At 37.5% G+C, this 123256-nt stretch overlaps 3 protein-coding genes across 4 annotated transcripts in view; all 3 read right to left on the reverse strand.

The window, feature by feature from the left end:
* Nucleotides 1-12644: 12644 nt before the first annotated feature.
* Nucleotides 12645-57329, reverse strand: BTBD8 (BTB domain containing 8). Its single transcript, XM_072419887.1, is given in 19 exon segments — nucleotides 12645-13747; nucleotides 16317-18389; nucleotides 19615-19745; nucleotides 22751-22838; nucleotides 26033-26672; nucleotides 29238-29299; nucleotides 30496-30625; nucleotides 34290-34427; nucleotides 35110-35292; nucleotides 39978-40080; nucleotides 40865-40953; nucleotides 47881-47977; nucleotides 48368-48448; nucleotides 49233-49322; nucleotides 51663-51777; nucleotides 52547-52755; nucleotides 53881-54063; nucleotides 56526-56644; nucleotides 57182-57329. Coding segments are annotated over 18 exon segments (4968 nt in total). The 5' UTR covers nucleotides 56636-56644; nucleotides 57182-57329; the 3' UTR covers nucleotides 12645-13301.
* A 7121-nt stretch (nucleotides 57330-64450) lies between these two features.
* On the reverse strand, nucleotides 64451-100574 carry EPHX4 (epoxide hydrolase 4). The gene is made up of 7 exons (XM_072419888.1): nucleotides 100306-100574; nucleotides 89024-89109; nucleotides 81365-81522; nucleotides 77245-77373; nucleotides 72109-72212; nucleotides 68678-68826; nucleotides 64451-65499 (listed from the first exon to the last, which is right to left on the reverse strand). The coding sequence occupies exons 1-7, from the start codon at nucleotides 100540-100542 to the stop codon at nucleotides 65265-65267; spliced, it is 1098 nt and encodes a 365-aa protein (XP_072275989.1). The 5' UTR covers nucleotides 100543-100574; the 3' UTR covers nucleotides 64451-65264.
* A 13709-nt stretch (nucleotides 100575-114283) lies between these two features.
* The window catches only part of BRDT (bromodomain testis associated), a 44437-nt gene continuing 35464 nt past the window's right edge, over nucleotides 114284-123256 (reverse strand). For both annotated transcript variants that reach the window (XM_072419889.1, XM_072419890.1), the window contains 5 exons: nucleotides 121528-121627; nucleotides 121260-121363; nucleotides 117372-117532; nucleotides 116019-116217; nucleotides 114284-114900 (listed from right to left, as the gene is read on the reverse strand). In XM_072419889.1, coding sequence (XP_072275990.1) covers nucleotides 114832-114900; nucleotides 116019-116217; nucleotides 117372-117532; nucleotides 121260-121363; nucleotides 121528-121627 — 633 coding nt within the window. In that variant the 3' untranslated portion in view covers nucleotides 114284-114831. The remainder of the gene's footprint in view (nucleotides 114901-116018; nucleotides 116218-117371; nucleotides 117533-121259; nucleotides 121364-121527; nucleotides 121628-123256) is intronic.

The raw sequence follows: 123256 nt of genomic DNA on the forward strand, positions 1-123256 counted from the left end.
GGCTTGCTCCTACTTTCTGCTCATTTAAAATAGCGCTCAAAACTCATTTTTTCAAACTTGCCTACCCGTCTTCTTCTGTCATTTGAAACAACTACTACTTCCCACCACTACATATCTCCCATCCTATTGTGTGTGAAATTCCCCCACCTACTAGATTGTAAGCTCTTCGGGGAAGGGTCCTCTCCTCCTGTATCACTGTCTGTATTAGTCTGTCGTTTGCAATCCCTATTTATTGTACAGCACTGCATAATATTTTGGTGCTATATAAATCCTGTTTAATATTAATAATAATAATTATTGGGGTTTTAAAGTGAACCTGTCAGTTTTTAACTGAAAGAAAAGTACTGTAGTGCAAGTTATAAGTAAGTCCAAGCACAATAGCGTAGTAAATAAAAAACATGGTATGACCAAATCCAATATTCCACTCACATTTTAAATGTATACAACAGCTTATTCAGAATTTTTGGTGCTGTTTTGGACCTCTGTGGCCTGGTGAAGGCCATGGGATAGAGATTTGAAGCACTGCCACTAAATCTTGTATATGGCTTTCCTCTGGATTATTAAAATCATTTCAATAATAAAATGTTACACCATAAAGTTTTCCTCTGATAATTTCCCAGTGCTATAGTAATTGGTTTTATTTGTTTTGATAGTTTATGAAATCCCCCCGGTAATACACCCAGGGCTTTATTTATAAAACAGGGTAACTGGTGGGAATCAAATACTGCCATTGAAACACATGAACGTTGCAGATTCCCACCAGAGAATGTTTAAAGGAATGTCAGATTCACTATTTTATAAATAAAGCCCCTGGGAAAACATACTGGACATTGGTCTACTAACAAATTATTAGTAAGGATCTGTGGTTTAGATGTGTAATGTTTCCCAACATTTTTACATGCTGCAGTCAATAATATTTGAAGTAATCCTGATCTGTCAAACATTTACCAGTACCTCTCAGCATATTTTTTTAACCCCTTGGGATGTAAAATATGGGGTACATTATTTAAATGGCAAAATGCAAATGTTTAGTAGTGAAGGTGTATTGACCCTATTGATAAAATGGCAAAAACAAGTTTGCACATCTTGTTTTCAATCTGATTTATTACTTTGGCACCCCAGTGACACAATAAACAAGTTTTACATTTTTATGGTGGATCCCTCAAAAAGATTTTGTTAAAATAAATTATTTACTTACCTAATTAGCTTAAGGCAATGCATGTGGTCATTTTGCCTCTATGAATAGGTGATCTTTGTATAGATTATTCACAGCAGTATGAAACAGATTTTTTATTAAATGGACCATTGCCATAAAGGCCTAGCAAAATAAAAGTAGAAAATTGCAACAGATTTTTATTTAGGGAGACATAAGAAGATATGTTGAGAGTTGTAAATCTTACTTTTCCTTCATCAGTGACTCACAGAAAGCACCAAAGACAGTTTATCAAAAAATGGAAAGAATATAGTACCACTACAAACCTGACTACTGAAGGCCACCAACCAAATTTCCAGCGCCAGGAAAAGAAGACATTTATCAGAGTGCAATAGGGACACCATGGGTAACACTGAAGGAGCTATGAGATCTACAGAGGAGATGGGAGCATCTTTCCAGACCAGGAGCTGTACTCTTCATAGTATGAAAAAGTGGTCAGTAAAAAGCTATTGTTTATAGAAACAAAGAGGAAAACATGTTTGAAGTTTGCCCAACAGCATGTGATGGCCTAACCAAACACATGGAAAACTGAATGCCATCAGTGGCACAAACCTAATACTTGCAATTACTCTGACAATACCTATTCCACTGTAAAACATGGTGATGGGGAGGTTTTTCAGTGATATGAAAACTAGTCTGGAAATAAGAGAATTTCTTGAGGAAAACCTGTTGCAGTCTGCCTGAGATTTAAGAGAAAGATTTACCTTTTAGATTTTTTCGAAGGTGAATATCTATTCATCCTCATGAATTCTGCTTTTTTTGTCTTATAATACAAATTATTTTGCACCTTCAAAATGATAGGCATGTAATGTAAATCACATTGTTAACCCCCAAAATTCAGTTTTATTTCCCAGTTGCAATGCAACAAAAACAGGACAAACTTCTAGGAAGAATATTTTTTGCAAGGCACTGTACAAACATATGCTGATGCACTAACCTGATTATTTTGAGCATCCAAGGGGACTTCAATCTTTGGCTCTCGGAGTCTTCTGCTTCAGCTCTAAAGAAGCCCAGATACACTTTCATTTTTCCCAGAATGCAACTGTTTTAATGGTTAAAGAAAACCTGTACCGGGAAAATTATGGAGGCTTCTAGGCAATATTTCATAAGAAAAGGTCAGCAATGAAAGCTTGCATATTTCTCTCAATTTTCCAATGAACCAGCAGCTTTAGCACTGCAATAGCATCAAATCAATAGCCTGGGAGGTACACACAGCATATGTTATGCAAATGTAATTTGGTAAAGCATTATTATTATTAGCGTAAAAGTTGTTTTTAGTGGCATCTTTCCAAAGCATGATTCATTATTCTTTCATGGCATTGGACAAGAATAAAGGAGCATGGTTTTTATTAGCTCAAATGTTTTACCCTATTCCACAGAATTTTCTATATCAGCATTATACCGGTAGGTTAGGAGGCACATGCAGATTTTAACGAATAAAGATTATTCCAACTCCATTGCTTTCAGTGAGATTGCAATATGGTACATTTTGTTGAACTACTAAGCCATTTGGGCCAATTGTTGTATAGAATTGTAAAAAATACTTTTTACACTTTCCCAAATGAGAATGAAGAAGTAATGTCCACTTTGTCAGTCCCCCACCCCCTGAAAAATAGAAACATAAAATCCAAATTTCAAATATCTTCACTGGATGGTTTGTTTTATTTATATGCTTTAATTATATTATTTGTATCCACTTTGAAGGCTTAGAAGCACATATATCTAATAGCTAAAATACCAGCAGTGTCATCACCCTTGCCTGTACTGTTTATGGTATTCTTCACAGTTGGATACTGGTATCTGGGAAATATATATATATATATATATATATATATATATATATATACACACACACACACACACACACACACACACACACAGTTTATATGTCTAAGCCTTAAGCTAAACGCCTTAAAGAGAGATTTCTAAAATGTGGTTATCGGATCAACACTCTTAAGAGAGCTTATCAAAGAGCATGTAACCAAGTGAGACATAACCTTCTCTTTAAAGCCACTGACACGAAAACTACTGTACCTACATCCAGAATAATTACAAGATTTAACCGTAATCACGAGTTTATCTATAACATCTCGAGCCAACATTGGCATATTCTTTACTCAGATCCAACTATACGCAAATTCATTGGTAAGAAACCTCAAATTACTTATCGCCGATTCAAATCATTGAAGGAACACTTCGTTTCGAGCCATTTTTATCAACCTCCACTTCCACTAAAAACACCCCAGGTACTTTTAAATGTGGCCACTGTAAACAATGTATTAGGATTAGAGACACAAACACCACACCCTGCCTAATGGTACTTCCTATAGACCTTTTCATCATATAGACTGTAACACTCCTGGTGTAATTTATTTGATTACCTGTATTTGTGGAGCATTCTACATAGGGAAAACAAAACGTCCCATTAAACAACGAATTTATGAACATGTACAATCCATCGAAGTTGGTAAAATTATTACGCCAATATGTCACCATGTTGGCACTAAACATAACTTTGACGTCTGAGTGATTAAAATTTTTTGGACTTGACCATATTCCTAACAGCCCCAGTGGAGGGGATGTAGATAAAAAACAGCTTCAAATAGAATCCAAATGGGTTGTCAATCTTCAAGCAACTAAACCTCCAGGTCCTAATGACACTCTGAGTTATAAACCATTTTTATAATCCTACCCATTAATATTATTCATGCCACAAATTCTCTATTCTTCCCATGTCTATACCATCCTGCACCCCTCACTTATCTCCTATTCACCATTGAACCTTTCTATATATATTCATGTTTAATCTGGACTTTCAACTATCCATATATCCCTATACATTCATGTATATATTACACTACACTGAAAAATACTTTGGATTACCTACCCAGATCTTCTAACCTAAATACTGGTAATGTAATTCCTGTATTTGACTGTTTAGTGTTGTTCTGAATCATTCATTTTACTGTATTGTATGTACTTTAAATCAGCGGTCCCCAACCTTTTTGGCCCCAGGGACCGGTTTCACGGAAGGAAATTTCTCTGAGGACCGGGGGGGGTGCACAGAGAGAAAAGAGAAGACATACTCTGGCGTCTTCTCTTTTCTCTCTGTGCACCTCTGCTGCTTCAAAGCGATCACATGACATCTGACAGCCAATCGAGCTGCATGTCATGTGCTCGCATTGCTTGTACACAGACTACTGTGTACATTTACCGGCATCTCATACAAACACCGCTGCGGACCACTTCCGGTCCGCGGATGGTGGTTGGGTGCCGCTTCGTTTTCAATAATGGATCATGTACTCGCGGCCCACTGAAAACACCGCCGCGGACCGGTAGTGGGCCGCGGCCCGGTGGTTGGGGACCGCTGCTTTAAATGATTTGCATTAGATCCTTATACCAATTATGACTTTATTGTATTTATATCAATCATGATTCGATTGCATATTCCCTTCTTTGACCAATTAACCCTTTATTTTTTCATTTGATTGTAGAAGCCTTTTATACCAAAAAGAACTTTACTGCATATTTCCCAGTCTGACCAAGCAACCCCTCTATATTGTCGTCCTTACACATTGCAAATTGATTCTGCAATTTATTACATATACTGCTTCTAGTAAAATTGACCTATATTACTCTTCCCTCTAATGATTGAAAAATCAAGCTTTTTCCTTTAAAAAAGGAAGCGTGTAGGGGATTGCTGACTTCTAGTCCCTCACGCTGCAGGCGCGTGTGGCTTAACGTGGGCAGCGTCTTACAACGGACGGAAGTCTAATTAACATCCATATATAAAAACACTCTGGCCACCCTTCACCACTCTTCTGGTGGTGTCTGACTGATGAGTATGTTATATATATTTTACAACTACTAATCGCTGGTAAGCAATCTATTTACATCTCATCTTTATCCCTACTTGTCTTTTATTATAAATACCTTATTACCATTAGCCTTTTATCTCACCCTATAGACCAGGGGTCCTCAAACTTTTTAAACAGGGGGCCGGTTCACGGTCCCTCAGACTGTCGGGGGGCCGTACTATAGTTTGAAAAAAAACAGGAGAACATTCTTATGCACACTGCACAAAACGTATTTATTGTATAAAAAACATGAAAGAATAATACTATATGCACAGCACACTTGCCGACCATTAAAAAAAAAAGTGGCGTTTACTTTGGCTTTAAAATTGCTTGAGATTATTCCTTTGCATGGAAAATGCACAGATAAATTTGAATTTTCACTGTGTGTACTGAAAATGCAAATTTATCTTGCATTTTCCATGCAAATGAATAATCTCAAGCAATTCATTAATTTGCTTCTTTTTATACACCCTACCCTACACCACACTTTTTATTAATTAAAAAAGGGCTGCTAAAAAAACTTTGTAAGTGTCTGCTACCTGTCACTCACTGCTGCCTTCATACATCGGCTGGATCACACTACAGCACATGTGTACATGATCAATGTGCATAGTATGTTTATACTATTTACAAATGTACATTGATCATGTACATTTGTGCTGCAGTGAGCAGGGAATGAAGGCAGCAGTGAGTCTCTTGCTCTGCTCATACCTTCTCTGCCTGATGGCTTCAGCCCGACAGCTCCAGCGTTACCCGGGCAACAGTGGTGTCACGTGACCGGGTTCCCTGGAGTGCAGATGGCAGGCAGCCAGAGCTCAAGCAGAAGAAGCAGCCTGGGCTGCCGGCGGGCCAGATGGAGAACCTCAGCGGGCCGTATTCGTCCCGCGGGCCGTAGTTTGAGGACCCCTGCTATAGACATTCAACCCTCATGTGTACAACTATCATCTGCAATGTTATAATTGCAAAATCATACTTTTGTCACACTTTTTACAACTACTAATTGCTGGTAAGCAATCTATTTAAGTTTTATCTTGATTTATACCTTCTTTACATTACCCCTACTTTTGTATTATTAATAACCAACTACTATAAGCTTCTTATCTCACCCTATAGGCATTCAACCTTCATTTGTACAACTATCACCTGCAATGCTGTGACTGTAAAATTATATTAACGAACAAACACATTCATCATCAGAACCCAACTGCAACTATTTATATATCAGTAACTCTGTCACTTGCAATTAACCTCATATGGTAATTTATCTTATTTCCTAATTTACTTTTACTACTACTACTACTATGTACCAACCCCTGACACTATTATTCATATCTCAGAGGTTGAATATTTACATATCTAAAAACCTCAACAATATCTATTCATATATGCCATTTTTGGGTAAGCGATCAGCCTCACCGATTCACTCATTATTACAACCCCCTTAATCCCACTAATGTTTTCAAATATATTGTAATGCTTTCCTATATATACTTTATTATTTAGTGACTATCTTTTGAAGAGTCCATACATTGAAAACACCTAATTGGATTAATCTTATGTACCTAAATAACCTAATTTTGAACATCTTCATTATTGTTTGATGATATATTTTTGTTACATTATACTAAAGCATGTATTGTCAATTACAATGTTACAGCTCACCAGCAGTACTACTGGGGACCATCTGCTCTAAGCACTAAATTCTTATCTGACCTTCCCCTTATTTGTAAGTATCATCTAAACATTAGTCCATAAATTATTTAGTTACCTAGCTCTCTACCTGATTATTTCTTGACCTTATAATATACATACACATACCCTCTATATGTGTAGGAATATACATTAGTGATATGCAATATAACCATCATTACCTGCATTAATCTATATATATATATCTATATCTATATCTATATATATATATATATATATATATATATATATATATCTATATCTATATATATATCTATCATGTACCCCTGAGGAAGCCCAATTTGGGCTAAACGCGTCGGGGACTTATACGGAAAATACGGTCATACTATTATTACTTTCTCCATCTATTAATGTTCTCACTGTTTTGTGTGAGTATCATCCTGTCTAGGGAATGTCCCTACTTCTGTGACCTATACCAGAACTAGGCAAGACAAACACAAATAGTTGTATACGTTTTATCTTTGATGATTATTTACATTTATGAATTTTCTTTCATATTCCATTACATATTGACTTAGGACTTTTGAGCCTTGAAACTCTTTCTGTGCTCTCTGTCTCTGCGATTTTTTGAAAATAGACAGTTTATATGTTGCTTGAACTTTTTGTACTAATATTAATACTAATATATGATGAATCTTTCTATGGAACATATACCTCCCATTTGTCTCCACTACTCCAAATAAAGCAAATAAAATGTCAAACAAAAAAATCAACATTGGTGAGTCAAAAATAAGAGGTTAAATTGTACAAAGGGTATAAGGCTCTATTTATAAATTATTCCCGTCAATTCACTTTAGATTCATTTATAATTTCTAATGTTGACTAACTGATGACCGACTGATTGAAAAGAACCTTTTTTCAATTTGGGTCTTAAATGTTAGGCTTTAGAATGCAAGGCCCATACCATGCATTGGGGTGTGTTGTACTGCTAAAAAAAAAAAAAAAAAAGTTTTTTTTTTCCTATTACACAGCTTAACAGACAAAATGTTTTCACTTGCCAAGGATTTTTCAATACATTTAGTGTATTTCAGGTCTGCTGAATCCAGAAATGACATCAGTTTAAGTAAATTAAGTAAATGGCTCCAGTTCTTGTTATACAGGAATCGGAATAGATGATTTTACCAACAACAAAACACAGCATGTTATTATCAATATTTATTTACACCGATGTTTTGCATTTTAGATCTTAAATGTAGCATTATTTTCATGAAAGTTTCATTTTCCTTCTTTTTATTCATGTTTTCTTTTTTTACAGAAATTCTTCAAGAAGTTCTTCAAGAAGAAGTTGTTTAAAATGACCCTAATGTATCTTGTTACATTTGTGGTGAATTTTCAAAAAGAAACATTACAGAATTTGTAAAACAAATATAGCATATTGCATATTTTGGTATTAAACTGGGGGGCCAAGATAAGTATTGGGCTCCCTGTATGATATGCAAAACTTGTGTCTACGTCAGTGGAAAAATGGAAAACTGAAAAGTTTGAAATTTGTTTTACCTATGGTATGGTGAGAGCTCACAAATCATCATAATGACTGTTATTTTTGTGTTGTAAATGCAAAAGTTTTCAGTCCTTACAAGAAAAACAAGTGGGAGTACCCTGATTTGGAATCAGCAAAGACGACCTGTGCCGCATGGTGCTGATGTTCCCATACCAGTGTTCAGTACACTCCCTGATATTCCTGTATCCGACATGGAGGATTTACAGGGTTTGAAGTGTAATACAGGAATTAGCAGTGGAAGTGAATATGAAGGAAGTGTTTGATCAAACCAGCAGTTCTCCCAAGAAGAGCTCAATGATTTTATACGTGACCTAAGTCTATCAAAACAAGCATCTGAACTTTTAGCATCCAGGCTAAAAGAAATAAACTGTCTGAGACTTGAAGTTAAAAGAACGGTTTATAGGACAAGAGGGGTGACACTCCTACCATATTTCAGTGAAAATGGAGACTTTGGGTCTGATTTATCAAGTAAGTGCGCGTAAGCTCACTGCGCAAATATACGTGCTGATAAATGGGGCCTATTTCTGCAAGCCTGAGCAGAGTGCTAGTACACTAGCCTTCACTTGCCAGCCGGATTCCTGCCTTGAGAAATGAGCAATAGGGGTCGAGAATAGGCCAATTAAGGCGATTAGTTTGCAGCTGCTGTACTCGCCTGCTGAAATTCGCTTGATAGTTTTTTGGCATCCGATTCCGGATCATGAGCTTCCGATTTGGCTTGATGAATCAGGCTCTTTGTGTACTGTTGTAACATCCCTGGACTACTAGCCCATATGGGAGTACCAGAATACCAAGGAGAAATTTGGCAGCATTTTATAGACAGTTCCACTCGAGGTTTAAAATCTGTTTTACTGCATAATGGCAACTGCTATGCATCAATTGCAATTGGGTCACTCAACAAAACCTTAAAAAAATATGAAAATATCAAAATAGTCTTACAAAAGCTTTGCTATCATGAACACCAATGGTCCATATGTGTTTGTTTGTGACATGGTTTGTTTGTGACATGGTTCACTGTTGTCACCCATTAGAAATACTGCTCTGGGAAATGCCATGCAGCCATTGCATACATGCATATTAACAAAAACTGTCTGTAAGGTCAGCAAGTGCTGAGGTCACAAGCTTTAGGTTAAGGGTTTTTTTTTTTTAACCTAACAATATGTTGGTGTTATTTATAGCTCAAATGCAATCAACTAGTCTACAGCGCTACAGAATGTCAGTATTACACTATGGATATTTTTGACTACAGCAGGAAAATAAGGTGACCCCTGCCTGGGAATATATTTGCTGATGCATCTGCCACACATGATTATTATTGATTACACAGAAAACTAAGAGAATGGATTTGTCCGATAAGAAATTAAAGAGAAAGAAGTGTTTTGCTGTCCTCCCTGCTGTAAAAATGTTTAGATAAAATGTGCCAACCAAAATGAAAACTGTTTTCAATTATTTCTGTTTTAAAATGAGAAAATGACACAAGGCTCTGCGGTTGATGTTCCCTATACTAAAAAGGATATAGTCTTTGGAAAGAACAACAGCACTATCAATACAAAAAATATTGTCATAAATAGGTAAGCTATGGAAGTTAGAAATGAGCACAAGAAAATCTGATCAAATTTTTCACCAGTAAGTTTTACATTATTAAATGTCACACTTACCTCTTCCTCATTAAAGCGCAGGCACCTCTCTCCTGCTCATGTGGGCAGTTCTGACCCTGGGCGTGCCTACTTCCAAATTTTAGCTGTTTCGTCGATCTCGCTGGCCAATCAGGAAATAGCCTCCTAATCATCTTTGGCTATTTAGCTAGCTCAGACACAGCACTCTGGGTCCGTGCAAGGCGTCTTCACTAGTGCAGTTTCCCAGCCTTTTCCCTTGTTTCTGTTAGAGTGTTTCACTCTGTCTGTGGTTATCTCTGTGTCACCGGTGCCTCCAATAGCCCCTGTGTCACTGGTGTCTATTTCTTGGAACTCTGGTATTTGATCCCTGGCTTGTGACCTGACCTCACTTGCTAGCTGCCTGCCTTGAAAATTCTTCTGCTTAGTGATTTGGTACCATGTACCTTCCTGCCCACCCTGGTGTGCCCAAGGATCGCAACCTGGCAGTAACCAGCAGTGCAACATTCTCACCACTAGAGGATCTGGAGAAGACCTGGTTACTGCTTAGACTCTGCTCATTGGCCTATCTCAGGATTCACACCATTTCTGTTCATGCCACAGTACCCCTCTAGTTGCCCTGTCTCCCTGAGCGTAAACAGTAAAAAGTAGACAGTAAACATTAGTGAGCTTACAAGTAATTGTCCTTGTGATCTGAAGAATCATGCTCCCTTTATATGAGGTGTGAGGTAAATGTTCCCAGAATAAATTAAAAGTTGTACACCTACATACCAAGTAACAGACCATGTTCTTTGAAGTAGTCTTCTGCTGTATAGATGCACTGGTTTTTGGTCTTGGTAAATTCCACTCAGATGACTGCAGTTTTGTTTAAAGATGGTAATCGTATACCTATGTTTTATCTCCAGTAATGATTTTTAAAAAATGAAGTTTGGGTAATCTTTACATTGTTGCTTTAGCTCTGTGAAAACCTTATCTTGATGTTCCTTTTCTTCAATGGTCAAAAGACCAGACAGGAGTGTTGCTGTCATTCAGTACATTACCAGTTTTTCACTCTTGCCACATTTGCATCAGTGATCCCAGTTGAAAGGTATCTGAAACGCTCACCATCATCAACAGATGTTCTGTCATTTTTAAACTGCTTAAAGGTTTGAGTGTATGTCATTGCTTTATTCCCAAATGCTTGTTTGTACATTTGGTGGGTTTTCACTGCCATCTTCCCCTATTCAACAAAATCTTACAAATTCTTTGTTCCTTGTAGCCTGTCATACTAACAATCGCAAAACAGCTGGAACACAATTTAAAAGCAGGCAGTGTAAAATAACACGGCCGGACAACGAAAACGTGCCGTCTACTTCCTTACGGGCAAATCAGGTGACATCTAGCAGCACTGCACGATCAGTGGAGACAGGACAATATAATTCTGGGAGGTTTTGGCTGGGACCTCATCCTCTGGGACTCAAAGGTCTAATGATGTGTTTTTGCTTGAGACAGTGGAAATCACTACCAAAGGATAATCGTTTATTAGCATCCATGAAAGATAAAAATCTGTTAGCCAAGGGATACTGTAACACAAAGCCTTCAACAAGGTCTGATGCCGCACAACCCTACCAAATTCCAAATACCAATAATCGAATTTAGAGATGTTGGTCAGCAAAAATTGCCTACCACTATTGTTTCTTTCAGACTCCATATTGTGAGAGATCCATGCCAGAGTTTTTGATTCAACCATTGAGACTCCCTAAAGAGCAGAGATAACTGCATTCCCACTATTTTTTAGTGTCAACATAAAGCAAACCTGTACATTGCCTACACAAGGTAAAGTAACACATAAGGTTCATTGCCGTCACGATAAACTGTCTGCACTTACCTTTCTCAAAACCCCCAATTTTCCACCATAGTGTCCTAAAATTTGTGAGCAAGTTTTTATTTTCAGACAACTGAAGCCTTCAGAGCTTCTGTCATCCTCCCCCTATAATCAGACCTGGTGATTGGCCTCCTCCCAGGTACCAAGCTGAATTCTTTCACTTGTTCTAGATTTGATCAAATTGATCATCATTAACAGTGCATGCAAAAACAAACATTTGATATGTATATTACTAGTTTCTAGATGTGATGCTTGCATTTTTCCTATACCATTTCCTCTGGTAACCTGGAAAGTAACCCTGTTCCAGGGTGGTCATTCTCAATTTTCCTTATCTATGGAAGAAAAGTGTAGCCACGCTTGGACAGCTGTGCTGTCAACCTGTGGCGAGGTGGCTGTTAGACTGTTTTCAACTGGACTAATATATAATTTTAGTATCACGATGGAGTTTAAAAACAATATACTTAATGTCAGTGGCAACAGGTAATACATCTATGTTACAGGAGAACTGGGGAAAAACGAAAGACTACTATGACTAAAGACTAAAGACTACTACTATGTTCATGCTAGTGGGAAAAAAAGCATGTGTTTCTTTTTTGGCCATAGTTTTTCTTTAAAATGCATCTGAAGCCAAAGCATCTTTTAAGCCTTGGGTAATGTGAAGAAGGATTAGGAAATCCCGCTCATGTTTTTTTTCTGTAAAATTGCTAAGGAAAGGGGGTCACCATTTTTGTCTTGGTATACATTGATGGCTGTATAGAAAGTAATGGAAAATCAACATTTTCTGGCTGACACCAGCAAAGGAATAGATGGAACATTCTGCAATAGGGACATTGCAATCTTTTGTTGTCAAGTAAAAAAGCTGTATAAAACACAAAACACTCCAAACAGGTAATATCAATTCAATTTTATTTACATTTTGGCCTCTCAAGAGGCTCTGAGAAATAAAGAACAGTCATAAAATTTCATTCTGATTAGAATTCACTTAAGACAGTCTCTTTTGATCAAGTACCATACATAAATGTCATGCCCAAGTCTTGCTCGATCACCACACACAAATGGCATTCCCAAGTCTTACTTGAACAAACTATGTGATACAAACTTGGCAAGTGGAAAAAAAAAAAAAAAAAAAAGTACCCTTGGCACAAACTGTTCTTAGCCAAACTATTGTTATCATCTGAAAATAAATGAATTGTGTCAGCTGGAAGAAAACAAAAAGCCAGACTGCTTGCTGGAAAACTGAGATTTAAGTTTATATGCAGCTTTTTGGAGTTTTCGTTATAGATAATATACACTGTAGTAAAAGAATTTGTATTATTGATAGATATATATATTGAGAATATATATATATAGAGAAAAGCATTAGCCAGTACAAGCTGTGGAAAATTTAGTGTACAGCTGTAGTACTAGTACTCTAGTATCGAAATGACTATAGGTTACCTATAAACAGCTTTATATAAATGATCTGACTGCTTATTAAACATTGAGCGGATACCTGTAACAAACCCTGGAAAGATTATTGGTTCAAAAACAGTGAAAACAACGGAACCTAGTGATGAGTTTCTAATTCAAGGATAGTCCATTCTCCATGGGGGGATGAACACTCATCAGGAGAGTAACTAGTCACTGTGATGCTTGTAGAGTCCTCGAATGGAGATGACAAATCCCCCCATGCTTTGCCCTGAGACTTAGAATTCTCTCTAGCTAAAAGCAATGTCTGATTGATTAGATACTGTGCTAGGCTGAGATCCTCAGGGACGGAGTTTATAATATCAGCATCTGAGCCATGATCAGCTAGCAGCTGTCTTAGCAGTGTCCAGTCCCTCTCTACAAATTGCTGATCTTCAATTTCAATATCCATAATTCTAGCTTCAGTCTTCAGTCTCTGCTCAATTCCTTCACCAGGATCCATCTCGTATATAGGAGAAAGGGACTTTGGAGGACGATGGTCATACATGCAGGTTTGGGCCAATGAGTCAATATCATCTATGTGTCCTGAAATAATTCATAATACTGTACATTGTAAAATAGTTATGCTCTCCCCCCAAAGTCAACGAAGACGAACATACAATCAATAAACACTGTGGTACACAGACATTTCACAAACATATATGTTTCTAGACAGCAATATGGAAAATCACTGTTTAGAAATTAAAGTCAAGCATTAGATCGCCCTAAGAAGCAAACTTCTGAAATTTCTGATACAGAAAATGGGTTATTTGAGTAGCCATTTCAATTAGAATAATACAAAAGGGTTGATTCTCTTGTATTAAGTTTTTGATTAACTTAAAATGATATCACATGGCCCAGTACCTCTACCTATCTAGCAAAGAATATATGTAGGTAAACCCCTCTATGAAGATGATTAGGCCATAATTAACATCAGTGGGACAAGGTCAGCCAACCCAATGCAATTCAGTTACTGATAGATGCTGAACAACCCACTAATTTCTTACAATCTCAGCAACTCCATTGGCAAATATATCTGCATCAGAATACCTCTACCAGTGAAGCCTTTATTATTTTGCAGTAGCAACCTTGTACATTTTACACCATTCACTAAGGGCAAGAACCCTTGTGAGCGTAGAAACTTGCATGCGCAGGAACTTACGGCAAGCAATGAACAATTGAAACAGCCGCTACTCAAAGTTGTAAGAAACCTTTTATGTGGACTGACCATTTATTCTGTCCCCTAAATTAAAGCTCTCCTGTTAAGGGAGCTCTATAGGACAACTACATTTCCAATCACTGTTGGCAAATGTCTTAACAGATATAGCTATATTTCCAAATCAAGCTTTACTTATTTGCAATTACAAAAGCCCCTTTATAATGCAAGGGATTTGCCATGGCTCTAGTTTTTGTGACAAAAAAATAGGAGTCTGTTTACAATAACACATTACTGTATAATATACCCATTATTGATAGTTTATAGTAGGTACAATTTGGCAAAAAAAAAATGCCAAGACATAATAATAATCTAAATGAATGAAACTAATAAATTAATATTTATTTAAATATGTAATTTCATATTAAGTTTACTTCACAATAAATACCAATTTTAAAATATGATGTTGCTGCTGCAATGTCTGACATTGGCTTTTATACCGGTTTCTGCTATAAGTGATTTCTCATCTACATCTTCCAGCTCATCAGAATAGTGGGAGTTATGTGGGAAGGAAAGAGGTAAGCATTGGCTGCACACACAGCTATAAGAGAATTTGGATCCGAGTCAGAATGTTCTAATTTATTTTACAGACAACCCAGCTAAATATAGGTTACTAGTAGGCTGAGGACTTTTGGTTGTCTTTGCAAAAATGTAGAATTATTTTTCTGAGTGATAAACAGTTTCTATATAAAAATATACATAAGAAGATGGAATGCATAAAGTGAAAGGAATAAAAAGATACAAATATCAGTATTACAAATTAAGGCTGAACAAATTTAAAAACCATCATGGCAAAGTTACAATGCTGCAAAAGTGCTTCCCAACACTTATACTTGCCCAGCCAGTGGTTTCCCTGCCGCAGGTGGCTCTACTTGCCCAGATTTTGGATGCTAGGGGACATCAGCAGTGACACCAGTAGCTAGTGATTGGTTGTTAGACCCAAGCACTATCATGTGTGAGGTCACTCTACCTCTGCCTTTTACTTTACCACTGAATATTGTTGCCAAGTGGGGCAAACAAAGGAGCCAAAGTGGCATTAGGTTGAGGAGGGGTGGAGCCTTTTTTATTTTTCCTTTTACAAAAACAATGCTACTGTGGCCTGGATGGACCACAAGTTGTAGCATGTAAAAGAAGTATTATCACAAAATTGATTTTCAAGGATTAAGAAACAACTCATACAGCTTTATTTACAGTGTGGCTTGTGCCCAAGCCGAATTTACCAAAGGCGAGCCAACTCTGGATGAAGGATAGTGGCATAAATGCCTACAGACTGGGTCAATCTAACAGTTAAAAATATAAAAATCTTTGCAGATATTTAAATGGTCTCAGTTTTTGTGACAATATGTTAACATTTTCAGCCATTCTGATATACATATAAATAAATATTACAGCAGGAACTTTGGTCTATGTATATATGCACCACAATACTTTTCACTTTATTTATTCCATTCTTCAAATTTTTGTGAAAACCATTTTGTTGCTACAGAAGTAATCTAGCTGGGGTTTCAGGGCTACACATAATAAATGAAAAGTGGCTGTGAAATCTGCAGTGGAGATTATGTAGAAAATGTAATTACAGTGAGTTTTGGTGTGAATACTCCACCACTACAACATTGGGTATTTTTTAATGCTTTAAGGAAATGTATACAGAGAGAATAATGTAGGCTGCCAATGCTGACCACCTTCTGAAAACAGTCTGGTCATCTCAGAAAAAAATTACTTTAAGTCACTGACTTAAAAACAAGCATGCAGTCAGTAAAATCCGAATTCCTGATCCTCATACTTATTTTGTTTCAGTGGCCTAAATTATGAAAGCCATAAAAGGTCAGCATAGCAGACCACAAAATGCTGCACTATAAGTAAATACAGCTCTATTGTGTGATAGCTAATGTTCATTACCTGCAGATAAAGTAGTGTTGGAGCTTTCAGTAGATGGTACATGGTTGTCTCTGCCTTGGTAGTCAAGAAACTGACTCTTACATGCATTACCAGTTTTAGTACAGCAAAACCTTTGTGTATCAGAAGATAACTCAGTATACAGATCCAAATGGCAGGGTCTTGTCTGAGACTTAATTTCACATTCTTTGGATTTGTAGTAGCCTTTACATACATCAGACTCTTCAAAGTCACCATCAGTCATGGACTTTTTATCAAATACTGGTTGGTTTCCAGTCAAAGATGCACATTCTGCCTTGCCATCCATGTGACTGGGGTCATGGTTATGAGAAAATTCAGAACAGTTCTCAGTACCATTTTTCTCAAACACATCTGATGGTGTTAGGGACGCAGGTTTTCGCATTTGGGAAAGATGAATATCTCCTTCGTCAGATCCCAGTTCTTCACAGTCATCCACAGACAAAAGTACGGATCTCTTAAAACTTTTATTTCCAGTAGCTCGCTGAGTGTCGCCCTCTACTTCAGCGATATCATCAAAAGCTAAATTTACAATACCTTGAAAGGGCTGAGTGGCAACTTCTTCTGGAGCTTTAAGCCCAGTGCTTTCAGTTTCTGATCGCTCATCTTCAGTTTCATCAGCTGATGAGGATAGATGTTCGATTTCCTGAGAAAACTGCACACTGCTGCATACTGTTGTGTGATGGGAACTATGTTTGGGCACATCCCTTTGCAGCCATGGCTCCATTCTTTTTTGAGGTCCTTCGTCATCGCTAGTCGAATTGACTCGGAATAACTCTGTACTGTCTTTCTTCATTTTTACATCAACTCTTAAGCTGCCATCATAACCCTTTAGTTCTTCAGGGGTACTTGTGTCACTGCTGCTTCTACCAAGAAAATCATGGCACCGCATTGTGCTGCACTTAGAGATTCCCCTTTCGTTTGAACCATCATCATCCTGAGAACCACCTGCATCGTAATCTTCAGACCTTGGCTTGATGTCATCAGAAGAAGTACTAGCACTGCCACTCTCCGATTCGGGGCTCTCACGCTCATGTAGTATACCTGAGTGTTTATTCCACTGGCTTATAAATTCAAAGTTCTCCTGATCAGCCCATTCTGTGGCATTCATCTCAGTATGATAATCAGACAACTGCCTTTCTGACAAACAATTCATAAATTGTCCACTATTACTTTGCGCAGGATGACTGCTGGTAGAACTACTTACGGAAGGGGATTCAGCAGCATTATAACTTGGCATAGCTCTGCTAGTGGTTGTGTCATCTTTCTCTTTTTGTTTTGGAATCCTTTCAACCTCTTTAACGGAACATAACTCACTTTCGCTTGAACTGTCAGCAAATTTAGAATTCTCTGATTCGCAGATATTTGTGCAATCTGGTTTCTTCTCGTTTGCCTCATTTGTAATGTACACTTCACCTGACCCAGCATTGTCAACATTTGCCGTTTTGGTTTGATTTGTTGCTTCTGACAAACATTCTTTTGAATTAGATGCGTAATGAAGAACAGATGCTGCTGGAAGATTTTCTTGGCATTCGCAATACTCTAAATTAGGCTTCTGTATCATAGAGTCTTGATTGCTCATTGAATTTTCCTGACAAGGCTCATGTGCAGTGAATGACTGGCCTTCAGAACAGTGTTGTACAAGGTTTTCGGCTCTTTCTACCAAATGATGGGAGGCGGATTGCTCAACTTCATCTGCTACAGACAATGGGCTCTCTGCATTTGCAGCTAGATTGTGGCATTTTTTCACTGACGAGGGGGAACTTTTTTGATACGACTTGTGGTTTAGGCTTAAAGGTTTAGAAGAACTTTGAGTCTTAGGTTTGGAGTCTTTAGGATTTGATACAGGGGATTTACTACTGCCTAAACTGTGTTTATTACTTGACACTGCTGAATGTGTTTTGTTTGCTGATGTGACAGGTGGTTTTGTAGCCTTTTTATTCACAGATGCATGCTTGTCCACAGATATAGAATGGTTCACTAACTTGGTTTCCGTTTTGACCTCAGTTTGTTTGGAAGAAATGGATTTAGGCATGTCTGAAGTATCTCCAGATACACCTGTTAAAAAAAAATAGAGGAAAATCAGAAGGCTTGGTGCACAACTGTACAATGCAATGTAAAAATGAAAATAAACCCAGAATGGCTCGCCAGACATATCAACGGCTGGAAGAAATAAAAAGACTACACTATCCAAAAATCTGTGCTTAGTCTTTTTAGGTAGAGTGCTAATCTGTACTCCTTAAAGGGTGTGTACTGGCTCAGTTTCTCGAGTGTTCTTTGCCAGTGAATGGGAGTCGTATGAGGGACATGGAGAATAGAGGATTGGCAGACAAGTGTTACTATGGTGCATGCAAAGTGTGAACATACTAAAAAAGATCAATGTCTATTTGGACTTAAGAAGAGTTTCTTTAGCCTCTGTTGCCAGTAATTTTAATGAAAACTACATATGAAGAAAAGTAAAATAAAACAATATTCCTATTATGGCAGCACTAGCACAAATCGGCAGCATTGTTATTTTACCGTGAATGTGTGGTCACACTTTAACTGGTAAACTTAATTTTTGACTGGAATACTTCAAGGGATACAGACTGAGAAATGTTTTGCTTTCTAAGATGATAAAACAGGGATAAACAAACATTCAGGCATAAGGGACAACGTAGGTATTAGGCAGCGTAGTAATGAGTAGCTGAGGACTTTGATGGTTTAAAGAGTATCCTCACTATTGCAAACTACAGCACATACCTGTACTCAATGTAAAATCCTTTTCTCGGAATTCATGGTAAAATAATACTGACCTGAAGGTAAATTTGTATTTTGTTTTTTTTTTTTTTTTATTTCATTAAGGAACACAGACGGGTAATAATCTTTTGAATTCTACTGCTGCCTAACAAATATTCATTCTGCTAGTGCACTAACAAAAACCTGAGGCAAGCTGGTAATGGAAGAGGGATGTTATCCTGGAATGACCTTTTTTTTGCCAGTGTCCAATCCTCCTTTACTCAGGAGTGTAATTCAAATGTAAAAGCCTTCCTGTGTCAGTCAATGAAGAAAATCTTTTTTTAAATTCTTTACCAACCAAGTACAAAGTCTCTTCACGTCTTAAGTAACCAGTTTATGAAACATTCACAAATAGCCCTGATTTACTGTATATTCTGCTTGAAATGAAGAAAAAAAGACAGTCTGCTTATCCCCTTTAATTTACTATGTCTATTTATGCTAGTCATTTTAATGCACAGGTATCATTTTCACAAAGGGAAAAAAAAATTTTAAAATAAAAATGTACCTGTTTTTTTAGACAGTGTAGCCGGGGCACTCTTTGGCCTTTGTTGAGCAGCAGTTCCCATTTTAATTACTTTTCGTTTTTGAAGCCCAGAGTCATTCCCGCCTTCAGCTGGTAATTTTTTTGTTGACATGCTGATAAATGTAAACACAACAAAAAAAGAAACAATACAAAAAATTCCAGTCACCATAGAAATAACACAATAAAGAGAATATACATAAGCGAGCAAAAAACGGTTATCCTGCAAACAAGGTACATCAGCCATTAAAAATTAGCACAACCCTAATGTGCCAATAACCATGAGGGTGATACTGCCTGATCTAGCAAAATAAAAAAAAAGAAAGTCTAGTCCCTATTCTATGTACAGTAATGACAATGTTATCAGCAAATATGCAGTCTAAAGTGAGGGTGTATTATTTGAACTAGCCCATAAGAAGTACACATGTTCATCTTCCATTGAAATTGTGGTTGCTTTGTTAAGGTAAGACATTGTTGGGTCCACGGTGGGGACAGACCGCATTTTTTTTGTTAGTTTTAAAAGTGTTGCAAGCACTGCAGCTTTATAAGCAGTAACAATCTCTATTAGTTTTGGAGTGATTGCAGAAGACTTGAGCTCTTCAAAAGACAAAATATTTAGGCTAAAACTGGAATAACTGAGGCCCTACATCCAATGGCGTGGAAACCACTAACCCAATAGGCAAATCCAGAATCTGCAAAGGAAGGTATAACAGTACACCTGAGGTTTCAATAGTCAAAGTCAGCATATAAAAGAAGAACTTAGGCCCATAAAGCCTTGCATGCTCGTAGTAAATAAGCTCAGTCAATGAGGTAGAAGGAATGGAACAGAACTAGAACAACTCTAATTATGCCAAAGATTCTAGAAGCAACAACATGATTTTTGGCTATATGTTCTAGAAGTAACAACATGATTTTTGGTTATATACAGTTAGGTCCATAAATATTTGGACAGAGACAACTTTTTTCTAATTTTGGTTCCGTACATTACCACAATTATTTTTAAATGAAACAACTTAGATGCAGTAGAACTGTAGACTTTCAGCTTTTCAGTGGGTTGAACAAAAAGATTGCAAAACAATGTGAGGAACTGAAGCCTTTTTTTTTTTTTTTTTTTTTTTACACAATTACTTCATTTCAGGGGCTCAAAAGTAATTGGACAATTGACTCAAATGCTTTTTCATGGGCTGGTGTGGGCAATTCCTTTATGTCATGTCACTTCAATTAGGCAGATAAAAGGCCTGGAGTTGACTTGAAGGGGGGGGGTTGCATGTATGTGGAAGATTTAGCTGTGAACAGACAACATGCGGTCAAAGGAGCTCTCTGAGCAGGTGAAACATGCCATTGTTAAGCTGCAAAAACCCATCCGAGAAATTGCTACAATATTAGGAGTGGCAAAATCTACAGTTTGGTAGATCATGAGAAAGAAACAAAAGCACTGGTGAACTCAGCAACGCCAAAAGACCTGGACATCCATGGAAGACAACAGTGGTGGATGATCGAAGACTGAACAACACTCTCCAGGAAGTAGGCATAACGATATCCAAGTCTACCATAAAGAGAAGACTGCATGAAAGTAAATACAGAGGGTGCACTGCAAACTGTAAGCCACTCATAAGCCTCAAGAATAGAAAGGCTAGAATAGACTTTGCTCAAAAACATCTAAAACAAGCCAGCACAGTTCTCAAAAAACATTCTTTGGACTGATGAAACCAAGATTAACCGTTACCAGAATGATGGTAAGAAAAAAGTATGGAAAAGGCGTGGAACAGCTCATGATCCAAAGCACACCACATCATCTGTAAAACATGGCGGAGGCAGTGTGATGGCTTGGCCATGCATGGCTGCCAGTGGCACTGGGACACTAGTGTTTATCCATGATGTGACACAGGACAGAAGCAGCCGAATGAATTCTGAGGTGCTCAGAGACATACTGTCTGCTCAAATCCAGCTAAAGGCAGTCACATTGATTGGGAGGCATTTCATAATACAGATGGACAATGACCCAAAACTAACAGCCAAAGCACCCCAGGAGTTTATTAAAGCAAAGAAGTGGAATATTCTTAAATGGCCAAATCAGTCACCTGATCTGAACCCAATTGAGCATGCATTTGACTTGTTGAAGACTAAAATTCGGACAGAAAGGCCCACAAACAAACAGCAACTGAAAGCCGCTGCAGTAAAGGCCTGGCAGAGCATTAAAAAGGAGGAAACCCAGCATCTGGTGATGTCCACGAGTTCAAGACTACAGGCTGTCTTTACCAGCAAAGCGTTTTCAACCAAGTATTAGAAATGAACATTTTATTTTCAGCTTTTTAATTTGTCCAATTACTTTGAGCCCCTGAAATGAAGTGATTGTGTTTAAAAAGGCTTTAGTTCCTCAGTATTGTATGCAGTCTTTTTTGTTCAACCCACTGAATTAAAGCTGAAAGTCTGCAGATCAACTGCATCTGGGTTGTTTCATTTAAAATTCATTGTGGTAATGTACAGAACCAAAATTAGAAAAAAGTTGTCTGTCCAAATATATATGGATCTAACTGTATTTATGCAAGCATAGCTAGTAGTATGACCCGAGGACCAAGTTTCTACTCCCAGTTTCTAGAATCAGACAGGTTATGAGCATGTAGCAGCAATGCAACCTAAGCTTAAGGTAAACCTAAACAGTTGGTCAGATGGTTGGAGGCAACGGCCATCACTGTAGTTGAGCATCAGGACTGGACAGAAGACTGAAATTTCACATGGCTCACCTAAAAGCAGAGATAGCAGAGGAGAATGCTTTAAGGCTGTAAGGTGTTAATGACAATCCATCAAGCACATGACTTCAGTGCTTAGTATCACAGCTTTAAACCCTTCTGCACTGGAACTGCCTCCACTTCATCTATTGTGTGTATATGTGCTTTATGCATTTCTTCTGGTGCTTCTTGACTGCTTCCCTATCAATCATCACTGGGCAATTCTGATACAAGAAAAGCAAAGCCCTGCTTCTAACAAGATGGTTGTTTTCACAAAGAGATGCATAAAAGAATAGAATAGTGAGTAAAAAAGACGTAAATGAGGAAACATTCTGTTTACTAAATTCTGAATTTAAATCTTTAGTGCAGAAAGAAAGTACATTTGAACACACCTGCTTGGCTCTCGACATTCAGCTTCAGTGACCTTTCTTTTAGTGGACACACCATTGGAAATCTTTGTTGCAGGTTTTGATTTTGCTCCTGTGAAGTCAAGATAATCAATTGAATATGTTAATGTAGGAGCAAAATGTAGTTATTGTGTCATTTGCACTGTTTTACCACAACATTGTGCACGCTTTGCATTTATCATGTATACAATACAGTATGACATTGCTTTAAATTGTTTATTTTCAAAACTTCTCAGTACCTAATTTTTAAGCCATTTAAAAACTAAGTGAACCCTATTTGAACTCAACTCAAAATCCATTCATCAAATACGTTGGTTCATAAACTTTAAACAAAAATTAACACATTGGCCAGTTTGTGTTGTCTTCAGCCAAGAAGGAAAACTATAAATGCTTTGAAAGTTAAACAAGAATGACAAGAGAATTACAAGTAACTTTTGTTAGGCTTCCAAACTGGCCAAAGAATGATCTAGTGTTTGACCTATATCAACCAACTAATTATCTAATGATATACTAGCAAACATCAATTTTTTTTAATTTTTTTTTACAGAAGTCAATATGAATTTGCAGTTGCCCTCTAAATAAGGATCAAAAAATGTTTTGGCACTGTGTGACTTGTTATTGATTTATTTGACACTGACCAAACATTAGTGGGCAAATAGCCATGGACAAATTTATTGGTACCCCTACACCTCATTGAAGAAGTTCAATATATCCTTCTGAAAAGCAATAACAAGAAGTCACCCCATATATTACTGTAAAGCAAAGTAAGTGTGATTATTCGACAAAGATATTTAAATGAAGACTAGTAGCCACTCTGCTATATAGCAATTTTTTTGTGTCCCACCATTTAATATAGGCTAGAGAAAGCAAAGGACTGAATTTTCTGAGAAGATTAGAAAGACAAATTATAGACAAGCATGTTAAAAGCAAAGACTACAAGATATTCTCCAAGCAGCCTAATGTTCCTTTGAGAAGTTTCAAATATTATAATGAAGCTTAAAAACCAAAGCACTGCACACAACTTTCCTGGAGGGAATAAGAAAATTTACCCCAGAATAGGCAGAAGCGATAAAAAACACAAAGGACAATATCCAAACTGAACTCTATCACACCATCCATCACAAGAATTTTTTAAAGTACATGTGGACAAGTCTAATGATTCATGGAAAATGTCTTTTGAGACAAACAAAGTTTTTTTTTGTCAAGCCCCATCAGTTCTTTGCCAAAAAAAAGCAATGAAATCTAAAATGAAAATATTCTGGAGTGAAATGTACTCCCAAGCATCAAAAATCTCTTTCTCAGTCACATGTCATGGATATCCCCTAATGGGAAAATGACCTGAAACACACAGCTAAAATTACTCAAGAATGGCTAAAAACAAAGCATTGGACTATGCCAATCACTTTTGTAATTTTGAAGTTACTGCAAAGACAATTGTGAGTTCTCTTTTTGTGGAGGGGTACCAATAAGTTTGTCCAGATATGTATGTTCCCACACAGTAGGTTTAATATTCACATTGCCAGTGGAAAACAGCTGGTGCAAAAATGAAATACATTGAAAGTAAAAACTGAAGGGGAAAGCCACAACTTCCTGTGTTATCAGATATCCCGGGAGGCTGTGGGCTGCTCCTGCTACACAAATAGGCATTCCATCTCATGTGTGCGCAGTGGCTTTTTCTTTTTTAAAAGTATTCAGGAAGACATGTCACCCAGTCCCAGTACCGCTCAGTTTAAGATCAAATGTCATGAGCAGAATGCGGAAGAAGAATAAAGAATATGGCTGTTCTGTTCTGCTTTAAGAATTGTGTACACATCACCTTCACATACTGTACCAAATAGTATCAAAAGAAGTGGCAAACACTTAGCAGACCACCATGCTATTCTAGCAAGGAGCGATGAGGAATTCCTTTGTCAAATACCACTTCAACATTACACCCTAAAAGAATTAGAGCATCAGAAAAAAGATCATGCTACCAAAACCCCTGCAATTACAAATTGACTTGTTTTAATAAAACTGTATTTGGCTAGCCTCAAATGAATATGCTTGAGTGACCAAAAAAACAATTATTACCAAATGAGTTTAGGTAGCAATCTCAAATATAAACTTGTCAACTGTGGTTCTCTGGCAGAATGTACACTATGAGTAAATTCCTGTTAAATATAATACCTTTATTCATCTCTCACTGCAGTTCTACACTTCCATTTACATTACACATTAAGAATAATGTGGGTCCCTGAAGCAGGAGTGAACCATTTTGCCTACTGGCTTTCCTTTGAAATGGGTGTTGGCTGCATGATGCTGTGGAGGAAGACAAATTATGTTAAAATGCTACTGGAAGCATACACCTTTATGTGCACCACAGGACATTCATAACCATTTCTGAATGACTCCATTGATAATACAATGAAGAAGCCCATAACAGTGAAACGCGTCAAGCACAGAGACTGTGATCTTGCATTGGACGCTCTCTTAAAATGTCCCACATTGGTACACTAGCAAGCTTATGCTTAGTGCCACATTGGTGTAGTAGTAATATTATGTTTTGTGCTCTCCTGGGCCAATTCTACTTATGTTTAAATGTGTAATTTTTGTACTGGTATTTTTTGAAAAGTAAACTTCTCATATATGCCTTTAAAAGATCCCCAGTCTTACTGCTCTTTTTTAATAAGGGTTGTTATGGAAAGCAGTCTGATGCTGTAATAATGAGCTCAGTCCCTAATGAGTAAAAGTATCAAAATAAGGATAGTTTGCTTTTCATTCTGGAAAATTCACATAAAGCCCATCTCTGGGAAAAGCCTCCAATTCCTATTCTACCACCAACACCTCTCACTGGTTATCTAACATATAAATACCTTCTACCTATTTATACTCTCCTAACCATGCCTTCTGTGTCTCTTACTGACTACTGCTTATGAGAGTGGTGGTTTTAAGATTATATTCTGTGCCCATGTTCAGCACTTCATAACATCAAAAAGCTGACGTCCTCTGGATCCTGAAAAGACCCCATCACTGGACAGCAAATAGAACATGTCCTTGTCACTCTGGCAGTGATAGTGCCAACTAAAAATGGATCCTTTGCAGTGAAGAGGACAGAAGACTCATGCCTGACATTACCTCAAATTTAGGCAAGAATTTGTGGTATAAAGACCTTTTTTGCCTGATCTAGAAAGGGTTTAAAAACAGGTTGCTTTTCTCTGACATAAATGTGGAATACATGTTTACCTATATTCTATTGCAGTGGAAAAAACCCTAGGTATGCATGCTTACCTACAGCTACCTCTTTGGGAAAATCTGGATTTGTTTTCAAAGTCTTATTAAGCTGTGGTGAGCTGGTTGTAGAATTTGGATGCTCATCAGCTGGGCGGTCAGCATTCTGCTCTCCTAAAGGCGAAGCAGCATTTCAAAGTTCCCCATTTAAGTTTGCAGATTTAACACTTGGCAATGCACCGGTCACTGGAGAAGAAGGATCTTTGCCAGTTTTCTTTACTGACTTTACTTTGGCTGTTGAATTAACATTTCCATTTGATGCTTTGGGCCTAGCGCCCATTCTTACAGATGCTGGCTTTGGATTGCTGGCGGAATCAACTTTGGAAGCACAACCTTCAGTCTTTGCACTGTCATTGTTTTCCGATTTGGTTTTCACAATGAGTTTTGGTCTTGTGGTAGTTGTCTTTTCCGTCGGCTTTGGGTCTTTAGATAATTTGCTGGTTGCTTTCTTGACATCCTTTCCCTTTGAGTCATCATCTTTTCCTTTTCCAGCAGAACTTCTTGTTAAATTTGTTGTATGACCAGAAGCACCCAATGAATCGGATTTCATCTTTTTCCGATCAAGTAAGTAACTGTCTGAATATCGCTTGCTTTTCTCTGATGGTTCCTCTTTTGGCTTCACAACTTTAGGTCTATTTTGCTGCAATAAAATAAAGGATCCAGACAAAAACAAAAAATTGAGATACAATACATATGTATGTTTAATACAACTATATACACAAAAGTGTATGAAAAGTGAAAATAAATTTTTTTTGAAGAAACCCTTTCAATTTTTTTTTGTGGCCAACAGTGGGGATTATCCCTCATTTGTGGTCTGAGAGACACAGAAGGAAACAGGATAGACCACCTAGATAGCTGTGACTAGAACAGAATTACCTATCAGTAAATTTCTGCTCAACACCTGTGCTTTACTCATCTGACAATTCAAAAATTTTGCTTTCTAAAGCAAGTTTGGATTTACTTGTTTAAGCATTGGAAACAAACAAAATGCATACAAATTCAGATTGTTTTACTTACCTGTTATTGTTTTAAGTAACCTTTATTTTAATAATTATTAATAATGAAATAAATTAATATTTATCTAACTAAAAATTAAACAGGTCTTCCTTGTATAGGCAAATGCCTCTTCATCTCAGGAATGTGCATTGATCCAGCTCTTGCGGAGCTTAAGGTTCTATGCTCAACAATGAGATCAGTTTTATCAAGTTATCAATAACTGAACCACCCAGAGAAATATTGTAGATTAGATTAGCTATATTAGAAGAGTAGTTGCAGACCAAGGGAAACAGTATACCACTTAGTGGGAAGACATTTGCTTTAGTCAAAGACCCCAGCTACACAGATTTGTTTTTGTTTTTTGTTTGTTGTGGAGGAGATAAAATTTGTTAGAAATTCCATAGAGAACTTTTATTTTCTTTGAAGCAAACCAAACCAACCAATCTCTCAACAACTGTTCTAACTAGCAGGACATTTGTGTTTTTTTCAGTGTTCTTCCTACCCCCCCCCCCCCACTTATATAGGAAAACATTATTGTTTTTGCTTAGAAGGTAAAATTATGTTTGATAGCTACTTATGCTTATCTATAAAATGGAAAATAGACCTAAACCTGAGCACCCTACAATTAGCACTCCCTGTTTCTAAAACACTCGGATGGTGCCATCAGTGTAATCCAGAGGTCAGAACCAAGGCAGGATATGCCTCCAACTACATAAAACAGCCACTGGTGGCTGTGAGGCTAGAACAACAAAAGGATTCAACCAGCTCCCAGACCATGCCATGTAGCAGAGCTTTAAAAAAACCTGTCAATCTTGTGTAAACGGGCTGAGCTGGAAGATGTGATCCACTAAGCACATGTGCAGCAATAAAACAGGAATTAGAAATATTTTAATTACATTGCAATTGGGCATTGGAACTCATCACCTTTAGTACTCCTGTGTATACAGCACCTTTTTAGTGTAACAACCATTCTGATGTATTACTCAAATTTATATGGCATTTTAAAAGCTTTCTTTCCCATAACAATAGCAAATGTAGAGATATATATGAAAATAACTTATTTTACAGGAGTAAGTCTACCCTCTTTCCTATTAATGTCGGGGGTATCAATGAGACGGAGTATCAACCAAACACTGCTGTGTTTTCAGTACTTCTTTGCGTTATAAGATTTACAATTATCTTGTAGAACTGCTAAGCAGGAAGCAGATCTCTCATGTCATAGGCAAATATGGCTGCCCTCACGTACAATGAGAACTTACTAGGCATAGAAAGAAAGATTTAAAAAAATAAAATACATTTATAATACCATTTACCTTAAGCAGGTGATTTGCATTTAAAGGCGTGCTTAAGAAAGAAATACAGCATAATATATAGTATGACTCACAATATTTCAACTTTAGATTAAAGAACAATGAATCAGGGCCCATAAAAGCCACCCACCTCTAAAGGGACTGAAAAGAACACACTAGTTATAAACATTTAAAAAATATATACATAACTTTTATAAATGCAAATTTAAAGGGGACCTATACTGACAGTATATACTTTAGGTCAACATTATCAATGTAAAAAAGCATGTAAAAAGCTATGAACTTTCTTGATATTGATCAGCTGAGTCAAAGCAACCCAAAATCCTAATGTTTGTTCTAGCACCTCTCTCATGATAATGTGTAGCAGCACTTTTCGGCATTTTCAACAGCATTTTCAAGTGTGCCAAATGGGAATGCTGCATTGCTGCACATGTGACAGTCTTCTCGAGTAAGATAGTAGAAGAAGGAAGAACTAAGGGATGCTGCCAGCCTATCAGAAGAAATATGCAGTGTTCCCCAAGATACTACAGATACATTGGTTATGCCCTTTCATTTTTTTTGAATCAAATCAAGATCCCCGTTAATGACTCATGGGACACCTAATGGCATTTACATCTTAGGTTTTATTTATTGAGGTCATGTTAATTTGGAGGCAGCATCTAGAAAACGGTATTTTCTCTAAATTCCATAACATACCATGGAAAGGAATTATTCAATCTGCAACCTGAGTGCTATAAAGGTTTACAACACAATAACCTTTGGGTTTTTAGTATTTTTCCCCACCTATAACTGTAATCAAAACAATAAATTATCTTTATATTTGTTGATTCGCCATTCTTTATCACACAGTGTAAAAAAAAAAAAAAAAAAAAAAGCAAAAGCAAAAAATTCAGATTTACCTGAGAACTAGTAAATGTGGGCTTCTTTGCAAGTCTTCGATCATCCCCTTTATCAAAGGCAGCTAGAAAATAAAACAATCATTGGTTAATTAACAAAAGCAAAACAGCAATATACAGCTATTTATCTTAAGAAATAACATGGTTTATGATTCTATGTAGCAGGATCTGAATACTAAAGGGATGTATGTGATGATATAGAGTAACCTTCCTATAGAAATGTACTACTAAAAGCATGCTGCCAGGAAATGGAGCACTTTTTTACCCCCTACAATACTATGCTGCAAACGGTCCCCCTCCACCAGTGAAGTAGTCAGTGATCGCGCAGCAGCATCCACTGCAGTAACAGTATTTTACTATACTGAATTAAGGGCAAGATTTCTTCTGGGAAATACATGCATAAAAACGGGAAGTGCTAACACAGGAACGCCGATTTATGAAGAAAGCTTTTCCTAATGAACAATGCATGTAAATAATTAAAAAATAAACGGGTTTTAAAAGCATTTATAAAATGATGTCATGGACCATGTCAGTCTAATATGCACAAAGAAGATCAGCTGTTTTGCATTATGTATGAGAAAGCATGCATGCAAATGTGGTCTTTTGTGGATGTATTGGTGTTATTGAGACATTGACAGGAATCAATTACTATAAGTGTGTAAAAAAAAAAAAAAAAAAATACTGCTAACCGGTCCCAAAGATTTATGAGATTATTATAATTTAGTATTTCAGTATTGGACTTGCACATGGCATGAATACCACAAAAGCACCTAAAAATAACAAAATGTGTGCAATGTACACACAAGAGCATCATCAATATTGACCGTAAATTGGTCTGATTTTGCTGATGCTTCATATTTAGGCTGTTCATGCTCTGAATTCAATGTTGATTATACTGAACCTTTGCTCCGTAGCTTTCCCTGATACAAGTCATGTGGAAAATAGTATATTTCTCTGCAAAGGGATAACCAGACATCATGCAGATTACATAGAACACTTTGATCAGGGGGCAGATAATTACTGCAGCAGCGCTTTTTTTTTATCTGTGTGTAAATAGGCATGAAATTTATGGCAATCGATTCTTCATCTAATTATAAATATAACTACAAAAAGCAGAATAAAGATATGGCATGCAAATATATTTCACTAAAGACTGAGCTTTAACAGAAACATATATCAGGGCACGATGCAGCGGTTATAAGCAACATTAGGAACACAATTTCTGGAATTCATAAACACATAGGAATGTGCTGAAAGGTACCTGCTTGTATTTTGTCCTGATCACCCGGCCTCATCAATTTCCAGCCCTCTGTGTGCCGTACAGCATAAAAAGACTGGACCAGGAAGCTCCACAGCTTATCACGCAGAGCTTGGATCTTGCACGTAAAAACCTATGTTAAAGCGACAAATCAGCAGCTGTTCAGAGGAACATTTCCATGGCAACCAGTCATTATATTCCTCTCTCAGAATCTACTTACTCCCTAAGCTTTGTCTATGATGTCATCACACAGACTGTATGACTGCCTACTGGAGGGAGCATTACGAATGGCTTTCAGGTCTGCAGCATTAGATTATACAACCGGCGTGGATGTGAAGCTGCTTTGTGACAGGCGGTGGAAACGCCATCTTAAATACACTGGCTTCTATGCCGGTGTCATTCTTCCAGCTGGCTGCAAAGTCAAATACTCCTGGGAGCAATTGTGAATGCAACAAAGCCAGCAGCTCTTCTGTTTGTTTCATGTATGTTATTACAGGTTTGCCCACTACGCCTTCTCATCATATTTACATAGTAACTCATTAAATAGAGCTCGCCTACAAAGTAGCTTTTACATCTCAAACATATCAGAATTTTAAACCCACACATCAGCCAATTTTTCTGTTTTCTTTTTCCTCCGGCATATTATTTCTGAATAACAGCAGACAACTGATTTCATATGTTTCAAATACAAGTTCATGCGAGGTAATACGATCAGTGTGCAGTGAAAGTATCTTGTTTTAATGGTCTTTCATAAATCCTGTAATCTCTTTACTACCTGAGGCATTGGGATTGCTGTGCTATTTGTTATTACAATGCGCAGAACAGAACAGGTTAACTGCAGAACTCTTTACCATGTCCCTGCAGAACCAGAAGCAAGCTAGTCATGCAGGATGCTTAAAAGGGAAAAAGACTAGCTTCCATCACCTAGCTTACAGCAAACAGGAATGTATTTTTATCTTCTTGGAATAGTTGGCAGTTTTGCAATCTCCTAGCAAAGGCAGGTGATTCATTACAGATGAGCATATGTTTATTTATTATGCTAACATCATATGACACCACTCAAAATGATATGGCTCACCCAGATTGCCTTAAAATACTTATATATTTAAAATAAAAAAAACAGATAATAAAAATAAAATAAAATAAATAAATAAATAAAAAAACACTTCTTAGCAGACTGCCAGAGCTGCAGGTGGGTATTATCAAGATCAGCTGTGATGGTTTTATTAATGGACACAACCTGCAGCGACTTCCTCATGGCTGCAGCTTGTCATACATTATCCGTGGTTAGATTTGTCTGCATTGCAGTCTGTGCTGTATAAAGACATCTATTAGCCGTGCCATTCAAATGACACTGTACAGAAAAAACATTTCTGATTTAGCAAAGGTCTGGCTATTTATGGCCTGGTGAGGATACATAACATACGGGAAACTGATGGCCAGGGTTTAAAAAAACAAAACAAAATAAAACCGGCCAAAACATCATTTATTTGAAGAATGCCAAGTTTATCATTTAGGTTGCTTGAGTAGTTTTGGTCCTTTTTCACAACTTTATAATCAGGTGCTGTGCGTTATTAGGCATTGCATTTAAGCAGGATGTTTAAATGGACTTCCAATATACAACTAAGAAAATTGAAGAAAATCTGCAAAACACAACAGTGTTTAACAGTGTGCTACTGAGCAGTATGGTACACTACAACACAAAATGTGTTAAAAATGTACTGCATTGAGGTACAAATCAAGTGAACATAAAACCTGTTTATTCTCCTGGACAATTGGTTAGATTTGCTCTACTAAAAACCTGTAAAAACTGGTTATAAGATAAGGCAATATTATTATAATTATTAATATTATTATTATACAGGATTTATATAGAACCAACATAGCGCTGTACAATAAATAAGGGCATAACTATACATTGCATGTTTTAGGCAGATGAACCAGTTTATCATGGTTTAAATCAGCGGTGGCCAACCTGTGGTCCGCGCCTTTGGCCGCCAAAAGCCGCGGACCATGCCCCCCGTTAGGACGCAACCCCCCCACCCTGTGCAGGTTCTGGTATTATGAGCCCACTATGGGTGAAGTTTCTTCCCCTTTGAATGACACACGGCTCCCCAAGCGTGGTCCAGATTCTGATTCTGCGCGGTCTGTAGGTCCCAAAAGCTTGGCAACTACCGATTTAAATGGTAGTGAACCATTTAAAGCAGGAGTGTCCTGTCTGTAAAGCAGAGCGAAAGAAGCCGGCACAGCGCCACCTGCTGTTCCCTGTCCTAACTGCCGTACAGTGGAAAAAAGCACAGCGTGATCAGAAGGGGAATTTGAATGACACAGAGTGATCAGAAGGGAATTTTGAATGACACATGAGTGATCAGAAGGGGAATACCGGTATGAATGTCACATGAGTGATCAGAAGGGGAATTATCTTTCAGAATCTTTTTTTTCTAGATTTTCCTCCTTTAAAATTGGGTGCGTCTTATATTCCGGAGCATCTTATACGGCAAAAAATACGGTAGTTACCACTTTTTTATATGAGAAATTCATAGCTGTCCCGTGCTTACTTACTGTGTCATCTCAAGGAAGAGTATTAAGCCCTCCACGTCTTGGAATTCTGAAACGATTAGCCTTTCTTTTATAGAAATAGGGGAGTGGTCCAGTCTGAATAGTTAAGTAAGGCATGAAGAATATAAGAGTGGACTTATGCCTGTTATGCTTGTACTAGCTTTTAAAAAAATCAACATGCCTGTTTTAGATCAGGAGCCCCCCAAAAGTTTTGGTTGAGGTACCAGTTCGCCATTTGTAAAAAATTATTTCGGAAATTATTAAAAAAATTAAATTCTTAGTCTGGTATTCCTTTTAACCCTTGGAACATATGGCATTAGTCATTCACTATAAAACACATTGCTTGTTTGACTTTACTTTATTGAGCTGAAACCACAATATAATGCTCCTACAAGAATAAAATATTATCTCATCGGGCCTGAGACAATAATTAAGCAGATGCAGACAACATACACTAAATATTTTCAATTGATGCTCCCCTAAAATATGCGTAGCATAAAGACCTTTATCCTCCCAGTGCTTGCACTCATTTGGAAAAAGAGGGAGTCTATGTCCCATGCTTGCACCACTGAGCTAACCCAAGCAGTTTTTTAGGGTAGCTCAGTTTTTACAGGCAGCACTAATTCCCAACAGGAAAGGCCAGAACAGCTAGCCAATCAGAAAGTCCCTTTTGCACACCAATACGTGACATGGTTGTAATTAACTTTCTGATTGGCTGTCAGGTGATTTATTGAAAAAATACTTGGCTTTAATGTGGACATTTTTACATTAATGGCATATATATGTAAATACTGTCTGGGCCGAGGGGCAAGATGTCATTTACAACTTTTCAATGGTTAAAAAGTTATACGTGCAGCATGCAGGGCACAGGCCATAGGTTGGGAACCCCCGTTCTATATATTTTTAGTGAAAGTCAGTCACAATCTGCACTTTGCCATGTAGCCCTATAGTGTTTGGTTAAAAAGGTCAGCATGTTTCTAACAAAACATCAGTATTATCCCCACTGATATTTAAAAGATAGAAAGACGTTTTAGAAACATACAGAGCAGGGTGATATTGATAAGAAAGAATGCTATAAGAATTTATTTGCTGTTCTGAAAAATCAGTGGTGATGGGTGATTGAATCGAAAGTCAGATCTGCAACTGTATCGTGTAGGGATTAAAAGGCATTACCCAGAGGAGAGCATTTACACAGCTTTCTGTAAAATCTAGAAAAGTAAGAACACAATAACACTCACCATTTCATTTTCTGTTGCCAACTTTAATAACTCATCCACGGCCATATAAAGAGAGGAACAGTTTTTAAATGAAATGCTATTTTCTATTTCATTAAAAATATGTTCTAGGAGATATGGCCGGCTGCTCATCCCCTGGGCCTGAAAAGGGTGAGAAGAAATGCACTGCTGTTAGCTTATTTTAGATGACAGAAAAGCAATACACCCTAGACAAATACCAGCAAGTTTCTGGCAATGGAATTACCCTTGCATCCCATACTTGACTAGAAAAAAAAAAAAAAAAACCCAGAGCAACTGCTATGTTTGTGCTGGTTGGGTATTCATTTTTTGCTGTAAATCCACAAAGGATTCTTGCCCCAAAAAACAATTCCTCTGCGGCTTATGACATATCAGTGAGAAGATGATACACCTTACCGATTGCCATGGATTGCTGGATTTTACATATCCATATTAAGACAAAGGGTTCATTAACACAGATGACTGAGTGGATGATCTTCTGATAATTTACCCAAAGCCATTGTCTAGAGCTGAAAAACATCTGCTTATAGTAATCAATGGGAATGCCAGAGAAATTTACACAAAATTTGTATTGGCGTTTGTATTCCAGGGTTGCATGATCACCAGGTTCACCCATGATAGTCTATCTACTCCAGACTTGGGGAGCTAAATAAAATCAGGCCCATGATGTCAGCAATTAATCAAGTTGTGGAGTGCAGGCCGTATTTTATGGCGGAAACAAGATGACTTGTTTAAACAAAATAGGGACAATCAATAGAATATTACAATGACTAGGATCAAGACCAGAAAATAAAGTTGCAAGTACCTGTAACAAGTGTGTAAAACTTTCACTTTTTATTGTTTGGGAGAAGTTTGTCACAATAAATCTCACACATTCATCTTGGAGACCAGATGCTAAATTCCTCACTTTTTCAGTCCACTTCACCTCAGGAAGACTGCTGAGCAGCCTGTCACTTTCCATTAACAGAAACGCTGCATTCCTGTAGGACTGGAAAACAAAGCTTATTGTGACAGAGAAAGGGTCAGGAATTCAGTATGCTTTATAAAAGAAACCACCCATCCACATTTTACCAAAGGGCACACACTGACTGACACAGAAAACCTCTTGATTTATCAACTGACAGCCAGAACCGCCCAGCTCTGCACACAAACTTCCATAGTATAACGTGTCAACATGGATAATTGCAGGGTGTCTGTCACCAGATGGATTGAAAAGTCCTTCACCTGACACATAGCACAGTTATTTGTCTCTCGCTTTACCACATTTTCAGTCCATGCAGCTGAATGCAGTTTAGATTATTAAATAAATACTGTGCAGCATTTCTAAAATATTTTGTAAAACTTTGGAGAAATCAAACATTGTCTTGGCAGGACTGCAATGATTGCCTTACCTTGAAGCATCAATTCCCAGAGTTTCAAACCCATCAATGACTCAAATTTTAACACATTCAATCAAAACATGTCTACACATGGGACACATTATTAGCTAATTTGTGCCTTCAGTATAAATTAGCTGATCATATTCCAGGCCCATAAAAGCTTAAAAAATGTTACAGTTTTATTATTGTTATTTTTTTTTTAAAGCAGGTATATCCCCAGTCCCCCTTGTTCTGCCAAGCTCCAGCACCCCTACCCTGATTATTTAAACTTGGCTTTTTATGCTAGAGAGTATGTAAAAGGGATAATATCTGTAGGGAGGGAGCCAGCCAGTGAGGATTAAAGTGAGGAGAAAACTATACTCTATACATACTTACATTTGTTAATATGTATATTATGTGTTAATACAGGGAATAAAGCAGCCAGCAATACTGATTCAAACTTGAATGTATCATCAGAAAACAGAATATTGATAAATAACAAGAGAGATTGGCATACAATCAAGGCTATGAAGATGTATCTTGTATTTGCATGCATCCATACATGCATCCCCACAGAACTTGATGCAACCCACATTTTGCAACAGTATCAAAGATGAAGCAAGCAGAACTTTTTATAGTTCAATGCACCCATTACATATCTGTTGCCTGCAGATGTGAAGGGGCCAAAAAGCTTTTATATGTTCTCTTTTTTATACATTTGCTAATAAAAATCTCAAATAACCATTCAGTCATCCCACATGGAAATGGCTTCATACAAGATTCATGCATGGACGCTGCACAATAGATATTAACACAACATGTACATAATTATTTTAAAGAGAAAACTCTGAAAACGTAGTTGTCTGCTAAACAGTCAGAAAGCTAAAATTTGCATCATGACCCTCACTTGTACCATTTCAGACTGCTCCTATTACATAGATGAAAAATTCCATGCTAGAACACACTGCTTACTTTATTATATAGCTTCCATGAAAGAACACATTGCTTATTTTTCAAGGTATTTCTTATAAGATCACATGCTAGAACACACCGTTCCCTTCCTATACATAGCTAGAATATGCAGCTCATTTTGCGGGGTACATCTAAAGATTCTATGTTTTTCAGCAAAAAAATGAACACACTTCCCATTCTTGTATATGGCTTGAGATTACACACCAGAAGAAAATTTTCTCTTCCTTGTATATGGCTAAGGGATCACTTGCTAGAAAGCTACACAACTAAAAGTAGTCCCATGCTAGAACACGCTACCTACTTTTTTGCAAATATATATATATATAATTCTTTAGAATCTATAGCTAGAATACGCTGCCTGGTTTCCTATATATTTTTGCAAGATTCTAAAAAAACTGCTGGTCTTACCCTTATGTATAGTGAGAGATATCATGTAAGAGCATGCTGGACCCTTTGTTGTATATAATTAAAAATCATTTGCTAAAACAAGCTGCTCCCTTTCCTGTATATTGATACAGATTCTTTGTTAGAATACTGATTGTCTATAGCTGAAGATCCTATGCTAGGACACATATACAGCTACAAGTCTAATGTTCGAACAACCGTGTAGATTTACATGATTATTGCCAAATGGGACCGAAATCTTGAATGTCCTTTCTGAGTTTTTACGGGATACAATAGTATATATATATATATATATATATATATATATATATATTATATATTTTATAAACATTCTTCTTGAATAATTTTTTTTTAGAATTCATAAAACTGGGCTAAATATTTAATTGATATCATTGACTTACATGACATCAAATAATTATACAAGCTCATGTTAATTTACTCAGCATGTCGTTGCTAAATATGGAATAGGCAAACCTTTCCTAGATAAACTGGGTCAAGTTCAAACAGTATTTAAACAAATTTACCTAATGTTGTATATGAGACATGTAAAACCAAACTAGAACATGCTTATAAAATGAACATGTTATGGTATCTGCTGAAATACTATAAAGTGAAGTTTTGTTTATTAAATCTGAAGGAATGCATGTAAAAGGTAAATGAATCACACTTGGAGCATTTATAATGCTGCTTCCCTTATCACAATTGATTCTTCTTTTATTATATTGTTCAGTATTCTACAGGTCCTTCCTCAAAATACCTAAAAAACCCAAAAACTACTGGACATTTATAAAGCATATTGTGCTATGCTTGCTGTGCATGGATGGCGGCGCGCAATAACAATTGGAGGGGGAAAAAAAAAAAAAAAAAGAGGAGATACTGGTCACATGACCGACTCTCTTTCATGCTCTTTGATGCCTATACTTCATGATTGAACGTTATTGAAATGTAACACAGAAGGTAAAAAATCAGCCCTTCTCAAAACTATGCCATTTAAAAGTTGCCTGTTTTTAAAGAACTATGCAGACTACCATCATGTCCTGTATCTCAACAGATACACAGGGTAAAACTAGTCTTTACATGCAGATTTTAAGATCAGTGAATTAGTAACCTGCATTTTTCACAACAGGAGATGATCAATGCCAGCCTCCATGTGCTTTGAAATTCACACTTTTATATTGCAGCACAATTGGTGCATTGGGGTGCCATTATTATTCCATATGGCAGCCCAATGCACCAATACTGGAACATCCTGAAATGAACGCAAGCCTACTGTGAGCGGTGGTGTACTGCATTCCTAAAAATTGCACATTTTTGGGGGTGTTAAAGTGAAACTTTAGCCCACAATTTATTGAACAGGCAGGCTTTTTAGCCCAGAAGAAAAATACTATCTGTGATAAAAAAAAATCCCTACTTGCAAGTTCACAGTTTTCTGCACAATGTACACTGAGCACGTGGCGGGAGTTCATACATCCCAGCATAGGCAAAAAAAATCAAACTAAAATTCCTTCTTGAGAAGCATTAAAGCAACACATAAATGGGGCAATAAAGACATAAATTGAACCTACAGGTGTTGTACGTGGAAGTTAGTGGTTGAAAATTACATTCTTTTATGAAGTGGCTATAATTTTGATGAGCTAAAAGGTAATTGTGATAACTATAATCAATTTGAGCTAAATAAAATATTTTATATACATTTAGACACATGGTTAATAATTACATATTTCATTTTATAGACATTGTGAAAATTTATCTCCCGCAGGTGACCTGTTCTTCCCTTGAAGAAGGTGATATGATTTAAACCATTGAGTTGCTTAGGTAATTTACAGGACATATGCATGATGAACCACAAGCATTTGAGAAACATGATCTATAACTTCCAAAAAATGTATTTCTTCTGCAAAACTTTCAATGACATTATTTGAGTCACATATAGAAAAAATAATAACATGAAATCCATAGGTGAATCTGTATTGTGTTAAAATCACAATATAAAAAGTAGTTTAGATTGTTAAAATGTTTGTTTTAATTACCTACTGAATTAAGAATGTTTGCTGCTTTCTCTCAGCCCCCCTATATGGTAACTTTTTGGTGTAAATAACTTTAGGACGTGGCAAATCAATATCAAAACAAAATAGACAGCTGTATAAAGTTGTAACAACAAATGTTTTTGCTTCATCTTCTCTAAAGAAGACAGTAGAAACCTAATCAGATGCAAACAACAACTCATCCACTTTCATTCACAGGATTACAAGCATTACTCATTATAATATCAATTTGAAAACATTTAAAATAAATTAAAAACAAACATTGCACACACAAAACTAACCATATACTGTGCAAATATCATGAAATACAACTCATGAACTCAATCCTATCCTAACGCAATTACCAGATGTTACCAGAGCTCTCCCATTGGCACATTTATTGAGAATAAAAGCAAGCTGACAGTGTTGTTACAGCACATTTTAAAACATGTCAGTCATCAGTTGACATTGGGCTTAAATAACTGGTGTAAGGGGAATTAATTTTGATCCTAGAGGCACTGACCTACATAAACTGAATCACTCAGTTAGCAGTTCATTTTACATTTGGTTTAAACAGATTGTAAAATGTAGTTATTCAAACACATTGTGGAAGGAATGGCCTCCAATAACCAATCCTACATGCACAGTTTTAAGTTTTTGAAATGTATGGCATTACCTTCCATATAAATGACCACATGGAAATATTTTGCCAAGGAACTTTAAAATCAGGATAAATCTTGATGCTTTATTCATATTCATAAACGACTGACTGTATCCCATTTAATGTTTAATTTAAAGGTGAAATAAATAAGAACTACAGAATCAAAACTTTAACAACCCTTTAACCACAAGCAAAACAAGGGAACACACACTTAGCAGAAATACAGATTTACAGTGAGCTTATGCGTACTTACAAGTGACTGAACCAAAGCAGAAAGGCAGCTATTCTGAAGATCTGCAGGCAAATTGGCAAAACTTCTTTCAGACCAACATTTCACAAAATACTTTTCCATCCACCTAAAAGGACATTAAAGCAAAAAAAAAAAATTCAAATTAGTACATTTTATAAACATTTAATTTTACATAAATAGAAGCAATATTCCCATAGACATTAAAGGGCATTAGAATTACAGCATAATCCTACTGCAATTAGGAAAACAAAACCAACAAACACTACAAAGTAATCTATAATTGTACAAGGTCGGCTCCACTATTCTTTCAAGTTTAGGCAACAAAAGGAGTGACCCAGGCAAATGCTGGTGTTACTTAGGTCTGAGGGAGGTAGCAATGAGGCAGTTTTTTTTAAATCGATTCATCTAGTGATTGTCTCCGGAGAACAGACAGACACTGCTGGGAAGACATTTACAGGAGACCATTGCCTGATCTAGCTAAATTGGGCAACTTACATCTAAAAGTAGCTTAACAAAAAGAAAAAAAAGACACACACCACTGGACTAACCCATGTTTGGTTTGTTTGTGCTCTTTTGTTAATTTATAAACAAAATTTATCATTTATAAACTGGGTCCTAATGAACCCAGTGTGCAGCATACTGGAATGTGAGGCAATGCTTTAATGTGTGTTGTAAAATTTAGAGCAGGAGCAATTTTTTGGTCAGTTGGGGAGCCTATTAAAGTGCACCACAATGGTCCATTGAGGATGTATTATTTTTTTAAAGACCAATTTGCATAATCTCCCCAACATAGAAACCTTAACTCCCCTGCCACTTTTTCGTTGAACAAAAAAAAGCAAACATGGTTTAAAAGCGCAAAACAGAAACAAATCGCCAACACATATACTTACTTCATACATGAGGTCTACAATGGCTCCTCTCCCACAGAATAGGCAATAGCAAGACATTCTAACACTGATTGCTGCATTCCTACGACAGGCTGAAATAAAACAAATGAAGCATTTCTCAGCACGGCCAGTAGCAAAAATATATCTAACATATCATCTAAAAATTCTGTAGTAAATGCTTGTGAAAAAAAATGACAGCAAAAATCTATAGCTGAATTATCATCTGCACCCAGCATGTTTTGAGAAATGTTTATATGATGGTTTTCATCCCACTGGCTTTATAACAGAAACAAGATTATTGTTAAAGTGGAACAAAAGACCATCTATAATTTGACAAGGCTGACACTCCCACAATTTGATGTTTACTAGACGGGTAAAAAGCAAAGCAGACTGATGAATGTTTCAGCTATGCATATTAATGGTTTATCGCTGCTCAAACGACTGAACCAATATTTTTTCACCAATAAAAAAAACAGATGGATTAACACTGGTTGTTCTAGCCAAAAGGAATACATTTCTTGAACTGATTTACTTCTATTATCTCACGCACAACCAATGCCATTGATGGGGAGTTAAACTTCTCAGTTTTGTTTACAGGCCCTGTGCTAGAGTTGCCAGATCTTTCACCAAAATCTATGACCCTCATCCCCCAAAGATCCACATAGGCTGTTTATGCTTTTCATACCTAAAATTTGTAAAATCTCTAAGCTGGTGATGTGGAGCAGGGTTCTATTCCTTGCATTGGGTGGTCTTTACTGAAGCAGAGTGTGGCACCAATACACTGTAAAGGAAGGGTATCATGGTAATGCCCTCCACGAATAGCATATGCTCAGTTTTCTGGGCTGGGAACCAACATAACCTGGGCCATGAAATGACTCTGCCTATCTTATTAATTTTAGGCGACCTAACCTTCATTGGATTTTTTCTTTCCCAGTACATATCAGCACACTTTGTAAGCAGGCTAGGTGTTGTGCTAGGTCCTTGCATTGTTGGTCTTCGGTACAAAAAATGTCTTTTTCACATTTAGATCAAGCATTAATATAAAAACCTTTAAAGTTACAACAGCTATTTTGGCCTTTATACCATTGTGCTAGACAGGTATGTTTGGAGAAAATAAAGGGTTAGATTTGCAATTTTCCACAGGCTGCTACTTTACCCAATTTAAGTCAATTCTTATACTTGGAGGGATTCAAATAAATAGAATGTACTTTACCCTCTGCTTTGTGACGTGTACATTCTCTCTTTTACTGCTTTGTCATTCACATTGGATGTAGTCAGAGTTTTAAAGAAAATAATTTGTTGCTTGGCAGGTGTACTTTAGCTTGTCATGTACATGACTATCTACGGAAAAGGACAATGTACCTCACAGGCATAAGTAAAAGACTATAGACATTTCTGTATATCTCTCACCCTGACAGCATCAACATAGGCCACCTGATGTGCATTTCTGCTACCATGGTTCAGCTATTTCTCTATCTGTCAAGATTTTACCATTTCCCCTTGCTCAAATGAAATGCAATTGTGAAAGGAAAAGAAACAGAATTGGACTGTATATTTGACAATTACTGTAGGAATATAGAACTGTATTTTCCATTTTTTCCCTGGAATAATACTGTAAAATTAGCAATCTGGAAGATCTTTCCCTTAAATCAGTATTACAAAAATCAGATACTGAGCAGGACTGACATAACAGCAGCTGTGTCTATTATTAAATCATTTCTTGTTAACCCTAAATATAAAGAAATGTGAATAGGGCAGCACGGTGGCTCAGTGGTTAGCACTCTGGCCTTTGCAGCACTAGGTCCTAGGTTCGAATCCCAGCCAGGACACTATCTGCATGGAGTTTGCAGGTTCTCCCCGTGTCTGCGTGGGTTTCCTCCGGGTACTCCGGTTTCCTCCCACATCCCAAAAACATGCAATAGGATTAATTGGTTTCCCCCTAAATTGACCTTAGACTACATGACATATCACTATGGTAGGGACATTAGATTGTGAGCTCCTTTGAGGGACAGTTAGTGACATGACTATGTACTTTGTACAGCGCTGCGTAATATGATGGCGCTATATAAATACTGTATAATAATAATAATAATAATAATAATAATAGCATTTTATATTTTACTAATTAACAAAATAAGTTAAAATGAATTAGTCATCCATTTCATATTTTTTTTTTCTTGTTGTCCTGTCTGACGTTTGTTTCCACAAGGTGCCCAACACCCTTTGTTACATAGAAAAGCCTTTCCTGTGTACCCCATGTGATCTTAAAGTATGGTGAACCTGTCACCAGACTTTTGACTTGCAAGTAAGTAAAACATTCATAATAAGCATTAAAACAAAGCTTCACTGACATTCAGGAACCATGAAAAATCTATTCCCAAATATCCCTAACAGTTGGTTCCCTCACTTTCTCAGTAGCTGATCCTCTCATAGCATTACCTTGCAAGCCCCCAACCTTTAAATGTAAATTCCTTGCAGATGGGACAGAACAACTGAGAGGCAATTTAGAGGCTTCAGTGCCTTGTTTTTCTGAAAAACTCTCAAACTTTGAATACGAACTGCTACACAGTGTCAGGCAGTCACATATTGTCTTATGATTTTAATACTTTGGGTCAGTGACCCAGATCAAGTATACAGATCGTAAACTTGGGAGTTAAGTCAAACACTAGACCGGTTCTGGATCAGCGACTTAGAATGTAAAAATACCATGACAGACAGGAAACTAGCACAGGTTAGCTTCAGGGGTTAAACAATTAAATTCTGTCAAAATAGAACTCTTTAGTGGCAACCAAGGACATGGATATTGGTTAGAAAAAGGCGCTCAGTTACGGTGAAATTGTGAAAGCAGGAGCAAACATGGGCTGATAACTTACACAGGTAACATTCTGAATAATGACTGGTCCACAGTACAATTAAAAAAAAATGTAATGAAAGAAAAGAAACATGAAAAATAAAGCCTCATTACAGTTCAAGAATCCTTTATGTGATATTTTTACAACTATGCAAAATAATTTAATTGTCTGCTGCAGCTGGCAGTGAGAACAGAGGGGCAGTTCCCTTTTTCATATACCTGGAATATTCCAATCTATTTTCTAACCCAACTAGTACAAAGCCTAAATGATAGCAGAAGGTTAATGGATATGGATGTTTTAGGGAAAAGATCCTGAAGAGCTGCTATGTGGCATCAGGCGGGAAACACGAGGATGGTTAGGCAAGTAAGGTTAAAAAGAAGTACATAAAAGTGCACACATCATTTAAACCACTTTATCTCTTCCCTGGTAGAAGCTCTGTTACTTTCCAAGTCACAGGAATCTCCATTTTTTTATTTATTTTTTTTTTTTTACCTGAAATTGCACCCAACCAAAACAATTATGAACACAGTGCATTGTGCATTGTGACCCTTGTGCACTTCAATAGGAAGCCAATCCACACACTCTATTCTGATAACTTTCCATCAAAGTGAATGGAGTGGGAAGAAGGTCACCCTTTTGGATAGCCAAAACAATATTTTGTATCAGTTAGACCAATTTGAGAAGCACAAATTACTTGTTGCCCCTAGCAACCACTGGAGGAAGCCAGGATTAGAAACACTGATGTAAAGGTTTAAAGAACCGGACAAAATAGATGTGGTGTCTGGTAAAGATAGAAGACCTCACAGGACTGGGTATGCAGGTAAAGTATAAATTATAATAAAACTACTGAGCAAGAGAAATAGATACTAGTAAGCAATAGGTCGAAAGTCCAATAACAGTGCACTTACATACATACCATCATACAGGAGTTCATAGCTGAATAGCAGAGAGTGACAACACATTCACAGCTTACAAATTTGTTGCCCTGTGCCATTGTATTACTATCTGCCTTTCAAATACTGGTGAACATTATCACATTCCTGTTATGTATACCAACCGTCTTCTTTACATTTATACAACAAGCAATCCTACCACAATTCAGATTTCAACTTTTAAAATGTGAGAACCTAATCTAAAACCAGATTTTATGTAATCTTGCTATTGGAAATGAAATATGAAAATTACTCAACTGGAGATATATAGTGGATTTCCAGCTACATACATACATATTTTAGGCTACACATGCAGTGGTTACCACAAAGTAAATAATGGCATTTGTACACCACAGAAAGTGTTATTCAACCCAAAGTGGACTGGTCAGTATGCGGGACAAAAAATGCAGTGCTAGTAAAATAAAAGTGTTGTAGTAGAATATAGAAGTAGATAGGTAGCAGAATATATTCAGAACTTCCTTTAATTGTAAGAGCTTTTCAGAGATCCATTTCGGTCTTTTTGTTGGTTTGTTTTTTTATCCAAGCTAGAGTTGGGCATTGCCATGCCTTTGTAATATTATTTACGCCAGGCTGCCAATCCTAGTGAATCAGTGAATTAGTTACATTTTTCACACCTCATCTCAGCAGCAGATACAGTGACGCTTTTCTTTCACAAAGAACCTCTAAAAAATGTCACTGCTGTCACAGGGATGACAAATTAAATTTTTAAGAGTGGTATATACCACAGAACACAATGTTCAGTGTGAACTGGTCAACTGTCTTTTTTTACACCCTGACCAAATCAAATACAATCCAAGTTTGAAGAAAATATAACAGCTTAATGATGAAGTTCAGGTAGGAATTGAAATCTTGCATTTAAAAAGTTCATGGCCTATAAACACCAACAATAAACTTTATTTTCTCTCTTTCAGCCAGTAAAAGAGAAACTATTTTTTGGAAGCTTTTCCCCAAGCAAAAAATAAAATTTTTATTATTTATTACATATACCTTGTTTAGCACTGCATTTGTGTGTGAAGGTGACTGTCTTAGCTTAGGAACAGCTTTTCTTTCTTAGCACCTCCAGAAAGGGGAACCGTTAGCTGCATAGCACTGACCATACCAAATCTCACCCCAAGTCTGAGACTAGCAGTAAGTTAAGGCAGCAGTGCCATAGATCTCCCCCTGTAGATTTACAGATTTGAGGTGGTAGGTATAGGAGTGCCTAGGTACACTCACATACCAGAAAGTGTACTGATAAATGCTAAATATAGGGTACTACAATAAACATTCCTGAATGTTCCGTACAACCTAGCAAATCATCACATTATGAGTTAGGTGCACTTTAAATGTACTAATGAAAGTGTTGTGTTAGATTTGCTTGATAGGTTCAAACACATCCCATTTCTCTTAGGAAGAATCCACCAAGTTTATAATTCCCTGTTCACTCCAGCTCATTGAAAGTTTCCCAGTGTTATCAGCCTTGTCACTGATGCAAACTACAAAAGACCTCCCCCACTTGCTTCTAGCAGGGCATTAGGGCTTCAGCTTTAGGAAAATCATAAACAGTGCTGGAATTGCTGTTACCATTTTCTCTTATGCACTAATAGACCAGATATTGCCCTGCTGCCCTTAAGCCATTTAGAATCTGGCTTACGATCCTCCCTTAGGCGCCTGTGTAAAGCAGCTTAAATTTGCAATGTATCCTATACTGAGGACTATGCTGTATCCTGTGAATGAAGCCACAAACTATATACTCTGGCTACCTTGACATGAGGAGCCTGAGCAAGTTACATAGGCCATATGGTTGATCAGAATTCTCTGTTCACACATCTGCTATTTATACCCACATCAATTATTTTCTGGCCATCTGGAACAAGAACTGGGAACTGCAGTATCCACACAAGAAGGGCCCATTTGCCTGAAAAAAAGGAAACCTACACTAAAGAAATCACTAATCCATCTCCTTGATATCCACACTGATCTCTGCCTTGCCGTCTGACTTCTGTACCTGCTGTAACTCACCTGGAACAAAGTTACAGTAGGTGATGCACACATAGGAGTTAGATCTAATAAGCTGCATAGTTGTTCTGGGTCAGACAGTTTTGAAGCTAGGGGTAAATGAACACTGGTAGGTTTAAAGAACAGAATAAAATATACAGGTTAAAATTTCTGCAGGAGGCAGCAAATATAAAACATGTTGAGCATAGTATGAAATACTAGAACACATCTCTAACACAGATGCAAAACTTGAGGGGAGCAAGAATTGTACCAAAGTGGCAATTTATATCTAGAACCTAGATATCTAGAATGTTAAAATTGAATACATTATAGGTAAGGTATAATGCTGGTAAAGAATAAATCAAAAGTCCATCTCTCATTTCAGTAATTAAGTAATAAAAAACACCAATTAATGTGCAGGCTATTCTTCAATGTTAAAGGGAAACTAAACACTGATACTCTCACATCCTTGATCCGTTAAAGGGTGCAACTCGCGCACAAGGAATTCATTTAGTCTCGGCAATCCAAGGGGAAGTCAAGATTGCAGGTTATTCTAGCAATCAACCTGCCAACCAATCCTGGCATGCATGGCTCAGAAGTTGACAGATCCATGACATGATCACACAGGTAAGAATGCTTATTGCAGAAGGGACATCACCTTTACTTTTTAGCAACAAAGCTCTGCCCGATACCAAATTTCAGTTCCACTTTAAATTTTTAACCTTTATAAAGATTTGGTAAACCACAAAAGGCAGTTTGTGAACCTTCATAAAGCAGTTTACAATTTGAACCTAATGTCCATATAGATTTTTAAACAGTAGGCACCCAAGCATACTAGACACCTAGAGGTGTCTTTGTGGATGGCAAAAAACTGCTTTGCGGGATATCCTCAGCTTTATAAGTCAAAATCTGTAATTCTATATAGCTATTATTGTAGCTCAAACATGCAAAGATACTAATATAGAGAAAGCTGCAGAGCTAAAATAGAAGTGTCAACTGTCTGGATGTACTGTATGAGATGTGTGTGAATTAGGAGACTGACTTCTATGACAGAGCAAATACTCTGGCTAGTAAAAGACTTTACACATGGAAACATTTTTAGAGCTTTAAGCCTGAAGGAGACAAACAAAGCTCGATGGTCAGATTATGCTAGAACCTGCAGATCCACAATGACACAAGAACGGAATTGCCTGATCTAAAGGAAGGATAAATTAATCCCAATTCCCAGCACAAGTACCTTTATAAAAAATTTGCAGTAGTCTCTCTTCAAAACATAGACAGCAACTTCTTTCAACCCTTCCATTCCATACATGTCAGCAATAACGAGAATCTGGCTGCAGGAGAGATAGCAAACGTAGCTTAAGATTTGCTTAAATTAAAAAAAAATAATAATAACCTTGATTTGCAGAGAATAAAGTTGTAAGAATTAATAAGCATTAAAATTTTATATGGAGTTCAGCACATTCCACAACACAATATTTTTGTATTCTAAAAGAAAACTGCAAAAACTGTCAGTCACAGCCTCATTTATCAATGTGTCTGTAATAAGATTTGTCGTCCCTCCACCCCACATCAAAACGCCAACTGTGCCTTTCTATGGATGGTTTAATGATTGCAGGCTACAGGGCCCACTGTTCTTGTACAATTGTTCATCTCCTTACTCCTGAAATACACAATTAGGATGCCCTGGATGTTTTAAAAACAAGAATGTAAAAATTACTTACACAGCATCAATGTTTTTGGGAAGATCCATTATTCCTCCATATATAAAATGCATTATGACTGCCATTTCTGTTTGTTTCACACTGAAGAAAATATTTTAGACATTAAAAGCTGAACTTAAAAGCAGATATTAAAAACAGCAACACAGTCTACAGGAGAAAAAAAAAGTCAGTGTTCTCCCCAGCCCCTTTTAGCTAGGCACACGAGCCGGCACTTCTTAGTAACCACCCAGCTGTTTTTGGGTAGATACTGAAAAGCTGGGTCACAATACAGGGGCATTGGACAGTTAGGAAATAATACAAAAATGATGAAAAAATGGGACATACTAAGAGGGTAGGCATTAGGAAGTTGGAACAAAATATAAAAGCAAAAGTAGAAAGCTGACAGAATTATAGAGGTTACTGGATTCCTATGGTAACAGTGATTGGGAACACTAAGCTTAAAAAATTTCAGAAGAGAACACTGTACATGTCCTGCTTATTGAACACAAGGAATTCTTCTTGGATTTAAACCTCTAGTAAGTTGCAGTTTTAGTACTTGGCTCCTCTAAGGCCTTCACATGTGCTAGCTAGGAGCATGCTAACAAAAAGCGAAGAGATCACCTTGGTATTTGATGACTCTTTATAGTCTCACCACAGGCTGGGGGTAGAGAGGTTAACAAACTGAGCTGCAATACTGCAAGTCTAGCTCACAAGCCTAGCTGTGCATTTCAGTGTGATTGCAGGAGCTATTCTACAAATGCAATACAATAATATATAAATGAGACAGTAAGCATATAAAAAAATGTGCGGGTAGAACGTGCACAATACTTTAATATATCATACTCTCTCTTTTGGCTAGATTTTTCAGATTTTAGAGTAAACTTACTTTTGAATTTGGATGACGTCTTGTGAAGTCTCAACCCAACTTCCACTCAGCATAGCAGCAAAATAACTGGACCTAGCACACAGGATTGCCCTGGGAACATTAAAAATACAAAAGTATAAAGTGAAGGGAAAGGTTTTGCAGAAGCAAAACATTCCTAGAAGAAAATAATTATTTTATAAATTATACATACCAGGTACAATAAAATATGTGAAAACAAGAATATTATTATGCTTTTTATTGTAAAACATGTTAATTTGGCATATCTTAAAACAGCTCTAAACTGGAGATTTGGACTTGACAAGTGCAGCAAGCTCAACATTTTTTGATCCTGCCCTATGTCCTTTTTGGGACCAGATGATCACCCTTACTCAAAAAGTGACCACACACCAACAGACCCCTGGGTTCTTTTTGCTGCATCATAATGCAATGTCAGAAAAGTCTTATAAGGGCTGAAACTTTAGACATCTCATAATTGCTGTCAACTCCTGTATACTCCTTTACTGGAAATTAACCACACCTCCAACAGTTATGGATGCGTAAAATCAATGATAATATGCAAATGGCCAATACCTCTCACAGCCAGTGCCAGAGGTACGACTGAAAAGTTTAATACTATATGGGGTAGGTGGTTATATTACATATGGTTCAAGCTCATCCTCCCAGCTTGGATTCCCAGAGGATCCAGCATCTTCTAAGCCCACAAGTTCAACAATATTTAGGTGATGATCACTGCACAAAACAAGACATATTTTCCTTGACTGCCTGATTATTATTTATATAAAAACAGAAAGTACACCCTCTTTAAAAGCTAAGGTTTTATACATCGGGACATAAAAAAAAAAAAAAAAGTCTTTAGCAGGTTTTAAAATGATTTAAATCTAAACCCAGCGGTCGCCAAGCAGTGGTCTGCAAAAAAAATTTGGGTGGTCCGGGGCCCTGGCCACTGCGCCCCCCAGCAGGATCCTTCTCCTGATCCCGCTGATCATGTCCCCTGTATGGACACAACCCGCCCGCTCTCCCATTGCTTGCTAAACCTCCTGAGGGGACAGAAGGGCAGGGCTGCCCTGTGCTACTGTCCCCCCAGGACGTTTAGAAAGCAGGTCTGAGCAGGTTTTGGCATCATGACGTCACTCTGGGGGAAGTCTCTTCGCCTTTGAGTGACACACAGCTACCCGCGCATGCATGGCCCGGATTCTGTGGATTTAGTGGTCCGTGAGGTCCTAAAGGTTGGCGACCACTGATCTAACGTCAGGATACAATACACTGCAGGCACCATAATTTCATTATTTTACAAAAATGGAAAAGCTATGTGTAAAAAACGAATTACACCCCACGATTTATTAGCTCTTCAAAACATCTTCAGCTCTACAAGCAAAGGCACCGATCAGGGAATATTGATCCTACGGAGCAACCAAAGCATCTACTACTTCCACCAAGTTATCCCTGTACCAGGATGCACACCTCTCCAAGTCATTAATAAACCTGAAGGCAAGCATCCCCATCTGCAACACTGCTGGCTCAGATAATCTGGCTGACAATTTCCTAGACCTGGAATATACACAGCTGACAAGGCTAGTATGTAAAGTTCTGCCTAGAGGAGAATTCTACCTTTCTTGCTCAAGCAGGACTTCTGATTACTCCCTGATGGACGATGTACATCCCAGACATGTCATGTCCAACTTAATCAGGATCAAACAACTCTCCAATTGGGGGGTTCAATATTAAAGAAACAGCCCAAATCAACCAAAGCTTCAAGATATTTACTAGGAGATGCTACCTGAGCCCAGCAGGCTGATGTCCATGCTGAGGATTTTGAAAAAAAGAATCTGCTATGACAGTGCTGGATTTCTCAGCCATCATGACAGAAACAGCCTGAGCAGAGACAGGGCTGACTTTTCCCATGAGAACTGAACACGTCTAAAGAGAAATTGGACAAAAGGTACTGTTTTGAAGCAGCCTGTCATCAACTATAGAATTCTAGACTATATCATTAAAACCTGAAGTTATTCCTGGGGAAGAAATGAACTGGTCTGAGACCATTCCAGCATCAAACCCAGATACTCCAGGCAATTAATTATTTCCGGTCTATAAGCAAGGATTTAAAATGGAGTAAGCAAAGAAGCAAGGTCAGCAGCTAAGACCTAGAAAGTGCTCCACAGCTAACTTAAGAATCAAGCCTCAAAATCACCCTTTTTAAAAAGGGCAGGGGTGTAAGGTACCAACCACAAGACTTCAAACGTAAAAGGAGCCCCCTTCACTTCATTTAAGTGAAGTTCTGTGTAGTCATATTTCTAAAGCATTTGATGCGGTTTATTTTTTGTTAGGCAAAACTATTTATATGCATGTATTTCAACTGTTTATTTCACTAGTTGCTCCGTTGCAAATTAGGGTGTACAACCGCAATGAACAAAATATGGCAGCCCCCATTACCTGTGTGCATGGAAACATTTGTCTTCTATTTGGATTACAACATCAGTGCAATGAGAACATTGAAATAAAGACAGTAAGTCCTTGCCAAGATCTGATGGCGGTTCAGCGCTGTAATCTGTAATCGCACAAAACAATTTAAGCACTATACAGAAAGTCTGTCAAAATAACACATTTTGTATGCTCCCACATTCAGTAGAAATTTTATCTAAAGACTTAATTCTGCAAAATTATCTGGAATTTTTTTTTTTTTTTTGGTAAATTTTTAAACTGGCTTTGTAATAACTTTCAATTGTTAAAAGCAAAATGTAACAGAAAGTATACTATGGGCTTTATTTATAAAACATTTATCATACATTCCATTGTGGGAATCTTCCAGGTCCATGTGTTTCAATGGCAATAATTGATTCCACAAGGGAACGGTTGAGGGAATGTCAGATTCCAGGTTTCATAAATACAGCTCTATGTTTTCTATTAATATGTCAGTGATATACTTTATTATGCTGAAAAGAGGGCGCTCTTGATTGGTTGCTAGAAGGACTCGTGCAAGAGACTTTCATTAGCATATCTTTGCTACAGCTTCTAATGTGAATAAAGCACTTACACAAAAGAGGCTTGTCCATGTTTGCAGACGCACATGTGGGCAATTTCTTTTTTTTGGATTCACCAATGTTATGTTTGGAGGGGAGCTTTAAGTACAGCCAAAATACTTATAGATTACAGACTTGTTATTCCACCAAGCATTGTGATATTATGTCAGGTTTTCAATGTCACCTATGACTAGGAAGCACGTCACATGCTTTAGGATTAGCGATACAATACTGAATATGTAATAGTTAGGTGTGAAAACGTAAGTTTCATTGAAAATAAAATCATTCATATCTTACCTTCACAGTTAAGGTTTTCTTCGGGGTGTGCATGCTGGCCTGGAGATTTGTTGATGGAAAATTCAGTGTTTTTTTCAGCTGAAGATAAGCTGATCTGCAGATTACCACTTTCGTCAACATGGGGATCCTCTAAAACAGACTGGTCCTTTATGATGTCAAGAATATGATCCTCCGTCTCTTTTATACTCCAGAGAGAGCTGTACAGAATCCTTTAAAGAAATGGAGTAAATATGCACAGACTGAAAACATAAAACGGACAAGTCTCCAATGTTTTTTTTTAATGCAATTTGTTTTGAAGGGTTTGTAGGAAATGTATAGCAAAATGAATGCACATGAAGGTGTGCAATAGGCATAACTACGTTGCAGCATGGATACTAAATCCAGAATTCTGACATGTTTGTCACGATACCTTTAAGAACACCTATCATGGCAGCAATATATAAACTGTCCTTGCTAAGGTCTGCTTCCAATATGCTGACCTTCTAGACCCAATACTTGCCGAAGAACAAATATACCAGTATGGAATTCTAACTTTTTTTTATACTTGTACCTAGTAAGTATACTTGTACTAGTTCAGAGACTAGAGGTATCAATGTCAAAGGGTTATTATAAAATAGACAGCAGTGTAATTTTTTAGGACAGCAATGGCAGCCTGCAAATTTCTCATAGACTTGAGAAATACACAGTCAAAGTCAACAAGCTCAGACCGGTGACTTGAACTCACTGGCCAGCTTTGTTTAACCTGAAAAAGAACTGCAACTGGATGACAGAATACATAATTCAAAACATTAGGTCGTCCCTTTTTCCCACGCATTTTACCATATGGCTTCCTTAGGGGAGGGTAGAGACTGAATTGAAAAAAAAAAGAGTGATGGGGGTTTAAAGATCCTAACAGATTCAAAGCATGGAGTAGTACAGTATGGAAGTATCCCAGTTGTTAGCTTAGGAGAGCTTTAATTAAAGGGGTCCTGATAAATGGGTTTTTCTAATAATAATTATCCAGATAAAAAGCAAAAATCCTGAATGTATAGAGAATAGCAAAAATCTCTATTGGAGCAGTGGTGTATTTACATACGATAAGGCCTGGAGGAGAAAGCAGAGGTAGCAGGGATATGCTGCTGCTCAGTCACTGTCCTGGAAACTGCTGTAAAGACATAGCAAGACATCTGCCTCCTGACCAGCAGGGATGTGCTCATCTCAGAACTGACTGGACCAAAATACAAAACATTTGGGAAAAATAAAACAGCATGTGTATATATCAAATGTTTGCCTGAAGTTCAGCTTTAAATTACATTAGATATATCAACTATTTTACAATCCGATATGACACTTACTTTAGAAAAACTTTTATTTCTGTTGGTTCCACATTCTGGAAAGTAATTGTGTCTTCTATGGCTTTTTCTGTAACAAACATATAGAATTTTGGAGTTCTTGCCTGAAGAACAGCCTTGTGTGCTTTAAATATTGTCTGTCCAACATGAAGAGTAAGATCTGAGTTGATTTCTTCATTTAAAAGTCTGCAAAAATATAAAAGTGTATTCGAAACCTATTAATCATTCTTTTCTTATTTGTGTACTTTGTTACCATTATTCTTTGTTTAAGTGCGGGAAAAAAGACCCTGTCAAAAATCCAGCTAGCTTTTATGCCCTATGTTACACTGAAATCAGCTCCCCTATGTAATGAATATGAGGGGATGGAGGGGTTTGTTACATTTAATAGGCCTGTCACAGCTTCAATCATGTTTTAGGTTGTAGATGACCACTACACAGCACTGCAAAAGAAAGGCTTCATCTAGCATGCCTTTAGATGTGTATAAACGTTGTCTGGAGATCAGCCTAAACATAAAACTGTAACAAAAAACACTAATATAATTTGGGAATTCCTGTCAAAATAATAATTTCTGTATGTTTCTGCGAGATATTAAGTAGAACCAACAATTGAGATTAAATAATCATCTGAATATTCAGTCCTAAAATATTTTACCAGTTAAAGCTCACATATGAACAATAACCCAGTTATTTGGTTTTACTTTGCTATACCAAGACAATACATCCTTGGTATGAGGGATATTTAAAGTGTGAGGGTCATTAACCACCAGAATTCACATTCCTAAGGAATAAGAGTCACTGTAGTTGTTTACATTCCTCTTATGACAAGAGCTCAGTTCTTTGATGTGGTTATGTACTCTTAGGACTAGTTCACAAGGTTGCAAAGCATTAGTTACAAAATCCTAACAAAAGCAACCGGACTGAAACTTAAAGCTGTGCCTTGCTCACAGTTTGCCATAGGAAAATAAGCCAACCAATCACATGTTCACTGCTGCTCATCCATGATCTGAACTTTTGGAGCTTAGTGCGACATCAAGTAACCGACAGGGCCGCAAACATCCGACTTTGAGTAACCTGTAATACAGGGCTCTGAAAATGGAAGACTAAGGTTATGAACACATGCTATTTGATTATTGCACGAGATGGACAGCTGTGCTTGTCTCAGTTGAGAATCTTTTACGCACAACAGTTGCTCGATGTTGTTCAGGACAGATCCATGAACGACCAACTGGAAAGAATGCTATACAAGTCAAGAGGGAAGAGCACAGTGGCGTGCCACTCATTCATCCTTCCCCCTCCTCTGTCTAATAGAACAGAACAGGCCTCATTCCATCATCTGTCACTGAAAACATTCATAAAAGTTTCCAGCAATGAAAATTTTACAGGTACACAGCATCAGATTCACTATATCTTGCTGAATAAGAGATATAAATGTTTAAGAAGTAACCTTTGCAATTTATTGTTTCAAGAGTCACTTTACTAATAATAAAAAAAAAAGTTCCAGGACCACCCCCTATAATAATGTTTTTATGACAGGTCTATGGTGTAGTGAAGTCACCACCTCAGCTGTAGCATATCTGGACTACTAAAATAAATGATAGAAATGTCAGTCTGGCTGTAAACACAACAAGTCAATTTAGAGGGAAGCCAATAACCTCTTTTTTTTTGGAATTTGGGAGAAAACCGGAGTACCCGGAGGAAACCCACCCAAATATGGGGAGAACCGGCAAACTCCATCCAGATAGATCCACTTACTGCCCTGCCCTGCCCTGCGCTGTCAAATCTGCAAGCACTGATGCTTTAAGAAACAGTGCTGTGGGTAAAGTGACCCAGCAGCTCATAAGGTGCCAGCCACTGACAGGCTTTCGCTTTTACAAAGCCTTCCCCTCACTTGATAACTTATTCTTCTTGTGTTCTGTTTATTTATCGGTGCTCACTTCTTGTATTTCTTCCAGGCATTTGTGAAGACGTTGGCGGTCATTTGCCAAGCCCAGACACTGACACACATAAGTAATAAATTGTCAATAATTCTGTGTGAACATAAAGCGTAACCAAACTCAGAAATTTCACTTTACATAAAAGGATGCACAACCCTTTTATATAAGGAAAAAAATCAGTTTTTTTTTTTTAAAGTGCAACATGTTTAAAAAAAAAAAAGAAAGGATGCAGCACCACCCCCTAATTCTCGATTGCAATGAATGGGAGCGCAGGGCCTCCAGGGATACTTACGTCACACATCCCAGGAGGCTCTTGGCTGCTCCTTCTGCGCATGCCAAGGAAAGAAATTGCCGATCATAGGCATGCGCAAGTTTTTTCTCATCTACGTCACCGGATCTCCCGTTTGGTGACGTAGGAAGAAGAACCCGAGAGAGGATGGCGGCGCCTAGCACTCTGGCATAAAGACGGGTGCTGGAATGATGCGGGACCCAAAAAAAAAAAAAAATCTCTGGACCGTTTGACTGCTCTGCGGGATTAAAGGTAAATGTATTTTTTTTTATTTTAGGTCGTTTTGGGTTTACTTCCATTTTAAGGTTTCGCATTGACTGATGTAGTGGCTACAAACACATGGAAGGAGCCCTGTACAGAGGATAGTTTATTTTGATGGCAGTGATATGAGACCCATTCAGCAATGTATGATATGTGCACGTTACCTGAGCATATCTCTGCTGAGCTGATCACACAGCACATCCTTCAGCCTGCGCCTTTCAGCACTTTCCTTGGCACGGAAACCCTTCAGCTCTCCCTGGGCAGCAGATGCCATCTCCAAAGACTGCAGGAATAACACATCATACAAGCAGTGATCCCAGACACATTACACAACTTATAATAAACCTACAGCTAAAGCCTGACTAGCATCTCCATAGCAGGAGAGACATCAACAGGCTGCTTCTCCTCTGGGGAAGGAAGTCACACAATAACCCAGTGAGTGCAGCGCATCTCAGCATGCCAGCCATGCAGGAGTGCAGCGCATCTCAGCCATGCAGGAGTGCAGCGCATCTCAGCCATGCAGGAGTGCAGCGCATCTCAGCCATGCAGGAGTGCAGCGCATCTCAGCATGCCAGCCATGCAGGAGTGCAGCGCATCACAGCATGCCAGCCATGCAGGAGTGCAGCGCATCACAGCATGCCAGCCATGCAGCCCATCACAGCATGCCAGCCATGGGGGAGTGCAGCCCATCACAGCATGCCAGCCATGGGGGAGTGCAGCGCATCACAGCATGCCAGCCATGCAGGAGTGCAGCGCATCACAGCATGCCAGCCCAGGGGAGTGAGTAGGCCAGCTATGGAGCAGGAGGAGTACAGCATACCAGCTCTAGGGAATGGAGGAACACAGCTCAGCCAGCCCAGAGATAGCGGGGCCCCCACACAGGACGGCACCGGGTAATGGAAGAACCGGAGCACCGGCTTCACCTTGGACTTTTGTTTTCGAACCCAAACTCCAGCCCGGCTGGATGAAGTCATGACCGGAAGTAACGCCCATAAACATCGCAGCAGTCCAATAGAAAACGCCTGGTTGGTCGATTCTGTAATCTAATTGGTCAGAGGAGAACCGATGTCAGCGAAGGCGGGAAAAAACAATTGATTAACTCTTCAAACACCAGACTGCTGCTGTAACTGTGGCAGAGCTATTTATTCATTTACACTATGTAGTAATAATAAAATTTAACGTGTTTAATGTACAGCGCTGCAAAAATCTGTTTATAAAAAAAATGTTTATCATAATAATAATAATAGACGTCAGTGCTGCTGTGCTTCACTGTATTAAAATGTTAAAATAATCCTCTAAAATGTTCTAAGGGAAGCCCCTAAGATTCAGGACATGTGTAAATAAAACCAACCTGCCCACTGTAAAAAGGGAAAATGAGGCCACTGGGCCAAGCTTATGGCTATAAAAGTCACAGGGTGACGGCTGAGCTGAGGTGTTCAATATAAAAGTAAAATGAAGATCACTGGGCTGTCTGCTATGGGATTGATAGTCACTGAGCCAACTGTTCCACTATAAATGGCTGCTGGGCGAAGGCGTCCAAAATAAAAGTAAAAGGAAGGTTGATAGGGCCAAGCTATCCTAATAAAAAAAAATATACATTGGCCGTTGGCCCATATTGGTAAATAAAAAAGTAAAAAGGTGGTCACTGAGCAAGCTGTCCAATATAAAAGTAAAAGGAAGGTTAATAAGACAAGCTGTCCAATATAAGAATGGTATGGTGGCCGCTGGCCTATATCATTCAATATAAAAGTAAAAAGGTGGTCACTGGGCAAGCTGTCCAATAAAAAAATAAAAGGAAGGTTAATAAGACAAGCTGTCCACTATAAAAATATATTGGTGGTCACCAGGGCCTGTTGTTCAATATCAAAGCCTATTTCTTGCCGTTATTAGCTGTCTAGTAGAAAAGATAACCGATGCCTTTCTAGCGAAATCCTTAGGTCAAATCTTTGTATTCATTTCCTCTCACTTATACTAGACATACAGACTAGGCTCTATTTATAAAGCAAGGGCTCAGATATTACCTCATGGGAATCTTCCAGGTCCATGTGTTTTATTGGCAGTAATTGATTCCCATGGGAGAATGTTTGAGGGAATGTCTGATTCCCTGTTTTATAAATAGAGTCCTATGTGAATTTCTCTTGATGGTATTTCCAGTATTAGGATTACCATTTTCTATTGACTACCTGTATTTACTCCATTTCAATAATTTCAACTGCACTTCAACTTGTTCAATAATTGATCTGTAGTAAAAACAAATTACTAAAAAAAATGCCAGATTAATTTTGTATCAATATTTTCCCCAAATACTGCTCAAAAAACACTTCTAATAAATCATTGAATTGAAAATATTGCATAGTGTATGACTAGTTATAATACGTCATCCAGACAGGAACTGAGGGGAAGCCTCTTTCCAAGTGGGCTTACCATTCTCCACTCTCTGCTCTCCAATCTTTTTGCTTTACTTCTCTTCTGCGAATTCTTCAGCTCCAATAAATGTAAAAAAAATAATTGTAGTTTCACAAAGTATTGTTTATTTTGCAAAATGCTTCAAGAAACCAACTTGAATCCCATACCCAGCATGTCTGGATACAGAGATCTGCCCATTATGACATGTCCTGTCTACATTTTTACTTGCTACTAACTACCGCATGGGAAAAAAAAAAACATACTCAGGTCAATCTTTTTTGCTGGCTTTTCCCTATGGCCTTAGAACAGGACAGAAACCTTAGGAGCTGTTCACAGCTGGAAAGCTGCAGTAATACATGTTGTATTTTGCTGTAGGTTGTGCAGTTGATGTATTTAGCTTTTTAGCTTAGTATATCTAAACCTGATATGGATTAGATCTAATTTACTAAAGCAATGTGTATAATTATGCCTTATTCAGCTATTACCTATTAATATGTACAGTACATGCAATTCTCTGAACCAACCAACCTCCTGATAAATACAGGATGAACCATGACTGCACTTTGACACGATTGCTTGGAATATCACTCAGGAGATACATGAAACAAGGTGACAACAGGGAAGCACAATCAGGGGACAAAAGGAAAAGGATCTTCATGGGAATGTCAGCAAGAATTATAATAACTAAAGCTGCAACTAATAAAAATAGACATTTTTCAAAATATTTAATTGTCACAATTCATTGAACGTAATTAGATATTCCATGCAAATTGATTTTTCACCACATTCACCAAAGCTCTATACATACATCAGGTGAACATCAAAGGATCTTTCCTAGTGATCGTTTCCAGCGACAGAAGAACAAACAAGCACTGTACACACAGCACCATTGTGTTCTGAGGAGAATGGGAAGAACAAATAGTCCCTAGGAGGGCACAGCAGTCCTTTTCATTCAGGTGACTGCTGTACACAGAAACAAGGAAAGATAATAGCAGACAGGCTTTTAACCACCTGGGCGTTACACTGAGGTCTAGATTTCTGTTCCAAAAGCGGTACACTGTTTTTCATGAATTTTTTTTTTTTTTTAAATTGTAGACCTGTAACTTACAGAAATATGTCCAAACAGGGTTCTAGTAGAATCCTGAATATAATAAAGTTTTAAACAAACAATCATGTAAAAAAAAAAAATTACTTTTAATAAAATTAAATAAAAGACACAAAAATCAGCTTAAACAAGAATACATAAATAAATGAAAAATACTGAAAATGCGATAATTCGGTATACTGTATAATAATATATTTTTCTAAAACACCTCCCTAGTGTCCGTCGCATACCTATAGACAAAACCACATAAATATATTGGATTGGATACAGGACTTTGTATTCAATCCAATACAAAATGAGAACAAAATTCAAACTCTCATTTTGTATTGGATTGAATACAAACTCCTGTATCCAATCCAATACAAAATGAGAGTTTGAATTTACCAATTACATACTTTGTATTTATTTTGAATTATTTTGTATTGGATTGGATACAGGGGTTTGTATACAATCCAATACAAAATGTGTTTGAATGAGCTTCAATTTGAATTTCCCGCACACGGGCCGACGTCATCGCCGAGGGACACGCACACGCTACGGACGGAGAAGAAGCAGCGGGACCAGGTAAGTGATCGATAAACCTGAACTTTTCTTACTGTATTTTCATACAGTGAGAAAAGTTCAAGTTTATCGATAATTGTAATTTTTTTTAACCTGAACCAAGGTCGTGTTTAACGGTCGGCTGGTTAAAGGGCAAATATTTAGCATGTGTTTATTTGGTGAAATCTAAACAATTACATAATTAAGTGAACACAAATTGACAATAAAAATGCCTAGTAGCATAAATTTTTAGGTACAAAATTATTCATATGTTCAAGAGTATCTCACAATGCCCGACACGTTTCGCCTTATTTGGCTTCCTGAGGGGACCAATTGAGATCAAGAAGCATATATTTGCAATGATGTTATACAGATTGGATAAGGGACAACAGATTCAGTGCATCCCAGGGATTTAGGTTTTTCCTCATAAGGTCTGGGTGTAGTATGTAGGGGAGCCCACACTAGGAAGATTTGTTTAAAGCAGTACTGGATAAGATATGTAGGATAAAGTGTTTCAGCCAGCAGGTCTTATGGATTAACACTTTTTTTAGTAGTATTTGAATCCACATATGTAGCAATTGAAGCTTAAGAGGATAGTTGTATTGTTATGTTCAGAGCGAACCACCTTGTTCATTAGTAGTGTACTTGTGTCAAGTTTTGAGGGGATGTGTTAAAGCATATAGTATATAGGTATCCCAGTTCACTGATTGTCCAAAGGATGTTGATTAGTATATTGGAAGTTAGAAGTTTATCCCCCAGTTCATTGGTGGTTCAGTGTGGTGGTATAGCTTTAGCAGGACGTCCACAGCACAGCCATTGAGGTGTGTCAATTTCTGACACATTTTAGGCTAAAAGGAGTCCCTCTTCCCAATCAGCAAAAGTTGGGAATTCTTTTGACAAGAGCAAAGGTATATTTTAAAGCTTAACTCAATGTAGATAGAAATACCCCGATAATTGCAGATTGCAATTGTATTACATTGCAGATGTATTACTTAGAAAAAAACAAACTACACAATAAAGCTAATTAATGTTTCTGTTTTATACTCTTTGTTATCCTTCATAAATTATAATAATAATATTAACAATATATTTTAAAAATTCCAGCTAATACAAATACCTAATGTCAGTTATTTCAACCTCTTGTAATGCTTCTGTATAGCAGTACACCAAATGTTACAGGAAAGGGCAATATTTGTGGAAAATAAACTGTCCAGCATGTACATATGCTTACTAGTAAAATGCCGACAGGAGAGAGATGACCTCAACAGTCCAGCATTGCTCCTTCCCCATCCACTCATAGGCTGGGGTGGGATGGTGACCAGTTATGTTGGCTAAAAAAAGCAGCGATAGAGCAGACCCGGCTGTGCTTTTTAGCAGGGTTGTGTAAATCTCAGGACTGGGTAAACAAATACAAATCACTTGACAGGTAAATAGGGTCCCATATATAAATGTATAGGTTAGCCCAGCGTATTCTTGCTATACTAAAGACACATGGTGGTCATACTGCAAAATAGTTTGTAATAAAACAGCTACATAAGTTAATCAACAAAATAACAAATGCACATTTCATCTGAAACATACAGACTCATCATTCCCACTGTCCTGCCAATGTTATTTGGAATGATGGATTGTTTAGAAGTTCAGAGAAAATAATGTAAATGCTAACTTTTATAGAGATTCAATTATTTTTATTACAAGATTGATGATCAGGTTTGAAATCTAACATACCGGCAGTGCAGTAAGAAAGGATTCAGTACTTCTGCTTGAAGCAATACCTGGGTGCCTAACAGAGTCATGCACGGTTCCAATAAACATTAGCAGTACGGGTCCCACCTGTGTGTATTTTCTACTTTAAAAGTGTTGTGAACAATATTTTGCATTTTTTTTAGTTAAGGATAAAGTAGAAAAAGGATATAACCTGTGACATTATATTGCAGTCCATGTTCACCTCTCTCAATTGTCCTGGTGACTCTTGTCACTAAAACAGAAAATGAGAGGAATTCAACCATTCCATGTTCTCATTAGAGCAATAGGTGAGGGTAAAACCTTCAGTGGGGACACCTGTTGCATGGATAATTCTCTATCCAAAGTTTTTATCCTTTTCGTTTCCCCTTACATCCTTAGGACAGGAAGTGAAGGATAACCTCCTTAATGACCCAATAGGGGTTTTAACCTTTGCCTTAAAAATTATTACATAATTATTATTATTATACAGTATTTATGTAGCGCCAACATATCACACAGCGTTTTACCATCTACATAATCCATAATCATGTCACTAGCTGCCCCTCAAAGGGGCTCACAATCTAATGTCCCCAATCTAGTCAAATGTTTTCGATACAGTCTAAGGACAAATTTGGGGGGAAACCAAATAACCTTACTGCATGCTTTTGGAATGTGGTAGGAAACCGGAGTACCTGGAGGAATCCCACGCAAACACTAAAAGAACCAGCAAACTCCATGAGAAAGTGTCCTGTCCGAGATTCCAACCTGGGACCTAGTGCTGCAAAGGCCAGAGTGCTAACCACTGATTCATTTGTTTTGGCTGTTTGCTATCTGACCATACTCTAAAAAGTTGAACTTTTTTTTTCCTACATAATAAGAAGAAAATTAGGCTTTACTTTGCCGAGAAGACTGTGGGCTAAATAGATAAAGATCCCTGAATGTGCAGTTTGATCTTTACTGAGAGTAAAGCAATTGCCTGCTTCAGTAAACCCACCATGTTCTATAGCAAATTGCTTTGTAATGAGTCTCGGTTAAACTGTGGATAACCTGACCATGACTTTGCCTTAATGCAGAACACTTACAAATATGCAGACGTCAGCTTGGAAGAACAGCAGTTTTGTATGCGCTTTTTACTCACACACCATGCTGTAAGTTAGTCTTGTCTTCTTGACCCACTTGTGAAGACAGAATGAGGACATTTTTATCTAACGTTTTAAGAAAGAGGTCCATTTATAAAGTGTTTTTACCCAGGATGCTCTGAACTTGTTAAGCAACATTTACATCTCTCATGTTGGATGCAATTAAAAATGTATAAGGCAACTTTTACTTGTGACTTCTAGCACCCCTTTATTATAGAAGGGTCCCTTTAAGGTGTAATGGGTTCATTTAGTATATGTCAGACAGTTCTAGAATCTGTTCCTCCTAGGGAGTGATAGTTAACTACCTTCTGTTGCAGGGGAGGGACCCAGTCTTTAAAAATGTAGGAACCAATCACTGCTCTGGTGCATATACCTGTTTAACCTATTGTGATGTTTGATACCAAATAGACGAGCTCTGAAAAAAGATAAATGTCTGAAAGACCTGACCTGGGGAAGGAGACTGGGGCGCTACCCATGGATGACTAGAAGGGGCTAGGGAAGACAGGGCAAGTTGGGCCCAAGGCCTCAGGATCAGGTAGGGCTGATGGCTGAAGAATTAACCACACAGAGAAAAAGCAAGGTAGAACACTTAAGCTAAAATAAACTTTTGTTGTTGGAAAGGATCTTTCCAATACTGCGCTCTCTTCCCTTCACTTTCATTTCATGAAGTTCGTGGATCCGGCAGGCAAGATCTATGAACAATGTCAGACGACTTCTGTACGCACGTCAGATTCTCGTCTGATCCTGGCCCTTAAACGATAATCGAACAAGAATTATCTGATGTGTGTACATGTGTGAAGCCAAAGAAGGAACCTAAATGAGAAATACTTTAGGATAGGATCCCATTGTTGCTGAATTGAGACTGCTACCTAAAAGTGGAGGGAGAAGAAGGGGAAAAGAACAAAAGGGAGAGGGAACTAAACCATGATTTGGTGAACCTACTATGTATGAACCTACTATGTATACAAAAGCATACAAAAGTGATGATGTCACTAGATTTAAACTAGGGTGTGCATTAAAAACAAAAAGGTTTTATTTGAGATTTTCATCAGCATGTTGAAAAAATAGAAAAATGTTTGTTAATTCCACATATTACCAACCCAAATTATAAGGAATAGTTTTTAGTTTTGTTGGCCTTTCAGGTATGTCATTTACGAGTCTTTGAAAAGTTAAATTAATTTAATAATTGTTATTCTGTTATTATACTTTTATACCAATTAAATGTCATTCAATTTCATATAAAATACATTTTTATTTCATTAGCTTGGTTTACTGTGAAACAATTTTCTTGTTTTTAAAGAACAGCCTTCTTCGAGTAACGGAGCCAAAACTTAAAAATATTGTGTTATAGTTTACATTGTGCTAGCTATCAGGATGAAAAAAATGCTTTACTTTCACATCTTCCTATTGAACAAGGACAAAGCAGTAACACAAACATTACCACCATCACTAAATCCATTACAAAGACTCACAGCATCAGTACAAGTCATTTTATCTAGTGACAACACTTCAGTGATGTTACAAAATGCAGTAAAAAAATAAAAATTAAAATATACCCATATGACCAGCTGGCCAATGGCACCCCTGTATTGTCATTTTATAAAGTTCTACAAGGCACCACACAACAATTGTAAAGAACAGGACATATCATAGACTTCCATGACTTTTTAGTTGTACAGTGTAAACTGAGATGTTAAGGCATGTGCATGTGCAAAATATAACACTACAATTCAGACTGGGATTAACAATTGACACAGCTTACGGGACAATCCGCTCTTGATTATAATACACAGTGACAGTTAGAAGAGACACAGTATATTTACCATGTTCACTGAGACAAGCAAAATATGGCCCTTTGTTAGATAATTGCTGTTTTCTTATTGTTAACCAGCTTCCTGTTAGATGGATTTTTATAATATCAGGAAAGAGGTTAAAAAGCAAAAGTAGACCTTTATTTTTTATCTACATATAAATGACAGAGCCTGAAATCAGTTCTTTGTTCGAAATCTCTCCTCCTCTAGAAAGGTCCATATTAAGTTGTTGACCAATTCTGGCTGATCCTGTTGAAGCCAATGACTGGCTTGTGACAGCACTGATAGCTGGAAGTAATTCTTCACATAGATTCTGGTCAGTTCGGCCATCTCCACCTCAACAAACGCATCATTTTCACCCCACAGTAGGAGAGTCGGCATGGTCACGTGGTGGTGTTTCAGAGGGAGGCAGCTTTATTGTGAAAAAGAGAAATCATTGGGATTGTTAATTTTCTATTCTGTTACAGATCCTCTTACGTTGATAATTCAATGATTTAACGTGTTGCTATTTGCAATATTTGATTATTTAAAACACATACATCCCTAATTTACATTTGTAATAAAGTTCAATACCATGCTTCCAAATGTTAGATTAACAATAAACCGAGACTGAGATATCATGCATAAAGCACTTTTTTATCTGTACAGCTGACATGTCTTATTCTGGTTACATATGTGAGTTATACTCGTGATATCATCCATAGGTTGCCCATAGGAAAAAAGTGAGGAGGGCACGAATGTGCATTTTTCTTGCAAAGGCACTGAAAAAGATTGCACAGTAAAATTCTATGGATGGGAAGGGGTTAGCATTTTACACGGCGGAGAAGTGGAGGGATTGTCCTTAAAAGAGACTTTGTCATTAATAGGAAGAAAATGCTGAAATAATAAAATGCAGGCATTTAGAATAATCCTCACATACCTACAGCAGACTCCCAAATGGCCTAATTTTGGGCTGTTTTAACTGGGAAAGCTATTTCATATCCTTATTTATAATGCTTATAGCTGATCATCACAGTAACTGGCCAATTGAAATATGTGAGTGTAGAAGATGCTTTATGGCAAGTTCCGATGATTGCTACCCAAAAATATACCTTTGCTTGTAAGAAGGGTATTCTGCCATACCAGGCGCATCTGGGAGGTTGAAGTTTGCAGTTTGTTTTTTCCTCCCATTTAATCTTTATCCCAATAATCCCTGACTTCCTTCTATCATCAGTTTTTGGTTGAAAACTGGTTGAAATTGCATAAACTTTGCTAAGTATGTCGCCATCATTAAAGCAAATGTGGCCCCGATGAAGGATGAATGCAAGAAAAGCTGCATTCCCATGACGAATGTACTTTAATTACAAATGTGCTTCTCTTTTGCACTGCATTGTAGATCATCTGCTCATATTTGGGTATCTTAAGAAACAAATATGATCACATTCTGCATGTGTAACCTACATCAACTATTTTCAGAACAGCTGTAGATGTGTCACAGATCATTAACTATACCTATCTGTACTTCTGAAGGTCAATGTGCATTGTATAATTAAAATAAAATGGGGTGATCTCATATCCAAGCATGGGGGGTAAATGAATTATGGAAAATAATGATCTGTGTCTGGAAAGGATCAGAACAGGCAATTGCTTTTTATAGGAGGTAAGGTGCTAATGAACAGAATAGGGAGGTTTTATTATGTGATCCTTTTCAGACAAAACACTGCTATTGATGTAAATGCAGACAGGCATAGTACGAGCATCATTATATACCTCTAATATAAAAATATAGAGGCTGCCATTCCTAAACTCACCTTTAAAAAAATGCCAGTTTTGTGATTGTGGGTCTTATGCTTTAGCTTCAACAATTATTTCTCAATATTTATTTACTGCATACCTGTTCAGGGTCTGGTATTTAGAAGTGAGCAAAACACAGACAGGAAAATAACATTTTGTGAGGGAGGGGAGCAATGCCATACCCTAAAATGTTTTGTTGATTATTAGGCTATTTAGATGGTGGTGAGAACAGAGCCTCCTGGAAGCTGGCACCTTGGCACCTGGTCAGCTACATGTGGTATCTCTACTGCGCATACAGGTTTGGGGAAGCGGTAACCACACCTCAACCGAACTGCCAGTCAGATATTAGCCTTTTAAATCTGAACTCCAGACACACATTATTGCAGTTATTCTTTATTAATTCATTAAATGTATGTTTTTACCGGAAATTTGGTATCAGCCCCATGCAATTCCCTTAATAGAAACCCTCAATCTAGGAGAATGATGGAAAGGACAGCCATTCAGGGGTTCTGCATGACAAGAAACAAACATACGAATAGGAGGAGGTTGTAAATGATAACAGGGATGGCTCCATCAGTCTGTTGTTCTTTTTCTTTCCATTCAACAGGCTGGTGGTAGATGAGGACACAACTGCATTTCTTAACTGCAAAGGGGTGTCATTCACCTGGCTGTGTTGTGTGGCAGTGCTTTGTAAAGCTCAAGCATGGATTGACAGAATTAAATATATAATTATGTATATATTTGCCTGGGGTTCAGCTATAAGCTATAAGCATATATGTTTACCATAAACAGACTAAAAAAATATTTGATTATTAAAAACTGTCTAGCTAGTTGTATGAGATGGGTAAAAGGAGAGTATTATTAAACATTAACTTTAAATCAAATTTGTCCCTTCTTGGAAAAGACTGTTGTTTTTTATGCATATATTTTGTCATATATATAATATATGTTTTATATATTTATATATATGTCATATATATAAATATATATTTTATTATGTTAATTTTCAAACGTCCTTGAGAGACTTGTAAACTTTAATATTTTTTGTAGATACTGCTTATTTTAATTTTTCCTCCCAATCTGGCTCCCTGCTGTTTACTTGTGGGCATGATACCCTAGACAGCTGTAAATCTGTAACAGTACTTTACATTAATTAATTTACATGTATAATGTAAGCTATTTTGCATAGTTGGAACACTATCTAACAAGTGCACAGAACAATTATTCAATTTCATTCAATTCAGCTAGCACTTAACACTATCTATGTCAAACAAAATAAACTGGTTCAAGTGAACATTCTTCGGGTTTACATATACTATAGGGGATTCACTTGTGTGTGTCTTGTTTGGAGATTCTTGCATGCTGGGAACTGTTGACCTAACCTAAAGTGGTACTTTTAGTAAAGTAGGTCCTACGCCGTTCTGTCTTCCTTCTTTTTTTCAGAGCGGACTGGACAATGGACACCGCCATTTTTTCTTCTTCTGACGTCAACCTATCTCACACTGTGCAGGTACGAGATTTAGGAGGCACCTTCCTACATTTCAGCAAAGGCTCTTCTGCACATGCTCATGATTGGACATGCTCAGAAGGAGAAGCCTGCAGCCTTCTGGAATATGTGACATTTGTGTCCCTAGAAGCTGCCGGTTTCCCCAACAGCCTTTCCTGCCACGAAAGAGGAGGGGTCCTCCCCTTCAAATTAAAAAAAAGTATAATTTATATTAGCCACCTTTTTTATTTAATGTCCTTGCAATCTCCGGTAGGAGTATAGTTTAAAATGATAATCAGGCAGAGAGAGCAAAAATTAATGTATATGTTACCTGAAAATATTTCGATAATGGTTTAAAGGACCACTGAGGGCTCCTGGTTGTGAAAATATATAAAGGTAAGCTTCCATATCTTCCTTTGTGAACCTGCAACTTTGCCTCCTGATGCCAGTTGTATCACTTGTAAAAAGATCTTTAAGGATCTAGAAAAAAATCAAAATACAGACACAATATCAAGTCGCAAACAGATACACAAGAAACACACATTTTCTTAGAAAATATAAATATGCATATATACAGTACAGACAAGAGTTAGAATTATATATACTTTACCCTTATCTTCAGTATCACTGAACATGGTGCTCTTGTCCTGAGAAGAATCTTGTAGAATGGATGGCAGACAAAATCTGGCAAGAAGACAATGCAGTCCATCCTAAGTGTGCCCTCACCTAAAGCTGCGTACACACTTGCAATTTTTGTCGTTGGAAAGGATCTTTCACGATCCTTTCCAACGACAAAGGACGACACGATGCATGAACGGTGCTGTACATACAGCACCGTTCTGCTCTATGGAGAGAGGAGGGGGAGAGCGACGGAGCGGCACCCTGCTGCGTGCTCTCCCCCTTCCCTTGCATTAGGATCGGTCGTCGTTCATCGTCCGTGGATCTGCCAGGACGGTCGTTCGGAAGATGGACGACGCCGACTGTACACACGCCAGATTTTCGTCCGATATCTGGCCGATGCCGATTATCGGGCAAGAAAAATCTGACGTGTGTACGCAGCTTAAGATTTCGAGTACTCAGCATTCTGTAGGAATCTTTCCTGATGGAGGTCATCCTCGCCTAAATACTTTGGGGTGGAAGACTGGGGTAAAGTAAGTTTAACTCCCTTTTAACTGCCCTAGGTATTTCTTTTCAGGTATATTTTTCACCTAATAAAAGGCAGTGATTTGGAAGAAAGGACCAAAGAGTGTAGGAAGACCTTCCATTTTACTGAGAGGTCCAGCTGAGGCAGCAAATATTTGGTCTAACCAAGCGTTCAAATGCTATAGCCCATTGAATTACTAGGATAAAGTGCTTCTTTTAATAAAAATAAAATGTTTAATAAAAATAAAGCTCTCCCTTTACCATGTAAACTAAAGAGTGGTTTTACCCTTTACCCTACCCCTGTCCGTTGCTAATTATATTGGAACAAGATGACATTTTAACAGTGCTCAAAAAACACATCTGACAAGGGAGACGGAAGGGGATACAATACGTTTTGTATCACAGTATGGTCAGAACGAAAATAGAACACTACCAACTTACGCTCAATGAACTGTTTGTTTTCATATGAAAATGATACATTGTCAGGACAAATTGTCCATTGTTATTACAAATAAAAATGGTTGGGTGAGCATCTTTGAATAACAGGTAACTCTGGGTTTAGTGTCTGTAACTTCTATGTCTATGACAAGGTATAGAAAAACATTTTAAAACTGGACTGCTATACAAAAGTATTAAAATAAGACACATGTTCAAGTTTTAACAACTATTAGAGGGACAACCATACAAAGCTCTATGGGAAGGCCTAGGAGGAACAATGTTACCATACCAGTCAGTTGGCACTTTAAACTTTCTTTATGTAGGGTAAACAGCTCATCTTGTTAACCTAATAAAAAGATAAGCTGGGCATATGAAAAAATCAGGAATGCTAACATTTTTTCATTTTCAGGCTTTGTCTCCGCCCCCTTCAAACTTCTTTCCCAGTGGGAATGACCCCTGAGTGTCCACATCTAGCTCCTATGTTCTGTTTGTGAATAATGACAACCAATGTAAGATTTTACATTGGATCTGCTTTTTTTAGCTTACAGGTGAATAATTGATGTCCTTTGTTGATTTTCTATTTAACTTTGTGTATTTAATATTAGGGTATGGTCTCTAAATCATTATAAAGGATCTACATTATATGGGATTGAAAACACATCTTTTTGTTACATAAAAGAGTTGTTTATCTGCATAAACAAAGCCCTTGCTACCAACTTACCTTCAATGCTAAATAAAAAGGAACTTTTTCAATAAATACATGGGACATGCTACACCAGCAGAACACTTTCAAAATGTGCTTTATTTTTTTAAACAAATTTAGTATATCCATGAAATGAGATTGTCCTCCTTGACAACTATTCTTTAATATTCTATACTACCTTATATAGTAGTTTTAGATTTTGCAGTCAGAAATTGTGAGTATAGACTGTAAAATTAAATAATTTATATGTTCCAGATCTCAATTTTTCATTTTAAATAGGCCTAACAGACAAAACAACTTATAAACACATTTAGAAAGCAGCTGCACTTACATGAGGTACATTATCATTTATTTTTTTCAGTCTTTAATGGGGGTGGTCCACTTTGGAACAATCGCTCCTTAATCCAGTAAGCCCCATGTGCACAACATAGATGACATGATCTCCTCTTCTTTATGGATGAAAACCAACATGCTTTATTCTGCACTGAAGAACCAAAATCATTATTCTGGAGGTCAATAAAGGTACCCAAACCCAAGGGTTGCACATGGAATGACCAGGTTATAACAAGGTGCTAAATCAGTAGTGAACTATTCATACCATTCTGGTCACTATCTTAACTAAATATTTGTATTTTATGTGGTGTTTTCTTGGTGTACATGCAGCCAAAATCAGAGAGTTGGAATCCCATGGATCTTCTTTCTATGCATATTATAACCCTTACAAAACGAGATGAAGAACTGTTAATAGTTCCAGCTCCACTAGGAAATTTAACAAAATCTAGGGCCTAATGTAAAGCACATATAGTATTGGTGAAGTTTAGCAGGGACACAGATTAAGGAAGGATCTTCAAAAGTTACAACCCCCTTTTCATCTTTCAATCAAGGCATCTTTAAGAAGGCAAAAAAAATGAGACATGCGCTAATCTTCCATTTCTCTATTGTCCATTGAGGTCATTAAAATAAGCTATCTAAGTTTGAAAGTTTTTACTTCAACCCGTAAGAGATTCCAAAGCCAAACGGTGGCATTCAACACATTCTGGACCCCGAAGTTTGATAACCTTTAAAAATTCTAGCTGAAGGCTCCATCAAGTAAAGAAAAAAACTAACTGGATAAATCTCATGCAGCTGTCTTCAGCCATAAACAGGTTTGTGTAATAACTTCAAAACGATAGGTTGCTGAATCTGAGTCTTGGTCCCTTAATGGACTCTGAGAAAAGGATTTTACTGTGAGTACAAAATTCCTAATTTCAAGCGTGAGAACAAACAATCCACTATGAAACTATAAAAAAAAGATAATGCAAAGGGGTTGTTATAATGGCCACATCATGCCCAAAGCACATTACGTATAACTTAATGTGAGCTGTAAAATGGATATGGAATGCTGATTCTTTATACATTTTTCTAGTTAGACTGACTTATAAATAAATTGTGATAACTGATTCATGACATATGTAATGTAATAGTCTAGGTCAGCTCACCTTGTAATCATTTATAGTATACATGAGTTCGGGTAACCAAGGCATTTGGAAAAAGAAGTAGTAACCAGATTTAATCAATTGAGAAGGGTGTCGTAGAATATATTCTGAAACAAAAATACCCATTAATTTTTTTCTAATCCACTACTGAATACGTTTAAAATATTTAAAACTGGTGGAAGAAGTATTATCTATGAAGTGTAGGGCTTCAGGTAATGTATCAAACACCAAACAATGGTAAGAAAGAATAAGGATGTCGCATAACTTCATTACACTTTTTCAGGGTACCCTTTACATTCAGTACTTAGAATGCAAATACCCCGAAACAGGGAGCTTGTATACTCATATAGAATAAAATATATAACATGAAACACTCATAATGAAGCAAAGTGTACTATAAGCGATCTAAACATTGGCCTGCACAGAATTTCACTTTTTATATGCATAGACTAAACAATGATCTAAAACTTTATTTTAGGTTTATTTTACATGTTAATAAAGCTTTTATGATTCCACCTTAAAGTGTAAACTCTAGCTTCACTGGTTATTAATATTAACCCTAAACCATTCATTTATCACAACAATTAAATTGTTAGAAACAAATAGACAGTTTTAATTGGGAATAGAAAAGAGGTATTGCTGAATTTTACAAAAGACTTCCTTTAGTAAATGGTGACCAAATAGTGATGTTTTTATATATATGTTTTTATATATAGTAATACATATATAACATACTTTTGATCATTTGTAGCAACTGTTTTCTTTTTTCATAAAAACACTTCGAAGCATGATTTCCTTCAATAAACCAATGCAATAACAAATTAGAAAATGTATGGAAGTCAATCAGAAATACTGTACTTCACTGCGCGTTGTGTTACCAATTGTTTTCTTGGAGACTATGGTCCCAGCTGCCCTGGGATCATTGACAAGTTCCCCCAGTGTAGTTCTGGGCTGCTTCATCACCATTCCCATGATCATTGTAACTCCACGAGGGGAGATCTTGCATGGAGCCCCAGACCGAGAGAGGTTGACAGTTATTTTGTGTTTCTTCCATTTGCGAATTATAGCCAAATGTTGTCACCTTCTCACCAAGCTGCTTGGGGATAGTCTTGTAGCCCAGTCCAGTCTTGTGTAGGTCTACAATCTTGTCCCTGACATCCTTGGACAGCTCTTTGGTCTTGGCCATGGTGGCAAGTTTAGTATCTGATTGATTGATTGCTTCTGTAGACCTTTTTACAGGTACTGTAACAAGCTTGGATTAGGAGCACTCCCTTACAGAGGGCGTGCTAATCTCAGCTTGTTACCTGCATACAGTGAAGACACCTGGAAGCCTGATAGGGGATCAAATACTTACTTCACTCATTACAATGCACATCAAGCTCTGAGTTTTGAGCACTGGGTTTTTGGGGGTTCTTTTGTTGTTATTCTGTTTCTCACAGCTACAATAAACCTACCATTACAATTATAGACTGGTCATTTCTTTGTCAGAGGGCAAACATACAAAATCAGCAGGGGATCAAATACTTCTTTCCCTCACTGTATATCAGGCTGCATGGCTAAAGGGAAATAGGGGCTGCTGCAAAACTGGACAGAATAAACAATGTTTGATACTGCAATGCCACAAAGCAGGGGACCGCTGGACAGATAAGCATCTCCTAACATTAAACTTCATAATTTGATGCTATTTCTTAGACTTGGGAACAGTAGCCTCATGTATGTATGTGTCTCCAAAATTACCCTTATAAACAGTCGTGTTTAGTATGCAAGACCATACCTATATTTGCGCATTTGTACACGTTTTCAGGATTTTGTATCCATTCATGAACAGCACATACGGACAAATTTATTACACCAACCACAAACACACATCAAACCCAAGAATTTTGTACGTAGGGACCACTGTCAGCAATATACTGACCTATGATAACCACTTAACAAATCCAGGCTACTAATCTAAGCATGTGTCAATCTGTCTCCAAGAAATTAGCCTCATGTCATCTTCAATCGTCATCTTAAACCAGCACTTTAGCTGAGAAATGCTACCAAAATGATGTCTAGGTAGTAAAGTAGATAAGTAGACTTAGGGAGTATGACATTATATTAGTTTGGTTGGATAGCATTTTAGCAAAATACAAATTATTTATATGCCTCAAGCAAAGGATCGGTAGTATTTTGATAATTGAATCAAATTCCTTTTATATAAAGTAAAGCTAAAACTATATTTTAATATTGAAAACATTTGCTTGACTTTTTTTTAGAGACAAGCACAGTGCATCTGAAAGTTGCATTTCCTTGCTCACATGTCTCTACATAATCAATACTTACAATATTATATCAGAAAAGATTAAGGGCAAAGTATTTCACCTCGAGGTTAGAGCAATTTTGTCAGCATGACCCACACATGTTAGAGTGAAACGAAGCCAGCACAAGTCTCAGATACTGAATGGAGATATTCCAGAAATTGGAGTGCTGGTTCTTCACAGTATAATTTCTTCAGCACAAAATACAGGCTTCAAAATTAATAATCTAAATACAACCGTATCCAACGCCGGGGTTGATTAACTAAAGATCTATAGGCTGTTCATTTAGCAAAGTAAATATGGTAAAAATGTAATGATGATGGAAAGAATGGAAGGCTGGAGTCAGTAGTTTTACCCAGTTCACTACGCTAAGTGTATAATCCTTTGGGGAGTGATCATTTACTTTAATTTACTTCCAAGTGAACGACCTGAAATCCTTTTGTGAATCATCCCCACAAACTCCCTTGCTAAATAAATGATATTAATTTGAGGTCATGAAAATACCAACAAATTAGTGCTGTGGTAATACAGGTCATGTAGGTGTTTACCTGCACATATCATGTTATAAATATGGGTTGAATGTAAATGTTAAAGTTTGTAGAAGAATACGTGTGTCTAAACCCAAAAACGTTTCTTTCATACCATAGGATTGTACAACTGTTTGGGTAAAGTGGGATTTCTCTTGGACACAGGGAAGTAAGGCTTTGGAATATAAGATCTATATAACTCTATTAGCCAAAAAAAAGAAGGTTGCCTCCATCTTATCTGCTGCAGCTTCTAATGTACACTGTGACCCTTATTTATTAAAGCTCTACAAGACTGGAGAGAATAGACTATCATGGGTGAGGCTGGGTGATCCTGGAATGGAGCTAGTCCAAGATTGAAAACATTTGGCAACCTATAGCAAATGATTTTTAGGAAATCCATTCCAGGTTTACAGGACAACTCCAGTTCATTAATGCTAGTCTATCTTCTCCAGTCTTAGAAAGCTTTATTAAATCAGGCCCTGCAGTGAAGTAAGCAATTTAATAAAGGAAAGAACCCTGTACAACTGTGCAATACTAAAGAGGAGGCTGGTAATTAGCTATCAGCAATGACCAAAGTAAAAGATTCTAGCATAGAATTGCAAACCTATATTAGATTTCACTGATGATCAGTTGAGCAACCTCATGTTTACTTACTGTGCTAGTCTATGCAAATAATGATGGCTGGTATTCTTGTTTTTGAATAGTGGAGAGGATGGGACAGTTTTGACAGTTTTTTTCTGTGTTCTATCATGGAAATTTCCCAATTCCTTCCTGTGATGCCCTCTAAATTGTGTTACCAGAAAAAGTGACAAGAGTGCTCTAATCCCTCCCTGCCCTATCAAAATCAAAAAAGGGATTTAAATATTCTTCAAAAGCACAGATGGAAAGCTTCCATGCTGCCTTAGTTACATTTTTATATGTAAAGAGTTCCAAGTGCCATGAGTGTGTAATAATCTCACATTACATTACAAGTGATGTGGGTCATGCTGTGTTACTGACATTCTGATAAATAATGCATTGTAAACCATGGAAGCTTTGGCAGTTTGTAGTGCCTGAGGAAAATATAATTTATTCCCAGACTTGCTCTCAGAGATGTAGAAGATGCATTTCTTATTTATCTGTTTATATTCCATTTCATAACAGCAACAAGCAACTGCTAGATAGAACCAGAAGAATAAAACCCTGGTGTGATCAAAGCAGGGTGGGCTAATATGGCACAAGACTTATATGAGTTTGTATATTTAGTATATTATAAACATTGAAAAAAATAAATTCAGAAATGCCTTCATTTGTTTTGATGTATTAAGGCAAAAAGTCAGTGACCTATAAATGCCAATAAAAGAAAAATGTTCTGCTGCAAACATTAATTGAAAGCTGAAATTGGACAGTTATATTTTCATGGGTTATATCATGTTTCTTCTTGTAAATAATAAATATATATATATATATATATATATATATATTCAGATAATAATCAATTTGAAATGGTTGATTCTGTTAAGTGTTCTAGCAGAGAATGCTGTATAAAGCTATAGCATGCCTGCCTATCGCACAAAGTCGCTCCAGGTAACACTTTAAATTCATCCATTGGTTGCTAATACTATTGTAACATTTCGACAATTTATGGAAATCTAGTCAGTACAACTTTTAACTGAGGTTTATACAATTCATTGCAACCAGTTTTAAAAAGAATCTTAGCTGAGAAAATATTGTGGCTGCAAATTTTAAAAATCCTTCTGAAAATGTTAGCTGCCTGGTTTCAAACTTTCCGAGTCAATGGGAACCAGGTGAGTAACCTGGAACCTAGAAGTATGCACACCTGGACAGAGGAAAGCTAAATGAATCTTAGATCATCTGATCTGCATACTTATACGGGGTCTAGGTTTTGAACCATGGAAGCCAGAGGTTCAGCACAACAACTAGGAAGCATTTTCAATACTAAGAATGTCAAGGTTTCCTTTACAATCAGATTCTTAGTGTAGCTATCATCCTTTGGTATATGATTCTCTGCTGTAAAATGCAACTATAGAACATGATATGTTGGTGCTGGAAGCAAAAATTAAATTGTGAAAAATCTATATTGTTGAACTAGACTGACTACAACCATATTAGTTAAGGACAAATGAATGTTTGATACACTTGTTCTTTAGGTTCTATTATTCTATTTTTATTATTAGATTTAGGGTTTAGATGCACTTTAATTATCTGAGGGTTAAACAAATATACATTAAACAATAAATGGAAAATGTACACTTAATTTGTTGATAATATATTGGATGGAATGAAAGTGAGATACTTTTTTAAAAACTCACCTGTAAAAACAGTTGGATGGGGAAAACTTAAAACTATAAGCTTGGTGACCATCTCTGGATAACAAATAGCAATTAACCAAGCAATCATCCCACCCCAGTCATGGCCAATAAGGACACATTTGGAATAACCTGAAAGACAAAAGCAACTTATTTATAACTAGACACATCATGTAGTTATTTACTGTAGTGGGCATTGATACAACATGATAGGCCTGAATTATTAAAGCTCTCAAAGACTGGAGAAGATACACTTTCATGAGTGACCCTGGGTGGTCCAGCAATAAATCAGGCCCGAATTTTCAAGTACAGTCATTTTACAAACCACCTAATGTACTGCAGGTGTTATTTTGAAGTGTCTAAATAAAGGAAAAATAGTGGTGACAAAAAGTACTTGTGGGCTTAAACAATTATGTTTTGCGTATCCTAGAGCATATAATTTTTCCTAAGTATTTTATTTTACAATGTGTCCCTCTTGTCAGTCTCAGAAGGTTGTAGGATAATAAACCAAACTTAATATGAAGTACAATTACAATAAGTACATTATAAAACCTGCCAAAAGGCAGCTCTGTAGTTTTGGTCGTGTCTTGATCAATTGTTTGATACACAAAATGATTTTTACAAATGATGTGACCAAAGATATAACTGGTTGTGATAAATAGAAGCCAATATGCATGTGCCAGCAGCAGTCTTATTGGCTCACAAAGGTTTTTCAAAGTGTCAGAAAAACCAATAATTTTACAACACTTGCTTCTTTTCCACTATTCTTTAAACAAAATTACACTAAAGGCGAATGGTAACTGAGCTGCATGTAAAAAATAGTGTGGGGATCATGGCACAGACAAGAAGATCATCTGTAACAGCCTATAGATCAGCGCTCACCAAACTTTCGGACCTCACAGACCACTAAATTCATAATTTTAAATCGTGCGGACCATTAATATGAATTTAAAAAAAAATACATTTGTAAAGTAATGATCTTCCTAATGGTGCCTGACGAGGACTGTGGAGGCTCTGATTCATTGATCAGTTCACGGTTAAGTGAAGTATTACTATTGCTACTAATATCATTAGTTGCATTATCTTTGGTATTACTAAAGAAATGCAAAATATTTGTTTGCGTTTTCTCACTCATTATGTGTTTATTTAATTCCAGTCTATGACCAAACAAGAAATGATAGTTATCAAAGTCAAACTATTTGATGCCATTAAACATAACAGTCTTATCTATACCAATATAACTAAGATCTAAAAGAGCATCTGAGAAATAAACAAATAAAATAAAACAATCAGATGAAAATTGGTATTTGTGGAGCGGGGTGACTGTTGTAATGATCGAAACAATACTGAAACATAAGGCTCTGCAATGGTTGCCTCATACAATTTAGGATTACACTGACATCACCCTGAGCCAGTACAGTTCATGAATTTATAGGAATATAAAGGCGAAAAATGCCATTCAGAATTAAGAATTTATTAGAATATTATTTCTGTTTTATTATTAAAAAAACATACAAATTCAAAAATATGTTCACATTTTTCTTTGGACCACCAAAAATTTCTCACGGACCACTGGTTGTGGACCACTGCTCATTCGCATCACTAACTGTCCCTTAGAGCAGCTGACAATATAATATCCCTACCATTTTATATGTCATTAAGAGTCAAAGGTTAGCTGAGCTGTGAAGCTAATCAACCTACTGGTATGTTTTTGGGATGTGGTAGAAAACCAGAGTGCCCAGAGAAAACCCATGAGAACACAGGAAGTGCTTTCTGGACTGAGTCTGATTCTGTACACAAAATAATATTTTGCTCCACCACGCTTTCATTCCATGATCCAAAAAACGATGTCCATGATGTGAACAAACATTCAGACTGATGCTGCCACATACAGAAGTATATGTGTATTATAAAAAGGATGCATGATCATTTGACGATCATAAAGAAACCCAGTTTCTGAAATTATATAACAAAAAGCACCCATAAAAGTTGACTTTTTACTTTAATTCTGGGCAGCAATTTGTAAAATGGCTGGATGTCAGTTTCTACATCGGTGGTTACATCGATTTACTCCTACATTTGTAATGTGTCCTGAGAGATGTGGTTTGGCTGCATCTATGCTCAAGGTGATGACCATGGAGGGGACTTTGAACATGTCTAGGAAGACTCTAAGGACTTCCAGAAGCAAGGGGCCCAACGGTGTCCACTGACTTTGATCACACTGTGTAAGGCCCTGGTCAGCACCAGTCCTGACGCGACACCAGTCCCCCAATCTAACACAGCAATATTCACCTTTAACAAGCACCAGCTTAGCCTCGGGAGACTGATTGCGTCTCCCAGCACTCAGTTGCCCCCAGGACTTACTGCGCAAGGGATGGTGTCCGGGGATGGGTTGGCAGCAAGCCAGGAGCCCACAGATAAAGCAGTACCAAAATTCCAACAGAGACAAGTCCAGAATACAGAGCAGATGTCATACACCGAATATCCATCCACTAAACATACACAAGGGCAAAACACAAGCAGAGTCGGGGTCACAGGCAAAGGTCGGACCAGGCAGCATAAACTGGCAATGTCAGAAACAGGCAAGGGTCAGCAACAATAAATCAGACGATAAATTTCCAGCACAGATTAGCTCAGCTATACACTACAACAGGCACTGGTGACTGGGAGCAGAGAGGCTGAAAAGTCCCAGGAGCCAATGGCAGTCCAGGACTTAGTCAGGAGCCAATTGCTTCTGAAATCCCCTTCAGCTGTGCACAGCTGGGTGCTGGAGATGCCAAAAATACATCAGGCTCCACGGCTCCAGGGAAGCAGGGGCTGCTGCTATCTTAGTTTTCCTGGCTGCTGCACATGACTTCGCTGGACAGAATAAACATTGTTTTATACTGCGATGGCACACAACATGGAGTTGCCGGACAGATGAGCATCTCCTAACACACTGAACATATTCCTATTACCTACCTCTCTTCTCCTAACCAGCCACATTGTTAGCAGTAGTGTGTAGACCATCACACCCATCAGCTATTAGTAAATCATTTGTAAAACACTCCATCACAAGGCCATTGCCATTACTTGTTCATTACTGTTGATGTTTTAGTTTTTTGGATCATTGTGTCTGAACAAATGTAGATATTCTACAAAGGAGATAAAGCTTTTAACTGACGTCACAGGTTTGCCTGAAAGTATATTTGGAGTATGACATTATATTTTGATTGAATTATTTTGCACCTTTTCCCCTTTTTTATAACCTCACTTCTCTGTCTCTGGTGGAAGCTTGGGGCGTATACAGTCAGGTATAAATAATTTAAAACATTTTAGGGATCCATCTACTACAATATGTAACTCATTAAAACATACTGTGGGGGGATCAAGGTCAGGTATGATTTGACTATTAACCATAATTACCTCTGTTCTTTTTGTTATGGCCCTGCTGACTTCCTGAAATTTATTTCTGGTAACATATGCTTCCGAAACCCATTACCTTACCTGTTTAGGTTACTGATTTTACAAGGTAAAGAAACCATGTAAAAATGGCTAAGCCTATTTCCTTTTTTGAGTGATGAAAAGTTTTTTTTTATCTTAAAGTGAAATTAAATTCTAATAAAACAAATTACAGAGTAGTGTTATACAAACATATATAAATATACACACTTGCATCTCCATGCCTCCTCTTCTCCCATGTGCTGCCATCTTGAATACTGGCATCCTCTTCTTTTAGATACCAAGTTATTACTACAAGGTCTACCAAATTCAAAGGTTTAAAAGGACTAAGAGTGAGAGTATGGCTGCTATGTTCATGTTCACAGAACAGAATAGACTATCTAGGCATAAAATTCCAGAGTGGGTGAACTATATGTCAAAGTACACCATTTCCCCAGAACCCATAGGGTGCCTGACAGCCAAAAACATGATGTACAAGTAGTCGTTGTAGCCCTGGCAGTGCTTCTGCCTTTTTCCACAGTGTCGTAATAAGCTAGGAAAATGCTAAGCCTTACACTTCTTCGACATAAAGAAAAACAGGTAAATAATCAAACATTTAATCTTCCTCACACTATCAAAACAAATCAATAACACATTCTTATATTAGGTCCTGCAAACAATACAGCAATTTTATTTTTCTTACCCAAAGAATCTAAAATTTCTTTAACATCCACAATAATATAGTCTAGTTTGTAATTCTCTTTGCAAGAAGGAGCATCTGTTTCTCCATAACCTCGTAAATCAAGAGCTACTACGCGATATTCACGTCTAAACTCACGGAGTTGATGGCGCCAAGAATACCTGCATTTGGAAGAGATATGAAGAAATATAAGCAATGCTTTTAATAGACAGAAAAATTGTCTATATTTATTACCCACAAATTTTATATGGTATTTTCTAAAAAAAAAAAAAAAACAAACTAAACCATTAAATGATTCTCAGATATAATAGAGTTTGTGCTTTCACGCAATACAAATCTCCTAATGCTGCAAAAGGCCACATACTCCTGATCTTCTGGCAACTAAACCAGAAGTGGATTGATATCCACTTTCCTTTATTAAATATATCTATCTAGAAAAGATTGTACCAGAATAAAATGTATTTGTTTTGTTTTTTTTATTTAGTTTGTTATTATTTACAAGTAGGTGTTTGTAAACTCTAATTTTTTTAAATATAATATATTTTTATTATAGTTTATTATATACCAATATTTGTTTTGGCTATCTGTAAGGGTGCCAGCATTCCCACTGGTGAGCAATGTAAGAGGCATTCTTCCTACTAACCACCACACTAATGTACAATGAGCCGTGGATAAAGTAATTATAGCAGGGGGTCCTCGAAGACCTGAAAGTTATTTCGGGGGGTTAGTCCATATTAAAAAGGTTGAGAAACATTGGAGTAAAACCTTGGAGAGGTAGTAGAAAGCTTGTAGAAGTTTTACCCTTTCTCTTATTAAAAATTGTGTTAAATCTTTAAATCACAAATATTATCTATAAACAGGAGGCACCTATGTCCATGATTTTGAAAAAACAGAACTGGCTGTCACCTTCTGATCATCATCACCCAAAATACAAGACATGCACAGAGTGGAAGGAGGGTTCCCTATGCTATTTACAGCACACATTACTTCCAGAAAAGCAGTATGTCATCTTCGAGAGAGAAAAGGAGCCTAGTGCTCCACCTGACGACTGCAAATACTAAAAAAAAAATATTACTTTCTATATGTTTCTTACAAGGAAAAACATTCATTGATTATAGGGTCTATTGAGAACAATGGCAGAGCATGAAAACATACACGAATATTGAAAATGCATGTATATTCAAACTATGTCAAGCAGTGCTCTGCCACCTACAACTTGTGTAAATGGGTGTACCATGGCAAGCAAGTACCTGATCTTATGACTAGGGATGAGCGAGAATGCCTCTGGCAAAAATTTCCTCGAACTTCTAATGGTCCCGCAAAATTTTGGTGAATCGATTTCGCGAAACCATCGGAAGAGGAAATTAAAACAGGAGGATTCCCAGAGTTGCATTCAGCCCTGGGAATCTCCCTGTTTGCGTGACTGCAAAGCTGTGACTGCAAAGTTCTCACGGTTACGTGACCCTGGGAACTGAACTGCAGATGAATTCTGTAGTTCCAGTACACAGCTGCCACAGCTGCAATCATTGACAAGATGCCTGGTAAAGGAGAACCTCCTGACATTGTAAAATAAGTATCTCTTACAAATGATACATTTGTTACAGATACAAATGTATCATTTGTAAGAGATACTTATATTACAATGTCAGGAGGTTCTGTGGTGGGCATCTTCTCCTCTTCCGCATAATGCAGCCCTGGAAAGCCTTCCGTTCGGCGAGAGCTCGACCTCTTGGCGAATCAGAAGGCCGTTCTCGCTTACATTTTCGGTAAGCGAGAAAGGCCCGATTCGCTGCGAGATCAAACCTAATATTCTCCCTCGCTCATCCCTACTGGTGACTAGAGCAGCCTTTCTTAACCTTTTCAACATAGACCGAGAACCATGTTAAAAACCATTGAAATAATTTTCAGGTCTTAGGAAACACTTGCTATAATTACTATATCCACAGTTCACCATACATTAGCATGGTGGTCAGTAACAAGAAAGCCTCTTACATTGCTGACCAGAAAGAATGTCATCCCTATAAATAGCAAATAGATGAATGGTGCCAGGTACACCTATCTGAGAGATACAATTGGTTAATGGCTCAAGGAACCCTCCTTAAAAAACCCTGGAGGAACTCTACTTGAAAAACACTGGACTAAAGCTCAGCTGCAACAGTAAAATAAAAGTTCTAAAATTCAGAAAGTAGGGAAACCTCCAATGTAATATTATGAGAAATATTGTAATATTATGTATATGTTATTAAGTCAGGTGTTTGTATCTTGTATCAAGGCAGACTGTGAGTCTACAGCTGGGACATCATTATACAGCCAGTATGAAATTTGTGATGAGCCCAGCAGGATTTACACGGCAGGCAATAACACATGTTTATGCTTTGTGATTATTATTAGCGTAACAAAACTCTGAAGAACACCAGGCACAAAAGGAGGTATAGACAAACAAGCTGGATAAAAATGCTTGTGTCAAGTGAAACTATCTGACAAGTCTTCACACAAAACAGTACATGTGTAACTTGAAATAAGTTCAATAATAAGAGTCATCAGATGCATAAAAAGTGAAAAGTCAGTTTTTAAACTCATTACCAGGTCTTTGTACACAGCAGTAGCATTCTTCTGTAGAAAATCAATACAAAGAACAGCAGGCTCAGCTGTGATTTGCAGTGGATGGCCAGACTGCAGCTCATCTGATATTTCCCATCGCAGCTTGTGCTCTGCAGTTATGTGGGCAGTACCCTGTCCAAAGGAACAATAAACTACCCAGTACACATCATTAATCTGACTCTTTGACTTCAATCATAAATACTGCTATCGTGTGTCCTATTCTTCAGTACCTAAAGCGTGACTGCCTTTATCGGTGCCACTGCTAACCTAAAGTGGACCTGTCTTCAGAACACAAGTATTTAGGTTTTATTATGTGTAATAAAGCTGAAACAAAATACATGAGATTTTCTTTTGATGTCTGCTCACCTGTGCATAACATTTATACACTTAAACTAACTTTGATCAGAGAACAGTGTGGTATTATTATTTTTTATCCTAATTGTGGATGCCAGGAACAGGCAAATTCTGAGCTCTGCAGTGTCTTGGGCCTTAGGGTGGAGCCAGCATCCAAGCAGAATCCTGACGTTTACACAATAAAACAAAACACGACAAAATATTCATTTATGAAAAATTGCAGATGATTTACTTGGAAATGTTTTGTAATAATGTCCACATAGTTCTTAAACTTACACAGCATAGATAGGTAGGTGACTTGGCTTTTCTCTGCTGCAGCCAAGCAGAACGTGGGCAGATCCAGGTGGGGCATTTGGCATCCTTACCTTGTATTAGTGGGAACCAGCATGGATAATCTAAACCAGGGGCCGGCAAACTTTTTGGACTACTAGGCCATTTCAGGAGGTCAAGAAGGCACACTAGACCAGAAGAAACAAGGTGTCCAAGGAAAGGTTTTTTCGAATCATGACTGCAAGCAAGCAGCCTCAGTCTTCCGCTCATCCGTGGGGTAGTCTCTGTAGGTGTGCGCATGCTTGGCATAGAAATGCCCCTTGAGATTGGACTGCTTGAAAGTGCTGTTGGCATCATTGCACACTAAACACAGGGCTTTGTTGCCGCGTTGGACAAAGAATAATTTTTCAGTCCATTTGGGGTTGAAGACACGACGTTCGAGGTCAACCTTCCAGGGACTGGTAGCTGCGTGTTGTTTCTGCTCTTTAGGCATATTAATTGGGGTTACTATGCGGGAACTCACAATAACGTGACAATTCATTTAGGTGGGATCCAATAGGCCAATGGGCTGGACTGAATACTGGCTAGGTCGTTTTCGGCCTAAATGCCTGAGTTTGCTGACCTCTGATCTGCACAATAGGAATGCACCCGAGGATGGGAAAATTAATTAGGAACAGACTTGTTTCATACATAGGGAAAGATAGGACAATGTTAAAAGGGTGCAAGACTATAGTGGAAGTGAAGCTTGAGGGAATCTGAAGGAAAATTTAGTTGGCTTCTGAAGGAGTGCCCCACTTTGGGGGAAATACCCAAGATCTCACCACAATGTGGAAGTCACAAACCATAGTGTTTCTTCCACATGTAAGACAATTGCCCATGGTTATCAAAAAGCCCTAAAAAAGGGTGTTGGCAAAGTTTTTTGGATGGTGACATAACACCTTTCCTATAGCAGGACAAATTTGTATGTTAAGGTAAAAAGGACTTACTGTTTTTAACCTTGTGTACAACGTTTTACTAACATGAATGTTGTAATCAGAGTTGTTTACAAGAAAAGACTCTCTTTACATTTTACAGTTACAGGAAGAAAGTTAGGTTGCTTTCATGCCACCCAAGCCACAAGGAAGACATGAACGAAGATGAGTAGTGTTACCCAGCTGTATATATCTACATTATATAGGCCCTAACTATTACACAACGGTAAACTTGAGCCTTGAAACTGCCTTGCAGATGCTGGAAATGAGCTGAAAGTGATCCTGTTTCTTAGTAAAAAAGAGACAGGGAAGAGTTTTTTTTGTTTGTTTAGTAGAAGAGACACACGTTGTCTTTTAGCTATTTTACAAAACTGCTTTTATTTCCTTGCAGTTTTGCTTCACAATACTCAAGGTTTATTTTTTTATTTTTGTAGAAAACTATACAAATACAAATTCTGTTTTCAAAAATGATATAAAGACACAGTAGCAGTCTCTGCCCGTGGCGTTTATGCACAGAGATTTCTCCTGACTCCCCACATTTATTAACTGTAGAGGTTGACAAACCTAAATTGTTTGCTATGTTGCTCTGAGAAACATTGTTTTTAAATTGACAGATACTTGACTTTGATCTTACTTGACTTTGGTGAGTTCTCCTTTTATACTCAGCCTTGATACCCACACCTGTTACCAATTAACCTGCTAATAAAAATAATAATAATTATTATTATTGAGGAACTTTGCAAAAAGAGAAGCCTTAAACTGGGAGGGAGACAAAACAAGTCTAAGGTTACACAGGGAACCAGAAAGCTAGGGTTAGGTAGGTTAAAGTGTGAAGGTGAACTTGGGGTCAGGTTAAGGGATTGGCTTAGAAAGCTGTAAAAAAAGGAAAGGTGACGGATTATTTTCGAACAGTAATATATATAATGTATAGAACAATAATAACCCTGCCTGGTATGGAAGTAGCTGGAAGATAACTGTCAGGATGGCAGTATGGTATGGTTTAGTGTCATCATAGGTATGGAGTCTGTTTAAATTTGTAAAAACAGAAGTTGACCTATGAGTTGACCTATGAGGTCCAGATTGGCAATGGGGCTGCCTGCCTAGATTTTTGATCCCAAGTCAACGGGTTGTGGTTGGGAGCAATATGGTTAAGGTGGTAGCAGACCACAAGTGGGGATATTTGGGGTCTGAAGGGCTTTTGAGGACATGTAACCAGGGGGGCAGTGTCATTATTGGGTTTCGTAAGTAGAACGGAAAGAGTGGGTTAGGCAGTAGGGGGAGAAAGCGGACAAATAAGTACTCCTAACTCCGTGTTTAATTAGTGAATTAAATGAGAAGATATTTTTATGTTATAAACTTTAGTCCTCCCTGCATTGAAACTGAGTTTGTCTGCTGTCTTGCTGGATAAAAGTGCAGGACAAACTGTCTTGGACTAATACTGGGTATCCTTGTCTTGTGCATTATTAACCCCTGCCGAAAACCTAAATGAGCCCTGGAAACTCTAGAAATAACTCAAAAACACATATATTTATTTTCCAATCAGTGTCTTCCCTTTCTGTAAGGAAAAGGGGAGGAAAGTCTTAACTACACATTCAAGGATAGACAGATGTCTGACTCCTTGCCATCCTCACCAAGACATCTGCCTGCTTTAGAATCATGTACAGCTGGCTGTAGAATTTTTTTCCTTAACATCTGTTGGACCATGGTACTTTCTGCAGTCTGAGGGTGGCCGTAGGCATTGTTGCTGCCACTTAATCATGCTAAAATTAAAAAAAAAAAAAGAGCACAAGGACACATACAAGAAAGGTGTTCTAAATGTGCATGTCCATATGTGAAAATTATTAAGGACATATGTTTTATTAATATTTATGCATTTTAAATGAATGACATTCAGGCTTGTACTGAAACATGTCTAATGATAATAGATTCCTGTTTTTGGAGATATATCATAAAAATAGATAGGACACCCAGAGACATCACCTTTAATTTGTGATACTTGCTGATCCTTCCAGCAACAGAAAGGGAATTTCAGCAATGCGCAGCAGTGCGGATGTGACTCCATCACACAGAATGTCACATCAATTAGAAAAGAAGTTTCTGCAGTCATTTGCTGAAATCTGGATTTCTTCTGCCCAAAGAAAGATTGGTATTCATAACACATTGCATAAAGTATGTTTTAAGTAGTTTCAATGGGCAATTTATTGGCTTGTAACAGCATTATCCAGTTTAGGTTTTCCCAGTAGTACTTAATTAGGAATATGTGCAAGGAAAAGTATTTTATCATACACACACACAGCCCAGAGTCACATAAGGACTATCTCAGCTACTGAGACTAGTATAAATAAATAAATATACGTAATATGTATGATTCTTGAAAAGAAATGGAAGGTTGGAAACTCTAGGTCCATTTCAAGACATATGAAATATGGTCTCAGATAACACCCATAAGGTAGTTTGCTTATGGCCCCTAAAAATATCATGGTGGTAGTGGTAAAACAACATTGCTATAGTTTAAATCTTGACTTTACTGTACATCCACATTTGATTTTTTTTAAATAACAGTTTACTAGTATCTGCTGTAGTTCAGTAATTTGTACCCAGTGTTTTGGCTAAAGAATTCTAAAATAGGCACTGGTCTGGACGATTCAGAAAACATACTGGCCTGTAATGCCCATTATATGGTGTGCCAATGTAATTAGAAATGGGGGTGTGGCTGTGGCCCACTTGCCTAACTCTCATGTGTTTCTGCACAGTCACAGTAGTCCTACGAGGTAATGATTTTTAGCAAAAGATATGTTGCATGTCTTATTTGGCAAAACAATGCTTAACCATAGATCCCAACAAATTCAGTGCCTACTACCTGTGGCACAAGTGCAGTCCTATTCATACTCTTTTATTCTATGTTATTACTATTTTTTAACTTCCTTTTCCTTATCCATTACAGACATATCCAAGATTTTGAAAATGGACCTATGTTATGGGACAATGTAATTCCAGTACACATGAGCAGGAGTTACATAATTAGTGACCTCCCAAGGACCAAAGAGAGAAGATTCTGAAATCAGAAAATGTTTAGAAAAGCAGGGTTGTAACAGCAGAGTAGCAATTGGAATGGAAAAGTCCAATGGATTTGTCACACTTTCACGAACAGAATTCTTACAAAGAAATACTTGAGATGTTTAAACTGACTTAGTTTCTTTGTGTGTACAGTTTAAGAACAGACATTAAATTTCATTTAAGCTCCTTTTAACTTCCTTGGATAGTACCGCTTTACTGGTATTTTTGAACAATCATCAGTTTATAGGATAACTTTTCCAGTGTTATGTTGTGTATTCACCTACTAACTCTGCTGATTACACTTTTATGATAGCTAGGGAATTAAATCCCTTGATAATTTGCTATGCATTTTATAGGAATATCTATAAAACATTTTGACTTTATGATTATAGAGGAAAAAATGTATTACCAGAATTCTGGAAATCCATGTAAAAGCAACATGAGTGGTTTCCCTCTTTCCCCTGCAGCAACATAGTGGAACCGTAATCCAGAATCCTGCAGATGTAAATAAATATAAGTGTGAAATAAGATCTATAAAAGGCATTAACCACAGGATTGATTAAACAAGCATTCATGTTATGTTAGCATAAATGAATATAATAGTATCCCTTATACTATAACTTTATTTGCAATATAATACAATAGCTGTATTTGTGAAAGATTTAGCGTAGGACTCATCACACATGAGGACTACAGAGGTACATAGTTTGCATATTGTGCCAAAAATACAAACCTATACCTAAAAAAAATTTTTGTTTTGTTTTTTGGGAAATTAAAAGATGTTTCTTTGAGGTTGTTTCTGTTTATCAATATTTTATCCCAGATGCATATAATTTCCCCTAAATAAATCCTTGGTTAAAATTAGAGTCTTGAAAACATAAAACATTAATACATTTCTAGTTGTAACCCTATTTTTTCATTTCACATACACACTCTGCTCCGTTTTAGTGTTACACATTGGTTGTGCCTTTTTGCTACACCTTTTCAATATAGATCGATTCCCCCTATGTATAGGAGCAGGCATGTGTCAATCACCATGCGTATGGGTTTGTATGATTCTGTTCCACAAAAACTGATTTCCACCTGCTTATAGGGGTGAGGGTGAAAGGGATGACCTGGTATTATAACATAAAACATACTTAATAAACGTTTTGCAAAATGTGGTTCCCAAAGATAGTATTTTTTCTGTTTCCTAATTGAAAAGAAATTCTCTCCCCTTTCCTCCCTTTTATTTGAGGTGTTTTTGTGGGTGCATGATGTCAGTTTTTGGATTTGTACTCTTCATTTAAAAATCCTGTAAAATATTGTGGTGCAGGCTTTTCCTTTCAATATGTTGTTCACGGCATCAACGTTAGCTAAACATTCTCCATAAAGGCAAAATAAGTACAGGTCCGCTATGGGCCATGTGTTTGCTTCGGACATCAGACATAAAAAATAAGGAGGAGAGGTCAGTTTGTGTTATAGGCTGTGCGTTAATTTTGTTAACCATATAACATAAAAATATGAGCACTTTATGTTGTTCAGCTATAGTGGAGTGAGCTACAAAATGTGATGTTATATTGCTACGCCCGCTGGTAAAATAGATATTTATAATCTATGTTACACTGAAGAAATTACTATATGGCATCTTCACCTTTAGAGCACTGTGTTGTGTTATATATCACATTAAAAGTAAAAAGGGCACTTTCTACAGCAATAAGGTACCCGAGAGAATGAGATAACAGTTTTCTAATCCAGCCATTTTCAGCCAATTTTCAGTAACATTTTTCAGCCTCTTATAAGAAGTATTCAACCAAAAGACTGTCTTCAATTTTTACTAAAACTTTGCGGACATGCTCAATAATTGTAACTGGAAACAGTTAGTGGGTTAGTGGTTATTTTAAATACTAGTAAAACAGTTGTGTTCTGCTTTGAAAGGGGAGAGGATGAATGGAAGGGAACCTTGCTGAGTCTTCCTGATTTACGCTCCTGACCACTTAAAGACATTTGGTGACAGTTGTAAAGGTGCAATACTGTCGTCAGAGCAATCACAATTTTCTGTGAAAATGTTTAATCAGCTCCCTCAGGAAGTAGTTTCAGCAACTTCTATAGATTGATTTAAGAAAAAGCTGGTTGCTTTTCTAGAAGCACAGAAGATAACTGGGTATTAAAGCTTTAAGTAAAGATAATAGAGACTGTTGATCCAGGGAACATCCGATTGCCTCATGAAATCAGGAATTGCTGCCTTGTTGGAGCAAATTGTACCAGGGTTTTTTTTTCCCTTCCTCTTTATCAACTATGTCCATGGGGTTTATATCTGGGATATGTTTATTTCCCTAGTGATTGAACTTGATGGACTTATGTCTTTTTTCAATCTGACCTACTAAGTAACTATGTAAATTATCATCTTGGGTTGGGAAATTTATCATGTGTATGAGGCTTAATTTAATATTTTGATTTTTCTGTTTTCTTTGCAGGTTAGAACAAGTATGGGAGACGCTGCAGAAAATAATGAAAGACTGAAAAAAAATAATGAAAAATAATGAAAGACTGTCACTCAAGAACAATCCTCCTCTTATATTATTTTTTGGAGGTTTTCTCTTAAAATGACTTGGATGAGTTAGTTGGCATCCTATTTGTGCATCATGTGACTGTGGTAGGGGACAGTTTGGGGCAAATACTGTTATACATGTTTTTTTGTAGATTGACATTGAAGAAGATGGCATAATGTAAATGATGTGCTGGTAATAAGAATCACTCCACAAGGCACTGGAAAACTATAACAGCCAGGTGGGAAACCAAACGGTAGAGAGCACGCATGACTGCTACTGGATATTGGAAGCTCTACAAAAAAGCGCTCCCCAAGGTCTAACAGCAATCACATGTTAATAATGGATTTTAGCTGTAGTTCCACCTCCACGTTTAGGCTTGTGGGAATACTTCATTACTAAATGTCTTTTGTTTCATGTACCAGTGGTTCTGTGTATCAGTGAACTAGTACGAATAACTAACTTTTTGCCAATTTTAATATTTTTTCTTTTATTTTGGGCCCATTTGGGAAATTGGCTGTAGTTTAAAAAAAAATAGTAAATAGGGCTCTTTTAACTGCTAAAAAAACATAGTTTTTAATGCATCAAAATTACCCATGTCTTCCCACTACTCAGAAAATTTAACAATAGATTATTCCCAAAAATAGTAGTTTAGGGAAAAAATAAAAGAGGATAATTGTTCTTTAATGTATCATAAAAAACAGTACAATGTTATTGAATTTATAATAAAATGTAACAGTTTTGATGGTACATTGAAGAACAGTTCAATCGCCTGAGGTTTAGTTTAGTTTTTTTCTTCATCGTATTATGGAGAATGAAGACCTAGGTTAATTCATACCATGGATACTGTCTGTATAAAATTTGTGTGTTGTTCGTTTTACAACCCACCTAAACCCATAATCTAGCAAGGCAAATTGTATTAGCAATCAAGTAAGTACATAACAGTGCATAGAAGCAATGTGGTGGACAGAATATCGTTTTATAAACTGAATATGTTTGTAAACTAAATCTGGCTGAATACATCAGTGGAAGGGTCAATCATGTGAGAACTTGGGACAGCAAAGTAGGAAGAGTAATAGATGTCAAACTGATTTACGGCATTTATGCACTATAGCAGAAAGTTTACACAAGAAGGGGGTAAGTTAGCTAACAAAATAGGTGGTGAGCAATTGAGGACTTCAATCTGTATCTTAGGACTTCAACAGGAAACTAAAAGACATGAAAGATCCTGGTTTTATGGAAAAATGCACAGCGACAGCCAAGCAGAGCTAAACAATAGGTTTTCTAATTTTTAAAGTTAATTTTCAAAAGTAATACTTATATTTTGCAAACAAACACAAGTGCGCTATTATTATTGTCCAGTATTTACCGGTATATACAGCTGACATATTACACAGTGCTTTACAAAGTCCATGTCACTAGCTGTCCCTCAAAGGGGCTCACAATTCAATTTTCCTACCTCGGTCATATGTCATTAACACAGTCTAAGGTGAATTTGGGGGGAAGTCAATCAACCTTACTGGATATTTTTTGGTATGTAGGAGGAAACTTTGAGTACCTAGAGGAAACTTACGCAAACACGGGAAGAACCTACAAATTCCATGATTCAAACCTGGGACCTAGCGCTGCAAAGGCCAGAGTCCCCCTAAAGCCATCACCCAACATGGGGCACAAACCCACGACCCTGAGGTCTGCTCTATGATCATGCTCTATGAACAGAGCTAGCTGTGCTCTAACAATTTGCCTCGTTTGATTACGGCTTTAGGCTTCAACAATACCAGGTTTACTCCTGTTACTGTCTAGGTTTACTTAGGGCAAATATTGATATAAATAGGTTTGTGTTTTTTTGGGGGGGTTTGTAAATTGACACTATAAAACATATGCTTGGAATAAGGATCACTCTACAGGGCACTGAAAAGCTTTATCGGCCAGGGAGACCAAATCCTGGAAACAAACTTTTGGGAAATCCCTTTTTATTTCTTTTATTTTTTCTGCTTTAAATTCTATCGTTTTAATATTGAATATTATTATTAGAGTTTGTATAAAAATATTATTTCTTGTTAAACCATTGCATATTTAAACAACTCAAATTGCTAGTTATGTCCTTTAATATGGATCTACCCCAGAAAGTAATGAATCTGCCTTATCCTGAAGATGGATCTGTATAATTTATTAGAATATGATAAAGAGATTAATTCACTCTTTTTATCATATTAAAATGTAGGTCAGATCCCAATTGTGATTCTGAAAGGGTGGGAAGTGTTAGAAGCCTCTAGGCTAAAGTGCTGTGCTTTGAAGTTGGAAGCACATGAGGGAAGAAGTACATTACATGTGACCTGCATACAAAAAGCACTCCGAACAGTTCTTTAGTACAGCTAAAAAGTGAAGGGTAAATGTATAATGCATTTTATCATAATCTAAAAGTTAAGGGTGCTCAAAGATCCTGGGAATACTAATACATGCAGTGCAGTGCACCAAAGCACTTCAGGTGGTGACATTGACATTGACATTGAAGCTATTTTCAGTTTTTTAATATGTAGTGACATCTATAAGGCAATCTGAAAAATATGTAGCATGTAATTAATACTTTGAGATTGAGTGACACTTCCTCCTGAAAATGTTTATTGCCACTTTTTTTTACTTCCTGGGATACATAGGTCACATACATGTTCGCTCTGGGTTTCCCATTCAGTGCGGTAACGATGGAAGAAAAGGAGTCCTTCCAAAAAAAGTATTTAAAAAATACAAATAAAACAAACACCAACTTTTTATATAATGTAAATAATGTCATGATTGGCCTGCTTTAAATGTAGCTGCTTAACAGAGTATCGACAAAAAAGCTGCAGGTTCAATGTATATGAAGCATACGTAATGTCTGGTCTGGCCTAATAATATTATACCAAAAGGTAGAATCTCAACAAAATCTACTAACTAAAGTGAAGATAAATGAACTGACAAATTCTTTACATAAATCTTTTCATGAAGGATACTAGATGAATATGTTTCCCTGATTGTGTGGTGAAAGTTGGTTTAGAGCAGTTCTCAGGGTGCAAAAAGGACCCATGATGTGTTACAATTACAAAGACACAGGGCACCTCAATGAAATATAAGCTGGGTACATAGAAGTATAGGCTTGGTGCATAGAAGTATAAGCTGGGTGCATAGAAGTATAAGCTGGGAGCATAGAAGTATAGGCTGGGTGCATAGATGTATAAGCTGGGTGCATAGAAGTATAAGCTGGGGGTGCATAGATGTATAAGCTGGGTGCATAGAAGTATAGGCTGGGTGCACAGAAGTATAAGCTGGGTGCATAGAAGTATAGGCTGGGTGCATAGAAGTATAGGCTGGGTGCATAGAGGTATAGGCTGGGTGCATAGAAGTATAAGCTGGGTGCATAGAGGTATAGGCTGGGTGCATAGAAGTATAAGCTGGGTGCATAGAGGTATAGGCTGGGTGCATAGAAGTATATGGGTGCATAGAAGTATAAGTTGGGTGCATAGAAGTATAAGCTGGTTGCATAGAAGTATAGGCTGGGTAAGTAGGCACAGATGGCAGTGGATGCGTTCCTGGCCAGAACCCATAGGAATAGGTGTCAGTATTGTCAGTCCATAAAAATAAAAATAAAAATTGCACTTACATTGCCACTGTTCAGACAATTTTCAACAATATTTATAATTAGAAAACAAGAAACTGTAGATCTGGGGGGTATCACTTGCTTTTTAGAATAAATTCAGCCACAGTAAGAAATATACTAAGGAGATATATAGTAAGGAGATTTTATTTGGTGAGGTTTTGTTCTTCTGCCCAGGAATACCAGAAAAAAACAATGATTTCTATAATTTAACCATTGTCTGATCTCGCTGTCTGGCACAAACCCCTTTTATTTTGCCAGCCCTATTACATTCAGTGTCAGCAAACCAGTCGATCTTCTGTTACCATGGAAACCCCAACCAACACTGCATCTGCTGCCATACTGGGAATAATCCCTATGGGAGCCATCAAAGCCGGCATCCCCAAATTTGATATTTATAATTAATTTCTGGGCAGAAATACCACCAGACTGTAATTAATTCTTCAGTCCTTCCAAACAGATTTGGCTATACTATCATGGGAAGGAAAGAGGTGTCCGGAATGATTTGGCATTTGCCTGGAAGACACCCTTCCAGATGGGAATTGTGGGTATGTACTGTTAGGTATCATCTGATGCCTGATTTACATAAATTGTGTTACTTTTTACTAATTTTGCTATCATGTCTTAGTTGCCATGATTTTTTTTTTTTTTTTTACATACCCATCATCTGATTGCTCTGCCTGTTTATTAATAATATTATACAGGATTTATATAGCGCCAACATATTACGCAGCACTTTGCATTAAATAGGGGGTGCAAAGGAAAGACCAATACAGTCAGTGACACAGGAGGAGAGGACACTGCCCTGAAGAGTTTACAATCTAAGATTACAATCTGATACATTTTATGCTATTAGTTTGCCCTAATAAAGATAGGGTTAGTGAGTGAGGTATGAAAATATACCAAATTGTGTTCTCTAAGTAGTTTCAATGAAAAACATTCACATTTTACTGGAGTGCATAATAATTTTTCAATCTGATTACCCTAAATAAGTGGTCCCAACACAGTGTTCCTTTGCCAGCCTTTAACTGATTCATGGGGTATTATTCTTTGATCTGATACCAATGATGAGGCATTTTTCATCCCACAGACATCAGTGATGGGGCGTTATTTCTCTAAATGGAATGAACAATTAGGCACTATTCCTCCCTCTATCTCTAAGGATAAGGCACTATTAAGCCACTTACACACTTCCAATGGTTCTCGCCCGATAATTAGCGCAGGTATCGGACGAGAATCTGAAGTGTGTACAGCGCGTGTCGTTCATCGTCCGAACGACCGTCCTGGCGGATCCAAGGACGATGAATGACGAACAATCGTAATGCAAGGAAGGGGGAGCGGGGTGCCGCTCCATCGTACCCCCCTTCCCCACTGCATAGAGCAGAATGGTGCTGTATGTACAGAATGGTGCTGTATGTACAGAACGGTGCTGTATGTACAACACTCGTTCATGCATCGTGCAGTGCATAGTAGTTGAAAGAAGTGTGTATGCGGCTTTACACTCACTGACACCAACAATGGGGTTTCAAGACTGAAGACGATAGACTATGGGTGAATCTGAATGATCCAAAAAACATGGAATTGATCTGGTTCAGGACTGAATAAAAATTGCCAAATAATTCTAAATGTTTCTAAAAAATAAATTCCAGGATTGTTGGATTCCCCCATGATAGTCTTTCTTCTCCGGTCTTCTAGAGCTTTAACAAATCGGACTCATTATTCACCTCCCACTAACTACAGGCATTGGGGCATTTTATACTCAAACTGATCACCAACTCTGTTTTTTGTTCTCCTTAACCACCCATTGTGGGGTATTGTATACTCCTACTAACAGCAGGGCATTTTTTCTATCCCATATAGTTCTACCCTGTAAAGTCTGAAGGGCAATAAACGGGCCCTTTTTATGGAAAGTAACTGTCCATAAACCTACATCATTTAATTGCCCCTAGGCAACAATCAGATAAAATTTAGTTTCAACGTCAAAGATAAAGCTCATAGTGACTGTCATTGAAAAGGCAGAACACACCCATAGAACATTACACACACAATGTTATGCATTGAAGCTGGCACTCAGATCATAGCAACTACCAACACTGGAAGTATGCCAAGCCTGTAACAGGTCACATGCAGTATGACATTTGCATTTTAAAGTGCATAAGTGCTGCTCAATTATTCTAAAGGTCTATTTGAAGGTCTCTGTAAAATAATCAAAGTTTTCTAATGTTAATTTTTGTATGTCTGCACAACATCAATTAAGAAAAAATCTCCAATAACATTTTTAAAGCCAGTTGTGTACACCTGAGTCTCAGATGGATTAAGACCATTTAGGTAGGTATGTTCTTTGACCTAAAGTATTACCAAAATAAATACAGTAATTTAGCTTGATAAGCATACCCGGAGCCAGAGTCACCAGTGGAAAATATTTTTTTACTAATGAACCAATGGTTCTTCATTGGCTTTTAAAGACAAGATATTTCACATGATCATTTACAACCCTGTGGTTGGAAAGGAGACACTAATGCCAGTGTTCAATATTGAAGCATGTCTGCAATCTCATGTTTTAAAAGGCCTCCTCTGACTACATAGTACAGGTAGTTCCCGGCTTAAGGACATCCCACATACGGACAACTCCTAGATACGAACGGGGCTTTCCTGCTCTCTCCTGTACAGAACAGAGGCTTGGAGGGCGCGGTTTGCATGACTTGCAGAAGAAATCTTTTGCTAAACACAGCTGAAGTTGTGGGTGATTTTATGAACTGAGCTGATGTGTAACATCAAAGCACAGCTTGCTCTAGAAGGTAATGAATGTCTAGGCTTCGTAAAGTTTTTTTTTTTAATTTTGTGATTAGCTCATAGTGAGGATTTTATACAATAACTGACACCACGCTGCCTAATATTATGTTGAGACAAACATCTGTCCTAATTGCATTTATTAAAATAATGTACATGTTCGGACTTACATATAAATTCAACTTAAGAACAAACCTACAGTTCCTATCTCGTATGTAACCTGGGGACTTTCTCCCCCTGCTGTATCCTACATGGAAAATGTCAAGAATTTTGGTTCCAGCAGTTTAGGGTTTACTAAGCAGTTAAACACACAGAGGTGCCAAATCTTTCATTTCAGATCACCTTTTTGTTCTTGCCTTAGAGATTCTTTGGTGACGGTCTTATATCATTAGTGTGGGTTCTGCATTGACTCTGGAACTAGATTTGATTTAAACTATGTGGAAGTAAGTATTTTTATTCCTTCAAATAAATAAAAGTTGACAACTAGGAAATAAGACTATAAGCTTTGGTTAAATCACTTGATTTAGTTACCTAATTAAGTTAATTTTGGCTAAATTTGACTCTGCGTAGAAAATTGATGTTTGGACCTGGTCCAGTGTGCAGTAACTTGCCCTTATTTGTGACCTCTGTAAGGTGGCAGTAGTTTTGATGGCTGGCAAAACAACTTTTCCATCAAATGTGGTGTGTTAGTGTGTTTGATTGAGTTTCGTTTGACTCTCGACCTTTACTAAGAATTGAAAATTGAACAAAGTAATATCCATTTCTGTATAGTTTGCCTGAGAAATATATATATAATGAATATGCTTCAGATTTCCCTAAATTAGACAACATGGGGTGGCATGGTTTAAAAACATGCTCTTGAATGGCTGCATTTGTGAAAAACATATATGAAGTGTAGCATGATAATTGAAAGGTATCTGCACTACACTAATCTACAACCAAGGCTTGTAATACTGGATCTATCTTCCTAAGTACCTTTGATTGATGGGTGACATTTCTTGTCCAGTCATGACAATATGAAGCTCCTCTTCTTTAAACATGACCTTTGTTGGTCCAGCCACTTGCTTTAAAATCATAATTTACTTCTTAAAGATGATGTCACATGATTTCTCTAAACACATATAATTGTATACGTTTTTGAATTCAAGTATATATGTAGCATTCCTAGAGAGTGTAGATTATGATTTAAAATAATTTGGTCCACTGCCGAAGAACATTCCTATATTTGCAACCGGAATAAAATGCCAGCTGTGACTCTTTGCCATTATTTATCTTCATTTGGCAAAAGAATTACTCACTTTATGTGCAGGCAGAAATTGTAGCATTAAACTCTCTTTACGTTAGTAATTTTGCAGGAAACAATACACTATTTTTTAACATACAGATAACCTTGAAAAATGAGATGTATTTACTAAAAACCACTATACAAAGCCATATCAGGCCTTCTAATAATTTCTCACAAGTGCTTAATCATTTCATGGGCTCTAGATCCCACTTGTGATGCCAATTGAACGGATAATTACTATTAGGTGTAGTAATTGCCTCAATGAAAAGGCTAGCTGCATGTTTACACTCAACTTGGCGGTAGGAATTGTTATTCTACTAACGTGGCATGAAACACACAGGCAAAGAAGGTGACCTGCAAAACTGCTACGTGCTCAAAGCAGTGAAGGGAAATATCACACAATACAAAGAGAGAACAAGACAATGAAACAGAGTATCAATGGCTCTTTATAATATGGGAAGGTCAATAGACTGTGACCATCTACCATGTTCAGGGTTAAACTCTTTACAACTCACATGGGTGTGATTTGGGTTTAAGAAATAATTTTTCGTGAAAACCATTTCTAGCTTAAGCAGCAAGATACACATAAACAGTTTACTCTATAGAGAATAATCATTGCAGTACCACATACAGATGATATGTAAAAATGCACATGGTCATTTGACAGCACCGTGAAAAGATGCTGGATAATCCAAGAAGGATCACCCGAGCCATTGTTATGTAGTGGGAAGGAGTATCAAAGTAACAGCCAATTCTCTATGTCTATTGACGTTAGAGACACAAGCAGCATCTTTCATACAATGATCTGCAATTACTATAGAGGGAGTGAATGACAAACATGCCAGAGCAGCTTCCTGAATGACTGATGGACCCATTATTAAAACAAGGCAATAGCTTATAGTCTGTCAATACTATATCAGAACCTAATTATGGAAAGTAGCAAATTATTTAATACACAAGATGAAGCCAGCTTTTGAAAGGTTTTGTTTTATTCTAAATAATAAGTACTGGTAATTGGCAAGATGTATTCAATGCATGCAGTAAATAATATTCATCTTGTATTTTATGAGCAATTATTCCCTATTAGTGCTGCAGAAAAATGGTTTAATATAACAAAGCTATATTGATTAATTACAGAGCTTTTACTATCAGTTATTGTCTACAAAATACACCATAATAATTGATACTGGGTCTGATAGTGAGTATCAGCAGGAGATAATATAGGAGAACATTGTAACATACACTAGATCTAGATCCAAATGGGTTTCTGCAGCTCGCCTGAAGAAGTGAGAATTAATTGCTGCCATGCTGATTCCAAGTTTGAAGTTACTCTACTGTTTTCTAGGCAAAAGGATGGAGGAGGGTGAGAAATAATTTAGAATGCAAATGAATGGATGCTGTCAGAAGGGAAAAAAAACCACTGGTGAAAGTTGGTTAGTCTTGGACAATGGCTTTACCTTAATTCGCACATAGCAGTGTGTGCCTAGGAAGGGGTCATTTAGGCAGCTTGGGGTGACCTCTCTGGAGATCTTCTTAAAGGTCCTCCTTGGCCTGATTAGAATGCTGCAGAAAAGTTTGATGAATGCAGTGCAGGCGCAGAGAAGACAATAGGAGTATACCAATGTCCAGAAAGCTGCAGCACGCACACAACCGGGCAGGCTGTCCACAAACAGCGCCATGCTGTGCCCAGGCATCCAGCTTACAGAGGACACCCTCAAGTGGCAATGAGAGCTGTGCTAGAAGTCATGGAAACAAGGGGAAGAAAAGAGAGAGGAGGAGGTGATGAGGGAGTGACTACAGCTCAGCTGTGACTGATGCTGCTGCCTCTTAAAGGGAACAAAATGAATAGAAGATGCAGCTTTTGACTGCATGTTCTATTTCCACTGCAACTCCTTTACATCAACATGTCCTGAATTTACAAACATGGAATGCATACATCCCAATGGTCCCTGATTTGGTGGGACTGGCCCTCTTTCCTCCGCAGTTGTTCTTTTTTTTGTGAGGTTATATAATACTTCTAAAAAATGCCACCCTCTGAATTATTCCATTCATTATATTGAAACAATAATGTAAAGGAAACATAGTTGCTAAGAAAACTTCTTGGTTTTATTAATCCTTTTTTTTTTTGCATGTTTTTGTCCGCACAAAGGGGGGCATGGCAGAGGTATGTTTTTTTTCTTGATATACCTTGGCAAAAAAATGTCCCTCTTCCCTATCTCCAAGTTGGTAGGTATTATAACATCCAGGTACATAGATATTAAAGGATTAATTTAGTAATATTATTATTAATAATAATAATAATAATAATAATATATTACACTAAACATAATATTTTCCAGAGGGGAAATATCAAGTATTATTCTTAGCTTTTTATCTTATCAGACAGACATCATTATTCTTCAGAATTTATTGCTGCGCAATGCTTTTTGAGCTTACTGTATTTTTTGTTAGCGTACATTCCTAGAACTTTTATTAAAAGGCACCTCTGATTTGTTAAAAAATTGAACATTGAAAATAAATGTTTAAAATCTATTCGGGGAGCAATAAAACAAGCAGTGTTCATATTCTTACTGTTAGAGTTTCGTGTAAAGTAACTGAAGCTTTCCTAAAGCAAACTATTCCCTACTACTAACCTTCAGATGAGGAGCGTCACTATCAGTGGTCTCTCGGCATAAGTCTACTAGCCCCCTGCCAGGGCAGTTCTATAGCTCACACTCCCTGATACTTGCAGAACTATAGATTAGATGTCATGTGTCATAAACTCATTCAATCTAACAAAAATCATTTCAGCCTGGACATTCTGAATTGATATTTAACTGACATATTGACAGAAATATGATAGAGAATGCATGTTCCTATGTTGAGTGAATCATGCAGGAGGGTGACCAGCGGATGACCAGCAACTTTCAAATACATTGAATAGTACAAAGCCAGCAATCGCTAGGTGACACAGATAAAGACAGGTTCCTCGCCATTGGTAATGTATACATAGCTCTGATCATTAGTAGTAAACAATGGGCAGCAATCCCATGGGCTGGTGCCTGACATTCACCAGTCAATAGGTATACTCCCTGCTGTAAACATAATACCAGTAATACCAGATGTTATATAATACAGTGTAGATACTGGAGCTCCCATTGGCTGGAATCTGGTTGGTATTAAATGGTACACAGCAGTATTCCAGGTAAACAATTGATATTACATATATACTGATCACTTACTTGATCATGCATATTTACTAGTGTGTGCGCAGTTATGATCACTACTCATGCAGCCTGCTTTAGATGAATTGATATTACTTCACAAGAAAATCTAGCACTAAGAATTTACATCCCTATCGTTTTTTTAAACTCCACAATTAGGATAAGGTTAGGATTTGCATGCACAGCTCAGTGTATAGTGTTAGTAAAGCATGGGATGAAGCAGCTTTCCAATGAAGAAGGCCAAAGACACTGGGCCTGGAAGAAAACAAGGTTAAGATAGAAGTGCCTGACCAATGAAATCACAGGACTGGAGGGTTCCATGTGACAAATAAATCTGCCATAATCTAAAAAAAATGATTATAGCAATAAAACACATGCAGGACCATTTTTTAATTGTTTTCTGTGCTTTAAGTATTACCATTAGTCTGAGAATTTTAGAGAAATTTATTTTCAAAAGTCACACCACAGGCTTTGAAATCTTAGCTTTTTTATTTGATATCAGATCCGGACAAGGTACTAAACTACTGCAAACTACCAACAGCTATTTCCAACTGGTTAGAAATCAACTGAAACACAACTATAGGGTCATGTAACATTATTTAACTTATTTGCAGTGGGCTCTCATTCAACTCTATAGCTTAAAAAATTGCTAGAGGATAGTAATTTGTAGAACGGACAAATCTGATAGCAGTGACAAATCATTGGCATAAGTGACCTAAAGCAGCTACATAGCTAATTGTTACAGCCCATAGCTCAGAACTCAGATTAAGTTGTTTAGAAGCTTTTCTCCCTGTTTATAATATATAAATAGTGTAATGTCTATTGTCTGTGCACAGGTGCATTGTTCTGGGAGAAATATGGAGACTGCCACCGATAACCTATTTCTAAGATTGGTAGTTGCCTGAGAACCTTAATACTTTCTGGGTCACTGGTCCTAAACAAACATTTCTCCAGTGAAGTTAGAAGAAAATCAGAACTCATAATCTGCATAAATGTTCCCAGTTGGTAACAAAAACACATTAAAGCCTTAGATAAACAAAACAATCATGCAATTAGCATCTGGTAAAGAAGGATTTGTTAATTGCAGCATATGTATTTTGTCAGATATAATTTAACCTAATTTAATGTTCTATTCATGCAACAAATATCTATTTTTTTTATAAAACTTTACAACAAAACTACTCTAATGTAATGCAGTATAAATGCTACCTACAGGTTTCTGAGATTAATTGCCTTATTGTAATTACACTTGGCAAGGGGTGGAATATTTACAGCCACACAGTGAACAGGCAGTTTTTGAAAAGCAGAAGAAATGGGCAAGCATAAGTATACAAGCCACTTTGACAAATGCCAAATTGTGATGGCTAGATAACAAAGATGAGTGAATCAGAACATTTTCTGAACGGCGGGTCTTGTGGGGTCTTCCCAGTATACCTTAAAAAAAAAATAGTCCATTGAAGGGCAACCAGTAAACTTGCAACAGGTTTATTGGTGGCCAAGACTCATTGATGCCCATGGTAGGAAAGGTGAGCTCATCTGGTTCAGCTCTGTAAAAGAACTCCTTTAGCACAAATTCCTGAAATACATCCTGCTGAAAGGTGTCAGAAAGTACAGTACATTGCAGTGTTTATTGGGCTTTGTAGCTGTGCACCAGTCTATGCTGACTACTGTTCCCTTTGGAAAGCCCCCACAATGAGCACAGGACCATGCAATGAAAGAAGGTGGCCTGGACTGATTATTTTTGTTTTCAGATCATGTGGATGGTTGGGTGTGTATGAAACTTTTATCTGAGGAAGAGATGGTAGAATGGCACACTATAGGAAGAAGGGAAACCAGTGTATGTGGGGTGACTTAATGGATCTGCGGCTAACTTGTTGGTGCCAGATTCCATAGGACTAGTGTTGGTCGAATATCTCACTATTCGATTCGACAGCTATTCGATCAAATAGGGGGACATTGTTCGGGTGATCGTATGCCGAATTAGAACACTATTAAAGTCAATGTTGGGAACCCGAAAAGACAACCCGAATTCGAACACCCACACTACATAGAACATCTTTAGAAATGTTGTCCATGACTCAGCAGGTCAGCTTTCTGGTGGAACAGGGAGTACCTACACAATATAAGCAAGTGGTTTTAAAGTTTAGGCTGACCAGCATTTATGATTTAGTTTAAAAAAGGCCAGGTGCATGCACAATATAGCTTGCTTCTATGTTTGTCCACCACCGATCACTTGTTCTAACATGAAACTGTGGAAAGGTTTATTGTCATCATGTGTAAATATAGTGAATGGGCATTAACACATTAGCACATACTTTACACCTAGGAAATCAATAAAGCAGTGCACTTTCCCAATGCTTGATAAAGGGTGTTTGTCACACAAAACATAACAACTAGTAGTCTGTCATTATCACACTGCTCTCCTATATGCACTGTATGTGATAAACTTTTAAGGAGAAAAAGACACATGAATCCTAAATGTCCTTTAAATCAATTATTTTGTATTTTAAACCATTTCTTTATTTAATGGCTCAGGCAAAGTGTTAATCACAGAAATTGTGCCTCAAAGGAAGCATTTCTGTTGTGAGTGTCTATTTAGCTAATGCTACATGCAGATTCCAAGGGAAGTTTGCCATCTCAGAAGACTTTAGCTGGCACCACTAGTCACCACTAATGCAAGTGATTTTAGCTTTACGAGCATTTTTTGTTTTTTGTCTTATTATTTTGTTTAATAAGAATTAAAAAACAGGGAAATAAAACACACCACTTTGCTAAGCTTTACAAATGCTTGTAAACACCTGCACACGTGTTTACATGTCTGAATAAGCTTAGCTGTTACTGCATGTTACTACTTCTGGGTACCTAACAGTTGCCATTAGGTGCGCAAAAGCAGTAACCATTGTGGTAAGTAGATATCAACCTATGGTAAGTGGATGTAAATGAGCATTTTATTCTTGTAGTGCAGGGGTAGCCCCACTACACGAGTAATTGTAATGCTTTTAAATACTGTCTGTGTCTCTATTAAGATGATATGAAGATCATATTCCTTTTCACCCACTAATGTTGTAAAAACTTGTGACTTGTATTTGAATATTTGAATATATAGGTAATATTTTAATACTGAGCAGGATTTTTAGTGCACAGGAGACAACAGGGAGGTCACCCCCCACCCACCTTCCAGAAAGTAGTAATTGTTTAAATTTTGTATTTATTGCAAACTCTTTTTTTTAACAAAGGTGGTGTTGGTTAAGAGGAGTTTTATTTTAGTATAAAATGGAAAAAGAAAAAAAACATTGCAGCAAGTGTCTACGTTCAGTAAACCCAACCCGCTTGGTGTGAATCCAGCCTATACCTTCTTAGTAAGGTTTAATGAGAAGAGTTATGGCAGTTTGGTTTTATTGTGCAGTAAAGGTTTGAAAGAAATAGGACATAAATGAGATATGTCGTTGATCCATGGTTCAGTCACACTGAGATGCTATTCATCAGTTTCATCTTTTCTTGGTTCCTCAAAGGTTAATTACAACATTAGATCTTGCCCATGAGACAGACCATAGGGAACTATTTTCCATCTACTATATCACATCCTGAAACCCATAAAAATAGATCTTCCTGGTAACCTGTGTTGAAATTCAAGCTTCATGTTGCCATGAAGAACCTATGTATCACCATGTGACTTTCATCATTGTTGTAACCCTTTCCCGAGTGCCTGAATGGTGATAAGGAGGAAATATATAGAAAATATATTAATTGTGAGTAAAAATGTATTTGCACTGTTTCCAACTAAATCCAAAGTATGAAATGTGTACAATAAGGGTAAAAATTAGATGGGTCTTAAGTGAAAACATTTATGTTCCCAAGACATTACAAAGACCAAGAGCACAAACACATCTTCTTATTAAATAAATCATATATTTCATCATACATCATATATTTCAATTTAAAACAAAATAGGTAGACATAATAAAAAGTGATTGCACGTAATAAATACTCAGAGTGCTTTTTTGTGCCGAATTAGTGTGACAGCTGAGTGGTGTAATGCCAACTGCCCCAATCCTGGGTTACTCATCCATCCCCCGCTGCATTCCTGGGTTGTTCTTCCACCCACTACCCAAATCCTGGGTTGTTCTTCCACCCGCTACCCAAATTCTAGGGTGTTCTTCTATTCACTGCCCCAGCCTTGGAGTACTCCTCCACTCCACTGTCCACATCTTTGGAGTTTCTTCTTTAGAACCACTGCCTGATTGGTTAGCAAAAATAAATGTTTGATGTCTAATAATTAAAACAAAGCTGCACTAACGTGTGTATTTTATATCTATTCAGCTTTAAGCAGGTGGGCTGGTATGCGTGTGAACAAAATGATTTACATATTAGTCAAAATATGTAAACTCACAACCCCCACTGAGGGTCTTCTTGTCTGGTGAGTCCTACATTAACACTTTACAGATTGGTTACCTGGCTGTCTCTGACTTCAGTACTAAGGTACTAACCAAGAGCATGCATGCAAATTAGAACATCAGACTGAAGTCTGAATGCCTGATCTGCATACATGTCATAGGCCAGTAGAAAGTTTTGAAGCCACTTTTTCACTAAGTCAGAATTATAATGTTAAGAGAATCCAGCCATGGCAGCCTTTATATTCTTTCAGTACAGGTTTCTTCTGATCTACTTGATCAAAGGCAGCTTTTGAAACTGTTGTCTGAATTATTACACTGTTAGTGAAGGGCATGAGACGATGCGCCCTTAAAGTGCCCGTCTCTGTAATTAGTATGCACGATCTGGACAGGTATTCACTTTAGGGGCAGGTTCCCCTTTACCTTATTTGAACCTCAGTTTCTCATGAACAGGGAGATTTAAGGGCCTGAAGATGTATTAGGGTTCAAAGAAGGTAAGCGGCTGTCTGAAGCCGATAGGACTTGTTGTATAATGTAGTTTCTGCTTTATGGTCCACAAATGGTGAGCAGAAAGCAATATCTGACAGGCCAGGACTGTATGATAACATTAGTTTGGTATCTTTTATGCTGCCGAAGTAGGGGGAACACAAGCTTTTGGACTATAGAAGAAAAGAGTAAAAATCCATCCCTGACAGTATTTGGTAATGTAGTCATAAGACGTGGAAATGTGTGACATGCAGTACTTGTGTATTGTGTTGTTTTGTTTTCTGCTTTTTAAAGTAAGACTAAACTAAAAAAAAAAAAAAAATCACACTTACATTTACATCCTCTGGAGGTATTGAGTTCTGCACCGATCTGTAATCCTCTTTTGTTGCAGTGTGGAGGAGGTGGCGGGAGCCAGCCTTTTCGTCAATCTTCCTTTGGTTACGTCACCCAATCGGTCACATAGCTGTAAATGGGAAAAAAGAGTGCTGATCTCACTGCGCTTGTATGCAATCTGCATTTTTTTCCCATTGCAGGAAAAAGCCCCTACTGCCCATGTCCGATCTTGGGCATCCACAGAGAGAGCAACTAGAAGCCTTCTGGGATACGTGACGTACAAATAGAAAAGAGGCTGAAAGACATTTCTGACAAGACAGTGATTGTGATGAATATTTTGTACCTAGGGAATTAGGGGTGTTACCTGTCGAAGGTGTTTCTCATGCTACCCCACAATTTATACCATTCATTGTATTGTTTTATAGCATTCATTATAGTAAAATTGGAATACAAATATATTATGCATCAATATTAAAATATATGACTTTGGAGGGTAAAAGTATGGGGGAAGTGTAGGGTGACTATGGTATAGGAAAGGGCAGTGTGGAGTCACTATGAAGAGGGAGGGGACAGTGTGTGGTCACAATAGTAGGTGAGGTAGCAGTGTGGAGTCACTATGGAAGGAGAGGGGGCAATGTGGGGTCCCTATGGAAGGATAGGGGGCAGTGTGGGGTCCCTATGGAAGTAGAGGGGGCAGTGTGGGGTTACTATGGAAGTAGAGGGGGGGGTGTGGGGTCACTATGGAGAGGGATGGGGCAGGTTGGAGCACTATGGGGAGGGAGGGAGCAGTGTGGGGTCACAATGGAAGGAGAGGGGGCAGTGTGGAGTCACTATGGAAGGAGAGGGGGAAGCGTGGAGTCACTGTAGAAGGAGAGGGGCCAGTGTAGGGTCACTATGGAAGGAGAGGGGGCAGTGTGTGGTCACTATAAGGGAGAGGGGGCAGTGTGGGGACTCTATGGAATTAGAGGGGGCAGTGTGGGGACTTTAAAGGAGGAGAGGGGGCAGTGTGGGGTCCCTATGGAAAGAGAGGGGTGAGTGTGTGGTCACTATGAGGGAAAGGGGGCAGTGTGGAGTCCCTATAGAAGGATAGTGTAGAATAATTGTGGAAGGGGGGTCTAGCATCAATATGAAGGAGGAGTTTACACTTTGGTCCCCACTTGTCTCACACCCTGCCTTTTTTTGGGGAGTTACTTTACAGAAACTTAATATTTCGTAACCTGTAATACTTAAGCAAATTAGTGAAGACTATTTTTAGAGTATTCATCTATTTGTAGAGAATGTAATGATTAATATGTGTCACATTGCTCATAGATGACAAATCTGCTATTCAAAAGAAATGGATTTTCCCATTTACAAAATGGGTCAAGATTTAACATCTACCAACTTTGAAGCATTGTGATCAGGTATACCATCGGACATATACATTGTATAAACAGTGATTGTAAATATGGTAAAGATTTGTATCTTGACTAGGCAAATATGAGCTTTAATCATCCAGGGTGTTGCTCATGCTGTTCCACAATTTTTACCATTCATTATAGTAAAATTGGAATACAAATATATTCTAATATGCATCGGTAAAAATATATGTGTATATATATCCTGATTCACATTTCAGGTACAGCAGTCCTGGTATTCACACTGTTTTTATTATTGTTTTTCTGATGTATCTTCTTTTTCAAAGTCAGATGTTGCTGATGGGTCTTCAACAGCAAACTAGAAGATGGACCACCTTGCAGTATGTTGAAAATAAATCAAGTGGCAAACAGCTAAACAGTTTGTGGAGGTTGTACTTCGGCCTTACATGCATGTTCACATTTGAGTCAGGTGGTAGCGATGCTTTATGCCTTTGTGTCTCATTTTCACACACAGTCATTTGTTTAACATTGTTCAGGAGAATGCTGCACTCAAAACATGCCTGTATCATAGTCTATATCAGAGTCCAGTGTTGGTGCCTTTGGGTCATTTCAATGATCTTTTGTTGTGATCTTTCACTGTCTTGTCCCACTTCCATACTTTTTAAATAATTTTGTCTTTTCTTCATTCAGTGCAAGACTGTAAATCTGTTGAGTATAACTAATCCAGAATTTTTTTTATAGATTGGGTGAAAGGGAGCTAAAGATTTTTTTTCTTTTTTTGTCAATATTTATTTCATTAGGAAGTGAAAGGATATCTCTTTAATGTGATGTCTTGTTCACACAAAGAAAAAAAGTTTTGTCCTTGGGTATTCTTTAGGGCTGCAATTCAATCCTATTACAAAGGGAAACCCCGAGAAAGTGTCTGTGGGGACATTGGGGTGTAAAGGTAAGTAAGTTCAATGGATATATGACCACTGGGATTTATTTACAAATGCAAAAAAGGGGATATAAATCAATTGTATATTAAACAGCTCATGAAGTTCTTTGATTATATTTCATAAAAAATAATTACAGAGATAGTATGACTAGGTCCATATAAAATAAAGAATTCCAGAACAATCAGGTTACAGTGGGGTTGAAAAAAGCAAATAATGCACACAATTTGTAAATCAGGATGTGACTACGTTTGGACCTGTACCTTTGCACCTGTATTCCTGGGCAGCCAAGTGTAACAGTTTGAAAAGTTCTGATGGTTTGTTCACTGAAGATAAGACATTTTCACTCTAAACAGTGGCAGTAATAAGAAGTGGTCAGCGTCGGGTTTGATTTTGTGGCAGTGATACTTTAGAAGAGCTAAAGAAGGAATTTATGACTTTCTTGTAACTCTGTTGGATAATCTGTCTCACGGCTCCTTTTCAGCTTCTTTTTTAGAGTTTTTAAAAATTTACTCCAGTTATAATTAGTTATAGACAAAGGCAGAACATAGAAATATCTATTACTTTTATTGGCCAGTCATGTATGGGCAATATATGCTTACACTGATGTAAAGGTAATTTTTACATCAGTGGCATTTACCCACCAATCAACAACACTATTATTCATCCCTCCCCTCAGGCACATTGTCTTGGTGTCACCTTTGATTCTGCCCTCTCATTTACCCCCCATATTAATAACATTTCCATATCCTGTCACTACATTCCACCTTCACAAAATCTCCAAAATCCGCCCCAGGGTCCACCAAACTCCTTGTGCATGCTCTTATCATCTCTCATCTGGACTGATATAACACTCTCCTCTCTCCTCTACAATCTATTTTGAATGCTGCAGCCAGGCTTATCCATCCTTGCTACCGCTCCTCTTCTGCTGCATGTATTTGTAGTACCCTCCATTTGTTTCCATTTCACCTTAGAATCAAATTCAAGCTCCTGTGCTTTGCCTTCAAATCTCTCCACAGGTATTGTCCCACTTACCTTTCTGACCTGGTAAAAAAAATACTCCCCTAGCTGCTCTCTTCGCTCCTCCAAATGACCCACTAATGACTTCCTCACTCATAACCTCCTCACAGGCACGGCTCCAAGACTTTTCAAGGGCTGCTCCGACTCTCTGAAATGGTCTTCCTCATCCTATTCATCTTGCTCATACTTTCTGTTCATTTAAAAGAGCACTCAAAACCAATTTTTTTTTATTAAACTTGCCTACCCATCTTCTTCTGTCTTTTAAAACCCTCACTACTTCCCACCACTACATATCTCCCTACCAATTGTGTGTTCCTTCCCCTACCTTCTAGATAGTAAGCTCTTTACGTCCTTTCCTTCTCCTGTGTCACTGTGTTTCTGTCTGTGATTTCCAACCCCTTTTAAATGTAAAGTGCTGTGTATTATGTTGGTGCTATATAAATCCTGTTTATTATTAAATATAATAACAATTACCCAATTACCCACCTTCAGTATTTTCATAATTTAGTTTACTTTGAATCCCCAGTATGAATATTGCACTGTGCTTGCTGTTTAATAAAAATGTTGGGAAGAAATAGATAAAATTTGAGGCGACAGAGACCATCTGGACCATGAGGACACACAAGCTGTTCTACAGGAAATCCAGAGCTTTGCCTCTTACTTGTATCACTGGGAGTTGATCAGGCACCCATTAAAAGATACCAACGGAGCTACTTCAAATGTTTGCCTGATCAAAATAAACAGAAACATATACAGCATATATGTCCGCAATAAAAACTTTGTGGCAGAAGCAATTTGTTTTTGGGGGGAATTTGTAAAGGAAGATGGGGGAATTTCTGTTTGGATGGAATTTAAGTTTGGAAATTGAAATTGTGTTGAGGAATGGGGATGAAGGAGGGCTGTGTGCAAATCTCTGTGTACTTTATGTTATTTTCTCACGACACCTGAGCAATGTCCCTTACAATCTCCTAATTTCTGAACACTTTATGTTATATACTCCTGAGCCCCTTGCTCTAAGATTCTGTGTGAGTTTTAAAACCATTATCACAGTGAAAAGGTTACTAGCAGCTACTGTGATAAGGTGACTGCTTCGGACTGGTACATGGGTACAGCAGTTCCATGATATTGGAATTTTGGTCATGACTGTGCATACTATATCATATGATTCTTCTTAGATGCTTTTCTCACATAGGGAAAACAGATGTGCACAAGTTATGGCATGTTAATTTTTATAAACATACTCAAACACACATGTATAATACAAATGGTTATTATTAGCCATTTCCTTTTTAATACCTTCTGTGGCACAGAACTGAAAGGTCTATTCTTCAGAATAAAAAAATCATTTGTAAAGGGGTTATATTTTACATTAACTATATTAAACATTGTTTGGGGTAATGCCTTGAAAATAGGAAGCAATATATATAAACTATATGTGCTGGGTCCAAACAGTGCAACCCACTGTATGTTTTGCTTATATTGATGTGGTTTAAAACCTTGGATCCGAAATCAAAACAGAGTTTGACAATAGTCTATTTTTTGAGGCCTCTTGATATAGGGAACCTCAACTACTGCCATCACCAAAAGATCTCAGGTAATATTCAGCTAGTGCAATACTACAAACCACAATACTACAATTCAAGCATGAGCTATGAAATACTTTTGTAGTGGTACAAAATCCTGTTCAGGGATCACATATATGCGGAGTGCATTATCTAAAAACACCATCTAGTGGCTCTTTATGTTGCTTAAAGGACACAGTGCTTTGTGCTTCTAAGAGCCAGCTCCAGGACTTTGGATAATGCAAGAAAAGGGTAATAGGTTAGGTTTTTATTGCTCTTCTGTGACACCTGCCCGTCTTCTTTTCTTGGAGAGAGAGGAATTTAGGGAATATATTCCCAGTAAAAGAACAGAACAATATATCTGACAAAACATCTAAAATTTCTTTTAAAAACAAAAGTTTTGTCTTGAGTTAGAGTTTATAGAAGCAATAACCAACAAATTAAATGCTCTAATTTTAACATCTTTTGGTCTACAGATTTTCTAAAATAATATTTACAAGACAAAATTGTGAAAACAAATTTGTTATTTTGAGCATACCCCCGCCCTGATTTGGAGGCACTGTTCCTCCACAATTAGTATTCTACTGAAATGAATACAGTTTAAGTGGGCCTTTCAATAAAATGGAAAGTATGCTTATGCTAGCCATTCCTTCCTTCTATACATCAGCTTCTATATGTCAATGAAAATGAACCTGTAAAAGGATACTGCTAAAATTAAACATACCTTACCCTTGTTTTTCGCCAGAGGAACCTAGGCATGGACCATATCACTATTCTGTGATTTTGAGTACAGAACGCAGAGCAAGTAAAACTTTGTGAGATAACCCTCTTGCAAAAGATTAAAGTGTCTTCTTCCGAAATGTTGCCTGTCTGCTTTCAACACGACTTCATTCTGGAAAGTGGGAAACATCACAGTCAGCAATTTGGAAGAGAACTACAATGTAAGAGTTATAGTCACTTTCACCTTCGTGATTTTAGGAGTATGGTGCCTGGCAAGTGTAAATGGACCTCCAATTTAAGAAAAGGCCTTCTTTATTCAAGTAAGGTATTGCTTATTTTGGAAAAGAAAGGTAATTGATCATTAAACAGTTATGTTAAATTGACTCTTCCTGAAGTCTGTGTACTCTGGTTTCTTCAACTCACACTTTAGACACCGCCACCGTGTCTTGTAGCTAAACTGGAGACAGTAGGAGGAATGACAATGAACATTCGGCAACCAGGCATCCAATACACTGAGAAAGTTGTCAGAAAAGAAGAGCCAAAGGCCATAGAAATGTGCGACAATCAATAGAAAACAATTAAAACATGAAACAGTGGAAAGAAATTGAAGCTAGGTTTGGGTTTTGTCTTGATCATCACAATCAAGGACAATATTTGTACTGTCATTGTAAAAATAAAGGTAATTTCTGTACTTTTACCTTTTTCACCAAAGATTTGTTTTCCTATTGTGTTCTTTAATAACGCAATATAGGAAATCCCTAACTTTTAGACTTTTTTAGTAACATATTTAAAAAAGCCTACAGCATATGTATACGGCAGTAAATTTAACTGAACAAGCCAGTCTTTATGCTGAATGTGAAAAATTACATTTACTGCTTTAGAATCACTCCTCAGAATGTATCTATACAGCATAAAGCCTATTATCTTCCACAGACATCTGGCATTTATTATATTAAAATCTCAGATCAATCTCAATAAATATATTTATTTTTTAAAAAATATATTGTTTAATTACAGTCTATAGATAGAACCTAATTAATAGGTTTTTTTACTTGCTCCAAAAAGCTCTCAGATCAGACATTGCTACTCCTGAATGCTCCAAGCTATGCTTTCACATGCCAGTAGCCGGCATTTCTGAAATACAGTGCACACACCAAGAAGCCTATGAAGGTAGAACACATTCTGTAGCTAGGAGTTCAAAGATATGCAATACTGCAGAAATGACAGCTCACAAAAAGTGCAGCCCAGCTTTGGGAAGACAAAGGGCTCACAATGTAGTAATCTGGCTTTTCATTTTTATTATTAGTGTACAGAAGAGAGCACTAAGGATCTTTGTGCTCCAAAAGGCATGCTTACTCTTAAACTAAGTGTAATTAAGTTGTTCAAAATGTAGCATAAACAGGACTATTAACAAAAAATATCTTTTATTACAGCAATTTATGTACAAGCCATAGTATGTCAAAATAAGCCCTCTAGGCTCTCATAACAAAAAAACAAAAGATAAGCCTTTCAATTGCATAAGTAACAAAACAAGCTTGAATCCAATCCATAAATAATAGACATATATATATTTAACATCCAATATATATTTACAATCCTAAGGTAAGACATACTACTACTAGGTGATATTTAATGACCTTTAAAACCCACAGGTACGTCAGTCATATTTTTTTTATATCTTGAAGAAGGGAGAATTCATGAAAAATGTATTTAGATCATGCAAAATACATATTACAAAATAAGAGGTCATGTGATCTTTATGTTTGAACATGCAATCATCTTTTTTTTTGTAATGTATCAATAAAAGTGATTCTGCATTCCAAGGCAGAACTGAGTTTAAATGACAGAGAACTAAAATGGTCCTTTATTCATTTAGAGGAACTGCACTTGTCAGTTATCAGTCCCTGATAAATCCTCACATAACTTCACATAACTCCTCATGAAAATAACCTTTGCAACATTTTGATTTTATTCATCAGCATAGATGTTCTTCAAAATCTGCCATAACATTGCTCTGAAAGAACATGTCAATGGTCCCGCCCATCTGCAAAGAGAAAAAAAGGAAATCATGTGAATATCTGTAAACAAAATCTTGGTTATCTTGTATACTCTGGAGCTGAGCCCTGGAAATGATAATGGCATTGGTGTTTTCCTTTCCCTCAACTGAAGCACTGAATAGAATGCATTCCTGCTATGGGGTCAGCCCATCCAAGGTTAGCTGTCAGTTGTTTTTTAATTGCCATCCAAAATTCTATAGAAGAGTTTTTCCCCTTTTTTATCCCAAGAATATTCCAAAATAAATAACCATTTAAAAGAAAATGTATGTTTATGCCAAAAGATCCACATCATTCAACCCATTCTGTCTGTGCCCTGGTCACCCTGGACCCTTCCTGGCCTTTTACAAGATTCTGAAAGGAAAAGCAACACATAAATAAGATCACCTTTCTATCAACCTTTCATAAAACCTCTGTTCCTCCTAGGTGAATCTAATCTGCAAGAAGCAAAGTTTTAGGAAACAAAGGGTGACAGATGAGCTTATCACAGTATTCCCTTTACTTCCTATAGGGCTATTCATTTTAGAGTTTTACTTTATTCAGTTGTTTTAAAAGCTATCTAAAGGATATGATTACAGCTATCGCACTAACTGTGTATACTCATATGTAAGCAAGTTGTGCTGGGATTGTCTGCTGAGTGCCCTTAACTGCCTGTGCAGAAATCTAAATTGGGAACACTAGCCTAGCTCCTTGACCATCAGTGCAATGAATGCAGACTAGTCTGTTTATTGGCGTTGCTTACTGGTTGAAAGTACCAAACCCCAGGCCAATTGGTGTAATTTTTACACAGGTTTTGCATGTATGGAGAAATTCATAAGGTGGTCATACACTAGAAGAGATTGTTGAGCAATACAAAAAAAAGTTGCTATTGTCTTCCAAGGTACAAACCAGGAAAAAAAAAAAACATACTTGGAGTTTAAAGGTTTTTTTAATCATTCCCCAATGCAAAACTATGCACACAAAAATGACCGTAGTAGAAAATGTGTATAACTGAAGAATTGCTTCAGAATAAAAAATTTTTCTGAATTTTTTGAATTGTGCCAAAATGTATTGTATGGTGGTATGCTACTGTATATGCATAAACTTTTTACAGCAGCCTATAACATACCGTCTCTTTGCGGCGCCTTTCCTGTTCACGTTTCCTTGCAAGGTCGCGGTCTACTTTAACACGTTCATTTAGGATTGTCTCAACTTGTTGTGCCTCTTTAGCAGTCTCTTGTACAGCTAAGCATTGCACAACAGGGGTCTTAATTTCTGGTGATGAGATAACTGGTGATGAGGTAACTTTTTCTATATCCTTCTTTTCTCTGTAAAAAAAAGGAAACAAAAAAAATAATAAAACAGATTTTAACTTTTCACTGTATTCACTTTATTTCTCTGAAATGGTAGGGGGAAAAACGATTGTGAAATTGTAACTTTATATAAAAAAAAGGACGCTGGTACTCATTTACCTCCCATTCTATCTTTTCACATTTAGTAATTGTAGGTATAAGGTAGCACATGACTTACTCCATGTTACAAGGCTCGGACAATATGTTCATCACATGGGGATTTATAGCCTTATGTAAAATATGAGTTCTGTGACTTGATTAGTGTGTCTGCATCTGTGGATGTCAGAGTTAAAGTGAACTTGATCAACCCCAAAACTTCTAAATGCATGCACCTTTTTCTTGTCTGTAAGTATGCATTAGAATTCTTAGGTTGAATCAATCATCTAAATATCATTGTAAACTCATAATATATATCTGGTTGATTTATAAATGGAGCCCCAAGAATGACCCGTCAGATGATTGTCTGGCATTATCATGATCATCCGCAAAAATCTGGGCGCAAGTACATTGGTTCCTCATAACCGACTGACATGCTTTTCCATAGAAGAGAATTCAGCCTGGTGCAGCTCGCCCATAACCCCCCCCCCATTGAGCAGAATGATGCTGTGTGTACAGTGCTCATTTGTAACTAAAAAGGATCCAGCTATAGTATTCTGACGTCTGCATGGAGCTTTAGGCATATGAGATATTATTAACATGACCAAAAGAATCTTACAGTTCAATTAGGTAAACCATGCCCAGGATATGGAATAAAGCCTAGTAGTTAGATTACTTAATCTAAAGGGAAACATGCTGTCTTTGGAGATAATATCAGAGGCATACATTTACCATAATACATATTTTAGAGGCAACAATAAAATTATAGAGACAGGGTGTGGGGGATGATGTAAGGGGAGATGGTGTTTAATGAATATACAGAGAGTTCCCCACCCAAAATACTTCTAGACCTGTCAGCATAAAATCAGAAAAACAGTGCCTACCTCTCCTAATATTCTCTTGCAGCAGTTTTATTTACAAGACTACAGGGATTTTTTTTGAGTAACAATTGATACTTATGCAGAAAAAAACAAGGATCACCACAATGAAAACAAAAACTTTAAATCTTCTATCTGAAAACACGGAATACTTGCATTTTCTTTAATTCCTGAGCTTTGAGTGCTTTCTCTCTTTCTTTGGCTATTGCAGCCTTCTTAAATTGCTGGAAGCAGTCACTTGAGGATTTGATGTTTACAGGAACAGTGCTCAGTGCTTTGGAAAAATTAGCCCAGCTTGTGCTGGCAACCTTCAAAGCCTTGAAGAAAAATAAGAAACTATGATAATTACCCTAACAATCACTGACAAACTGATATCATTCAAGGTTTATTTTCTTTTATATTTTTTACTTGCGATTCTATACATATGCACTGCCACTTGAGTTTCCTATTCGGAAGCAATCAAGTAGAAAACGTCTCAATCACGCTGTAATGTGAACAAGCCTTACATGCGTGTCTGAGCAAGAGAAAGCTGTAACCACAATATGAGGGTGCCAGGAGGCATATCAGTGGGATGGGGAATCGAAGGTGGGCAGTCAGTCTCCCCTTGTTCTTAAAGATAGAGATGTACTTTAAAAGTGGACCCCAGAACAGAATGAAAGTTCTACTTACAGTATTTAGTAAAAAAAAAAAAAAAAATACACCACCACAGTAGATACTAGGTATAGGTGCTTAATTTCACCTTTATATATAAAAAAATAAAAAAAAATACCAAAAAGAAATAATTTATCATATTGGTTACTATGATAAGGACAGATAGTTATTCTACCTGTCCTGAAAAATCCAGGGCCCAAGAACAGACAATGTGGTGCCTGAGCTAACAGCTGTAGAGAGTTAAGCTTAGTACACACTAGCAATAATTATTGTTAGAAAACAAACGACTAATGATTATGCTCAAATATTTTGAGCGATCTTATTGTGCACAATTCTGTACATGTTGTAACAATACAATCATTTAAATATAATCCACCAATATTGTACACACGCTAGAAACGATCGTTTGAACGATGCAGGAAGTGACATGTAAAGGAGAAAGTGTACTGCAGAACCATCCATAATCACTGAACGACCGTACACACAATAGATAGTGAACGATCGTCTCTCAATCAGATCCGCCAGGACAGTCGTTCGTTTCCAGCGACAATCCTCGTTTGTTGTGCACTTTTTTTGTTAACGATTATCGGATGATCACTTGTTAGTCGTTCGTTTCCAGCGATAATATTTGCAAGTGTGTACGCAGCTTTAGTACAGCCAGGCAACCCGCAGCCTAGTTGGGCACTCCCTATCATAGAATAGCAGGTCTGGGGCCAGGACATATATTTAGCAGTAGACAGGACACTGGTTAAGCTTGCCATGGATACCACATTCACCAAACCAAGGTAAATAGTCATGGTGGTTTATCTATATTGCTTTGCTTCAATAAAGATGGGCAGAGCATACATATTTAAAAATAAACATTTTAGAATATGAAGGTATTATTGCAGTTTCTGGTCCCTGCAACTTTAAACCCACAAGAAAAAAACATAATATTACATATGCAACAAAAACACCAGTAGTCTTCTATTCAGGCTTTACGTGCCTACACTGCAAAAAATTCCTAGACACATTTCACACTATAGTGCTCTTTTACAAGGCATTAAGTCTGATAGGAAGATTTAACCTTACGTCTGGTCATGTTAACTTTCCCCCCATTTTACTGAAAAAAGGAAAGCCAGTCACTTCTTCCCCACCCTGGACATTCGGTCTTTCTGGCGGTGGGAGGTAGAGAAATGGTAAAACTACTATCAGTCTATATTCTGACTGCTATCAGTCTATACTCCCATCATTCCTTACTCTAATAAAAACTAAAGGATATGCCTCAGTCTACAGATACTGTACAGTAAAAACCTAACAGGGGTTTTATCACTACCCCACTAACTTTCTCAGGTTAATAAACTGTGTCTGGTTTAAAAGAACATCAGATAAAGCAGGAGAGATGTGTGGCTTGCACTACAAATCTCTCAGATAAAGATTTAGGTAAATTTAAATAATATATACACACACACACACACGCTTCAGAAAGTATTCAGTTTTGTTTGTTGCAGCTGGAGGCTACAATCTTGTATTTTTATTTATTTTCTTAAAATGTGGAATTTGACAATTTTGTGAATTTATCCCAAAAAAAAGAAAATTAAAAAGCTGAAGCACATTTACAAGTAACTGTTCAACAACATTTGAAGTTTAGCTCAGGTGCCTCCAATTTCTCTTAATTGCTGCGGAGATGCTTCTGCACCTTGATTGGAGTCCACCTGTGGTAAATTAATTTGATTGGACATGATTTGGAAAGGGGCACGCATCTCTATAGAAGGCCTCATAGCGTACAATGCATCTCAGAGCAAAACCAAGCCATGAGCTCACAGGAACTGCCTCAGGAGAAAGGATTGTTGCAAAACACAGGTCTGGGAAAAGCTACAAAAATGTCTGCTGCACTGAAGGTTCCCAGGAGAACAGTGGCTTCTATAATTCTCAAATAGGAGAGGTTTGGCACAACTATGACTCTACCAAGAGCTGATTGGTCAGTAATCAGGGAAGAATGGCATTAGTGAGAGAGTTGAACAAGATCTAAATGATCACTCTGAGCGCCAAAAAATCCGGTGTAGAGATGGGACTAAAGCTGCGTACACACGGCAAATTTTTCTCGCCCGATAATCGGTATCGGCCAATTATCGGGCGAAAATCTGCCGTGTGTACAGTCGGTCGTCGTCCATCGTCCGACGACCGTCCTAGCGGATCCATGGACGATGGACGACGACCGATCCTAATGAAAGGGAAGGGGAGAGCGCGCAGCAGGGTGCCGCTCCGTCGCTCTCCCCCTCCCCTCTCCATAGAGCATGAACGGTGCTGTATGTACAGCATCGTTCATGCATCGTGCAGTCTTTTCTCGTTGGAAAGGATCGTGAAAGATCCTTTCCAACGAGAAAAATTGCAGGTGTGTATGCAGCTTAAGTTCCAGAAGGACACCCACAACTGCAGCCCTCCACCAATCTGGGCCTTATCCTCAGTGCACCCAAATGGCTCTCTTGAAAAATGATTCTCTTGTCTGATAAAACAAAGATTAAACTGTTCTGCTTCAGTTCTAAACTTTGGAAACCAGGCAATTCTTTACTGCTACCAAACACTATCCTAAGAGTAAAGCATGGTGGTGGCAGAGTCATGTTGTAGGGGTGTTTTTCATCAGCATGCCCTGGGAGACTGGTCAGGGTTCGAAGGAAAGCCAAATGGAGCAAAGTACAGAGACATCCTCATTGAAAACCTGTTCCACAGTGCCCAGGACCTTAGACTGGGTCAAATGTTCACCTTCCTACATGACAATGACCCAAATCACACAGCAAACACAACACATGAGTGGCTAAGGGAAAAACTCTGCGAATGTCCTAGAGTTACTCAGCCAGAGCCCTGACTTTAAGTCATTCTAGAGATTTTCAATAGACTTCAATGGCTGTCCATGAATGGTCAGGGGCTCTTCATCCAGCCTGACTGAACTTGAGCAGGTTTGCAAGGAAGAAGCAAAACATCCCCCAATACAGGTGTGCAAAGCTTGTTGCTTTAATTGGAGACTGTAATTGTTGCCAAAGGTACTTTAACTAGATACTAAAAGTTCTGAATACAAATGTAAATGTGCTATTTCAATTTTTTTTAATACATTTAAAAAATTGTCTAAAAATCAGTTTTCACTTTGTCATTATGGGGCACTGTGAGATGATAACTTGTTTCCCTCATTAAACAATTGTAGAATCAGGCTGTAACATAAAATTGAAAAAAGTGAAGGGGCCTAATTACTTTCTAAAGCCACTGTATATGTTTTGATTGCTATTTATAAAAAACACATCAATAATACATTTCTATCTTGAATCTGCCCTGATAATTTGAATTTATAATCTGGAGTTGTTATTTAACATCTCTGTACATACAAAAGGAAAGACAAACTGACTGGCATTAAACAAATACCTTTGTTGGGGTTTTGGCGTCACCATTGCCTGCAGGGGCTGGAATGTCGCATACTACAGGAGTCTGTGGTAGGTGAGCTTTTTGGAATTCATTTGGGACAAGATCTAAAAATCCAGAATGAAAGAGACTTATTTAAATAAATCCCATGTGATATTCTTTAAATATTTAAATGTAAAAATGTTAATCATCTTTTGTTATCTATATAAAAGGGTTCACAAATGATTTTAGGCCTGAACTAAAAAAGAATCTGCTGTAAATGTATACTTACTTTCCCTTTTGGGTGCATCACCCATGTCATAATTGCAGTCTACAGCTTCTTCACGTTGGAAGACATGAGCAGTTTTTTCATTGATTAAGGTTCCTGGAGTCTAAAAAGATACCAAGAACAGACCATGCTTTTTACATTTAGTTTTACAGTTTATTAATGAAAAGAAGTAAACCCATCCTATGATGGAAAGTACCGTAAATACCCGAGTTTAAACCGACTTTTTCAGTACCCAAAATGTGCTGAAAAAGTCACCCTCGGCTTATACTCTAGTCAGGTATCAACCCAATTGAGATGCGGGTGCTGCCGATGAGACTGGTGTCCCTCTGCCTGCAGAGGGAACCCCTAATGTCAGTGGATGGGCACAAGCCGTGCCCACATCACAACACCATGTACAGGCTCTGCTGCCAAGAGATGAGGTTGTGCACCTGGTGCCTGGCACAGGGTCAGCTTTCTGTTTGCCCAGGGTGCCAATCACAGAGTCGCTGCCTTTAAAGTTGCTGTAGAATAAAAAAAAAAAAGTTGCACTTTGCCCATCTGCTGTCCCTGGGTGGCTGAGTTCACTATGAGGGTCCCAGGAGGACTGAATGCCCCCATGGTACCTAGCAGACCCCCACCCCCTCCTCCTTGTGCCTGGTACTCACCCTGTCTGAAGCTGGAGAGGAGAAGAGGGCTCTGGCTTGCAGCTGCTGATCCCAGGCTCACCGTCCCTGCTTGCTTTGCATGTGCAGGAGGAGAGTGTTGTAGGGAGCAGCACTGCCTCCTCTCTGAGCACACACAGGGCTTCTGCACAAGCCTCTGCATACATAAGGCTACAAAAGGAGGATGGCAGATGAAGGGGACACACAGGCCTGTCCTACACAGGACACTGATCTAAGGGGTGCCATTCCCATTATCTGGGGCCACATTGTACCCATACCCCGCACTGCCTCCGGAGCAGCCATTGCACCCGCAGACCCCCCCGGATCAATATCTGCAAATATTGGTAGAATGCGGAGACCTTGTAGCTTACCCAGGGACAGCCAGAAAAAGACAATGGGCAGTACCCCACCTCTGTGCCGGGGACCCAGATCGTAGCATCACATGACCGAGCCAGACCGCCAGATATAAATTCAAAAATACATGAGAGGATCAATTCCTTCTGTCACTGTCACTCGCGGCTTATACTCGAGTCAATCAATTTTTCCTGTTTTCCAAGGTAAAAATAGGTACCTCGGCTTATACTCGGATCAACTTATACTCGAGTATATACGGTAGTATTTAGCATATACTCATCAGTTCAAACATTAAAACCACCGACAAAGTGAACAACAGTCTCTTACAACTGACATGTAAGAAACAGAACGGAATCTTGGATCAATGGAAGAAAGTGGTCTGGTCTTGTATCAGTTTTTTTTTTTTTAGGAACAAGTGGAGCCAGCTACAGTTAGGTCCGTAAATATTTGGACAGAGACAACTTTTTTTTTTACTAATTTTGGTTCTATACATTACCACAATTAATTTAAATGAAACAACTCAGATGCAGTTGAACTGCAGACTTTTAGCTTTAATTTAGTGGGTTTAACAAAAAGTTTGCATAAAAATGTGAGGAACTAAACCCTTTTTTTAACGTAATCACTTCATTTCAGGGGCTCAAAAGTAATTGGACAATTTACTCAAAGGTTATTTCATGGACTGGTGTGAGCAATTCCTTCATTATGTCATTATCAATTAGGCAGAAAAAAGGCCTGGA

This window comes from Pyxicephalus adspersus, chromosome 8 (genome assembly GCF_032062135.1).
Source record: "Pyxicephalus adspersus chromosome 8, UCB_Pads_2.0, whole genome shotgun sequence".
In the NCBI taxonomy this organism is placed as follows: Eukaryota; Metazoa; Chordata; class Amphibia; order Anura; family Pyxicephalidae; genus Pyxicephalus; species Pyxicephalus adspersus.

Excerpts from the sequence above, each read along its gene's own strand:
- EPHX4 (XM_072419888.1), bottom strand. The coding sequence starts at position 100,542 with ATGCCTGGGCACAGCATGGCGCTGTTTGTGGACAGCCTGCCCGGTTGT. Across the intron at positions 77,374-81,364 it reads AGAAATTTTAGATTCTTTGG|GTTATTCCAAATGTGTCCTT; the intron begins GTAAGAAAAATA and ends TTTGTCTTTCAG. Across the intron at positions 72,213-77,244 it reads CCATCCAACTGTTTTTACAG|AATATATTCTACGACACCCT; the intron begins GTGAGTTTTTAA and ends TTTTTGTTTCAG.